This window comes from Lichenostomus cassidix, chromosome 4 (assembly GCF_008360975.1).
Source record: "Lichenostomus cassidix isolate B80296 chromosome 4, HeHo_3.0, whole genome shotgun sequence".
NCBI classification, from domain to species: Eukaryota; Metazoa; Chordata; class Aves; order Passeriformes; family Meliphagidae; genus Lichenostomus; species Lichenostomus cassidix.
The window spans coordinates 6,509,213-6,653,391 of record NC_139484.1 but is presented as its reverse complement, the minus strand read 5'-3'; the positions used below and the strand labels follow the sequence as shown (position 1 = coordinate 6,653,391).

Below are 144,179 nucleotides of genomic sequence, written 5' to 3'. Positions count from 1 at the left end.
CAACCCCTTTTACTCCCCTACCAGGGATCTCATCTATTGCTCCCTTATTGTCTCACCTGCTGCCTTGCCCAAGTGGGGCTTGTTACAGGTTAATGTGTAAAATTCACAATTAGTGCTGATCCAGAATGCTCCTCGTGGTTCTCTGTGGAAAAGGAGCAGGTGATAGACAGCTGAAGCTGAAATACCTTGTTTCAACAATTAATGAGGGTGAAAATGGGTGGATGATAACCCTGGACGTTTTAAAATCAGCATTTCTTTATAGTATGTCCAAATGTTACAGAAATACTGTCCCAGAGGAACATTGCCATTGCTTTTCAATAAAACAAGCATGGGAAAAATCCAGAAGATGAGAGGAAATCTATCGTTGAGCCAATATTTTGAAAGGGTGAAAGAGGTTGCAGTGGTAATTACAGGCCTGTCAGACTGACATGCATCTTAGGCAAAATAATGGCATGGCTGATCTAGGACTCAATTATAAAGAATGAAATAAGGGTAATAATAACTGTGAGACTTGTGGAAGACAGATACTGTAAAGCTGCTATGACACCTTTTTGATGAGATTACTGTTTGGGTTGATAGGTCTAAGAGAGCAGTTGATGTAAGGGAAGCTTTTTTATGGCAAAAGGGGACTTGAGAGGGCAAAGAATTTTGATTAAGCAGCTGGAAGGGTAGGAAGCCTTCTCAGTACATACTGTATGCATGAAGAGTGGCTCAGGGAGTGATGAGCCATCATCAAGCAGGCACAGGTCTTGTGGTCTTAGTCAGGGGTGGCCAGACAATATCCCAGTGGCCTGGAATAAACACCATCAGTGTGCAGATGATGCAAAGAGTGAGAGATCTTCCTTGAATTGCCAATGAGTCTGTCTGGATTTGTGTGGAGCAAGGTGAAAATGCTCTTTTCCACCCGAGATTCTTAAGTTCTTTAGAGATATTTTGCAGCCATCTAATAAATATAGGCATGTCTAAAGTTCCACCAATCCTTGTGACAATTCTGTCAAGTAGCTTCAATTTCTTCTTGGCAATTTAGAAATAATGCTTTGCAAAAAAATGTGAATTTTAAAATACTATTTACTACTGTTGCCTCTGACATAGGAATAGTCTGGTTAATTTTAGGCATTCCATTTTTTCACCATGACTTCTTCCATCTAAAAATGTTTCCTTCTTGGTGAAATGTGTTCTGAGATCTGCTGCTGAGATGCTGTGTGTTCAATAATACTGCAAGCAGAAATATTTTACCTGATGCTGTAGCACCAGTCTTTAGAGATTTTGAATTATAGACAATCTTCAAAAACATTTTTCTTTGTCATCATTGCGCTTTTTCTAAATTGCATGGAATTAAGATTCTGGGAGTACATGGGGTGTAAATGAGATTTCCTGGAGGTTAGAAACTCTGAGTCCCCCAAACAACTTTGGAAGACGGTAATTTCTAAATATTTTGTCTGCACAATTGTTAATTTCTTTTTATCAGTTCAATGCTCTTGTTTTTGGGTCCCACTCTATAGCACACCAGTCTTCCTTCTCACTGAAGCTGAATTATGTTGTTATTTTAACAATATAGATATAAACAAGTAGATATAAAGTTAATAAAATTAACAATATCTTACAGGCCTTCATTGCTCATATATCTTTGTAAATTTTTAGTGAATGTACCAGATGTCTGAATTATATTTGTTCTGTCAAAGGCTGTAGGGGAATTAGTCAACCATTATAAATTCCAGTATGATGATGATGGTGATGATGATGATATTTTCTCTTATCAGTGTTTTTTTTCATTCAGCACTTATTTTCTGTGAACATCAAAAAAAGTCTTTGTAACAAAGAATTGTTTATTGTTTGGCAGTTCAATTTCAACATACTACTGTGGATTGGTGGATTTCTTTCTTTCCTGTTCATTAGCAGGGAGTCTTTAGTCTCTTCTTTCTCTGCTTTTCTTAATAATCACAATATCCCAGTTTTCCAGTGGGACTCAACCTAAGATTGAGTAAAGAATTAGACCCACATCAGGCAGGCTAAACTTACAATAATGATAATAATGCTGAAGAAGTAATATAACATGAAAAAGGGACCCCTTCCTGCTCCACATATGGTTTTAATTATTGTAGCTTTTGGAGTCTTATTAAGAAATACACTAAAATTAAAAAAAAATACAATATTCTAATGAATAGATTTAAATAACTTTGGAGTTCAAACCAGTTTTATTTAAGTCAGTTTAATTTGGTGATGTTGTATGGTTGAAGTATTAGTGAGTGTGATAAAGGCCTCTGCAGGGTTAACCAAAGATTGATCATGTTCAAATTTATTCAAGTACAGTTAAAAATGTCCTTTTTCTTCATCAGGATTTGGATCAGGTCCACTGATGTTAACACAGTTAGAAGATCTTTGTACCCTACAAACAGCCTAAAACATACTCTTGAAGAGTTTGTTACTTTTATCCTTTTTTATTGAGGATTTTGCCAAAATATCGTACTTTGCATACCTAGGATTTTTGAGTCTATTTTTCTTCTCCAAACCTCTGTTTGTCAGGCAAACAATGTGGTAAGATAGGAAAAGGCTGTGGGCAGCCTAATCCTAAATAAGCTACAGCTGTGCCCCTAAATGAGAGAAGTAAACACCTTGGTTAGAGAATGAGGCAGAGAATGCAGAGTGTAGGACTGATTAGCAAAGCACCTGTGGCTAGTTTACTGACCAACGGTCATGGAATGAGGAACACCTGTTCTGGAGGGGAAGAAAGTATAAAAACGGTGCCAGAGGCTGATAAGTTGCTCATGCCTTTGACCATCTTGTGTGTGTGTGTTTGAGGCCACCGCAGTTAGATATTTCAGGGAGGCACAAACTTTTAAAAGCTGGATGAACAGTGACACTTGGAGTGTAGCTTTATTCAAGTATTGTTTATTTCTCAAATGTTTGTGAGTGAATGGAGTTTAGATAAGAAAATGTCTTGGTGTGCCTGTGCCACAGTGATTTACCTTTGGGCTGGAGAGAAATTAGTCAAAAACCCTCAGGTGAACTTGGCTGTTCTGCATCCTAGGTCAGCCTCCTTAACCACCATGTCATTCCTGCTGCTGCTGCTCTGGACCTACACTTGATATCAGGTATGTGATTATTTTCATATTCTAGCAGGCTCAGTTGAGGACATAAACAAGGGTGTTTGTATGATGTATAAATATAGAAATAAATTGTATAAAGTATAATGTATAAGTCCATTTCTGAGACTAGAAATAAAACAAGACTCGGCTTGGATATGCCCTTTCACTTCTTGATCACCTTGTAATCAAGGTGTCCTAACCTTGTGAATTTAAAGCTCACAAGTATAACTGACTCAGAAGGATAATAGTTTAACACTGAGGGGTGTCCTAGTTCTCTGCTATTCCATATCTGCACTATTAAGCATTATGAGAATGACAGGACTGGGTAATCTCTGATCTTTGCAACAGAGATAATTCTGAATTTCGTCACGTTACTCTGACAAAATTCTAACCTCATTATGAATAAGGGCAAGATTCTTCTGGTTTCCTCTCCTGGAAAAGTGCTGCACAATTACTGCCTTTACTTGCTGGTGAACCACTGAATGATCCTGATATTTCTTCTTTTTTTGAGGGCAGAGGTGAAATTCCTCCCCACTAGCTTTTGAACCAGCTGTTCAGCTTCATCTAGTTCGAAACAAAGGTTAGAATCTTGAAATTTCAAGTTTCTTGAAAACCCAAAGCTGAGATGAAAGAGAAAAAAACACACATTTGTCCTCCCCATGCTCTAAGGAAAATCCAGAAACAACTCAGTTGCTATATTCTCTGGTTGGTTGAAGGCAGCAGGTCAGGCAGCATGAAAATAATTTTCTAGTGACTATATGCAGTATTTGTTGGCCAATGGAAAAGTCACAGGGATGCTTGTGAAGGTGGTGTGGAGCACTGTGGGGTAAAAAAGGAAGGCATGAGGCAATAGATGACTTCATGGCAGTATAGATATAAGGGGAAGTGAAGATAAAAATGCATAAGAAAATCTGCTTCATCAGTCTTTCTGAGCTCAGAAGTTCTCTGGAAGTGCTAATCGTGATAGTATTGTAACAATGAAGCTGTTTGAATTATAATCACACATTCCTTGATATGAAAAACAAAAAACACAGTTCTGTGAACAGGCCTTGGTGTGTGAAGGAGATTGCAGCATAAACCTTTGTCATTCTAGATTATAGAAACATAAATTCATGAAGTTAGATTGAAGGGAGACCCTTTTGAAATGACTGCTGGGTCTTGGGGAGGGGGCTGTGAGGGTGTGTGCTCCAGTGCAGAAATGGGTTGTGTGCACCACTGCAGTAATGCAATGCACTCTGAATGCCAGGCTGCTGCATAATTCACATCACTCTTTTAAAAACTCCCTCTTGTTAATGGAGCTCTTCACATCTTCCTGCTGCAGCGTTTGTGATCCTTTCCTATAAAGAACTTTTTCCTCTATTTTTTTTTCCAAAAAAAAAAAAAAGGAAGATATCTGCATAAAAAAATGAAGCAAGAAATAAATTTTGTATTTACCATTTATAAGAATCTAGGCAGGTTAGCTAAGTAGTAGAGTATTTTCCTATGTAATAGCACTATGTATCCCTGGCCTCTGAGTTGTACAGTCCATTTTTGGGAGTCTAGTTCCCAAGCAAATGCTGGAAGCACACTGGAAGGACCCATGGTTTTGACAAGTGCACTTTACAAAGGTGCTCTGACAGCTGCATTGGCCTTTCAGACTGCACTGATCTTCCAAAACTGGATGTGTTTCCATGCTTTCCTTGCGATGTCAGAAAAGTTTTATAGTTCTGATCCAAATTTAAGTTTTGAGCATCTTTAGTAAAATGCTGTTTATGTCATGTCCCCAGCAGAAAAGAGCATTTTGGAGTATCAAAGTTTTCCTGTGCAACCTGACTAAAATATGTATTCTACATCTGAGATTTGAAATCTCTGGGTGGTTACACCTTGGAAATGAAAGGGGAAGTAAAGGATTTTAATAGGGAAGTAGCATCATGAATAGTGAGTGTAATACACAAAATAGTACAATAAAATACAGCCACAGAATTTCTTTGGGTAACTCACAGGTGTTCTGGTGTAACCTTTGTGGGAAGCAATGCAAATAATTTCTCATTTAAAATGTTCCAGTTCCCACCCACAAACTGGAAAGTGGTGAAGTTAATGGTAACCTGCAGTGAGATTCACCTGACTTTTGTTGGTGACCAAACTTGGTGTAGCGTGAAGAAATTTGCAGTTTGCACATATGGAGAAATTTGCAGTTTGCACATATGGAGGCGAACAAAGAACTGCACTGGATTGGGATGGAACTGGGGCAGATTAATTAGGTCCCTGAGCAGCCAGCCAGGGATTCTGGGCTCTGTGCTGTGCTCTCACTCTCTCTGCAGAGCCTAGAGTTTGCAGATGCACAAAGCAGTGCCCTGACTCTGCTCCCCTATAGTGTGTGATGAAACTCCCAGTTGGAGCAAAGTTAGGCCAATACTGTGCATAGCTGAAAATCCAGCTGAAAGGTTCGTCAGTGGTTACTCTGCAACATGGATGATGAAAACTGGTTGCTGCTAAGGGCAGGAAACACATTCCTCAAGACATTTCTAGCTGTTGTTCCCTACCAGTTCAGCATATGAGTATATTTATTTTAATGCAATGGTCTTGTCTAGCACTTTAAATTCAATACAGTAAAATGTGATTGATATTATTCTGTCTGCATTTGCTAGTGAAAGTGCACGCACATCATAGATAAAAAAATGAAATATTAATTATTTTTAAATACATACAATTTTCCACCTGGGGACAGAAAGAGAGAAAAATGCTGGTCATGTAGCTTAATGCACTAATAGAAAGGCACTCTGGTACCACACTGACAGAAGAGGTATAAAGGCCTCATTAGAATATTTATAAGTGGTCGCTTGTAAGCAATCCAGACAAAAGAACATGTCTTTAGGCTTTTGTAATGTATTGCTTACACTTACAGTTGGGTATAAATGATTATTACTTAGAATACATTCCTTAAAATATAATGGTATTTGTTAATGCACAATATATGGCATAGGTGTGGATTAATTATTACCAACTTTTTTTTTCTTCGCCCCCCCTTTTTTTTTTTTTTCCTTTTTTTTCTCCACTGGCTGCATAGCTGGCTCCATGGCTATCTATTATTAAAGATGTAAGGGAGGAACATTTTAGTTTTCTCACAAAACCACAGCTACCAGAGTAGAAATATGTCCTTATATTTATCCTCTGAATTTCACTTAGTGTTGGAAGAATGTTTATTCCTATGCATTATTCCATGCTGTTGCACAGAAAAATGTGATGATAATGGTGACACACCTGGAAATATAACAGCAGCCTTTCAATAAATCTGCTTATATGTCACCAAATAGTAATTTAATTTCAGGCAAATGTGCCTAGAGGCATTCAGTTCATTTTGGTTGAAGTTTGTTCCACAGATTTTAGGTCTCGGGATTTTGAAGGTCATGGTTTCACGATCGCTGTCTTTTCTGAAGGGACAAATCAAAACAGAACTGTTTGCAAGTCATTCTGATATTGTATTACTTTCATTGAAAATCCTAAACTCCTCCACATACTCATGAGAAGTTTGGGGAGGAAACTCCCAAGGAATGCAGTAGTAGCTAGTCTTTGATAGCAGAGGTTGGTATTTTTTAAGCTTATAGAGTCATACATCACATCTTGTAAAATTACAAAAGAGGGATTCCCCTTTTTTGTTGGGCGAATGTCAAGCTAGGGAAAAATCCAGCAGGAAAAATTAGAGCTAACTCTATGTGGGGCCCAGAATCCAGAAGCTTTGGCACCAGAAAAACCCCATTGTTCTGTTAGTAGGTAGGCCGTACACACGCTTCTCTTTTTTGGGGGGGACTGAGTACTAAATGGAAGTGCAGTTAGATGAACACCTAATTGCTCAAAAAATAACATTCATTGAACCACATGCTACTCATTCTCCTAACAGGTAAGGTGGCTAAGCAGTTTGGTTGCCACCTTAATAAGTTTATTATCAGTAAAGCTTATTTTGGGGTTTGACTGGAGGCAGATAAGAGATTACTAATGGGCAATTGTTTTTGAGAGAGAGATAGATCACGGTATGGATAAATAAGGTTGGTGTTTTGCCCTTTTGGAAGAAAGCTGTAAAACTACAAGATGAAAAATCTAATAAACATTAAAAACAGGTATATGCAGTCAGTGCAGGCAAGACACTATGTCACACCTTTAGGCCTTGTCCCCAGACAAAAGCAGCATCTGTTTAGATGAATTCACACTTAAATGAATCAATTTAGTTGCAGTCCTGAAGCCCTCATAGAGCAATTCCTAAATGATTTTACAAAACTTATATTGATTTACCTTAACTAGATTTCTTAGTGACTTAGACTAAATCACAAGAAACTTGTTGCAGACCAGTTTAAAAGTGCTCACACAAGTCTGTATGATTTAATTAAATAGACCTTCAAAATAGTTCTAGTGAGAACAATGTGATTTTTGTATTTAAACTGCCAAGATCTATGTGCATTTACTTTCCTTTGGCTTCTAATAATAACTAATTATCTTACAATTAGATGTAAAGAAAGCTGTTTCTTTCACATGATGAAACACAAAGAACTAAAATAGGAATACTATGACAACAATTTCTAAATGCACTGGAATTTTCAGGCTGTGCATGATTATGTGACTGAAAAAATTTACACAGATTAAGAAATAGAAACCATTTAAGTGTTTTCACTAGTTTTGTTCTACAAGAAAAGATGTGAGATGATCTGTTTCAGAAGCAGACTTTGTTAGTAGACCTTCCTTTTCCCCAGAACAACACAGCCTTGTTGTGCCACTGTACTCAGTAACTCGCTAATTCTCTAAGGCAATTGTTCCACCAGAAATATTGAAAAAAGGATTCAAATAATTTCCTCTTTGCTCTTTTTTCTGAAAGTGATAGCTGAACACAAGTCTCCTAGGCAGATGCTGTAGCCACCTGACCACGTAGCACTTGGGTCTCTCTTGTCCAAATAAAACATTTACTTCTATACAGAGAACAATTTTCCAAAATAGGAGTTTGAAAAAGGAGTGGCAGAGGCTAATATCCAGAAGATATCTTCCATATTTTGGGATTGAAAAGATGTGGAGTCATGTCCCTTCTACAGACTTGTGAAAGTTCAGCAAAAATCAGTAAGGAAGAACTGTCCCAATTACCTTTTAAAACACGCTCTAGGCTGCAAACAAAAAGGATAACTGGAGCCCAGGTTTCATGCCAAGCACTGAACACTGCTGCAGTAAAGCCAGTGCTTTTATCTTGTTCTTCCGCCTATTGTTGAAGTTAGGTATTAAAAATAAATATTCATGAGACTATTGGCAGACAATTCCTCTAATTTAAATTAGGATAATCTCCTGGAAATTAATGGATTTGGACTATAGCTGGGTAGAAGTGTTTTTGTTTCTCTGTGTTCTTTTTTATTTTGCCCTTTGTTTTGAGCAATAATTCCACTCTGAACCTGAGGAATCCTTCTGGAGAAAATATGTATTGAAGACAGCATATTTCTATGAGCAGTTTTGGTTGACTGACAAAAAAAGATAAAAAGTTTGCAAGATTAAGTTTATTTGCTTTTGAATTAAGTGGGCTGCAAAATCATTGGAAGATAATCTGGAAAGTTTTTAAATTAGGAATTTGGTGGTACTTGTTGAAAGCTTCTGTATATGCTTCTGAAGTGTGACATTCAAAGGCAGCATAACTTAGAGGGTGGCAGCGACTGTATTATTTGGAGCCATTTCTAACTTCTCAAAGATCAGAACTCAAAATGGTGGGTAAATCTGCACAAGTTCAGTCGTGTTTTTAAATCTCCCCTTTCTAAAGTGTGTCCTTATAATGAAGAAAAGGATGTTAAAACTGAGATTATAAAATTCAGCTCCTGGGCAAACATAATGGTGAGACGCTTTTTTTATTATACAAGAAACTACATTAAAAAAGGCATGAAATGTGCAGTTCATAGAGAAATTAAATGAGTCCAAATCATTATTCTGGATGTTAAAGTAGCATGTGAAATGGGTGGCAAAAGGAGCAGCAATGATCAATTCATTTTGCTGCCGAAGTGAGCAAAATCACAAAGCGACAGTGGGGCCACTGAAAGGATGAAACTTTGGTACAACAGAGGGCCAAAATGAATTCTTTCCCCTAATAGTTACGAACTGCAGAGGTGGTAATATTCCAGGAACAAAAAGATTTTTGCTCACGTTTTTTCCCCTTTCATTCCTAGCACATGAAATGTTAGAAGTCTTTATCACTGTAGGAGAGCAGATGATAATAAGGCAATTAGAATGATCAAAAGCTGACGAAGAATCACGCTCAGAAAAATCGTATATTAGTCTTCAAAGATTATTAGCAATGGAAAAAAGCAGGTCTTCTGCCAAGAGGACTAATAGATGTGATTAGTAGTATGGAAGAGAAAGATGTATTTGTAGAGTGGTGGGAACTAAGGGAACATACTAAATTTTCTTGGGAAGATATAGAAAATACTGGTCGAACTACAGGATATTCAGACACAAAACATGCCATTTTCTGCAAGGTCTGTTGGCACTGATTTACAAAGAGGACACAGAGACTGATAAATGTGTGGCTTTTGAACACTGCTAAATTAGTAGATAACACTGAGACAGCTATGTGGCAGAACTTACTGAGGTTTTAGGAAAACATTTGATACTTAGATGGATTTACAAAATTGTGAAACATTACATCAGCCAAAACTGCCAAAATAGAATGAAGAGTAGTGGGGGATGAGCAAACATCCATTAAAAAATGACAGCATGAATAGAAAAAATGTTCCTGATTCTCTTATGCTCTTCACTCTAACACTCATGGGATTACCAATAACCAGGTTTACTAATTTGTGAGAGAAACAAGAGAATCAACACTGTATCTCAAATTTTGTAAAAGCACCATTGACTTAATGCAGAATTAAAAATTACACGTTGACTGCTCTCCAGTTTGTCTCTCTGCTAGTGATACACACACTTGCTGCTATTTCCCGCTTAGCTTGCAGCATCTCAAGAACATCTTATAAACTATTGATCATGCTGAATGGGAGGAGCTGCAAAGGAAGGATCTGCTGGAACCTAGAACAGTCAGGAACAGCAATATGAACAAGCCCAGCTAAACAGATATGCACTGAATTGCCACACTTATTTCAGCACTGTCTTTTTATACGCTGCTGCCTCTGAATGAACCATGTGCTCCCCGTGCAGCCTTATTTCATTAAAGTATTTCCAGTTTGTCAAAAACTATACAGGGTGGTATCACATCCAAAAAAGTATTATCTTCTTGTTGGGGAGAAGTGAAGGTAACATTACTGTGATTCATTTTTAACGCTGAGTAATACTTGGAGATGCATCATGGCTACATTTATTATTGTAGTGGAATAAACCATGCTGTGCAAAGACCTTGAGGAATGGTGTTAGATGGAGGGTGTTGAACAGTACATTACAGCTCTGCTGCTGCACTCAGGACTCGCTTGACACTTCTATTATCCTCTCCCAATTTATTGCTGGTGTTCATATTACAGAAGCATCTAGAAGTCCCAGTGAAATCATGCCTGCATTGCTCTGCAGAGCTTTTACTCTGAGTGGGAAAGATATGGAAGTGGGAGGGGAAACAAAAAGATGAAGTGACTTACCCTAGACTGAGAGGCAATTCACTCAGGAGGTGAGAGATGAGCGTGGTCTGCTCTGGAAGCTGAATAGCCACACAGACAGAGACCTGAACGTGCTTCACTCTCAGTGGGCTTGTTAGCTCAGCTCCCTGGTAATACAGTCTCACAGTTCTCAGCTGAGAGCAATTCTGGCAGCAAACAGAACGAGTTTGCACCTACCTATATAAGCACTGAGGGCCATATTCTCACTGAGAGCATTGTGTTTAAAACCTGCATTTCCCAATTTGCATTCCAGCCAACTCATCATTATATTACATGCCCCGTTTGGATGTATTTTTATGTCAGGAATTGTTGCTATCTTATTCTAGCTGGATTATTTGCCTGAAAATCAGGTAGCTTTATTTTTAAAAAAATTATTTTATGTAGCTCAGGTAGTCATTTCCCAATAAGCAAATTTTGCTCACCTAGTGTATTTGTAGTAGTCACTGCTTACAGTGTGGTGGCATTGGCTGTGGGGGAAAATACTGAATAGCTCAGTACCAGAATAGGAATCTGCAAATAAAATGCTGCAATTTGTCTTCGGCTGTTTGCAAAACAAGTTCCAGAATGCTCTTTACTTTAGCTTTTATATTAATCAAAGGTATAAATATAAGTATCTGTTTTAATCTGTATGCCTAGAGAATACCTTTATTCTTGTATGAATTATTAATGGATAAAAATGCTCTATGTTCTTTTCAGAGTTGTAAGGGATAATCAGTCTTGGAGCCTGCAATGAATGTAAGTATTGATTTGCTAATATGAAGTAATTTGTGTGATCTAAATACAGTGCATACAATATGTGCAAATTGATTCCAGTTAATCATTTCTGACTGTTCTCCTAAATTTTGGGGAGTGAGAACCCTGATTTTCTCTACTTGGGTTTCTTGCTGGCTTTCAAAGGATTGATTTTTCCTTTAAGTCTTTGGGCCCTGATCCAGTTTACCTCTTGGTGGCCTATTTAGATTTAATCATGTGAGCATCCATAAAGATTTTAATAGAAAAAAACACTCCATGCTTAAATTCAAATGGGTGATGACATATCTTGCTGCACAAACGTCCAAGCTTGCATCTTACTTGATTTTCATTTGATAGTAATTAGTTGGCAAAAAGTATTATCAACTTCATGTTAGGTGATAGTGGATTAGTTTGAAAAAACAGAGCAAAATGGAGTCAATGCTCACATTATGCAGCACACATTTACTACACTATCAATTAAAGATTTACAGGAATCATTAATCTCAACAACAGGAGTAATTAATCTAAACAACTCATAAAATTTTTGTAAATAGTTTTGATGGGAAATGCATGTCTTGTTATTTTAAATTTATCAGCCTAAAAATAGGAGAAGTATAGACTTTTTAAAGGAATGTTAACTGCTAATGCTTGTCTGTAAATTCTATATTTATTAAGCTATTTTAAATAGAATGGTCATATCTGAAAGGTGAAGATAGAATGATATATAAAGACAAGCTTGTAGATTAAGTAAGTCCAAGCATTATATAAAGAAATGTTTGAAATCATTATTAGCTACCATACCCTAGTATCCTGATCACAGTGCAAATTGACTTAGCAAATTATGGTTTGCCTATCTAAAGTTTCCACTGCAACTGAATTTGAGTCATAAAGCACCTCTCTGCTACCCTTTTCAATCTACTCTTTTGTCTTTTTTTTTTTTTTACTTTAATACAAATCAATTATCTCTGGGCTGTCTGAATTTCAGTAATTTATTGAATAGCGAATTGCATATTATTTTTTTTCTCTGCTGTGTTCTGATGAACTATAATCCCACAAAAAGCTTTCAAACTACACACAAAGACATCTAACATAAGGACTTATGCAGCTGCGTGGCCATATCATTACTGTCATCCCTTTTCGTATTTTCCAATGCATATTTGTGTGAAAATAAATGTGTTCATTTGAATGTTTATGGAAAGTGACTGAAATAAGTCAGAAATGCATCATGAAGCATCTATGAGTGAATGAGTATTTGAAATGCTTAGTGGTGCCACTGATTTAATTTGTGATGTTATATCAAGAGATGTCTTCTATGTACACTTTTAATATTGCCTAATAAGACAGTGGTATTTTAGAGCATTCTGCAAAGTTAACAAGGAAATCATATAAACAAGGGAGCTAATTAATGGGAGCCTATAGGAATCTTAGCTCTTCATAATTATCCTGCCACTACACAATGTTCAGGACACAGAAATGCATGCAAGTGAATAAGGTAAGAGACAGCAGAAAAGCACTGCTGTAGCCTCTGTCACCTCCCACCTTTTAGGAAATGACCACCTGAAAGCCATTACAGATGTCAACCTCTTCTCAAAAGTGGTTCTGGTTTTCAAACTGAGAACCATTAACAGAAACACGGTCTGAAAGGATGTTATTTCGTTAACATGTGGAAAGGGACAGAAATTAATCTGTATGTTTTTAATAATTGATTGTCATTCCGTAGAAACTTCCATATTAAATGTGTATTAATTACGTTCAGTACAGAGCATCATAGTTTTCTTTTCTCATATTGCTATGTGCATAAACATTGTGAGAAAAGATTTTGCTCCTTCCAAAAGGAGACTTGAGATCAGAATATGAAAACAATTTACCCTGTGCGTAATACAGTGGGAAAAGGTATCAATTTCATTTGGTCAGCTACTTCCTACTAACCTTGTTGGTGCAAACAAGACCTCAGATGGACTTCAGAGAAGAAGAATATTAGTATATTCTACATAGAATATAATCTAGAATATTTTAAATTAAGAAATAGAACACAACATTTACCATAGTATTCAGATGTCCGTATTCTTGGTGATCTTTTTTGAAGCTGCAGATTTGGGACAGATTTTCTTTTGAGTATTTCTTGGCACTTCTTAAGCCTTATCCTAAAATGCTTCTGTTTCCATGAATTTGAAAGGTGAACAAATAAATGTGTGCAAGGGAAGGAAGGAGGAAAATAACAGAAATTTAAATGAGGGCTTTGTTACAGTGTGAGAGTTTTTTTCCCGATAGTTGCTTCTAGTTTAGGATTGTATTCAGTTTTGGTTAAAAGTGTGTTGGTAGCAATGGGAGTATCTTTAATATAACAATTCGTGCACTTCAACATCCTTCATTGTATCTCATTTTTGCAAAATGCTGCACTGTAGAGCTTCATAAAACGAACAAATGCAGCTAATTAATGCCTTTTCACTATCTGTGCCTAATCTAATGTTTTTAGAAGTGTAAAACTAATCCTAAAGAGAATTATATGAGGATCTGATGGGATTGAAATTATATTTAATTATGCTTAATAGTTTTTTTATACAGTTACTTAGAAACTGTGCTCATATTATAGAGTGATGGACACCTGGATTATTTAATGCAGAGCCTGGCTGTTTGTCTTACTGGAGCACAAACACACCATTGCTCTTCCAGCACACAATGTGTTTTCTTACTTGTAATAGCTGCTGATCTAGACCCACATGCACAGCTCTAAAGATAAGTACAACCTGTGAACAGCAAGGAGAGGCTAAAAATGTTGTGTGTATGAAGGTTGTGAAAGCCATGGGTAAATGAAGGAAGGCTTAGTTCCTCCATGGGCTGTGGGTGAGCATTCCCCCCATCAGAGGGCTGGGTCATAGCCTGGCTGCCTGTTCCACAAGTTCCTGCCAGAAGAGCAAGAAGCTCCATTTGCACTCAGACTCTAGACAAAGCTCTGTCTGTGTGTTCTCCAGCGTGTATTGTTCCTTTCTGCCCTATTTCCACAGAGTCCTTGGAGAGTACTTTAGGTGCTCTCTGGCACCTGCAGCAGCTTCTCAGAAATGTGATGCTATTGAAATAATGTACTGTTTTCAATTTTTGTTTAGTTCTGTAAAACTTGAAGAGTATTTTAGTACAAAAAGACTAAGCAAAGATATTTTTGTCAATATAATGCTTTTCAATTCCCCTTGAGATCTCATTTTGCCATTGTGAAGCATAAAATGACAGGTTCACGTTTCAAGTGTTTTTGTCTTGACAGCACATTTCTGAATACTGTCTTATTTTTGGTGGGTATTTCTGCTCTAATTTCCTGTTGTGTATTAGAGCCAGAACACATCACTTGGAACTCTTGTGAAGCATGTGCTTTGGGTAATCCACAAAGGTGCTTTGGGTAATCCACAAAGGTGGCTGGCATCTTTAATCTTTATTCACTGGTGTGGCACAGCAGAAAAGAGTGATCTTTTAGGCCTTAAGATTAAAGGAGGCGACTGAACTATCTAGAAGAAATTCTGGCAAGTTTTTCTTGACATTCACCTTATTCCTTCAAGAATAATAGAGCGTTTTTAAGATGGGAGATATGAGACACAAAGATGTTAGCCTACATTCTCAGGTGTTCTGTCAGTCCTGGCCATGGTTAATCTCTTTTCCCAAAGGGACTCATGCCTGTGCTGCACACAAGGTTCCTGGGGTAAAGGGGCTTAGTTTAGATGAGCTAGGTCATGCTAGGCTGGTTCACTAAAGAGAAAAAATCTTAAGATGGGTATTTCTCAAGAATGAGGAGGAAGGCTCCCACCTGATTTGACCTTGTTGTGTTGTGGGTTCTGAATTATTTAGTTTTATTTCAGATTGTGAGAAAGGTCTCTTCAGAGCTTCTGAATCCCTTTCTTTTCTTGTTTAAACCCTGTAGGTTTTTTGTTTCTTTTTCTTTCTTTTAACCTGAGAGTTCTTTCAGTTTGCATTGTTCATAAAATTCCTCTTCACTTGACTGAAAACTTTTAAACCACAAGCTTAATAATTCATCTGGCAAGTAAGCAGAGTCATAGTTTTCCTTCTTGGGGAAACTGCTTGGTAAAGCTTTCTGCCAAATCTAGGGAGTCTTGTGCCATCAATTGCAAAGCCTTAGCAGAATGGCAGCCTAATTGTCACCACCGCTTGATGGAGCTGTGGAAGAAAGCAACTCAGAAGTGAAGAGGCTCACTCATTGTCAAATTATTTAACATGGAAACAAAGGAGTGTTCTGTGTCTAACCAGAGCACCACTCACCAATGCTTATCCATGTAAGAGGCACATTGACTTTGTTGTACGTAGATACAGCTGTAAATCGTAAAGTCAGGCTGTTGATCATGCAAACAATGAGGATTAAAGTCAAAACTAACTTGTAGTTAGTCCACGTAGTTGAGGATTAGATGGGTCTCTGGGGGTCAGTTACATTCAGCAGAAGTGCTCCATGCAGGGCTGTGTAAGAACCAGGCACAGGCACTTTGTGAAAGCCAGGCACAGGCACTTTGGGGACATAATCAGTATATAAACTCACTGCACATGGATAAGTAATACCAGTTGGACTTTGTCTCACCTTCTAAGCATCACTCAGCTCAACAGTATCCTATTTCTCTGAGCTGCAGGGTTACCATTTGAATTTCTGTTTCTTTATCTCAACCTCTGCTTTCTTTGTGATTGGATGAACTGCAGAGAAGACACTTCACCTCAAGTATGCTCCACACTTGCCAGGCATTCCCAGAAAACATGTCAATATATGCTTTGCACTGTTGTTGCCAGCTTCTGGAAGATGTGGAGAGCATTTTACTGATCATCTTCTCTTTAACGTGAAGAAAAATTTGTTGCAACTCCCTGTGCCTAATACAGTTGAAAAAAAAAAAATCAAAGAAAAGTGTTTTTCCTTAAACTGTTGTGCTTTAAGCTTAACCACTTTTACTTAAAGACACTACTTTAGCAACACTGTTTTTATGTCTAGGATTAAGCTGTGTTCTTCCTTTTGAAAACAGATTGTATATCAGGAATATATTCCAGTTCTTGAGTGTGTTTATTTTTTTCCTAAACATCACAGACATTAGAAACCAAAGAAGCCTCTTTGCAAAGCTTAGGATGCAGAATTGCATTTTTAAGCTGATAATGAAAGTTGAATGTATAACTTTTTTCATTCTTCTCTTTCCTTGAGGATCCTTGCCAAAATACGAATATGCAAAATAAAGCATCTAGTAGAAAGTGAGGGACAGTACTCTATACCAAATTTACTAGTTTCTAAGAATTTTGGCTATTTAATTTACTTAGTCTGCTGAAGCCTAAATAACAAGGAACATTAAAATAAGTTTCTCCAGAAATATCAGCTCCAGGTATGAAATCCTGCTGCTATCCTTCTTCTATGCAAGGACCAAGCTGGAGGCGAGCTAATTGCTTTGAGGTGGGCAGAGCTGGAGGATCTGTAAAAGCCTACACCAACCTGAATCTCCAAGTGAACAGAAATGCTGTATAAAAGGCCTCATTTCTTTCTATACTTTTGCTGGATATGCTGCTTTCCCCAGAAAGATATGCCTTAAAATGACCTGGGCTTCCCACAAAGTATTTTTAAAAGAGAACTTTAAGTTCTTAGTTAGCAGAGGTCTGACTATGTATGCAGATCTTGCAGATATTTCATTGACTTTTGTCTGAGAGTATCAGTAATGCAGTTTGTGAGCAGAGAAAGGCATGAACGAGCTGTGCTGGTCAGCCAGCATGTTCTGCCTTAAGAGTTGACAATAGTGAACACCATTGCAGTAGGGATCAGGTTACTAATAGTGAACCAACACTGAGAAAAATTACAGCTAAAGCCTCTGAAACATGACACTCTTGTTAGCCTGGACACGTCTCTGTGTGTGGTTAGCCTTTGTCACTCACAGGGTTGGATCTTTATTTTGCTCGGTGAAGTTGTCCTGTTGTCATTTGGACATGCTGTCATTCATCAGCAGGAAGCTGGGCACTCAGTCTCTGTCAGAAAGGGCTCTGAAAGGTTTTATCTCTGTGTCAGAGCCAGGGGTTTGTTCTGTGAGCCTGTAAAACAACATTTCTGCTGTGTGTTAATGAAACTTGCTCATTAAGTGAATTCTAATGTTCACTGCAAGCAGTAGAAATCCTGGTTTTGCGTTGTAGTACAGCAGTATTTTGCTTTATTGTGCTTCCTATTAGAGCAGGGTTATTATGGGCCATTAAGCCACATAACTTACAGGATCTGTGTGTCTGGCCTTTTGTCTTTGCCTCTCCAGTACTAAAAAAGGTAACTTACAAAAGGGAATGCAGTGCAGGATTGGTTCTTCACAAACAATAATAAAGAATATGTATTGTTTGTTAGAAATTGTTTGCATGCCAAAACAACCTTCATAATTTTCCTATAGATTTTTATTTTCAGTTCTCCGTTGTTTCTCATATTCACTTTAGTTCCTTTTGAAAATGGATAGCCTATTTTTCCTACCAGGGACACAGCTGAACATCATTGACTCGAAGGTTCAGCTCAAATCCTGTTGGAAATTTCTTCGTGTGAAGACAAAGGATATCAGGAGAGTCAATTTGGGGGAGAGGAAATAGAATAGAGCAGAGTTTAAAAAAACCCTAATTCTTTGAAACTAAATAAAGAAAGGAATTCAATATTTTTGACTTTTCATTTGCAAAATGCTTTTGGATTAAGGACTGCCTAAATTCTTGTGGTATAGGATATTAGGACTTCTGCTCAGATTTGTTTCATGGAGACATCTTGCCAACATAGGTAAAAGTGGCAACTGACTTTGGAAGTAGGTGATGGTCTAGCCAGCTAGGGATGAAACCCAAGACAGCAGATACTGAAAGTGTAGAGGGGCAGATTAGTCTTCCCAAAGTTGTTTGTGGACTTCTCTTGCTATATGCTTGTCTTGTCATATGATTTTGTGTGAAAAAAACAAAATGAAAACATATGATTATTTAGACTGACTTTGCTGCCTGAAGGACTTTTTTAAAGACATGGCTTAAAAGTCGGCTATTCCTGATGGAAACAATTCCATCAGGTGTATTTAAACACAGTGGATAGAAGGAATAGATAAAGTACAACTTTCTTTTGTTAACACTACACAGTATTCCATATAAAACTTACCATGTGGGCTTGTTGCTGGAAGGAAGATGTTTTAAGCATTTCCAGTGGGAAGAAAAGGTAGCATTTCTATAAAGACGGAGCAAAAAATTGTTTGCTTTTTGTTACCTCTTGCCACTGTTCTGTAATGGAGACAAAAAATCTGAACGTATTTGCAGGAAAAACCCTAAAGTGCATGAGACGATGAGCAGATGAATACAAGATTTTAATTTCAGGGCAACAGATAAAATATAATTTCTAACAGAATTAATTCTTCAGAACTACTCTCTTGATAAATGGAAAGTGAAAGGACACCTTTCAAGTGCAAATGTGTGAAAATTTATGCTTTCTCAAGGATTATTGTGCTGTATTTGTGTTTTTTAAAAAGAAGCAGCTCTCTTCTGGGCCCTAAACATAGAAATCCTTTAGTGCTGTGAGATATTATGTATCCAGAAAGATATACAGTAGAGACACACAAATTTTGTAGTTGAATTTGTACTTGAAATGTGGAGTATTGCTAAGCCTGAAGGCAGAGGAGGAGATAGTGTCAGGATGTCTGGAGTTTTATTCCCCAGGTATTAAACAATCTCACCACATCTGTACTTGCAGCAGCTCCTGTCTAAAAGAAAAAAAAAAAAAAAGTATTGTGTTAAAAATTCAATTAAGCTATCATGCTTGTTTTGTTCTTATTTTGATGATAATGTAGGTAGGGAACATACTTGTTGAATGTATGCATCCAACTTCAGTCTGAGACACACCTGACATAGGGAATTGAAGATATTTTCCCTCCAGGGTGCTTGCAGATGATATGTAACGCTGTGATTTTCCTAGCAGCAGCTCGAGTCAATCTGTGCTTTAATGTTACCAAACAGCTATAAACACAAGGATGGGGATTCTCTCACCTGTATACCTATAGTGTTATTTGCATGTGCAATTAAGGCAAAGAGCAGAAAAACCACGTAGTTATAGGCTACTGTATTTCAAATCCTAGATCCATGATTGTTCAAGTTGGCTAGAATTTACAGGAGAGCACAGCTGACATTCATTAATCCTGATGTTGTCTCTTCCCTACTTCACTATTTGTTAAGCGTCTTTCATTGCATTCTGAAATATTAATTCCCTTTGTTTTCTGCTGCTTCTAAGAATTTATTTCACGAGCAATTGTTAGTGACTGTATCTACTAGGAAAGACAGTAGCTCTTCTCGAAATGTTAATCACTTTGCGAATTTAGCTGTCAAAAAAGACCCCAGAAGGAAACCACAGCAGAACCTGGTTTTCAATTAAGGCAGTGTCTCCACGCAGTGCTGTGAGATTCTTCCTTCCCATCCAGACTCTTGGAGATGAGGCACATCACAGAGGTGATGTCTTTGGTCCCTGAGGGAAGAATCCACAGCAATGTAGCTCTTCTGGATGAGTCACTCGGGGTATCATTAGCTGAGATGACCGCAGGTCAGCCAGGATTCAAAGGTGTGACAGCAGAGACCTGGCAATAAGAGGGAAAGCCACACTTTTGCAGAGGCTCTCCCACATGGTTCAGCACAGCATTCTTTGGCTTTTACCATATTATGAAGAAAAGGCACAGAAAAATAAACAATCTGCTTTTCCAGCTACTAGAGTTTAAAAAAAGAAGCATGAAGAACTGAGTTGCATAATTTTCTTTGGTTAGCATTTTGTGCAAAGCAGGGAGGATTTCTCACTTTTAGTGGCAGTTTGTGGCAGGAAAAGATCTCTTGGCAGTAGGTGGCAGTGCAGCTCTTTGGTTGCAGAATTTGTGACAAACATAAATCCAACATTTACAAAGCACAGCCTTTCCCAGATGCAGGCCTCAGGGCCTTACTTGGTCCTGCAATTCACTTCTTATTGCTGGGGATGTCTCGTTAGGAGATTAACTGTTTAAAATGCAGTGCTAATGTGCAAGTTTTAATTGGGAAATCCTGTGCATGTTAAATTAATCTTAAGTACTTTTATCTAGAATGCCTGCTTCCTTTCCACAGCACTTCGTATTTGCAACCACCTCACATCCTTTTGCGTCATATTAAAAACTTGGAATCGACCAGCAATGCCTTTTACTTTGCTGGAAATGCTTTAAAAAGGTGGTTTCTGAAGCATCCTAAATCCTGGAGTGCAGGGGTTGGTAAATACAGCGTGAGGGGAATGGTAGCAGTGCTGGAGAATATTGACAGACAGTTTGTATCCATGGAGAAAATGCAGGGCAAAGGTTTCATCCTAACCACAGCTTATGTTTCATGGATAAGCAGGGTAGGCATTAGGAAATTGTGAGAACAACTGGGATTTGCAGCTTGAAAGAAAAGCAGATAATAACTTGGCTAAACATTTAGGTTGAGATTTTCAAAGCGGCCTTGGGGATTTTGGAGAATGGAATCTTGGGCTGCTTATAAAATCCTCACTCCTTAGGCCTGTTTTCTTTTCTTTGGGGCTTGTGCAGTTTTTAATTTGACCACATCATTCAGACAAGTGTCGGGAAGGATATATGGTAGAATAAATATATTGTTATATGTAGAGGAGGTAGGAAAAGGAAGAAACTGAAGTTGCAACTCTGCCAAGCTATAAATTCTGTTCCAGATCTTACTTTATATGACCATTCAGATTTTGTCTGCATACTTTTGTGGTTATTGTTGCTTTTAAAGTCTTTATCTTCCTCAGAGGCATTGTACATTACTATTTGGAGGTCTCTTTTTTTTTCCCAGCATCCCAGGCATTTTTTCAGAGTGAGTGCTTTGGGCAGACCACTGTATGCATACCTTTTCCAGATTGAAAAGTCTGGCTGACCTCAGACACAGGAATCCTTGTATTAGTTCTACATTGCCCAATGTAGACATTGCTGAAAACTTGAAAGTAGTGTGCAAAGCAGAAAAACGCAGACAGTTGGCCACACCTTTTACACAAATATTTTGGATTTTGGGATTGGATGGGATTATTTGTTATGGAACAGCCTGTCATTTTCCATTTGTTTGTTTCCTTCTTTCTTTCCTAAATGTCCAAATAAAGAAGTGACCAAAGAAGTTAAATTACCAGGATCAGTCACATGGCAAGAGGACACTAAAGGATGGAACTAGCCCATCAGGATGAAAAGTTTCTGTGTGTGTTTGTATGTAAAGTCAGTTCTGCAGATGCTGAACTAACATTACTAGGATTCAAGGATGAAAGGCAGATATAATTATTTGAATTTGGGCCTGCTGAATTGTCTCTTTAAATAATATATAAATAATGTAGCATAGGAATTACAGTGTTCTTTATCAGGATTAAATTTCATGATGGTAAAGCTTTTTGCTATATGTGTGTCAGCTATGAAAGCTAGATTTCACATTGATCTCTGGTGTAGAATGCTTTTAAGGTAAAGAATATGAGCCCATGCTTTACCAGAGGAATCAGAGCAAATCTGCCAGTGCTGAGGTTTTCATGGTGCTTTAGCAGTTAATATTTAAAATGCAGATGCTCGTGTTTGTTTGTATGATTTCAAGGATTCTGATGAAATGTTCCGTCTCATCTAGTCTCAGAAAACTCAGAGAAATATGTTAAAGGGCATGATTCATGTCTTGTATTTGTATTTGCAGAGAATATGGAAAACATAAATATCGCTCCAAAATACAAACATTTTACAAATTATTAAATATTATCTTCCTGTGTAACCCATATTCTTATAGGTGTTATATAATGCAGACATTGTGCTTTCTTATTGAATATGGTCTGCTTTTATTTGCCCAGAACACAGGATTATTATTTGTCCTTAAACAGTAAACTGAAATAGTAGTGAGACTGATTTGCCCCCAGTCAGGGAGAAAACAGCTGAAGGCATTACAGGAGATCTGCAGCAGATAAGACCTGGTAAACCTATATATATATAAATACTCATATGTATATATGCATGTGTGTTGGTGTGTAGAGGGAGGGAAATAAAGGCTGAAACCATTTTAAAAGGAGATATTTAGCATGATAAGGTATTTGGAGTGAAGAGTCATGAAAACACTAATCCTTGGTGAAAAAGATTTGTAAAGTTCTGAGCGAGGGACTTGAGAGAAAGCTGCAGAGGATTGGCTGAGGTCACTTGGTCTGTTCAGCCTGGAGAAGAACAGACTGAGGGGAGACCTCATTGCAGTTAAAACTTCTTGTAAGGAAAAGAGGAGGGGCAGGCACCGAGCTCTGCTTTGGGGTGATCAGTGACAGGACCCAAGGGAATGGCCTGAAGTTGTGTCAGGGGAGGTTTAGGTTGGATATCAGGAAAAGGTTTCTCACCCAGAGGGTGGCTGGGCATTGGAAAAGGCTCCCCAGAGCACTGGCCACAGCACCAAGCCTGACAGAGTTCAAGCAGCATTTTGGCAATACTCTTGGGCACATGATGTGACTCTTGGGGATGTCTTGTACAGGGCCATGAGCTGGACTCGGTGATCCTAATGGGTGCTTTCCAACTCAGCATATTCTGTGAAACTGTGATACTTTGAGAGCCAAATCCATCAGCTTTTTCAAAATCAAGTGTCTTAGGAACATTTGTAGCTGAATGCTGCCTTTTGATAAGGGCAGGGGCATGGAAGTTGGAAAGGAAGCTGGTAAGTGGAAAATTGCCTTGCATGAAGGAAAGGGAAAACCTTGAAAGCCTGGGAAAAGGTGGTCCAGTATCCCACTGATGCCCAAAAAAGATTGGCAGCAACTTCATGGATAACCTGCAATACTGGCAAATTTATTTTCACTTTAAGCCTTTTAATTAATAATGAATAATTTGTCAACATCTGTGGTTTAGCATAAGTTAACCAATTAGAGCTTAGAAATGGTATGTGTCCAGATTTTTAAATGATGACTAGAAGAACCTGCATAGAACAGATATAGGAAGCCAAGTTAGAATTAGAACATCTGTTAATTTGCAACTTGTGTTTTAAGCAAGGAAACTGGGTTTTAATTCATGTTCTGGACCAGGCTTTCTCACTTCTCCAAATGTATGTTGCTGTCAAAGAAGATGTACCAACTGGCCTCAATAAACAGAGCATCTTTCTTTGCTTAAGCTTTAACATAATATTCTTGAGAAATGCCAAAGGTGTAAAAATATATGTTTTCCTACTTTTTTAGATTTTATTTTCTACTTGAAAAGTGGAGAAATGAGTCTATTTAGATTACTGGGTTAGAGTTCTGGGGTGAACAGTTACATGTTACAGCGTGAACAGTCACAAAGGTCACAGTGTAGATCAGTCCCCAAATTACTTGATACAAAGACCCTTTCCTGAACTCAGTGGATGTACCCACACTATGTGCTTCCACTGCCCAAACTCTAGGCCTGTGGAATAGGACAGGTTCAGTTCAAAAGCCATGGGGAACACATTTTCACACTCCAGCTAGTGCTGTGGCCTTGTCTGCAGGGTGTGTTTCCTTTGTTTCAGCACTGTACTCACACAGCCATGTGCCTTTCACTTCGTTCCAAAGCTGGGCAGAGTTTGCTCACCTCTGTTCAGGACATGAGATGCCTTTAAACACTGTATTGTTATCAGTAATCTCATGTCACATAACATGTGATACAATGTGAATGAATGGGGGTCCTTAAATTACAGTCATTTTAGCTGCTGGTAATCTGTGTTGAGCAGCTAATCTAGACATTAAAGGCTCTGTATTTTATTATTATTGCTGCTTCCCTGACCCATGCATTCGCTTTGCTTGTTTCATTGATAGAACATTAATAACTAGTCATGGTAAAGCATTATTTAGTTTCATTTGTCAGTCAGCTCAACAGCTGCAGTGTATTGACACTTTTAGTCCACTTAATTAAGCCCCAGGCAACAAACCAAAAGCAATTAATTGCAGCAATCAATAAATATTACATGTAAGGTATTGAACACAAACTCATAATTCCATGGAACATTGTAATAAAAGATTTTTGATAAAATTAATAAAGCTTGGCTATATACTTCCTTGGAGAGCATAATTTGCTGAGAATTTGATAGCACAAATGGGTCAGAATTTCCTCTATGGAACTACTTCTGGAACTTCTTCAACTGAAATGGTTCATAAAACTTGAGGTTTGCAGGGATAAGTGGTCATGTAAATAAATACACTATCCCTACAACAGCCATGGTGAACAGTTAGTTTAGCTTTCCAGATTAAGGCACTACCCAATTTGTAAATCTCACTCTCCTAACTCTTCAATTCCTAGACATCAAGTTGGATTTTCAGTTGTTTCTATGTCTATTTTTTACCTTTAAGTTGGTTTTTTAATAATGGCTCCTACTGAATATTAAAATAAGGCAGACCTTTCATTACTAGTTTGTCACGAGTTGAATTAATCACAGTTGAACAACTTTTTAAAACTATGCCTCAAGAGTTTTCAAGCTATTAAATATTTTTCTATTATAAGGACTCGGAATTGTTCACTGCAGAGAATAAAGTACCACTTTTGCATACATTACACAAACACTTAGTGCTTCATGAATCCACAATAAATTTTCTTGCTGATTACTCATGTAATCTAAGGATCTCCTGCTGTTTTATGGAGAGTCTTATTAATTTCACTCAAGTAGTAAAATTAGCACCTGTAGAGAACCCTTTATGGCTTTTAAACTTTTCTCATATTTATAAGATCCTGCTTCATTTATCACGTAACAGTTGGTTTATTTTATCTCTCAAAGTATTTATTGATTTTTAAGCATGTTTAATGAGGTAAAAAAAAAGTTTAAATAAAAGGAATTATCATATCAGTAACACTGCTTATGGATGATAGATTCAGGTAGGATCACAAGATCCGCAAGCTAGATTTTTTTTTTAGGGTTGAACAATGAGAATTTTGAAGGCAAAAAGATTGCCGAGACATTAGCATGGAACCTCCTTGTCTGCTTCTGTAAGTAGAAGCTGAACGAAATACTCATTTCCTGGTGTATATGTTGAGAATATAATCCAAATCCTCCTCCTCAAGGTCAGGTTTTCTGGCAAGTAAGGTCAAGGGACCTGCCCAGGAAATTCAGGTTTTAGAAGTAAAACGGCAAAATGGACAACGTCCAATTCCAATGGATGCAGTCAACAAAAAGCAGCTATGTTCCTAACAACCTGCAAGAGGGAAACACAGGCTTTGCTAGGCACTGTGGGCTTTTGGAGGATGCATGTTCCAGGCTACAGTCAGATTGTAAACTCTCTCTGTCAAGTGACCTGGAAGAAAAATGATTTTAAGATGGGTCCTGAGCAACAAGCTTTTGAACAAATTAAACGGGAGATTGTTCATAAGGCAGCCCTCGGACCAGTCAAGTCAGGACTAAGTATTTCCCATGTCCTTACTTTCCTCTGTTCAATTTGAGACCAGAACAATGCTGATAACACACCAATATTCAACCTGTTGCTGAGCAGTGCTCATATGGTGTCAAGGCCTTTTCTGTTTCTCACTACCCTTTAATGGGATTTATGCGTTTATCTTTGGGAAAATGATGACCAATATGACTTTCTGTGTAAAAAACTCATGAGACCTGTGTGTTGTCATCTAGGAGTCATCTAGCAGTATTGGTAGCAAAATGAAAGTAGTCTAGGAGTTGTTTTATACAATATATATGTATTATTGTAATGAACAGTTTATTAGAAAACATGATTGAAATCTCTAATTTTTTGGTTTTCTCAAGATCAACCAGAAATAGCAGTGTAGGTCATCAGAAAAATAGGTCTTAAGGCAATTAACGAAATCCACTTTAAATTACATGAAATCACAAATTTTGGTAGAAATTCTCTACAAACAGAATGGAGGATTAAATGTCTCTGTGAAATTTAGGGTTTTTTTTGGTTTTTGATCCTGCAGTGAAGTACAAAAATTGATGAAAGTGAAAAAAGATTTTGGAATGGCACCTGGTGGAAAAGGAACAAACTGATATCACAAAAGTTAACCTCTCTTCCCTTCTCCCTTCTTTTTCCTCATTTGGATTATATATACATATTTTGATACTCAGTTTCAGACATTCGAGTCCATTGATGCAGTAATGAAATGGTCTCCTTCCTATTTTTCTTATTGGTTAAAAATAGGTTAAAAACCTATTTTTTTCTTTGACTTTATTGAAGTAAAGGTTCAGAAATACTAACAATGCTTGATTTAGATTATATGAAAGCATTGCAGTAAGAATTTAAATGGCAGTGCTTTCATAATTCTTGTTAGTAATATTTTTTACCTGAGAATTAACTTACTAATTACAGCAGTTAAGTGTAATTATTCTTCCTCTTAAGCTTCCTTATTACTGCTTTTTAACAATAAGATAAAGTCTGCCAAAGTTAATTATCATAATAATTATTTAGTGCACACTTTAGGTCTTGTTAGGAATACAATATAATCTTGGAGAAATGATCTTTTCCATGTTAATCAGTCATTCACAAAACTGTCTTTCATATTTCTTACTCCTCTGAGAAGTGGATGGAAGCTTGGTAATTGGAGAGGCACCAAATGACAGAAGAGAATGTATTGCTCTATTTCAGGGTCTGGTTTTCACCAAATACTGAAGTGCTTTCAAGACTGATTTAAGTTTCCTCACAGCAATATAAATGTCACAAATTTCAATAATTCCCTGTAAACCCCCTTCATTTTTCTCATCGCAAAACTCTCAGATGTATAAATTTCTTACTGAGTTAGTATGTCACCAGATATTACCAGACAAGCAGGGACTTGAGCTTTTTCTGTTGTGTTTTCCATCTTTTTGAATCAGGATGTGTTGGATTTATGTACTTTATGCATCTGGCCATAATTTCATAAAGTTGGCAAACCCCTATCATTTTGAAAAAATAACATTTTTTTCAATCCATCTAGCAAACCTGGTTTTAATTAGTAGCATAGGCTTTGATCTACTTTAATTCTTTCTGTAATAAAGTCAAGTGACATTGCTGTTCCTTCCCTCATGAATAATTGCCGTTCCCTCTGTATTCAGGTGAGAGAAAAGTCAAGCAAGGCTCTCTTTGAAAGAGGCACTCTAAGTTGAACTCTATCACAGAACACTTTAGAATAAGTTTATTGAAGTAAAGTTTTGTTTATTGATTTGGACTTGGAGAAGTTTCTGTAGAGGTGTAAGGCTGACTATGAAGAGAGATGGAAACTTTGTCATCTAATGGATCATATTAGTAGTGCCAAGGTTTTAATACTTTTTCAGAGACCCTGAATAGTTGTTGAATTGTATAAAATAAATACTATGTACATACTGTGACACTTGATCGCCTCACTAGCCCCCAAATGTATTACTCTTTTCTGTATTGAGATATTTGGTTGCTGTAAATAGATAATAAGGACAAGGCAGGTTTTAAATTTGTGATCCAAATTTGTATAACCAGCATCCCAGGCCTGTCTGCTGCTTTATGAGCTAAATTTGACTAACAGTATTTGACAGCCATAATAAGCACTTAAATTTGTGAAAAAGTACATTGTTTCAAAAAAAGAAAGATTTAATGGAATTTTTAAATAAGGGCCTCATAGGTGTTTAAAAAATGTGGATGGTAAATATGTGTGGCACCTAGGAGGAATACAGTCTCTCTGAGGATGTCTGATTCTCACAGCATATTGAACATTATTACTTTTTACAGATGCAGTGAATATCTGCTGACCATGTGGTACAAAATTCTTCTATTCAGTATATCTTTTCTATTTTTTAGTGTAGACTTTCATGCTTTAACATTGTTTGGAAGGGGCCATCTTCTGGCTGCAGTTTAGTTAATTCTGATCCTTAACAGTCCTGCATTACTTGCTAAGTATTACAGATAATAATTTTGACTCTGGGTGGGTAGTAGTGTGTTAAATATTTAACTCAATTCTGATTGGCATTACTCAGAATAGCATTTGTATAAAGATGACTTTTGATCTTTCCAACATCATAGTTATATCTGAGTTTTGTATTTTGTTACTTAATTCCCAAAATATGAGTTTAAAACTGGAGATTCACTTTTTTTGGTAGTACCATCAATAATGGGAAGAACAGTCTCCATGATTTTGGATTTTGTTTTTCTTAGCTATCTGTGGAACAGCTGGTGACAGCAAGCACCAAAAATAAGGAACAATTACAAGGATTTGACAGTATTAGAACTTCACTCTAGCAAGACTTTTACTACAGTGTAGTTTAAGCAGTATATTTGTCTTTTAAAAGCCCCTACTGCAAATTAATTTCATACGTTACCTGTGTGGTTAGGAAAATTTTTATTATTATAAACATTACAGTAAATATATAGATTGATTTTTGTGATAATTGAGAGAGATAATTATCTGGAATATTTTATTTATTTATTTTTTTAATCATTGGAGTTTTTAAAATGATTGCAAAATTTTCAAAACGTATTTTTCATCCTCAAAGACAATGCCTGTGAAATATGAGTGTCATCCCAATATCTTAGCTTCTTTCCTCTTTATTTTTATTTCACAGTGTTGTTTCACAGTATTACTATGGCCAGCATAGTAGGCCTGCTTGAATGCACAAAGCTACATTGAGACAAAGGCCTGGAAAACCATTTAGACAGTAAATTCTTTGCTGCAGTTTTGCATTTTTCTGTAAATATTCATGTTTGTCATAGCATATTCATACTCACATGTGAATATCAGAACATACTCAAACTCATATCTTAGTAGTGTTCTCATACTCTCCAGAGCTCCTGCAATTTAGTCTACTCATGTGAGTGATATCCCAAAATTAATCAAACGACAGAAACAGTAAAATGAAATGTACAGAAAAAGAGAAGCCACAATGCACGATATAAACAGCACTTAGGCTTAGAGATGAGTTTTCTTTGGTTTTTATTGGATATTGTTTAATTTCAGTGGTAACTAAACTGCCTTTTTGTGTGAAGTAGTGTACCTTACAGCCCACATTAGCTCAGGAATTTCACACCCTTTCCTGAAGTTTTTTCAAAAATCAGATCACACTCCCTTTTTGGAAATATAATAAATTTATATTATCCAGATAATCAGGATATTGTAGGATGCATACATTGATTCTTCAAGCCAGACTCTGTGATGAAGGATTGTTGTCAATACTGTGTAGCACTGACTGTACTTTGAATGAGCTGTTTTGACTAAAAAGTCAGAGTGATTTTCATGAATTTTTTTAAAAAATAGAATAGTTTAACAAATGGTCTAGTTTAACAGCCTATCTGCTTTTGCAGGTGAAGCATATTCTACCAGGGCAGCAAAGTTATTACGTGAAAGGTGCAAATCTCCAATACCTTCATTCCAATTGCCAGTCAGAGTGAGCTGCATTGTTCCAGTGATTCTGTCATGTCTTCCCATTCAAACTGATGGCATGACAAAGCAAAAGATCACAAAACTAATGTAATATGCAAAACTCCCAAAACAAACAAACAACCCCCCCAAAAAATCTGACTGAAAAAACCAAAAGCTTTATTTGTACTTCCTTTAAGTAAGCCTGGTATTTAATCCCCTTGACAGAATGGTATTTGATTAGAGCATGGCATAGACAGCACTGCTGGAATAGGAAGGAAAATCAGAACTGTGATTGGGTTAAAGGCGATGTTAAACTTCTGCATTCTTCCTTGCATTTTTAATAGAAGATATTAAAATACTAAATAGCTGTCTTGACTGAGGAAGAGGTGACTGGCTGCCAATCAGTTCAAGATATTCCATGTACATATTCATATTATTAGGAGGACTCCTTGAGCAAGATAAAATATATACTGAACAGTTGTGGGGATGTAATAATATTCAGTGGCATGTGAGTGTCAGCTTATGTAGGGAGGAAAATTCAAAAGAGATGGATGAAGATTTAGAACAAGATTAGCATGCCACACATGAAGAGTTTAGTGTCTCCTAATAGTAAAATCTGAGCAAATTCTGCATTGTTACCACAGCAAGCATTAGCATAGCTGTGTTGCTCTACATGATAAGTAGTGTAGCAGGAATTGACTTGAAACACAATTACATTTTTAAATTAAAAAGCGATCGGTATTATTCAACACAAATATAATGAAAATGACAGAGCTCTGTGGAAGAAGTAAAAGGAGAATCCTTGTTCTAACTTAAGATGGGCAGACACTTCTGGAAGTAATGGGATGTGATAAAGCCACACTGATTGCCTTTTATTTCTGGGGGTGTTTCTCAGATGAGGAAAAGCCATTGCATTAAAGAAGAAATTATGAAAAATGGCTGTGTATATGTGCAGGATGATAAACAGAATATAAAATGTGTCATCTTTACATCTGATATTCCTAAGAACCAGAGTTTACATAGTGCACACTAAAGCTAGATAAAAACTGGGCTTATTACTCTGTCAAGACTTTTATGAGAAATTGAAAGCTCTGTCTGAGAGCAACACAATGAGGAAAGCTGTTTGAAAACTATCAGGTTGATGGGCCAAAAATATTATTTCCTTCCCATCTTTATTTCTGAGTATCTAACATACTACTTTTTTTCACAGGGTTTATTTGTGCCTACAAACAGAATACAGAACATTCATATTTTAAGGATCAATTTAATAATAATTAACACAGTCATTAATAGGATATACTAGTCATTGAAAATGTAAATAACTACAAGTGCCAAAGAGATAAGGGCTGTGAGAGCCTCCTCTGTTTGATTTGGAGGGAAGAACAATTTAAAAAGTTATTAACAGCTTTAAGGAGGGGTTAATGAAGGTGGGAATATGACAATAAATTTTCTTTCCTGGCTCCAGGTTGAGTATTGCAATTTTGTTTAAATTTCAATAATATATTATGAATTATGTGAGAGAACAGAGTATTTTCCATCACATTACTCACAAACCTACATAAAAGTCATGTTCCTCTGGCTCTTGAGGTTGTTTTATTGTCTGTGTGTCACCACAGCTGAGTCGTCATCTTTGAGGGGAAGTTTCAACCCTTCTGTAACTCTAGCTTGTCACTTAATTAGACTTGGCTGCTCTGATGAGATTGCAGCAGTAATTATGTCTGCATATCCTTCTGCACATGAAATATTTGGTCATTAGCCATTGTCAGCTATTTTGGCCTTTTGAGAAGACTCAGCCAGCAAACAATCCTAACAGCATTTGAAATAAATGTCTAATTGCCTGCTGCATATCTAATTAAAATCTAAATGTGGACACTGATGAACATTCTTGGTTATTTCGAGAAAAGTAATCTGAAATAATTGAGAAATCTGGGCACTTCAGAGATACCTGCCATTGTGCAAGTGTAAGCTTGACTTGTCATTCTAATTACAGCTTGCATTTGTCTGTAACTGGATCTTGCCCAGTGCTAAATGATCGAGGTGACACAGATGGCTTTGCCATAAATACTGAAGAATACACATTCATAATTACTGAAGAATACACATAAATACTGAAGGACACAAACACTGTGCTTCCCATTTCCATAGAGCACAGGGTGGAGCTATTGACCATGATGGCTATCTTTAAACTGTACAATCAGTATTGATTAAATACATCAAAAGGGATACTAGTGACTCCTTGTCAATTAGTTTGGGTGTGGTTTTTTTTTTTTAACATCACAAATTGCCTGTGTATTTATTGCTTGCTGGTTTTAGTTGCTTTTTAATGACTTAATAATTACAGAAATGCTTTTTCTACATCAGTGAACTTTTGGACATATTACTGGAGCCGTGGTTAGTTAAATGTAGGAGATGATATTCCAGATTTGTTGTGATCAGAAGATGGAAGGTGAACATTGAAAGATGTGTATACTTTGTCCATGTTAAGAAGGATTACTTATCACAGTATTATCAAGAGGGGACAACTAAATTCTTAACACATAATTTGTTGTGTACTGTACTTTGTCTTTTTCAGCATTTCTGTCATACTTGTCTCCCCTGTGGGTCTGGGGCTCATGCAGATTATTTAGAATCACCTACTTTTATGATTACACCCTTCCTGGCTGGCATTGCTAAACAATCAGAAGTCAGGTTATTACTTTTTTGAAAGGAAGCTCACCACAGCATTAGCCATTCCTTGCCTGAGTATAAAGACATTGCTTGTAGAGATGACTTAAGTCAGATAATTGAACTGAATGACTCAAACCTATGGAAATTTTAATCAAAGTATTTGAGATGTATCAAGAATTCTTATTTTGAAAGAATGTGACAGCTTTATCAATACCACAGTTTGCTTAGTGTTCTTTATGTTTTCAGGCCAATAAAAGGAGTAGCAAATAGAGCGTAGACCCCAAAGTGTGTTATTGAAACTTGAAATATGCACTTTGACCATATTTCTGGTTGTGTTTTTAGCCATATTTGATAGCAAACAAAAGACACAGGATGGGTATTTCTGGCCTTCATTCTACATGTTAGCAATTTTTGGCAGTGAGAGGAAACAAACCTGTGTTTCCAAAGGGGTGCACAGGAGGCACTGAGTGCAGTGTTTTAGGAGAGTTGGCATCCAGCCACCTTAACTTATGTAGCAGCAGCTCCTTGACAAATTTATGTGACACTGAGCCAAACATTCATCAAGGTTTAATTGATTTAACATTATGAGGTAGAAAAAGTAGGTCTTGTTCAATGGAGAGCAGGTGTTTAGCTATTCCACGTGTGCTTTGAAGAATGCACTTTCTCTTTAAGGAAAATGGCAAAAGATACCTTAGAACATAAAGGTATCATCTATTGTCCAGATTCTGGTGTCCTGAGCTGCAGTAGTTTAAAATAGCTGTTCCCATTGTACTTTATTTCTAGACCCATTTAATTCCTGGCTGGAGTAACACTGACCCAGATTTCTAAATAATGGTGTAAGATAATTTAGTTTTGCTGCTTGCAATTTTAATTAGGAAACTTTTTTTTTATTTGGGTCATATGTTTCACTGAAGTAGCTAATACAAATGTCTCAAAAAGCTTGAGCTAGAGCAAGTTCTCAGTGAAATTATATAATTTAATTATAACAAGAAAGGGATATGCACTTTTCCCTGAGAGTAATCATTCAATTTTAGGAAACTTTTAAAATTCATCTCAATGTTTATTTGTACTCAGGTGAAAGTGCACACAGTCGCGTAAATACACCATCTGGCTGTATGACTATAATGTGGCAAAGGAAGTTCACTCAGGTAGGCAGAGCAGTGTCCTCTTTTGCTTTCTTAGTCATTTAACACAGGCTAAAATTTAAATCAATGGATGTGAGCGACCTAGGCAGCCAGAAGTGGTATCTACTAAGTGGGAATGAAGCTGCTTGATTTGAACTCAGAGGAGTGAAAGGCAGAAGGGAAAATAAAGGGCAAAGTCTGAAGGCACAGTGGAACACTTTCTAGTTACTCCTGTGTGTTCTTGACTCCTCTTCCTTTAGGATAGCTGAAACACTTCAGTTTCATTGTTCCCTGAGTATCTCGTGAATATTTCAGTTCCAAATGGTTGAATGTTGTTTTTTATTGGTCCATTTAGATTGCAGCACAAATGCATTTTCCTGCATGTGGCTGATTTGGAATTAGGGAATATTTGTGGCATGAGGCGATAAACAAAATGAAAAGCATAGTGTAGACTTCAATACAGTAGTAACAATTGAATGCTTTTTATATTTCACACTCACAGTGCTTCACAGACCTGGGGCTTGACCTAAAGTACCTTTTATTTTGTATTTTAATATTAATTCCTTGCCAATAACACTGTCTGCTTCTCTGCCCCTGAAAAGTCATCAGACTGTGAGAAACAGATAATCCTTACAGTTGTTTATTTTTATCTTTCCATTGCAGTTTTCTTGTTTGCTTTTTCAGCTCTCCTCAGTGCACCAGTGGACATCATTGAAAAAAGAAGTTGTGCTGAGCCATTAGCCACAAACATTTGTAAATGTGCATTGTGGGCACATGTATGATGAGATTCCTGTCCCACTGAGATACCAGGTAAAAAAAACAAACAGAGGATCTATTATATATTTGATGTAGACCAGTCAATTCATCTATGCATAGTTTTCTTTTTTCCATTTTTAAAAAAAATACTTATTTATCATCCTTTGTTACTGGTGAAGTTAGTGAGGTTTTTTGGTTCTTTTATAACTAAGGCAGATGAGTCCTCACATATTCCCTCTGGCCAAGTTTCCTGAAATGCATGGCAAATATCAGCATGTGAATTCCAAAGAAGCCTATTTTAAAATATTTTACATTGGTAATGAGGATGTCACAAGAAACAAAATCCCTTTTATGATGTGTTCTGCCAGAATTTAGCAGGGAGCAGTTTGTTGGGTACCAGCATCCAGTCTAAATAATCAGGATAAAGAAATGAGAAGATTCCTAAGGATGGTTTTGGCAGTGAAGATGTCAGGTAATGACAAGACCCAAAGTCCAGAAATTGATAGAAACTGTCCCAGCCTCCAGAGGTATCTGTGCTGCTTCTAGAATTTCTGCTGGGGCAATGGAATGCAGTTAAGTTATTGATGGATCACTGAGTTGGCTGTGTTGACCTAGATCCCCTTTGGGGTTTGTATTTGATTCCAAGAAATTAGGACATCTTGGTTTGGGACTAGGATAAGATATTCTGTGAGTCTCCCATGAGATTTGTGCACAGCATGCTTCTGTAGTAAACAATCTTCACCCATCCTCCTAATCTTTTTTTTCCCAGCAAAATATAGTCAGCCTAGAGGCACATCATACTTCTCCACCAAGTAGCATCTGTTTAAAAACCAGAACTAAAATTTGCAGCATCTCTGTCACCAGGAAAAAAAAAAATTGTGCAGGTTTTAATATGTGCATGCATAAGCTAATTCTTTAGGAAAAAGGCCTGAAGTTATAGATACAAAAAAGAGCATCAGTGGAATATTGTTACTGCCAATCAAATCAGATGTCTCTGAAGGGTGTCCAGCCATGTGGGTTGGAAAGAAAACTGTTCTTTCCTCATTTTTTTTTGCTGGCACAAGCAGCAGTCTGCTGATTTTCACATAATTAAGGATTGCATGATGGAGGCAACAGGCATATTATTTGGTATAAAGGCTTAGATGAAGGTGCCAGCTAAGTCTGGAAGATTCTTTAATTTGATGTGACTGCTGTCAGGAGCACAAACTTGAGGAAATTAGATCTACTGGCTACCACCACAGTAGTTGGTGAAGTGAAAAATGTACATGCAGGGCTTAGATAGGTTTCCTGAACTCACTGGCTGTATATTTTCATCTATCACTCCAGGGCTGAGAAGTACAGTGTTAACCTTCTGTGTACCAAAGCTGACAATTTGCATTTGATGAAATTCTAAAGCTTCAATAGCTTTTGACTGTCAAAACAAAAACAAAGCCTTGCATCATTCAAAATGCTTGGCTCTTTGCATCCCTTATTGCTCTGTCAGCACTGTAGGCAGGGCATCCTTAACTGATAGCTAACCAGAGATCCAAAGAATATGATTTTGCAGGATATTTGAAACCATTTAGAATGTTTTATGCATCTGATCATTGTCAGAGAACATGCAGAAAGTCTTTCTATGCTTTGGAGAGATTTTTATTTAGTTGTCTTCAGAAGAATCTTTGAACTGAGGAGGGAAAATCTGGATTTGGTCACCAGAGTGTGAAGGAGAAACCTGCTGTGTCTCCAAATCAAGTTATATCATATGACCTACTGGAGCAATAGGCAATTTTTTTGGATTCCTGGTTTGAAGGAAAGACCAAAAGTACAATCTACAATTTGCTCTTTAGTCTGTTTCTGGCTTCCCACATCCCTTTCTCAAAACTACTGGTAAACTTAAGAACTTGTGAGCTACCTGTTAGGAATCTAGACTGAATCTTTACTTAATCTACATACCCTTTTATGTTAGTCCTGTTGGGAATAGAAGTGTTCTTGTACTTCATTAATTGTTAATAACCACACACAAAACTCACAAATTTCATGAGTATAGGCAGCAACATTTTGTTGGAAAGAAAGCTTTTCAATGAAATGAACTAATTACTGTGCAATTTGGTGCTGATTTATAAGGCTCTGAGTTTTCTGAAACTCCATGTAGGCGATTCCTTCAGCCAGGGAAGAAGGGATATATCAGTATTCAAAAAATACAACTGCTTCAAGAAGCTATGTGGGGTAGGTAAAAAATAATTCAAAGGCAGACTAGAAAAGTAGAGTAAACTGTCCATTAACCACTTAATTACTAATTTTCTGAGCCACATATGACTACAGGCTTAATGAAGGCAATGAAATGTGTGCAATTTGTATCCAAGGTAATTACAGGGACACTGCAATTTCCAAAAAATATTAATTTTATTAATCTTAGGAATGCAAATGCACAGAGAAAATTTTTAAAACAAAAGCGATGGCAAATGGGATGAATAAAAATACTTTAATGTGATTTAAATTAGTGCAAATGTTTGTTTTATGAAGCTCCATTATCACCCTAAAATTCATTTGCAAATGATCTACCGAAGCTAGAAATGGTATATGGTCGTGTACATGCTAAAACAAAAAGGCTGAAATATTTGTAAGTTATCTGATTTATTGGCAGCTGGAAACTGGAATCTGATTTACTATTTCAGTCTCATTCACAGCATGGATCAGCTACCTACAGTCAAGGTGTAGATATTATAAAACCAATTAGTGTTCAGTCATCACTTGCAAAGGGTGTGCTTTATGAAAATAGGTCATGGCAAGTGTGTCTCCTACTCTTTTTTTGTCTTCTCTGTTCCTGTCCCTTTGGGGTTTTTTCTTTCATTCTTTTTAAAACACTGATTTCTGTCTTGTAAATTAGTGTTTATTTTGGCTAGACCTTTCTGTGTTCTCCTAATCTGTGACTCTCCCCATAGTATTAAACATGCACATATATGAAGTATTCATAAATTACTAGACTTTACACGAATAACACATTTTCAGTTCAACAAGTGCCAGACTTCCTGGTCTGGGTGCCAAAAATATTTCAGTCACAAATTCCTCTCCCCTCAGTTTTCTAAATCTAGAAAAACATAAAAGTCAGATAAAGATGTCTCGTATTCTGTTCTGAGTTAGACCAAGTTCTGGGGGATGGTGAAGTTTCCCAAAAGGGAGGGCAGCACCACTGAACTCCACTTTTGCTGGAACTCTGCAGGGCAGATCTCCATCCTAGGGCTGGATCCTTTGATACATTTTGAGAGCATACTAGTTAGGCCCATGACTTAATTTACTCCTGACACTACTGTAAAACAAGATTCACTCTTGATGATGGAAACTGATAACTAATGAAGGAAGGGGAAAAAAAAAGGGGGAAAACCCCCCTAAAAATCAAACAAAAAGCTAATAACCATAGAAAGTCTGAAAAATGTTTTCTAAGCATTTTAATAGGGTAAATAGCTATTAGAACTTGATGGTTCGTTCAAATATTAAGTTTGAACTTAATTAACGTTCTTGTTAAGTATTGTGCTGAGGGGGAGGAATTCAAACATGGCCAGAGGCCTAAGAAGACTTGGAATTCCCATCCATTAAGATGACAGCCAGCTTGCCAGATGGAGCCAATGGAAGCATCCCTTGTCCTTTCCAACTCTAAATGCTGCGCAGTGATTAAAATAATGAGACTGAACTGCTGCAGTGGCTGGAGCAGAGCTCTGTTTCCATTTGAAGGCACCACATGTCTCTCTCACAGTCTGAAGATTTTTAGGTTGGAAGAAAGCCAAACAAAGCAGAAGTGGACACACCTGGGTTATGGAGTTATAATAGCCACAAATTAAGATATTTTAGTTAATGTCCATATTTTTGTGGGAGCCAGTGATTTTAGGAACATCCATAGATGATTTGTCCAGCAGGCAAAAGTGTCATTGTCTAAACCTCATTTTAAACACAGTAAAGAGAAGAGGTATAGATTCCATTTCAAGCATAGCAGTCTAATGTATTCAAGATTTTCTTGGGATGAATGACTGCTTTGCTAAAAGTGGTGTCTTACAAGGATCTTTGATCTTTTCTTCCCAGTCATAAGTTGCTCAGAATTTTTGTCAGTCTTTGCTGTATAAACACAAGTTTTCTTTTCTATGGGTGTTCACAATAATTTTATTTGTATTTGTGGGTGTTTTGTAATTATTGTTTGGATAATGATATTTTGGGATTTTCTGTTCGTTTCCATAGAATAGTTTCAGAAAGTAGCTTTCATCATACATTTGTGAGATTTCTGTGTGCCAGAAAGATTCTTACAGACAGCACTGACTCACCTGAGCAAGCAAAGGAAGAGTCCTTAATGAGGGGAAAGAAATGAATAATTTTCATTTCAATCATATTTGTGTCCTTTTTTGGCCTAAAATCTCCTTGGATCCAAAATACTAATAGTGTGCTCATTCTGCTTCCCAGTATTTTGTTCAACAGTTACTATGTTGGCAAAATCAAAGAAAAAATATTGCAATATTTGGTGACAACAAACTATTAAATTATGTAAATGAAACCAGTGTTGTCTATTCGGGATGCCTATTTTTAAGCTTGCTTTTGAGATACAGAGTTCTAAGTAAAAATAGGCTGTGTTTTTGGAAGTGCTAAATTCAATCTGAGTTGCAATGAAATTACAGAATTAAAAATCAACCTAGAAATTGATGATTTATGAATGTGCCTTTAGGCATTCAAGTATTGGGGTTAAGATTTATGAAAATGTTGGAAAGCATTACATTAATACTGCTTATGGTGGTAACTTAGTGACCTAATTTTCCAAAAAGCCCATTGAACGTTAATGAGATCTATGTGGCAAAGTACCCAGTTTCTTTTAGATGAAGCTTTCTTTTAGTCAATAAGCTCTTAAATGTCACTGAAAAGCACTATGTCACATTTTGTTTTTAGTCCAACCCCAGTAGTATATATTGGTTTTAGTGAGACAAAACCAATGTTTTGTTTTCACATTCACAAGCTAAGAACATTATGATAGTTTATATTTTTCCAACTGATAAATTCAATAAGTAAGTATCTACTTTTCAAGATGTTTCTGGTAACATGATGATAACATTAAATGGATTTTCTGGGCCGCCCTTAAATACAATGGGCTACCATGTGTTGAGGCAAGATTGTTTCATTATGATTACGTGGCATTCTTGCAAACTTTTCACTCAATATGATGTTATTAGAACTGATAAATCAACAAAAATAACTGAACAACTGCTACTAATCCTAATTTGACCTAATTAAGTCTGCAATGTAAACTGTATGGGTGACAAATCCCATATCAGTACATGCTGAAAAATCAGTAAAAAAGAAGGTAAACTAATGAACAATGTCTTGAAAATTGTGTAGATGCCTCTTTAACTCAGGTGATAGATATTCCTGACAAGTTCAGCGTGACTTGTGGAGGTTAGCATAAAGCTTTATGCCTTATTTGAACAGGGAAGGAAGAATCCCTGCATGCTGTCTTTTAAAATGAATTAACGTCATACGTTACAGAAAAGCAAATGAATGGTTAATAACTGAGCAAATTTGGCTGACAAATACATGGAGCATAAGTAAGAAGCAAATTAATCTCAAAAGCATTATATTAAGCTAGATAAAAGAATAAGGAAGTAGTACCTCTTATATTTCTCTGCAACCAACTTGGTCTCAAGAACCTCTTTTGAAGTCTTACTGGTCTGCTTTTGTTTGAGCTCCCAAGAGAGGTGTTGATCAGTCTTTCCAAACTCATCTGTGACATTCATGGATAAACCTGTCAGAACAGTGAAAAGTTAAGTATGAAATCCCGTGTTCACTGAACAAAACTTCCTCTGCTTTCAGTGCTATCCAGAATTTTCCTCTGTGGCATGTGGCTGTGCAAGCAAATTAGCTTTTTGTTTTCAGAATTGTACATGTGAAAGTCCGAAAATACGAGAGCAAAAATGGTCTCTTATGTGTTGATTTGCAGATTCAGACAGATGGAGCTCTGTTTAAGAAAACATTGTTTAGGAGGCCACTTGAGAACTCAGCATATCCAGTAGAGCATTTCATTGTTTCTCCCTTAAGAATGAAGAATACTTTCAGCATTTTATCCTCTTAAGAGTTATTCATAGATGTGTATGCAGGTTGCCATTCACAAAGGAAATGAAGCAACCTGCGCTCACCTTGGTAGGTTTGCAGTTGGCAGGAAAAGGAAGGCAAAAAAAACTAGAGAAAAGAATGAAAAGCAAACAGACTTCACCGATGAGCCCTAATGGACTCATTGAGCAGCCCCACCTGGGAAGTCCCTCAAAGCCAGCCCAGTCCTTGCCTGAGGTGCAGCCCTTCCTCCAGCCCTGTCTCTGGTCTTGTTTCCAACTGCTCCTGACAGGAATTTATCTGGACTCATTCAGTGCCCTGTCTAGGGCTGATGCCAAGCCCTCTTACCAGCCCTGCCTGCCTTGTTCAGACCCTGGGGAAGATGTCCTGAGCAGGGGTTCCCCTCAGCTCCTGGCTCCCCATCCCTCAGCAAGCTGCTGGCTCTCGCTGTGCCCTGGCAGCAACACTTGTCAGCTCAGTCCTCTGTGACAAGTTCTTCCTGTCACAGCCAAAACTTCAGGCACAGCAGCTTCCCCTTTGATCTCCTCCCTTAACTGAGCACATCTGTCAAGTTTACAGAACTGACACACAGCGATCAGGTTCATAAGCTTGAAAGGAAAAAGAAAGAGCTCTTTTATGAAACAAAGGATGAGAACAAGAACATTCTGTTGTACTACTTGTAAATACAATGCTAAAGCCACTGCTGTACAGAGAAAAAGAAAGTTTATATACAGATATTCTTTAAGTTACAATATTACCAAAATAAGATAGCAAAAAGAAAAAAAAAAAAAGCATGGGCTTCATTGGAGCCATAATTTCACTCCAAATCTTCATATTTCAGATGTCCATGTTAAAGCAATCATGCACTACTCTGGCACCAGCAAGGAAGTTTCTAGATGACCTGTTATTGTGCTCCCAAGGTAGGTCTCATTTCTTCTATTTTACTGGTTACATTGGTGAGACACCCAGAGAGCTTTAAGCTAATCAAGACCCTATGCCACATAGTTATAGTAAATTTTACTTTCCGCTCCAGTGAATTTATAAACAAGTGTTGCAACAGAGCAGATGAGGAGCCAAAGGATGAAGGTATCTATAATAATGGAGTTTTGTTAAGCTGGTTTTTCTAGATGTGTTACTTTGTTTCATATCAACTGGTAGAATTTTCAAGATGGTAAAGCAGTTATAGAATTTAAAGTTTATTTGCAGTGACATGTTGTGGTTCTGAGGACTTTAATCAATGTTCTCCCATATGGAAGGAGCAGACTAGAAGTAGACATAAGGGAGCTTATAAAAAAGCCCTTCCTGAAGGTGGTAAGACTTATAGAAAACATGGAAAATTAATACCAAAATTGATATTGATGCATTGGGATATTTCACTTTGACATGAAACCACTGGTTTAAAAATTGCTGAATCTCATAATTCAGATACCACAACAAATGCATGTTTGCCTCTGCTATTGGCAGGAGTTTGATTACATACAGCTTCTGTTGAAGAAGAGTTTAGAGTGTTCTACCAGGTTTTGATATTTCATGACTCTTAGATATGAGTAAAAGATGGTTACAAAGGGGGAATAATGAATGCAAAGATGAAGCCCATAACTATTAAATAACGTTAGGAATATTTAGCAGGGAAAGAAACAAACCAATCCAAAGTCCAGATCTCAGAAAAGACAGTTCTGTTCCCAGGACTTGACATTGCCAAAATTCAGAGAGAGATGGGCTGTAAATACAAGGCTCATGAGACAGGAATTACCAACTGGTCATTACTTTGGTGTATCATTAAAACAAACAAAATGCACACTATTAAAAACAATGAAGATTTTAAAAGACACAAGGAAAGTAACTCACATTGAATGTTTACTGTGTAACCAGTAAATAGTAGCATTATCTCATCAGAGTACATTTCCAGATACATGTTTCAGAAATGCTTAATTTGGGTTTATGGAAAATTTCATCTTCAATTAATCAGTTCTGTATTAAGCTCTGGTTCAGTCCTTCACTAAATGCCAACAGCCAGACTTAGCAATGTAAATGAAGACTTTCAGCATAGCTTTTATCTGCAAATTGTTTACGTCACAGATCAATTTTTATAGTTGTGTTTGATATCTTGAGAAATGTCTCTATGCTTTATAAGCTACAGATAATATTCTGCCACTCTTAGTATGATACATTTACTACAGAGAGATCTCTTTTGAGATCTTAAGATTTGACTTAGCAAGCATTAGCGCATTATATTGCGTATCCAATTTAATTTAAACCATAGAGTTTTTAGAAAATAACAGTTTCTATGTGAGTTTACCTCTGTAAAAATACTCTCTGTCCGATTTTGTTAATTTTTAATCCTTCATGTATGATTAAAAATTATTTCCTCTCGTATATGGACAGACTAAGAAAAAAAGGGAAAGAGACAGCCCCAAAAATGGTGTAAAAATTATTTTCTGACCTAAAACTTTGCAGTAATTTCTTTCAATTAAAAAAAAGTACCTTACTGCTCTTTCTGTATTGTATGTGCTCCTGCTAAAATATGTATTAATCATTGACTGAACTACACAACACACAATCCTTTCAGATTTCATATTTGTAATGGTATCTTCTTTTCTGTTTTGCCATACTGCAGTCTAGGACAACTCCAAAAACCCATGATTAGTTCTGTACATATGGTTCAGACAGAGTTTTTGTTTGAGTCTTTACTAAAATTGATCTATCACAGAATTAGAAGCCATGCTGTGAATCTGTTTAGCTATAAAACCAGTTCTGTCCATAAAGCTGTTCATGTTTCACAAAATGCTCTGAGTTGGAAGAGCCCACAGGCATCATCAAGTCCAAGTCCCAAGTGAACAATCCCCACCCAGGGATCAAACCTACAGCCTGGGCATTTGTTAGTACCATGCTCCAACCAGCTGAGCTAATCTCATTATTTCCAGGGGAATTAAACAATGTGGAGGTTTATTTTAAATCAACAGTGCCATAGGCCAATACCATTGACTCAGTAATTACAGTCACAGATAATCTGATCTCCGTGCAGCAGTGCTGAGCTCTGCAATGGAATTATTATTCCATTTTACACAGCAGCAGCAGAGAGGAGGGCATTAGGAAGCTGACCATTAAACAGAGTCCATCTGCAGTGGACTGGGAATAGGTTTTTCTTATTGGTCCCAATAAAAATTAGATGTATGAGATTTGATAGCTGCGTGAGGTGAAATGGCCATCAAACTTCCCTGATAATCTATCCTGGGTTCTTCACTAGGAAGAGCTTCCTTTCATCAATGTCATCGTCATGCATGGCATGCTCTGTAAAATTCCTTATTTCTGGAGAGAGACTCTTTCTGTCTGATCCATTTTGTATTCTTCTCCATGTCTCATTGGTAAAGTCTTTAAAATCTTGAACTTCTGAGAATCATTCTTCTGTTGGCAGAAGTCCTTTGCATGTCATAAAATAAATTTTTAATATAATTTTTTTGCTGGTAGTGAAATAATAAATGTATTTTCATATAATTAGTATAAAATGTAAGTTATATGAATATATGTCATATTTATTATAGAAAATATGTAAATGTAAAAAGTTGTGATTAAAAAATGTTCCAACATTCCTTCTTTTTTTCTGCTGCTAATTAGAAGCTTCCCTGCAGTTCTTTTATTGCTCTTCAAGAAGTTACTCTTCTTCTCACTTCTCATGGGTTTTTTTTCCTGATCTTCAGTTCCTGTTTGCTTGTTATCATTGATGAGCTTGTTGCCTGACTAACAGATAACTGTGGCTGCAAATCACATCTCTTCTGCAGTTTGTTCTTGTGGAACAACAGCCCCTTAACATGGAAGGAAATTAAAGAGGGTTTCCTAATCGAAACAAGTTGTTTCATCTACACCATTGACTTGCAGAAGATCCTGCAGAGGAAGCACCACAGATTCCCAAGAAAATGGGCAGATATGTATCACCCATCTTAGTCACAGGAGAGTTTTGGGGACTTAGGCATCTAAAACTAAAGTTTACTTGGATTGTGCAGTCTGGTGTTGAGCTTCTTTAGAGCCTTGGCTGATTTGTGACAAAGAAGATTAACTTTATCACTGCCACTGGAAGCTACAAATAAATGCTTTAGCCAAGCTGGATATCAGTGAGAGAGGTACCCTTCTCTTAAACTTGGGTCATTGCAATCCTATTCTCTGCACTGCTGTCAACATCCAAACCCTGCTCCAGATAAAGCTGGCTGGCCTATATTGCATTTTAAACTTTTTGAGGTAGTATTGTGGATGTAGTGGTTTATGTAGTGGTTTAAGCATAGATAAGGTAGAGTTTGTTGGGAGAACTGACATCTTTTGTTGTGCCAAGTGATGTAGCTGACACAAAAAAGGAGTGCTACAGGGATTTTTAATCCCTTACAGTAACAGCAGAGTACTAAAGAATGTCAAAATCGACCTGAGATTTTCTTCTCCTGGGAGGGAGAAATACAAAAAAAGGGACTTTTATCCTCCATTGTGTTGTAGGATTATGATTATACAGAGGCTAAATTGTTGGCTCTCCTGCCCACTCTGAATTTTGAATGGAAGCAACATGTCTAACAACCATTCCCAGAGAATCCACCTGAAAAGAACTACTTTGTGGAATAACTGGAAAAGACTATATCCTCACCCAGGCAGGTAAAACTCCCCAGTGCTTAGGACTGTTGTGTGCACCCTTTTGGAGAGGGGGAGGCGAGAAGGCAGCAGGAGTGAGAAAGAGAAGGTAAAGAGTACTGGGTCTTTTTGGAAGAAGAGAAATTTCAGCTGAAGTTTTGGACACCTGGCAGTTTATATTTACTTGTCTGATTTATTAATATCCTGAAATGTATAGCAGATGATTTGCAGAACATTACATATCTCCTTTTAACTAGCCAAGACTTCTTTTAGTGATCATTATTAGCTTTTGATCTTTGTTTAAAGTCCTCCCTCCAGTAAATTTCTTTTTTTTTTCTCTGAAAGAGTTTTAGGAGTAACATCCAAAATTTTTTTCTTAAAATACACCTAAAGAAATTGGTGAATAACCTGATTTGAAATAGTACCAGAAATAGGGTAGCAATCCTTCCCATTCTCTCAGTGGACAGAATATATCAGAGAGCCAGCTGTGTACTTGTGAAATACAGAGTTATCTTGAATCTGCTTGACCTTCCAAATCTTTTAGCTGCACTTATCTGCAATGTATAACTAATTCTGAGATGCTGGATACTGTGTAGATTTGGTATTAGAGCATCAAAACCTCCTTTTCAGGTTATTTGTAAAGCCTAGGTGATGAAGCACTTTATCAAAGCATGTGGAGTGACAAAACTAAGAGGAATTTAGGTTTTATTTTCCTGTAGAAAGAAAGGAAACTGCCAAGAGGAATAGAAAACAAACAAGACTACCTGCAGTATATTCTGTACAGGAATATTATAGAAGGTCTGATATTTTGATATGCTTTTAGTGTGATCCATGCCTTGATCTCAAATAACAAATCAATCTACTGAAGCAACAGATGCCCTAAATTTGCATATCTGACTGAATATTCATCTGACATGTATTTATAAAAGGCATTCAGCTGCAAAGGCTTCACTGAGTGTCTCTGTACAGGCTACCTAACACTTTGCATTTCTGTGAATGTTGCTGAGTTAAGCAGATAACACCTAGTTCCAGCTTTCTAGTTTGTCATAGTAGGAACGGAAGAAAAGCTGAAAAAAGAAAAACATTCCCAGCTCCCCACATGGCCTGGAGCTATTATATAAAGATTCCAAATGTAAACACTGTCCTAAGATCAATCCTCTAAGAATAAAATTTATGTAATCTTTAATTATTATCATGATTTTGTAGATAATGAGCTGTTTCCCTGTCAGTCCATCTAGAGTCTTTTACAGATTTTTCTGTGACACTATTTAAAACAAGGCCAGAGTATCAAACGCAAGCTGCCTCAGATCAGACTCAGTAAAGCTGACATTGCAGAACTAAAACAAAATCAGGGAACCATGTCTCAGAACACAGGCTATTGATACACACCATTATTAACTGGAGTTTGTAAAGTTTTTCTGTTTTGATAGAGTTTCAGATCAGAAGGCATTATTTCACCTCTTTTAGTCTCTTTTATATCACAGGCTGTGGTTCATATTGTCAAAGTCAGGAGATCTTCATTAGACTAAAACATTTTGTTCTTTAGAACACTGAGATGGCAGACCTCAGAGATCTTGCTGAACACACTTTTCCAGAGACATTTCTTTCTGACACCAAAGTTGCTTTTGGCAAAATCTGTTGGTTTCATGTGACAGGTTCTCATGTCCATGTTTTCTCTTTTCTGGAAAATGGAGTATAGGGCTCCTGGACCACTACTCTCCATGAGTTTGGAATATGGATAAGTATTTTTCCTTCATCTTAGGAGACTAGAATTCCTTTTTGCACAATGAATTATAGCCAAAGAGACTGTAAATGTGTGGGAAGGCCAGATCAGATACAATAATTTAAAAAAAAAAAAAAACCCTAGCCATTGTAGTTCTTCTCTTTCAATAAACTGCTTCTAGCTTTGGCCAATTTATTGTTCTTCAGCCAGAACAAATCCTCCATTCATTCCATCCAGGCAAACTTCAGCATCCCTATGTAAAAGTTTTACCCAAGCAGATGACAGTGTTAAACTGTGATGCAGAAAACTGACAGTAATTCTTGTCTCCTATATGAGGTGTCATAGGCACATGAGGTAGTCTGTCAGCCTTCATCTTATTAAAGCCCCAGACTGGAAAGGATGAGCAGTAAGACTCATCAATCCACAGATTCCAAGGCCACAGGCAGCCCTCCCTTTTGGGGAGATATAAAGCTGAGGTTTTTTTATACAAGTCCAAATGCTAGCCAGCTCTCAAAAAAGGTCCTAGCCATGTTGGCTGTAAGAATTTATCTTTTCTTTTATGTACACACACCTGCGAACAGAGGCATTTTCCTGTTTTCACTTGTGCTCAACATTCATTTATTATGACTTCTGATTATTTTGCCCTCTGTTCAAGCTGTAATTTTTGAACTATTAGGTGTTGTCTGTAATTTTCTCAGATTACAAGTATTTCACAAGGTGATTGTTAGAGAAGGATGAAAAAGGCCACATAAAAGATGTCTCAAGCTCATTAACGTGTGACTGGGAGAAATCAAATGTCTTATGCTTAGGACAAAGAGCTTTTTTTTTTTTCCTGGAATACTCTGAACACTTTTAGCAATTTGAAACTTAGAGACCTAAAGGTACCATTTTTATACCCCAGTTTCCTGTTTTTTTCCCCCTGAACTTGCCTAGTGCTTTTTTTTTGACCTATATATACATACCACCCACAAAAATCTTGAAGTTAGGAAGTTATCTCACTTAACTACAGTGTTGTTAGGAACGACTTCATTTTTTTTTTTGTGACTTGACTTCTTTTACTTGATGCCTCTAGGTCTTCAGCTGAAAGACACAGTCAGTAGTTGATCTCTCTTGACATTCTCTTTCCCTCTCTGTTTTATACACCTCAGCTACATTCCTTCCAGTCATCTGGATAATTAACTCAAAATTACTTCACCTTCAAGAATTTCATTATATACTAGTAGTTCCACTAATTTATGGGGGATAATTGTCAGGCTTATCTGCCTATAACTCCCCATGGTTTTACAGGTTGAGTACATTAGGATGGTGTTGGCAGGACAAGGCTGTCATCAGAAAGTTTTTAATTTTCTCAGATTTGTTAAAAAGTATCATTAGTTTCATCAGTCTCCTAAGCTGCTTTGTTCAAGGCTCTTGGCTAAAGATTTTCAAGCTGTTGGTTTGAAAATACTTTCTTTCCTGCTCCTCAGCATCACCATTGTGGATATTTGGTCTTTTCCTATTAATCTTTCTAGCAATTGCATCAAAGAGCTGATCTACACAAGCCTGGGAATTTTCTTCGTTTCTATTGCTACAAAACTGCTTTTCAGTGAAAAGATTCAGAGCAGTTTCTGACAGTCAAACCCTTTCTGGTCAAAGATTTAAAATTCAGGCATCTGAACTCCCAAGTCACTTTTACAATTGTGGGTTAGGAAACAGACTGACTAAAATTTTGTACCTCGGGGGCAGGAGGCACATGTTTTTAATTAAAATAGAAATTGCAATGTTTTATACTCACATAAAATCAGAAAGCTTTCGTTCTTACACTCTGCAAAAGTTTTTCTGTAGTATAGGTGACTTGCTGCTAGGGAACTATTCTCTGAAAATATATTCTTAACAACAGGTTAAATTCCAGCTAAAGAAACAAAGAGAAACAAGTATTTTCTCCTAACGTAGTGCCATAGAAATATACTATTTCTCTTTGGTCTTCTAAAACATCCGTGTAGGAGTTTTTGAACACCTGATATAATTACACAACTTTCTACTGTAAGAAAAAAGAAATTCCCATTATCCATCCACAAGATTGTTTAATTGGACTCAAAGTCTTGGATGAAGGAATTATCTTGCACAGCTGTCTGTAGCATTGCATGGCATGTTGGGAGTTGACAGAGATAGATGACACTATAATTGACAGTTTACTTTCCTTCTATATATTTTTTTTTTTAAACTAGATCAGTTGGACCTCTCCAACCTTTGGAAGGGAGAACTAGATCTGTTTCTACTTCCAATTATTTTTATTCTGCATGATGTGCTGAAACCTGTCATAGCTAAGACCAGGTTGTCCAGTTTTAATATGGCTTACTCTCTTTAATCAAAATAACTTCTATTACACTTTGTCAAAATAAATGACACTGCTAAGGTGATTGGGGACATGTATCTCAGCTTATTGCAAACCTGGAAAACTGAAAGTAGAGAAATACCCAAGTAACATATTTACCTCATATTAATCATGCAAACAAATAGAGGACACTTCTATGTAAAATCTTTTCCTGAAGTAGCAGCTTGCCTCTGTTTCCTTCATGATTTCCTACTGTTCTCTAAAATATCTTCACTTTAACTCACTCTCAATAAGTAGGCAATTGTACATAGTCTGACAATATACTTCTTTTCCCTAATTACCCAGTTGTAACTAACACACATGCCCTTGGTCCAACACCGACCAGCAAATGAAGCTGAAAAACAGAGTTAATGATTTTGCCTTTCCAGAAAAAGGATGAAACATTTGATTTTGATCTCTGTGTGCCCATTTTTTGTAGTTTGGAGGATGAAAGATACGCGTGATGGAGGAGCCTGTGTGGGGAAGGTAGAAATTTTATTTTTGTAGAAATAGAGAGAGATTGCTCCCAAAGAATCATTGGGTGTCTGTGTGTGCATGTGGGGAAGGGACATGAGGCAGAGAGGCTGGTGGTAGGTGTGGGGATGTGTTCAGGGCTGTCTACAGGCTCTGGACAGGAACTGACAAAAATATAGACGGGAAAAGGGGATTGATGTGGAAGGCTAACAGGAGCAGAGGGAAGGCCAAAAGGAAGCTGTACAGGGAAAGAGGGAATTTAATTAGGTGGGAAAATATGCCAAGATAAATACCAGAGTAATATAAAGAGGGAACAAATATTTAAAAATACAATGAAACAAAATGAAATAAAGCAAAAAATCAAGAAAAAAATGAAATAACCCCAACACATACAAGGATACCTAAGGGTTGAAAAAATGTTTACTTAATGAAAGCTTGAGGCAAATATGTTTTCTCTGTTTTAAAGTGTTAACCAGGGACAAATTAGTAAAACAGAAATAAGAAGTCTCATTTCCTAGTTTGCCTGAGGCAGCAAAGGGCCCAAAGCTTAATGGATGAAGGAACATTATTTAGCAGAAATTGGTGCTCAGAAAGGGCTGTGATTTGTTGTATTGTGAGTGAATGAGATCGTAATGAAAGAAAGAAATATTTTCTCTGAGCTGGAAGATTGCACATCAGTAAGCAGTTTTGGTCCCACTGCTCTTTGATTTTGTCTGCAGGACCTCCTGTAATATCAAGACACAAGACAAGCCTTTGTGGGATGTGCTGCTGTAAAGCAGAAAGCTGAAAGAAGCTGCTGTAGTTATGAATGATTGATGAAGGCTGGAGTAGAAAGATGATTTTTTTTTAATTTTTTTTTTTCTTTGATTGCTTCTGATGTTCATTATTCTTCTCCAAGGCTATCCTGGCAGCTTTAGATCATGGAGATGATAAGGACACCCTTGAAGACACAGCACTAACTTTTAGGGTCATAAGATCTTAATGCTTCTGAACTAGTCATGGAAGCTCACTGTCCTGTGGATGTGGAGTCCTTCTCAGCATGAAGGAGGTAGGACAGAATTCCATTTTGTTATGGAATCAACTCTCTTTCAAATGAGTATTTTTTTGAGTAGCAGTCACAAACCTGCATTTGTACATATGTGGCACAACACAAGGGTCTGTAAATCCTCAGGAGAACTTCAGTAGCAGGGGAGGCTCAGGGACAGGTAGAGGTTCACTATTCCTTGACCTCCAGGAACTGGAACATGACTTTACCTTGGTAAACACTAATCCAGGCTGTCAGCTTTCTGCAGATTCCAACCAGCAGAACACTCCAATGCAGTTTATTTTTGATTTCAAAGTTGCTCCTTTCAACAGCTGTGCTTTTGCTCTAATAGGAAGGAATGCATCAATTATCTGGAACAGCTTCTGTCCTTTGCTTTAGCCTCACTAGGTTTTTTACTCTGTTATTTCCTTAGACTTTTCACCAAGGCAAGTGTACACTCCTTTTCTCTGCCCATTTCCTATGTGTTTATTTTCAATGAATCAGATGCACGTTAGAAGCACAGTTTTGGGTAATTAAGCATGTGCCAAATTACAGTGATATCTCCAGTGCTTTGTACAACACTACATCCATGCAAAACCAGCTGATTACTTCCTGTTGTCTTCCCAAACACCAGAGTCATTATTACAGTAATGCACATTGTTACCTTGACGTTGTTTACACCCAAGTGGTTTTCATCCAGTAGCAAAGTAAGCTAAATAGCTGTAAACTGCAGCCCTGAGTCAGTACTGTAGCTGGCTATAGAATGCAAAAAAAATATAGAAGGAAATGCAGGCTGTACACAGACAAATAGCAATGAATACATTGAACATGAATTCAAGTAACAAATTAACACTTCTGTTTCTCTGCCTCAGTGTCCCAGAAAGCTGTATATAGATGAAAGCATAACATGCTACTGAATTTTTGCAGCTGCTTCTCTGTTTTCTGTCAGAATGTAGCCCACTCCAATTTTGTGCTCTATTTTCACTTCTCTTTTGTACAGCTCTAAACCTCAACATTAGACTCTTTATTAACATTTCTGTCAAACATCTACCCTTTGCAAAAAAATTACAGTAATTCCAATTTATAATTAATCTTAAAAAAAAAAAGAAAACCTGTGTACTCTGGGTATATAAAATTGCCTTTTCTTATTAAGCTATTTGGGTGTCAGTGGGATTGTTATCACTAGGACTGAAATCATTACAGATTTTGGTGGATATGCAAAAGAGTGTTATAAATGTGAAAGCAGCTATAAGATTATCTTCATTTTCAGAGTGCAGATACATTGAAATATGCATTTAAATAGTCCCTTGGTTCCAGTTTTCTTTTTGAAGCAATGATCTTTAGCTGAAATTCTTTGGCAGCCTGGATGTTTAGGTTTGCCTGAGTCAATGGGCACCCAGATGTTCTGAGGTTTAGCTCTGTGTTTAAAAACTTCTGCATTTAAAACCTCTGGGTTTGGAAAACTTTGCTGAAAATTTGGCAAAATCTGGGAAGTTTTTACCTTTCCTCTCTCAGGTTCCAAAGTAAAATCAGAAATATATGAATTTTCATTCCGAAAAGTTGTATTTCAGATACATGGAAATCACATTAGCTCACAGTCTATCTACTTGCTTTAGTTTTTGTTTGGTATAAAACTGTGATTGGGTTTTGTTGGATGTCACCAGACTAATTGCTGTATTTTTAGAGTTTGTGACATTGGTATGCTTTGGTATTTGCTACCCAAAATAAAAATGGTCATTAACAAAAGGTCAGGTTAAGGAAAACACATAGAAACATTGGCTTATAATGCATGAACATAGACAACTCAATGACTGAGTTTTAGCCAGGTTTGCATATTAGCTGTGTGAGAAGATCCTATTTAATGTCCTATTTAATTTAAGAGAACCTTAGGAATGTAAATTTTTTTTCACAGTACCCTATTTCAAAGGTTATTTGAAAGATTTGATTTTGAAATTTAAATTTTCTTCATGTGTTTTCCCTTTTCTTTCCCCCAGTGCTCATGTGTCTGAATTATGTGGGAAAGAAGACTGAAAGTTATAAGACCAGGAAAAAAAAATTGAAGGTAAAGGAATGATAGGAGTCTTGGTATCCCTTGCTATAGAAGGTTAAGGAAAAAACAAAGGGGGAAAAAGTAGGATTTTTTAAAAGGTGTGTTTTTATTTATATTTTGGTGAGACAGTAGCAGAAATGTAATTCTTGTCATCATTAACCTGATTGAATATAAATTCTACTCCTTTAAGCCTATCCATTTTAGAGCATGAAATGAATTCTGTCACTTAAGATATGTAATGTGATTGGGTTCAGTATTGATTTTTAAGGCTTAAGACCAGTGGTATAAAATTGGGTAGTGTTTAGAATTTAAACTTTAAATCTTGGTTTGATTATACCTTGGTTTGTTAATTGGCTATGAAGTAATTATAGTCTAGGACAGTCACCATCAAATCTATGGTCAGGAGCAGTGGGGTTAGGCTGGAGTTTCTTCTTGTGAAATGGACATATGTATGCACATAATTAATCCTTAAAATATATATCTATTTTAATCCTCCCCACTTTTTTTAATCTTCTTTCAGCATATTTTCTGGATAGTCCTCTATTTATTCTTCTTTTTTCCCTATATTCAGTTTCTTGTTCATCCTGATGTCTCTGGTTTTATTTCTTGACCATGTAGATCATTGAGCTTTATTCCCAGGGTGTCTAATTTTGCATTTATAATAAGGCTCAGCTGACCAAATTCTTCCAAAATGTATGAAAACCTGTGAAAATCACTTCTCAGTTTCACATGGCAGAAGGTTTTGTACCAGTGCAGACCTTGATACATGTTACTGTATTTTTTTAATATGTAAGGCAAGCCATCTATTAGGAAGGCAGGAATAATACACATCTTCTGTATCACAGTGCTGTGTTTCTTTTCCAAACCCATGAAAAACAAGACAGCACCAAAAAACTCTTTATCATTCCATTACAATAAAATGCAATAAATGCTTCTAAAATGCAAACCAGTGCTATTGCACTTGATGGTCTCTTTCCAAGGCTGACCTGGATGAACTTGTGTGCATTATGCAGTAGGGCTAGTCAGCCTTCTCTCTTCCTGACGCCAACATGTAGGGCAAATTAATTATTCAAATCTCATTAATCTATTTAATGTAATTGTTGCAAGTGGAAACCAACACATGGGCAGGAAAATTTTAGTCCTGCTCTCTAGTGGATGGGCTTGACTTTTTTAGTTGCTTCAGATGTAAAGAATGCAGACTTAGAAAATTAGATATTGTTCCTCTCTCATGTGTTGCTGAACCCTCAAGAAAAAAACATTACCTGTTGTGAACCTTGGTTATGTTTATGGGTTTTTTTCCTCTCAATAAGGGTAGTTATCTTGGTGGAATGAGCACATTTATTTTGTGAGGGATTCATCTTAGTCAGTCACCTACAATAAAATAAAAATAAATTTTAAAAATATAATAAATTAAAATAATAAAATAAATATGAATAATAAATAATAAATAAATTTGAAATAATTGCTCAGTAGCCAAGAAAAACTATCAAATGCATGCATGTTTCTCTCTGCATTTGAGAAAATAACATTTTTATGTTGTTCAGGATGTCAAAACAAAGTATCAAATACTACAATGAGAAGGGAGAAAGCAACAATCCAAATTTTGCATATTTGAAAGAATTGTCAAAGAATTTCACTAACTAGCTAGGAGCACACTGTGTACTTTGAGGAGTGGTATCATGTAATTGCATAATTGTCTTTGGTCCGTCCTTTTTACCCAAAATCAGAAGCATATTATCAAAGCTCAAAGTTGCATTCTGAACTGATTAAGGGTTTGTGTGTGATATGTTTACTGTCATTGGTGCTTTTTTCACTGTGAAACAATATAAACACGGAGAAGGAAATTCTAGCTAGAATGCAGAGAGCATCGAGGAGGAGCTGGGCTGCTCTCAGAATGAGCTCTTTGGAATTTAGGCCCTTTGGTCTGGGAAGGCTCGAAAAGCTTGTAAATGCATTTTAGTTGGTTATAAAAGAGTCATTTTCCATAGTGCATTTGGAGCTCTGAAGTTAGATACCTTGCATAAGTACCAGCCAGTCCTTTCACAGCACTGTGAAGCTCTCTCATTCCTTAAAGTGTTTGAGGAACAAAATCTTAAAGACACCACCAAAGTAAGAGAAGCTTAAAAAAAAAAAAATCTCATGCTTAAACAACAGTGGAGTGTCCACCTCACAGCAGAATCCTGGCAATCCTGCTTTATCCCTGTTCTTAAAACATTGAATCAACTCCATTCCTCAAGACCTTATCAGATTGTTTATGTATGTATTACACCAATCTTTTTATTAGGTATGCTCTGCATGCTGGGGTCAGAAAGAAGGGAATTATGTGAGCAGGGCTTAGGATAGTAATGATGAAACAGACTTTTACAGCTGCTGCTGCTGCTAAAACCTCCATGGTTTCCCAGCAAGGGACTGCAATCCTGCTCACAATTGTTTCCTCACGTGCAGCACACAGCAGGATCATAATCCTGGTTACAGCCATGGGAAATGGGACAGAAAGTGACTGACAAAGAGGAAGACCCTTCTGCACTGAAGCAGCCTTTTGTGCCATACTGTCTATTTAGAGTCATCCCTGTGGTCTCTGCTAATGACATTATCTCTCAGGAGACCATTAGCTGATGATTGCTTCCCATCACGGATTGCTCTGAGTGGCCTGAGTGCTTTTGGAAAATATTATTTTTGTAACACCTGCTACATCCCTGTCTCCGGTTGGAAATTTAATTCCTCTTTTGGCCTGATGCTTTGCTACAATTTCCACAGTCTGTTTTCCCCTGTTTTCAAAGCCAGTGTGGTTTGCTGTGTTACAGCTGTACAGGGCTGCTGCTCCTATCAACCTTGTCTTTCTCATCATCTCGGTATCACTCTTATCTGATGTGGTGTCATCTTGCTGCTGGCATATAAATCACATGTATAAATCACATTGTTGATTCTCTGTGGTTTCTGTGAATTGAGTTAAGGCTTTTTAAAGCACGGGATCCTGCTCTGACAACTTGCCTTTCCTGGAATCCATGGCTGTCTTCTCTTGCATTAATTCATCTTATAAAACCCACAATTTCTGCGTTCAGCAAGAGTATGAGCTACTCTGTTAACATTCTCTGCTGGTACTTCTTCGTGACATCTGTCAATATTTTGCTGAAGGGTCTTGCTCTTAGATACTTCCTCTTCCTACACAATTTTTTTTTTCATCTCTGTTTTTCCCTCTCTATCATTGCTAGGGAACTGCCTATTTACATTTTATTGTGTGGAGCAAGTTGTTATATTTCTATCAAAATATAGCTGAGATGAAAACTGCTGTTTTCCAAACAGAATTTTAAACCCAGTGTATTTGTGTTTTTACATAATGCCATATACTTATAACAAAGTCACAGGGCTGGATTTGCATATGGTTTGTATTAAGTCTTCTGGAGGTTTTCCCACTACTTTATTAAAATCATATGCCTTAATTTTTCATAATTAGAAAGGTATTTGGAATGTATTATAATATTAAAATCATGTTAAGATAGGATATGCTTTACCTTACAGCCTCATTCTAGCTATTCTGAATTTTCTTTATCCATATTTTTGAAGGATTAGTCATTCTTACCCACGGAGGTGAGTTACTTTTCTAACACTTCATATTAAAAGCGTGGAAAATGATACAGTTTGATGCTATTCTTTTTGTCCAAAAAAGCTACATAAAGAAAGCCCCATTTTAAAGACTTTAGGGATTCTGAAATGTAAGAAGAAACAGAATTTTAAAGAGAGAAAACATCTAAAGGCTAATTTTTCTCTGTCTGAATCTTAAAGCAAAAAGCAGTCTTAAGAAAAGCATCTCAGATGAACAGGGCACCTTAAATTGCAAACGGAGAACTCGTGTTACAAAGCCCTTTCATTTTCAGAACTGTATGCAGAAATTACTGTGAACTTTTATGCAGGTTTCCCTTTTTCAGGGCTTTTTGAAGTTCTCCTTTAACTGTCTGCTCTGCATCCTGATTGAGGTTCAGCACATTTATATCCAAAGGAAATCACATCATGGCTGAAAGTAAATGGCATTGCTTCAGAAGACTACTGCTTCTTAAAGAAATAATTTTTTTCAACCTCCTTTTGATCTTCCAAAAGAAATATTAATATAATTATTTGAAGCAGAAAAACCTTTAAGCTTCCAGCCGTTACTATAACCTATAAAAATAGCCCTTTGTAATAAATTAATTACCTTTCCAGTTCATGTATTCATTTCAAACTGTCTGTGCAGGATCACAGTGTTACCTGGAAGTCTATCATTGGGTCCTACCTGGGAGTGGTAGCTTGAACAAGGTTAGGTTATTTTTTCTTTCTGAGCATTTTAAACTGAGTTACCATTTTTAAATGACCCCAGAATGGAGAGGTATGAACTACCTCACCCAGCTATCAAGAGCAGTGATTTATAACTTTTTTCTGAATCTGCCTGAAAAGTCTGAGATTCTTTCAAAAAATAATTTGCTGGCAAGCTACAGTTAACAGGTGGGAAAGAGGGATTTGGGTGGGATAATTTATCTTGTTTTGGTTTTTTTTCTTTTTTTCTTTTTTTTTCCACAGAAAGTATCAGGCTGATTTTTATGCCAAATTGGAATTCTGGCCTGTGAAGAGGGGCTAGGCAGTCTATGCAGTGGAGGTCACATTGTTTTTTTTTTTTTTTCCCTCTCCAGGATATATTTGGCAGAATCTATCACACTGTAATCCTCAAAAGTGTTTCTAAAATGTCGACAATGGCTATTAAATACTGTGAAATGAATTATGGGCCAGTTGCTGGAAACAATTTTATCCACAGTATTTTGCACCAAGGCAAGTCAACGTGAGATGACTTTTGCTTTTTCATTTCTACATTGGAAAATGCAAAATCCACCTCTGAGCCCAATTTCCCACAAATGCTGTTAAACAGGAAACTCATTAGACTTTTAAATAAAATCACACTATGTATGAAACTTCCTGCTTACCAACCAGCAAAAAAAGATGAGAAATATATTTCTTATATTGCTACTTGGAAGTAGGAGTTAGGTGCTTTACTGATGAGTATCCACCTGAACACAAAGATCAATTTCTAGGGTCAGCTTGGATTGACAGAAATTATTTTAAGCTGGTTTCTCGTTTGAGAAGCTGCATCTAAGTTGAGTGGCCTGATTGAACTGGAGGAGAGAAAACCCAAAGCAAACATTTTCTTTTAAGAATTGGCCCATGTGTCTATCTACCTCTGCCAGGCAGTGCTGTATGTTCATTTATTTAAACTTTTATTCAGAGGTATTTGCCCTGAAGGTATTTGCCCTGAAATGAATGTCTTCCACTTGTCCACTTGGGAAGTTTTGATGTCATCAAAGTCAGCTATCTTTTGTGGGCAGAAATATGTCTCTTCCTTATTAAATACTATACCTTCCATGAATTGGAAATGTCTCAACTTTTAAAGGAAGCTTTAAAGACTTTTTTTCTTATACATTTGTTTTCTCTTTGTTTTCAAGGAAAAGATTTTATGGCAACAGGCATTACAGGATCTTTGGTGAATATATTCTTTTGTGAACAACAGTCCTAGTTCTCCTAATGCATCAGATCTCCTTGAGCCCATTGTTAATGTTTTTTTTTAATTAAAAGAAAATTTTGAAAAAATCATTTTTTAGCCTTGAAAGCCAGCAGCATGGTGTTTCTCCTGGTATTCCCCATCTGAAATTTATTCGGATTTGTTTGACACGTGTAGCAAAATTTCTTATAGCTTAATCCCACGTGATTTATTGCCTTTTTATTAGATTAGTTTCTGTGGTCCTTCTTGAGTGTTTAGTGGGTATATTGGTTAAAAAAAAAATTGCTACATTTTTAATATGTTTTGTAAAACTTTATTCTAAATGGGTGGGCAAAGAAAGTAATTTTCCTTGTCATTTTACCAGCAGCCTCATCATTGCTAGCAGCCATAGAATGTGTATAGTAGACAGAAGTAATGACATAAATTATCATATTAATGTGCTCTTTGGATCCATTGATCATTGAGAATTTCCTTTTCTTTATATTGGTTCATTTCTGTCATGCTCTGTGGGAAACAGTAAGTTTGAGAAAAGAGTGGTGCTGTGGAATGATGGAATACTGGATTTGCTAATGGGAATTTACTTCCTTTTCAAACAGGAGTTAACAAAAATATGTTAACATGCTAAAGTAACATATGAAAGGAAATAAAACAACTAATAATCTAAGGCTACCTTATTATCAATTTCTTTTCAGCTACCAATGCTGCTTTACTGGAGTTAAATGCTTGATCTGAAACACTAACATTGGTAAAATTAGGGTAAATTCAGATCTGAAATTTGGCTTTCCCCTGCTGTGGTCTAAACCTTACTTGTGAAAGGCCAGATCTTTAGAATCTGATTTTGAAACTACTCTTCAGCATTGCTTCTCTTGGATTTTTAGAAGAATATGTTTACACAGATCTCTCCTTGAAAAGCAAAAATAAATGACTTTCATAGAGAAAGCCATCAGATATTTATTAGGAGAACCTTTGTTTTACGTACTTCGGAGAAAATGCTGCTGGTTCTGAGCAACCAGAGGGAATGAAAGATATATATATGTATATGTGTGTGTTTGTGTGTGTATGTATCTCTTCTCTGCCTTCTTCAACACCCTTTACATATTGGTGTCTATCCAAAATCTGAGTTTTTCTGGTTGTCTTGAAATCATGGAAGAGATCTGTGAGTTTAGTTCCATCATCCTCTTAACTACCCTTCCAGTATTTGTAGAATGCTATCCTGTTGTCCCCCAGCCACCCTTTCCCCTGACTAAACAAAGCCAGCCACCTCAGCATTTATTATTTTGGTAGCCATCAGCTGGACCCCCTCAGCCCCTCCACACACACAGAAGTGTTCCCAAAAGGGAGCCCAGTGTTCCAGACATGGCAGTAGCAGCCCTGAGTAAAAGGCAGTAACAATTTCTCTCAATCTGTTTCCCAGACTCCTCCAAATGCAGCCTAATCTGCAGTTTGTCTCAGTTGCAGTGAGAGTTGGCTTGTAATTCTTTCCTGCTGTACTGGGTTGACCAGTAGAGCTGAGACATCACTGATAACTGCTAGTGCTGAGAACAAACCAGGTGGGTTTTATGTATGTTTTGCCTGAGGTAGAAAGGGAATGAGTGTTTCCTTGCTCCGGTATGATATTTCAGTGGGATTTGCCAGTATTTTTGGACTGAGTTGGATGGATTATTAACTGAGCAGGACTGAGGCTGTGTGTAGCCCTGAATTGCTCATTGTTTCCTATGTGTGACACCTTTCCATGTCATCAGGATATTTAGTGGGTTTAGTGGTCTATATAACCTGTAGGGCAATGCTGGAAGAAACTTGCCAGGGAAGCTGTTAGAGAGCATATATTAACTCCTGAAAAGGCCATACGGAAAACCCCTTTGGGCTGCTCAAAGATATCAATTGCTGGTGCAGCTGTGTCTTTGTAGCAATAAAGAGTTTTATGCACTCCAGTCAAATGGCTTTAGTGTGCTAACCTCTCTGCAATGGGTCCATCAGAGATAATTTAGTGTGTCAAAGGATGTGTCTGCAGTGAGAAACTTTCTTGATTGATAATGCAGCAGGGAAAAGGTACTTTTTTCCTGGTCAGCTGCCAAGAGCTCACCATCTGATTCCAAGGGAAAGGAAGATGTGAAAATTCCCTATGGATTAGAAAATATCACCCAGACTGATTTACAAAGTCTGTCAGCATAAGATAGAAGAGGTCCTGACATTTGGCAAGGCTGTAGGAGAAAGATTATGCTGCTTAATTCTGAATTCTCTTTCAAATCAGACCTGTTTTTCCAGAATGTAGACTAAAACAAAAAATGCCCAAGTCATGCACCCCATGACTGTGTACCTTGATCTTTTTGCAGGCTCCCTGCTTGAGAGGTGAATGCTGCTCTTTGGTGTTGCTGCCACAGCTTCTCCAGCATCCTAAAAGCTGGCTGAGAAATCAGAAGGTGGGGATGAAATCTCCCTTTCCTGCCAGGGGGTTCTTTGTCACCCCTCACAGAGGAATATTGTATAAAACTGAAAACAAGCATGCCATCTCTCACATAGCAGCCTCTCATTTTCACCAGTGATTTTGTGAGTGTTATCTATATCAGTGGTTATGCATGGTCTTTGCCTTTGTTTTATGATTAGAAAAATGGATATGGAGATATATATATATATATATAAATAGGTAGATAGATATAATTTCAATTTATAACAGTACAAAGAATGGATAGGATGTGAGGAAGAACTGAGATTCCTTCTATTTTTCTTTTTTTGGCAGCTGAATATGTAAATTCTTTTACCTTGTAGAAAAACATGTTTTTGAGGTTTCTTCCAATTCAGCAAATTTCTTCAGAATATTGCCACAGTCTTCAGTAATTAATATTGAGACCATGTCATCTGATCTTTTGAATTGCTGCAAAAGGTTAGAAAGGTGAACTAGGAAATGCTTAACCATATTTTTTTGAATGATTTGAAATGGAAAAAAAAACAAACCTCTAAACCAAAGGCATATATTTTAAACAAAATATAGCGTTTATAATAGTTAATATGCATTTAATGATCTAAAATATCATTTTTCCATCTTGTCCAATTTGGTATTAAAATTTCTTCTATTTTAGATGTGCATTCATTCATGGAAATGTTAGAGCAACAGTAATTTCATGAAGCATATTTATTTTTTAATAAATGGTTTGTCCATTGAAATTTAAAAACTTAATCTTTCATAGAGAATTGCACAGTGAGTCAGTGTCTGTATTTATATGCTAATGGCTCTAAGGAAGAAAGCAGAATTAACATATAATGCTTAATTATGAGAAAAAATGCAATAATCCTATAATTTGGAAGTAAAGCACAAACCATTTCTGGTGCATAATAGAGGTTTTTTAAATAATGGTTCTGGCACTGGCTATGAGAGAGAAGAAAAAAGTCCCAGTGAAAACTATTGAAAGAAATTAATTGTGTCCAGTTACAGTTTTGGAAATCCCGTTTCTTATGGTCTTGTTTGTACATTTACATCATTGAGCAGAACTGTTCGTCATCAAATATTTCAGATGAGAGTATTGAACTCTGCAAGAGTCCTGCCATCGTTCAAGGCATCTGCCACCCCATTGCCTTTAAAAAAGAATCAACAAGATTTGGATTTTGGTCAAAATCACTTTGGTCCTACACTCCCCACTTATTAACTGTAGTCTGGGTAGCTGGTCCAAAATAAAATGATGTCTCACCTAATTCAGATGGAAATTAATCTGAGAAAAACTGAAAAAGTCTCCTGTTCTTTGCAGAAAAGTACATGATTTCTCAGCATTGTACTTTCAGATTTGAAAGACCTAGTAAGAACAAAATTGATCAAAATGGGCAGAAAGTTCTTCATAATAATGTTTAAGCCATTAACCATAACATTTCAGTCTCTCACACCACCTCTGTAGGAAAAATCAATATATGACATAAACAAATAAAGAAGTGCCAAATGGTCCACACACATCTATCTCTTTCAGTCTTTGAACTATGGTATTCCTAAACAAAAGCCTGACTACTGAGTTTTTCTGAGGAACAGTCTAAATATTGCACAAACACATTGATATTAGGATTAAATAGAAAAAACTTTGAAAAATTAAACAGCCAAGCTCTGCAGATTCAGGACTGATATCTGATGCTAGAAAAAAAGTCTAAAGAAAAAAGTAACAGCTGACTTACTGTCCTGTATGTCTGTGTGGGTGCAACTTTTTCTTCATAAATAGTATAATTGGGTTTGAAGGTAATTTTGCATCTAGAGAGGTATTCTGGTGAACTTCAGCTTTCTGCTGGCTGGTAGCAGTCAGTGCTGTGAAAGAATTTTTTTCATGTTTCTCTACATCCAGTCCACTACCATGGTGTTTCTATCCAGGTGTTAGAATTATTAGAATAATAAATATTAGAATATTCCATAATGCTTCTCTTTTTTTCTCTTGAGGTTTTACAGAGTAAAATTCAAAATTCTGGATGCCTTCATTTGCAAAAAGGTCAAATTACGTATCTAAATATTGTCTGAACTGTGTAAGGATTATAATGCGCACTTGAAAATTAGTCCACAATTTCTTTCAATATAACATCAAAAGAAAGAATTGCCAAGAAAATAGTTTCCTATATTTCACTAGTTTGTAAATGTAGTCTAAAGAAGTATAAGATTAAATGTTTGAGTAAATACAGGGCTTGTAAGGAGCTGCTCAGAGAGATTGAAGTTGCTTCATTTGAACAAGAAGGTAGTCTCTAAAAAAAAACACCTGAAGGATTCTGATAGTTATTTTCATAGAGACAAAACTTAGGAAATAACCAAAAATTTAAGAGAACACTTTTAGCCTCTTGATTCACACTCAGGCTGTACTCTGGGAAATGTTCAAAGTAATCCTTATTTGAACATAGAAGTCCATTAACATTTTCCCTTGCTGGAAGTGCCATGCAGGTTCATTCCATTGAGATTCCTCACACGGACAGCAAGTTCCCTGGCATTCCCAGTAATGAGGCCAGCTTGGCAGAGAAGTGCTGATTAAGCTTCAAAAGGTAATAATACAGTCAAGGTACTTTAAAGGCTGGTTTTTCTATATGAATAATAGCATTTACAGTTATAACAACTGTGATAAAAATTATGAGGTTAATGAATCCTTGGGGTTCAGGACACATAGTGAGTACTAATTGGGATCAAGAATAAGGTTTATCAAAAGCCTTAACACTGGAAGTGAGCAGCTTTCTGGGATTTATGCCTTTTACTCTTGGAACCAGCAGCAGTTTGTTGGTTTTTGGTAATCTCTATTCGTAGAGACTAGGGGGAATATTATGCAATTTCTTGCTTAGATGGTGTCTTTGCCTTAAAAATAGAAAAGATATTTTGTATTAAACTGAACAACCTCAAACAAAGTTACACAAGAAAAACTGGCAATTTTATTGTTTTAGTCAAGGAATTCAGAACTAGAACCAATGGTATGGCTCATAAAAGCACGTAAAGGTTCAAACCTTTAGGATCTCAGTTACATAATCCGTAATTATAGCCTGTTAAAACGTTAAATGGGCCAATAATAAATTCATCCCTCCACAAACATGCTTTTCTAAATAAGATTATAGCTGTAGCAATAAAATGTAGCAATAATCAACAGGAAAAAAAAAGGGAGAGTTTTCTGGAGATTCATCTCATCAAGTAGATCAGATAATATCACCATGAAGTACCTTTTTAATTGTTGTAATTGACCAGGTAATGATTCAATGCCTTGGTTGACTCCACAGGGACATTTAGTGGATGTGACCATAGTGGGATTTTGCAGATGGACAGGAGCTTTCTCTGCCTGTGCTGAACAAGCCAGACACAAGTTTGGTTCTTGGCCATTCCAGAAAGGGAACAGCACAAACTTGGAGCTGTGAGCAAGAGACCATAAGGATTGGCTCATAATCCTTTAGCTCAACATCAGGCCTGCACAACATGCACATTATTTAAGAAATAAAAGGGAATGTCTAGGTTTGCTTTAAACATTTCAAATATGACAGAATTCAGAACATTCCTGATTAAGTTTTGTCATTGGTTAATAATTCTTACTGTTTAAAACAGACCTTATTTCTAATTTCCATTTAGTGAGCTTTGACTCTCAGTCAAGGCATACAGTTGTATCTCAGCCTGCCATGTGGAAAAACCCTCTGGAGAAAGATACAGTCTCCCCTTGTATGTTATAGATCCCTTAAGCTTGACTTTTATGAGCTAAATAGATTGAACCTATTAAATCTCTTTCTGTAAGGCAGATTTTCCAGTCTTTAAATCATCCTTGAGGTTTGTTACTTTCTCAAATTTTGCCGCAGGGTTTTAATCATGGGAAGAATAGATTTGGATGTATTATTTCAGTAAACATCTCAAATAATACCATCACTTTATTTTTGTCCAGCTATCCACCTGTTAAGCACTGCTAAAGACCTTATTAACTTTTTCAGCTGGACAACCTTCTAAGAAGTCAATCTGAAATGGACATTTAGGAAGACTTTTTTTCTTTTTTTTTCAAGATCCATTGCTAGAATAGGACTATAAGTATGAACTATAGTATTGTTTTAGAAGCATGACATTAAGGTCAGAAAAATTTTAAATATATGGGTTCATTTTAAAAAAATAGTTCTACAGCATAATAGCAGTTCACTGCCTAACTGAAACAATAATATAAATAACTTCTAAAGATTTTAAAAAAAAAAATATTTACCGCAGAGCCTTTAATTAGAAAAGCTTAGCAATTGTCCATGCTTTTCAAAAATAGGGGACACAGGTAATGAATATGACTGGCAGGAGAAATGTTGTGGCTCAGGCTGCTTGGATGCAACCATTATGGGGTACCTGGTTGTTGTCTGCTGTGTAAACTTGCAGAGATGATTTCAAGCATAATCAGGACATCTTACAGACAGAATAAAAGTCCCCCTTGTCTCTATACCCTTTACAGAATTTGTAAATGAGCCTTTCAGCACACTCCTTTTAGTATAACTTTGTCAACATTCAAGCTCAATTGGGAGAATAGCAAGTTCAACTTGTATTAATTACTACAGTGTAACAGAACTTAGTGGGTTACTTTATACTAGCTAGTTCTAAAACAGGTGGAGAAGAAAATATCCTTGATTCCCTAGCAAATCAATACCAGAGTTTCTTTATGAGGAGCTTAAGCAGGTTTTTGTGAGTTCTGTGAACACGACAGAGTGTATCTTGTCATATACATTCTGTTCAGAGTTCTGCCATTAAATAACTCAGAAATACCTACTTGAAAATGTCAAATCTGATTGTATTGAGCCTTCACAGTGAAGTCAAGTATGAAAAAGAAATGACTTAGTGTTTTTAAACCGTGGGTATAAATTTTTGTTATAACACATAAGGATTTTAATGTGTTTGACGTATTCTTCCTGTATTAAGAAAAACTTAGTGAAAGGTCTCTTATTAAATTGATACCTCAATTAGACTGAGTGGATTCCAGCAAACTAGATTAGGTAAAGAATGATTTAACTTTAACTTCCGTCAAACTACTACTAAAGTTGACAGCTGAATTAATGATGTCTAAGTCAATAGTAATTCTTTTAAGGTCAGACACGTCCAGAGGGGCTTGGTCCAGGAGGCACAAAACCAAATAGTTACAGATCAAACAAGTAATAAGCTCCACTGGGTAGGACCCAGACATGAGAGCTCAGGTTCAAGGAAGATATGTGCTTATAGACATCGAGAAGGAACAGCTCAAATATTTTGTTTGAATTTTTTTTTTAACAGAAGATAAATGAAAAGTGAGCATGGAAAAATATAAAATATTTTCTGTCCAAAGTATGCTCAAACACTCAAAAGTCTGGCTTTTTGAAAACTGGAATAATTTCTCTAATTCTAAAAGGTCTTAATCAATTTTAAAATCACATTAATTACTTTGTTATGTCACATGTACTGTACACCCACAAGTATTCTAAACCTAATTGAACCCAAAACTGGAGTATCCTGTTCTAGCTCAGCTTGCTCATATGCTTATGAAATATGTCTTTTCAAAGCATGCTCACACTGAGCTGAGCAGTGAGAAGGGAACTGAGCAACTCAGTCCTTTGGTGATGCATCAACAAGAATAACAGAGAGATTTCCTTCTGTTTGGAAAGTCCTGGTGCTGTCCACGTAATCAAAATGGTGGCTATGGTCCTAGTATGGAATTTGCAATTCAGAAGTCCTGTAGTGCCCTGATGGGTGAGTGGGCAATAATCTGTAAAATTCCACAAAGTCTTGCAGAGCACAGGCAAGGCATGGACATCCCACTGGCTCTTCCAGTGCTTGAATTTGCATTGCTTTTCACAGGTGTAAGAGAAGATACATTTGCATCTTTCTGTAAAGACTAACTTGTCTCTTAATTTCTGCATGGCAGTGCAATGCAAATAAAAGTGGCATCTGAATGCCTGGAGTGAGTGCAGTTTGCAGTAGGAGCTCTGCCTGGAGCTCCACCATGGATACAGGAGAGCCTCATGCTCTGCAGCCTGGCCTGGTTCTCTGGAAATCCTCTCTCATGGCCTTTTTATATAGAAGACTTGATGCAAATAGGTAAGAATTCTTACTAATATTTGTTAAACGTCCCTCACACTTTCTGAAATGGTTTGAAAGCCCAGTATTTGCAAAGAATACTTCATTTCCTCAATAAGCAGCATATATTATGGTTTTTTTTGGTTAAAGGGTGACAGTATTGACATTGGGAACTACAACAATATATATAATTTTTGAGAGATATTTTGACTCATTTTCCCTACTTAGAGTAAAAACCCAGGCAAGTATTTTTTTCCACAGCTAGCTTTTCTCTTTCAGCTTCTTCCAAAAATACTCTTCTTCAGGGTTACCTGTCTGTGTGACAGATGTCCTAGTTTTTCATTCAAATGTGATTTTTTGTCAGCTTTTCTATTAAGCTCTGTGAATATTCATGAAGAGATTCTGATGTACCTAGAGTTGACTTAACTGGGCAATGAATCAATTGCCACTAAAACTTATGTTAAAAGAGAACTAAAAGAGAAGAATAAAGGAAAAAAAAACCTTAATAATCTTTCAATTTTTTACAAATATTACATCAATTGGGAATAATTTGGGGCTGGAAGAATCTCTCATGGGAAAGTACAGCAATTATAGGATGTTATTTATGTAAAAGACCATGTTTTTAAAAATCAGACATACTTTTTGAAAGTGTGTCTGAAGATAACTGTGCTTTCAGCCCAAAAACTATTTTTAATTGGCATTCTTTACTAAATTCTTTCCTTGGTGTATTTACATTGTGTATATTCTTAGTACTTTTAGATATCTTTCCTGTGTAAGCATGAATTTACCAACAAGACCCTGGACAAAGAGTCAGCAAAGTCTCTACAAAGGAAAGAATGCATCTATCGTATTCCCTTTTATTTCTGTGTTCAGGAAGATATCCCAATTGCCTGTATGCTAAGGAGTGTCCTAAGGACTGAGGATTTTATTGGTGTTGTGGTAGTGGTGGGATTTCGGGTTTTCAAGCTTTTGAACAAATGCAAACCAAACTCAGTTCAAATTGCTTTAAACTAGATGTCTGGCAAGGTTCTGATGAAGTAGCTGAGAATGATGATGAAGAAATTTCACTTATTTTGCTTGTGCTAAATGATAAAATGTAGCTATAATAATAATTTAGAGATAATATTAATAATAATAATTTAGAGATAAAAATAAATTCAACTTTAGCTCATCTTCCAGTTTGACCAAGCTATGATTTTAAGGCCTGAAGCTCTAGAACCATGAGGTACATAAAAGCTATTGTTCCAGCTCCTGTTTAAATTCCTTTCTTTTCTGTATATCCCAAGTCCTTCTCCCCTAAACCCACTTGTGTTTTCATACATGATAACAATATTTAAGGTTATTGTCTTTCAGCAGGATTTGAGAGCCAGAATTCCGATTTTTATTTTGTTTATGCACATAGTTCAACATAGGTTGTTATGTGCTACATCATTCTCCCCAGTTGGTGTTCTGCCCCTGCCAGTTTATCACTCATTGCCAAGCTAGATCTAAGCCAGGTTTAGTGGCCATGCACCCCTAACTCAGCATTATGAACTCTAGGCATTTTGACAAAGAGTTTATAAGAGTTATTTTCTCTTTCCTAGAAAAAAAAAAAAACCCTTTGCCTCGGCTCAGCATTCACAGAGACACAGCTCTGTCTGCCTGCTTGATTTGTTTTCTATTTATAAATTGAGTTATTCCTCCAAAGAGGTTCATTTATGAGGGAGATCAGCTCTAACCAATAGTGTGAACTGAACAGATTGGGGAAATGAAGCTTTGGAGGGAGGCTAAAATAAATCAAATTAACTGTGCAGCTTTCATTTGGTTTTCATTATTCCAAAGTAATACAGTATTGTGGATTTTTTTAAAGGAAAAGACAATGGAATCCAAATTATCCAAGCATGCACAGCCAGAGTCACTCTTTCTGATGAATTTTCAGCATCTTTACTCCCTGACTATTGACCTGCTATTACTTATACTTCCATTAGTTATGTTATCACAAAATATTCATGTGGTATCAACAGTTCACATAATCGGTATTGTAAGAATAAAAAAATCCTCAATAAGAACAGTCATGCTTTGGGACTGGTGTTAAGTATTCTCCTTTAATCCACAGATCTTTTAGATCTCGAGGTTGGGAGGATTTTTCATCCCATGGGTGAGATTTCACCTGATGCTCTTTCTAGCAGGAGCTCCTGCATCTAATTTCTGAGTCTCATGTACCATCTCCCTTTAATAATTTTTTTTCCTTCAGAGCAGGAGATAACATATCTCTGTGTCTAGAGATACTGGTACATATCTGACCTTTATGTCTTCTGGTAAATGGTTAGAATTTAAATTGCTTGGCTGGGGGAATGTTTCAGCTTTTCCCTCATGAGAGCTGATCTTCTGTATTTGTGAGGCCCATTAAAAGTGGTAGATGGTCAGATCCTAGGAGAAAAGTTAATCTGTTCTTTTTTATTTGAACTGTCACTTAAGCCAGTGCGATTTCTGAAGTTTTATTTATCACGTAACAGTACTAAATAGCATCCTGCTCAATATCATATAGGATGTATCTCTACCAAAACATTATGCAACTTTGTATTGTGGTGCATTCTAGAAAAAAAGGCAGATCAACCTCCTTTGTTCAAATTTTACATGTTTATGGGAGAGCCACAGCAGCTAAGTATATATCAGGTACAACTTAAAACACAAATGCAGTTTCTTTACAGTAAGGTTATCAAAATCTCTTTTGAGGAAAGGGTGTTCTCATTTTCATCTTAGCCTGATGTCTTTCTCTCCCATAATGCCTCCAGTCATAGTATATACCAAATATTTCAGTAAAACTAGCTTAGTGTTCTTAGTTCCATCTGTGTGTGTGTGTATGCATGGATATGTAAATGGAAAACAAATCAGAATTTTTCAGAACTGATGATTATATCTCATTTTATGCAGTTTATCAGTTTGAGTAGAATGTCAGCTTTCAGTAAAATAACTATGTTAGTGAATGTGTGATAGTAAATTTTCTGATGAGAACAAGAAAATGAAACTAGCTCTACTGGATTGCTAAACTCTGATTTGTTCTGACAGATCCAGTAGCTGACAGGGCTTCCCCAGATATTACAAATCAAAGCAGAAACAATTTAGAAAATTTAAATTGGAGACTGATAAAAAATGCTGCAGAATGAAACACTTTGATGCTTTGTGTTTGTTCAAGGCTGTCTTTCCCTGTGACAGATCTTCTTCACCAGTAAAGCAACAGATATTGAAACATTGGCAAGTTTCATCCCTTAGGTTTTAGAGAAAACCTGCAGATCACTTCCTTTTCTAAGAAACCTAGAAGGATGAGATAGTTAGATAACAAAGCTATGATGAAAGGCTGACTCCAGATTTTTAATGACATCGTGGATTAGCAGAGCATTGCAAAGATTCTTGCAGAAAATAACAGGTTTTCCAAAATCTCATGATTTTGGAATGTTTGCCCCTTCACCTAACAAGTTCACACTCTGCAATGCTCTCAGACTTCACCTGGATGACTCTTCTTTTTTTTCCTTAATTGTGTTTTTGTAAGTCTAATTTTGTAAGTCTAATTTCAGTACTAATTACTGGAGAATCTCTACAACAAGATAAAAATGAGTAAGTTGGTCGCATACTTGAGGGAAAGCAATTCTGCTATTTTTTTTTTTTTCCAAAACAACGGCCTCAGTCCAAGAAGAATTATTCAATTCAATGGCTTTAATTCTATGGGATTACTTGGGGTTTTTTAGCTCCAAGGGTTGCCAGATCTGTGACTGGAGATCAGTGAGCACACAGGCACGTATTTGGCCAATCTTACACATTGATCACATGTGGGATTATTAAATAATTGTTGCTCCCTTCCAAAAGTGCTGGAAACTCCAAAATTGCCTTGCAAAGGCTGAACTTGGTTGCAAAACAGATTTAATATTTTCTCCCTGGAAAGTAAAGAGAGGGTGGAAGGTTGACGAGAGCAGAAAAGATTATCACATTTCTGTTGCAGCCATTTTCAGCTATACAGAGGAAATTTGGAAATCTTGGGCTAGCCAAAGGAAGTCTTGAGGCAGAGGTGTTGCTAAGATCAGCATGCTCATTTTTCTTCCTCTTTTTTTTCTTCTCAGAAACAATTTGATTGTAATTTTTTTGTTGTTTGGCTCATGACACAATTAATTTCAGCCAACCATCCTCACTGTTTCGTTTCTCTGGAAAAATGCCCAGTTATATGCAAAATACTTTAAAATTATGGCAGCTTTTTGAATTTCAAATTCAGATACCCCCAAATCATCAATGACTTAAGAAAAAGTTTAAAATTTAGAGGGATATGTAGAAAGCTGGAGGACATGTAACTGAATGAGCATGCTTCTTGTCCAGCAAGCTTTTTATTTAGGCTCCTTCTAAGTGGCACCATTAGTAGTATCTCAAAGTCAAAATTTAGAAGAGAAGAGAATGGATTGGTGATATAAGAACAGCCATGCACAAGAGAACATTATTGAAAAATTAACCTTATTTGGGAATTTTTGTTTTTTATTGTCTTATTTTAAGAAAAATAGTTTGTTCCAGGTTTCTGAACAGCAAATTTTCCTAGTCTTGCTCTGCACTATCTGAACCTGTTCTGAGATGTAAAGTGTAATTTTCAAAGAAAATAAATTGATTTTCTGAGTACAGAGGACCTCGATTTTCATGTTTGCTGCTTAAGTTGCATCTCCAGAAGCATTTATTTGCTTGAAACACTAGACTCTCTGTGGGAATTGAAACCCGTGAAGTCCATGACTGTCACTGTGGGGTACAGCACTCTGACAGCCTCACGGTGGGTTACCCAGCACAGCTCTGGCATTATAACCATACACAGCCTTTTCCCTAGCACCATGTGGCATGAGAGCTGCAGGCTCTCCAGCCAGCCTTTTTCCACTGACAGGAGTTTTCTTATGCATCCTGGTAGGGCATGTATGATCAGGCAGTCTAAAAAAGGTTGTCAGGCAAGATGAACCACACATCTGATTCAGTGTAGTAATCTCTGTGTTACTACAGTTAGTTGCTAGGGGAAATAATAATTACAATGTAATCCAATACACTTACTAGCAGGAGACAATCCAAGAATTGGAATTTCACAGTTTTCCTTAAAATGAAAAACATCTGTTAAAAGTCATATTGATTATTTTAATTCAGTATCCCCTAGCAATATTATTAAGCAGTATGACTCCTCCTTGCCTGTAGTATGCCTGGCAGGAGAGGAACAAAGACATTGATCTGCTATTGACTAAATATACTGGAGAATACTTTGTACTAATCGTTTGAATGGGAAATGGAAAAATGCTGTAAAATAACATTTGCTACCATGCTTCATTATATTTCCATAGAAACTAAGAGTTTGGTCTGAATGCTTTGCTTTCTTGTTTGTATTTTCACAGAGAAAAGTTCAGACCAGTTAGCTACTGGTCTGAAATAAGAAAACTGGTCAGTAATTTTGCATTTTGTCAAGTCCCACTAACCAGAGCACATTTGGAAAAAGACAGGCATTAAACAGACAACATAGCAATTTAAAATTACATAAAATGGATTCAATACACTGTAAAAATGGTTTATTGAAATCCATGTTTTCAAATATGATAATATTACAGAGCCTTTAAAAGTCTAACTAAAGAAAAAGGTGTATAGATGGCTGAGTGGCTTTGAGTAGGATGCTGAAGCACGTGTCTATGTCTTTTCAAACTGCCTTGGGTTGCTAGCATAAAGGATCACTTTCAAGACTGTGATTTGATTGCACAAGTAAAATGCACTTGTGATGTTCAGAGAGCTGTTTAAGCATTATGAAATGTATTTCTAATGGCAATGAATTGGCTGCTTTGTTAATGGTGTTGCCATGAAGATAAAATATACAATTGAAAGGCCTTGAACTAGGAGACCTCTCTCTGGTGGACCAGCCTGAGGATGTATTTTTGCTGTGGTTTCCATGTTCTATTTCCAGCATCACAGTAAAGCCAGCTGTCAGCTAATCCCAATATGTTTCATATTCCAAGCCCTAATAAACACACGCCTACAATTACAATGCACTGGCTTTAGTAATTGATACTGGTAATAAAACTGACAGGAGACTTAAATGGTAACAATTCCTGTAATTTAAATTAAGATAGTGCTTTCCCCCACAGAGAACAACAGTGGGAGAGGAAAAAAGGTCTTTAGTCCCATTTCACTCCTTAGGAAAACTAGTACAAAGTGCTTATGGGAGGCTTGTCCCAGCTGAAATACTCAAGCTCTTGATTTGTACAAATGGAATTAATTTTAAAATTTTACTCAACATTCTTGTGCATTTCTTTTTTTGGTATGTGCTACATTAAATCCACAAGGTAGGGTTACTATGCAGTTAAAATGATGCTTTTTGTAATGAAATGCATGAAATTTTACTTTTAATAACCATATTGCTTGATTTAAAAACTGACATTAAGAACATTTAAAAATACTTCTATAGAATGCAGCTAGTATATACAGCAAAAATGTTGCCATTAGTGTAACACACTGTAATAAGTTTAATAGATTAGCAGAAAAGGATATTATAGCAAGAGAGTAATAACAGTTAACTACTTTGAACAACTAAGTGCTTTAGGTTAAAATCTTAGGAAATATTATCATTTGTAGCACTGTTGAGTATTAATGCAGCTCCATATATGTGTCCCTTTAGGACTCTTTAATAGTACAACAGTGCACCATGGAATAGTAATGAAAAAATTATGCAATTTCAAAAAAAGATATGGATAATATTCATTCATTATTGGTCAAACTTTTCTGGATGTTAGAGAAGTGACTTAACTGTAAGTGCTTGTTTCAAACTAGATTTCACACTGGAAATAAGAAAAGACATTTGCCTTCCAGGTACTTAATGATTCCATTAGACAATGATGGATTTTTTATATTATAGAGATTCTTAGAAGATGAAAAATACTGATTGCTTCCCTTCTCTAATATAGCAATAGTTCATGTCTCAGAACTAGTTTTATTGTCAAAGTGAATAATATTTTAATATGTTTAGAGATGGCCTCATTCTTCTTGGTGGAAAAATGAAATTACTTTTGACATTAGGGTGTTTTGTTATCTGTTCCTTGAGTAGCATCAATATCACATAATTTTGATGGTGTGCTTCAGGTGTGATTTCTGGAAACAAAATGCAAGAGAAAAAATGTCCTTAATGCATCACAGTTTGAGTTCTTTCTTTGTAAATAGTAGCTGTGTGTGAGGGCACAAGTATTTGGATTTTCTCTAGAATGAATACTCAGCTAAACCGAAGGTCTCTGTCAGAATATTCCCTAAACTAAAATTAAAAAATAATTAATCTCTAAATTGAAATACAAGTTTTAAAATTTATTCTTTAGCATTTAAATGTTTACTGCTTTATCACACAACACTGATTTCTAAGCCTGATCTTGCTGAACAATGATAGTATCTAAGGAAAGTTCTGAATGACAGTAAGGCTCTACCCACTTCAGAGATCAGTAACTTACAGTTTGATTTATCTTTACTGCCAGTGGCTGGTAACTTTGTTGAATATTGTAGTTTAAGTAAATAGGCTTAATACTTAATGTTTTTTTTAATTAATGTTCATAAATATAATTTTTCTCTCATTTTCTTAATATTAATTATGACTCGTGCTAATCAGTTTCAGTGCTCTCTGTAAAATTATTACAGTCTTCTCATTCTCTGTTTTTCATCATGACATTTAAGTTTTAAAGAAATGTTAGGAAGATATTCTCAGTCTGGGAACACTTCATTGATTACAGGATTAAATGCCAGTGATCCAATTTTACATATCTGCCATTCTCAAAGTGAAAATTACCTTGGACTCCATCTGCTTCTGTTCCCTTTGAATTATGAACGAAAAATTAATCTGAGTTCTGCAGAAGTAAAAATGCTTGTGTACAAACCTCTGCATATTACATGCAAATGGAAATTATCAGTTGGAGTGCAAAGGAGGATATTTAAGGAGCTCAATTCTGTGAACAAAGAGATTTTAAGAGGGATATGGTGGTGTTGCTGGCCGAGGGGGTTTTGTTTATGATAAAGTGTCTGTATTTCCAGGCTCTCAGGCTGAATACAACTGTTAGTGTGAAAGAGTGACTATTTGAAGAAAGGAAATAAGATGAGCTGTAGGATAATGTGCTTGAGTATCTCCTGTAGGGATCTAGCTGGCATCACATCTGTCCAATAACTTAGCCGTTCATCTCTCTGGGTTTGCTGGCTGAGTAAGCAGTGGATTCTGAACGGCAGATTTAGCTCCTCTCTTCACATTCCATACCCCCACTAACTGGAAAAAATTACTAGAAGCATGAGGAATCTTTTGTCTTTCTGGCTTACTTTTACTATAGCAGTTCATGCTGATATTTGCATCGTTTAGAGTGCTGGCAGCTGAAATGATACAAAAGCAGAGCACTGACTTCAGAGCCAGAGATTAGAAAATTATCTTGCTGCCAAAAGGAAATGCAGAACTCAGTGGCATAGAATAATACCAAATGAACACTGAACACCTGGAACCCCAAAGGGACTTGAGTGTAAGAGTGTCATCTCCCCTGTTTAGCCATTTGCTCTGCAAGCAGATTCTGCCATGTTGCCTTCTTGTGTTCTGGATTATTCAAGAAAACCAGAATGGGGAAGATGCTTGTCTACAGGATTGTATTCAGTCAATCTAAAAATTCATATTTTTATATATAAATCTGAGGTTGTTATACTGAAGTAGTGCTTTACAGGAGAAACTAATCTGGAAAGAAAGAACCCAAGACTGAATTCCTCCACAGCCATTATTTAATTGTGAATGTGCTTTATCCATGTGACTAGGAAATGATGCAATCAGAATGAAAGCGCAGAAAATGTTAAACTATATAAAACAAAAAAGGAGCTAAGCACTCATACTAAAAAGGCTTTGAAAAGGTTAACATGATATTAGGCATAAGATTATTGAAAATAGTCCCTTCACCTGTAATTAGTTGGGGTGACATCATGCTTCACTGAGATGATGGTGGGAATTGGGGTAAGGAAGATTTGTGTTTATTTCTATTTAGCCAGATGGGTTTATCCATGAATACCCAATCAGTTCTTACGATAATTGCAAGATGGTTTGAGACATTGCAGCTTTTAGTGTTTTGCCTGTTGCAACAGGCAAGACTGTTGTGCTTTTGTAAGATTTTGCCATGCTTACAAGTAACTCCCTTCCCTCCATTTTCAGCAAAAACCTAACTAAATTCCAGTTGACAAACCTGAATAATTTATGTGTGCAATTGTTATTTATACCTTTAGAAACTTACAGATAATTGACATTGCAGTCTATGACATAGCAGTTTTCTTACTTATCCTCATATTTATCTCACCTGCCTAGAAGAGAAGTAAGATCCCTTACACAGTAGTTCCCTAGGTTTGGATTTTCAAATCTTTCAAAGCACTGGAATACTGTAAGTAATTGTTTAAATACTAAAATTTTCATATTATATTTCACTAAGTTCTTGTACACATTTCTGTTATGTATATTTCTTTTCAGATCTGGAGTTGCAGTGCATTTTGAATCAATATTGCCGGCATATTCAAGTAACCTTTATTTATTTAATGAGAAGACTGCAATGAAATTTACAGTTGTCTTTGGAGTGCTGAATTCTCTTCAAATGAAGCCTAAATATTTGTTGTGGTTTTTTTAACTTTAAATATTTCTTTATGCAAATAGATACAGTGAATGACAACGTAAAAGTCTGGACTCTGGTGGTGTACCATTTACATCGCCCTCTTCTTTTATCTTTAAGCTATCATTATTATCAAGTGGTATTATTTTTTCCAATCACTGACTGCCTCTTCCCATGTCCATGACTCCTCAGAAATTGTTCATATTATTGCCTTCATTCATTAGAATATATAACTGGGATAGCCAATTTGTAGAGATTCAAAAGGCATTATCTACTATTCACCAATGACACTATTCACGTGTGTAAAGTATATTTTAAAAAGACTGAATTATCTTACACTTCTCAAGTCTTCAGCATTGCTTCTGCGCAGCCAGACACCCTCTGAAACACAAAACAACAGGCAAAACATGGATTGAGAAATCTGTTCTGCAGAGTTTGATACCTATCCTTTTCTGAGCACTTTCTCTTACTCTATTCCTTGTTATGTCGAGGGCACGTCTGCTCTCAGAGTCTGTAGCCAAATAGCACAGTTGTCACCATAATACACAGCAAGCAGAAAAAATTAAAAATCACTAGGTTGGTCTAAAAAAAAAAGAAAAAAGGTTGAAAAAGGGTGGGTAACACGCACATTTCAGAAATCATTTCAAATCTGCCAGAAAGGCAGTCAGGTCTGGTGGGATGCTGATGCAGTTCAGCTCCGCTGAGGATCGGAGTTGTTCTAAGCTGTGCATGTTGAAGCTTGTGAGTGACAAAGCACTGTATCAAAGAGCTGTACAAACAGGGCATTACAATAATCCAGACTTGATGGTATAAAAAACATGAATCAAGAGCTCAGCACCCTGTGGAGACAGTAAGCTTTAATCTTTACCCACTACTAAATTCCTGAGATGGTATTAGGTACTTACAGCTCTCAAAGTCTTATCATGTGTACTGAGCTGAAAATGGTAACTTTCCCGTTGACATTATTTAAGTTTCTACTTTACTTCAATTAAATGATCTTTAAAGTTCTCTTATTTTTTATTGATTGGGATTTCTCAGGCTGTCATTCATAACTCGTGCAAATTTCCAACACTCAGGTCAATGTAATTACTTTTTTTCTTTTACCTTTCCAGCAGTAAGATATTTTTAAAATAGAATTGATGATAGTGTTGCAAGAATGATTTTTTGCAGGGTAAAGGGCCTTTAAAAAAAATTAATCCTGCTTTTTGTATTAAGAAGAAGAGTTGCAAGAAGAACAGTTCTTCACTTTTTTTTAACCCTTTCCATGATGCCACCTGAAGATCACTGACTCAGAGGGGTAAGTGAAACAGCTTTTTTGGGTCAATAAGGAGGAAACAGTTACAGGCTTTAAAAGTATCTGTATTCCTTCCTGAAATTGTATCATCCTCTGCTGTGGAAATCTTAAATGACGTGATTTTTTCATGTTGGATTACCAATAGTGTTCAACAGTCAGAACAGAATAAATACTGGAATATTTTCTATTCTCTTAGATATGTCATATTTATGTGAGTGATGCACAGTTTTTTATTGCCTAGTGCCAGACATCAAAATTTATGATTCCCTGAGCTTGAGGGAAAACTTAATTCCAATTTTATTTAAAGGGAGAATTTAACACAAAATGTAGCATAGAAAAGATGGAATAAAACTTGAAAAAATTTAAGTTAATAGATGACAGAGGAAAATGATCACAGATAGAAAATGTAAAAGAGGTGGCAATAACAATGAAAAGCAAATGAAAATTCTTATGTTTCTAGCATTTTTATAGGAACATCAATCACATGTTGTGACTTAGAATTAAGGAGTTCCCTATATTTCTAAACATTTTTAGTGTAGATGTAGCTTCAGCAAGGTTAAACTTAAATTTCCATGTGATGTAAAATTGATAAACAATGGACTTTTAAGACAGGAAAGGGAACACATATTGGTTTTATGCTGTCTTATTATGCAAACCCTTTTTAAGTTGGAAAAGAGTGGCTGGTTTGGTTTTTTGTTTGTTTCAATTAATCTTAGGAGAAGGAGGCCATTTCCAAAATATTTATGGATATTTTTTTCAGTTTCACTTCTGTTTTACATACTAGAAAGAATACACTTTCTAACTTTTTGCAATGCACACCAAACGACACAACTTTGGAAATTTATTTTAGGTGCTGACCAGACAATGGAGAGATACAAGGCAATGAAATCACTCAGAGCTGAATTATATTTTCCTTTTTACATTACTTGTTCCTCAGAAATGCACTTTCAGAAGTGCTGAAATGAGAATGTGATGCCAAAACAGTATTTCCGAAAAACAGAAGTGTTTCAAAACCAATCTTTGCAATAAAAGCCAGAGAAATGAAGCACTACATGTAAAAAACTGCCACAGAATGAAAATGGTAATTTTCCCCCATTTCCTTCAATATCCCATAGGTTAAGATATTCTCCTATGAGTTCTCTTTACAGGAGCTTTTACCCATCATATTCCACCTCCCAGGCAAATGTCCTGGGCTCCATATTGTAGTTATTTTTATTTTGGTGTGCAACAATTTCAAAAAAACCAGTTCATGAGAAGTTCCCTCCATCAGTGCATTTGTGATCCAGTGTAAAGCACAATGGTGGGGATGCCAGGGATGTGAGTTAATCTGTGCTGAACATCTGGAATCAGTAATATCTGTTTACTGCAAGAAACAATTGGATTAATGCTGTAACATCTCCCATCTGTTTTCCTTCCTTCCAAAGGCATGTAACATGCTGGGTGCATCAGAAAGCCTGGAGCACACAGGTGAGCTGAAGGCTGGGGACCTTCTGGGAGCCTCACTGAGTGCTGAGCACACCTGAGGAAGTAGAGGTAAATTGTCCTTTTGGGGAGAGCAGGAATTTAGGTTCATTTCTTCTCCTTGACTCAGATTGTTGAGCAGAAATTAAATTCTGATGGAGATATTTACAATGAACATCTATACTTTTTGTGTGTACTGAGTGTATCCAAACAATATATTTAATATTCAGTAATAATATGCTTTTAGTTTTTGTCATCTTCTCATTGGGAGCACTGAGGTCAGAATTCAAACAGTATACATTTAAATGCTGGTCAACCCTGTGAGAGGTATTTTTGCAGTAATACTTGAGTTTCATGGATTTAATTATTCTCCTAGAGAATTTTCTTTAAAATCAAATGCTGCGCATGCCTTGCAAAAAAAAAAAGTTAAGTCAGTGCACATTTATTCCATGTGGTTACTTCCTTTGCTGCATATCTGTCAAATAAATAAACACATAAACAATTTACTGAGTTAAGAGGGGTTATCCCTAAACAAAGAAATTGATTGGTAGGGTGTTATTTCCAACCAGGTTATTATTGTGCATTTATTCTCAACTGCCCTCTGCTGTAGGTTTCGTGATGCTGCCAGCTAGAAAGGACAGCCTGACAGCTCTGTTTCCCTGGGTCAGTTTTGTCTCAGTTGTTGAATACTCAGACCTCATTAACTTGTTGCCAGGCTTCCAGAACTGCACGGATTGATGGCTGCAAATGTAACCCATTTAGTAACAAGCAGTTTTGCATTAATTTTATTTTTCCTGATGGGTTTAGGGGGAAAAAGGCACAGCTGAACTTTGGGGAAAGACCCTGGTCTAGGTGCTTTAGTGAGTACTTACATGGGTAATATTTGAGAGTCATTTTTCACATATAAAAGATTTTTTGTCCGTTAAAGGAAACAAATACATTTTCAATTCACTCAAAAATGTTGGCCTGTATCTAGTCTATTCCACTTTTTGTGGTTGTTTTACTTTAGAGCAGCTGGATTATTAGAACCTCTTCTGTTACTAAACCAACCTCACATATGTATCAGTAGAAATAATCCAACCTGGCAACAAGTGCTCTGCAGTGCAGTGAGTACCTGTGCCCAAATAAGTCTGTGTTTATACTCAGGGGGATCCTGATTATTATTCTACACTCTTTAGCAATTGCTCCTAAAAGTCAAGTCGGAGTTAAGTTTTTAGATATCAATTAAAAGTAATTGAAATTGAAAATGTATCCACAACAGGCTGAGGAGGAATGTGTCTGTGCTTTGTGTGCCTCACTACAGCAACAGAAGGAAGAAGTGGAAAACCTCCAGTAGAAGCTCTAAGGTGAGGCATCCCAAGGGATCTAGCAGGACTTAGCACACAGCACAAAATAATCCTTGACATGACTCCTTCCCTTTCTCCATGCATGTATTTATCTCTCTAGTGTTTATTGCACAGCATACTAAGTAGCAAACACTGAAGACATCCCCCTTTGAATATTATTTGCAATAGCAGCAATTACTGAAAAAGAAAGTAAGTTTCAACTTTGAGGCCTGGGTATAGGCTAAGTATTTCTTAAATTTTAGTTGTCAGTTTCCATACAATATAATTTGAGGATGTGCAATATTAGCATGTGTTTTTCTCCATTAGCATCATATTTGCTAGTGAAAGCAGGACCATGAGTGACATCATCATTAGCCAGCATCAGAAGATTTCTTTTAGTTCATTTATTATATAGAAAATTTTCAAAAAGAGAAAGTCCTTATACTGAAACTCTTACATTTGTGTTTCAACCACTTTCATAAGTATGGCCCAGGGGTGTTGTCCCTAAGTCACAAAAACTGCTAGAAGAATCACAGATAATACCATTTAGGAAGAAATTGTGGGGAGGTGGGAGGGAAATGTGTGCCCTTACCTGCAATTTCTTTCCCAGTGAGGATTGAGGCATCTTGGCAGGACGGTAAAAGAAAGCTCCAACCTTTTACTGCTGAACTGTACATGTCAGTGGCTATGAACAGGGCATCAGCTGTCAAGGCACTTCTCATGCTGTAAAGAGAACAAGAGCCACAAATTCACATTTTGTTTCCAAGGTGATGGATGTAAAAAGTATCAAAGCTTTCCACTAAACAAATCAAGGTGTTCTGGTGCTGTGCTGTGTAAGTGGTTCAGGTGAGTAACACTGAACTTTCTCATGACATTCAAAAGAATTCTGTAAGAGGTACATCTATAGTCTCAGAAATTCAGGTTTCTGCTCTGGTTCATTCTTGGTTGCAATAGTTCTTGATTTGCAGAGGTGTTTGCCTCAATAAATAGCACTGCTTTCTTGTAGAAGGTGCCTTGAATGTTCTGTAACAATTATAACTTTACAGGTGATTCACAAGCATTCTTAATCCCATCAAGCACACAGGGAAACTGTAGCACAGAGTTGTTGAAACAAACATTTTTGGATATGACTGCCTAATATGAAGCAATTTAGGGTCAGATTTTTCAGGTGAGATTAATATCTGCAGCTTTTGCTGAATAGCAGAATGTCTGTATTTGGCTGGAGCTATCAATCAAAGCAACACTTATTGAAATACCTCATTTCCTCAGGACTGTGTGTATTTTCAGAGCACTTCTTAAGCCATGCAGGCAGAGCTGCCAGCTTCCTTGTAAAAACAGATCTGTAAGTAGGATTTTAATTAGGTATGCAAATATGCCTTTTTTTTAACATTCATTTTGTAAAGTTGTCCTAAGAAACAGAATAAAGTTTGATAAATATATAAAGTAAAAGGCATAGACACAGCAGGACAGAAAGACATATGGCAATAAGGTTGAAGAACCTTTCATGGCAAAAGAAATAAATGGCATATGTAGTTTGAACACCTGAGTGGGGACAGTTTAGATGAAGAAGAAAGACAGGCAAATTAAAACCAAAAAATCACTGAAAATTGATATAGACCTCCCAGGCAAGATTTAAAAAGAAAAGAAAGATAAGGAAAGTCTATAAAAAGGATAGATCATTAATCATTGGAAATTCAATTAGTTAATATTGACTGGGCTGGAAATTATGGACTTGATAAGAGGTACCTCTTCCTGGAGGACAGGACTTCTTTCTGATACATTTTGCAGGCTACTCAGAAAAAGTACAGGCTATTTTGTACTTGCTCCTCATATTGCTAGGAAACAAGACAATGATGATAAATAAGATAAAAGTTGAGAGTCATCTAGAGTCTAGTGATCTCAATGTCATCAGAACTTCAAATGCCCTTGAGGTTGTAAATGTGAAAGACAATATCTCAAAATCAGTGGACTTTAAAATATAAATAAATAAAAATAGAGAGTGCATGAATGTGGAATGAGTTGGGGAAAAAAAAGTTGATTAAAATCAATTTGGCATTTGGGAATATAGTATGAAAAAGTAGCTAGATAGCACAGAAGTAGCCCTGGGAGCTGCCCCCCAAGAGACCTTGTTTAATGAGAAATGGCTGGATTTTTATTCTCCTGGATGGTGTAGTTTGGAAATAATTTTTGTGGTCTCTTGGGAAATACACCAGCCAAACAATTATTTCTCATGAAAGCCTTGTCTGTTGCTTCAGAAGACACTGTTTGCTTACACTGATTCTTGAAATGAGACATTTCGGTGTGAAGGGGAGAGAATACAATAAAGAATGATACTTCTATAAAAACAGGAAGAGAAAGCTGCATTCACTGAAAATGTTAATGACTTTACAGATGTTCCTGTTAGAATAGGATTAATTTTATGCTCACAGGAACATCACTGCACTCATCCTGAGTTAAAATCAGCAGGTTGACTGGAGTGAAGGAGTAAGGCATGCATATCCTATGGAAGTCAAGAGGGGGTTCTCTTAAAATAAAATGGTACCATAATTTCACAGGATAAGGAAGGCTGATGTTTGTCAGGGCTTGTCTAGGTTAAAAGTAGCATTTGCTGTGGCTTTTATTCTCTAGCTTTTTTGCTTTGGTCTTCACTAATCTTGGTAAGAGCTACTGCTTAGGAATGTGAATCTGCCAGACTACAGGTAGTGGAGCCAAAATTTGCTTTTTTCCTCTCAGACCTACAAAGCAGTTTTGCTATGCAGAGACATCCTGTGTTCCACCTTTTCAGACAATACTTCCCAGTGTTCTGATTTGTGTGTCACCAATAGCTCAGTGGTTAATGCACTTTCATGAACCATTGGAAAATTTTTCTTTATTTCAGTAGTGATGAAGGAAATTAACCCTAAGGCCTCTTGTTCTGAGTGAATGAATACTTGTATCACTGGGCTATTGATTCGAAATGCCAAAGATCCATTTCCAGAAATCCAAGAAATTCTACAGGAGCAGCTTTTTCCTTCTTGCAAAGTGTTTGAAGTGAAAATAAATTTTAAAGTAATATTAATATTTTATATAACATGTATTTTTCCTGTTAATGTTTAGGAAAAAATATATAGCATTTTATGAAAATCAGTTTAGGAAAATAGTTTTAGGAGGAGTGGGCTGGGGGGGTGGGTGTAGTTTGGTTTGGGGTTTGACTCAAGTGCTGAAAGGAAGAATCAATTAATCCTCTAAATCTAATGGGCTGCCAAGACACTGATTTGGAGAGAATAAGGAATGGAGAAGTTTCATCTGTGACTTTATATTCCAAATATTTAAAGTATGTTCTTTGCATTTAAAACAAATTAAAGTTTTATTTAGCTAGTGGTTTCCCAGCAACAGTGGAGTGTAATTATTTCTTTTGCAGACCAAAACCTTCCCTACTTTAAGTCCTTTTCTTTTTTCAGAATGGCTACCTGGTCAATGAACAATACTCTTAAAATCTTTTTTCTGGAGCTTGTAACATAAAACCTGAAAAGCATCTTGCATTTGTTGAGTGGTTGGGTGAATAGTCACAGAAACAGAAGAATTGAGTGAAACTCCCACACGTGCTTTGGTGTGTCATTACCATATTAATGTTTTGCTATTTTAATAATTAAGTTCAACAATAGATGAGCACATCTTTATATGATGCTGTTAGGGAGCTGCAATACTCTTTCTACCAGGTTTTGCTACATACTGCAAATTTCTGATGCATTTCACCCCTGCTGTTTGTGTTTGACTTAATTCTGAGACTTTCTTTCTTGTGATGGGATAGAGGCAATTCTGATTGTACCAGGCTGGAATTTTTTTGCCAGTAGAAGTAGAATTACATGGAAATAAAACTGTAAAACTAAATTCTTAGATAGGGCATAAGACTTTCACAGGGCTTTCATCAGTGCTTGGGCCACTGACCCTTGAGCTGATGCTGGTCAGAGTTCACAAGGCAAAGTTCTCATATAAAATGCTGTGCCAAACACAGTGCAGTGCAAGCAGCTGTGCTGGAGGTAATACAGCTACATCAGCCAAGATAATGACATCTTTTTTTCAATCTTACTGATGAAGAATTTTGTAGAACAGGAATTTATGTAGTTTTCAGTCACTAAGCTGGCAAAAACCTCTGGATGGGAGGGAGGGAGGGAAGGAAATTGAATGGTTCTATCACAGAAATGTTTCACTGGTTTTGGCTTTGGTTAGCAGGGCAAAATTTTCACTGACATTATCACACCCAAAATTGCTCATTCTGCTGCACATTATTCCATAGAAGCTGTTAGGTGCACCTGCTTAGAAGGTATAATGCAAAGTTAAATAATATCTCAAAGAGAGATTAAAAATTAGGAATGTGGAGAAATGATTAATTGATAATGTCTACATGCAATGGTGGTAGGCTTCTCAAAAAGGCTGCTATAATTGTCATGGTGAACTTCGGTGTAAGATATGACAGTATCAATGTTTCCCACTGTTTGCCATGGAAAATTAATTATTTGCTTTGGATAAACAAATTCAGTTCATTTTCAAATATTAACTCCTCAGTAAAACCTTCCTTGGTGCCTTCAGTTCTCTCTTTCATAGCTTGAACACAAGGCTGTGCAGTTTTCCCCAGCCTGGGCACTCCCACACAGGTGAATTGAATTCTTTGCACTTGGACTGGAGAGTGATTACTGGAAAGAGTTGAAAATAACAACTACTCAGTAGCATTGTGCTGCGACAGCACTGTGGTGTGTGCACAAATTATGATGGTATCTGGCAGGGGAAGGAAGTGTTTGGTATCTTTTGGTTTGGCCTAAGTGGCTGTGATCATGACATAAAGATGTCACACAGCTTTAGCTGCTGCAGTATCAGCCAGTGCTGTGCAGATTTGTTAAATTCTGATTTTCCTAGAAGATGATTTGAACAAATTCCAATTCACTTCAATACTGCTCCTTCTTTCACTCTCTTCAGTAGTCACTGAAGCTGCCTGGCCCTGAATTATTTTGCTGTGACATGTCCCAGGTCCATCAAAGCTCAAAAAGCCAAAATTGTAGTCACATGAAGATCCACCACGAGTGCTTGTTGTAAAGGGATTGTATGGCTTCTCAAAAACCTCACACAGAGGCAGCAAGGACTACATATTTAACTGTGGACAAGGCATGATAATAACTTTGAGAACCTAAATTTGAGCAAGCAGTCCCTGGCACCAGAGGAATGCCAGTCATTCTTGCAGCAGGCAATTAATATGCATGAGTCTAGAATCCTCTCTGGGTTTATGTGATAAAACTCCACGAAGTTGATTGGATGCTTTTCCCTGGCAAAGTGTAGCTTCTCTTTGATTCTGAGGAAAGTCCTAATTCTGATTGTGAGGTGCTGCACAAATCCTCCAGGGAGGTAGGCAGAGGTCCCTGTGCGTTGTGTCTGTCATAATTTTCTTATAACAGCTCTATTATGGATAATTCCCTGGAAGTCAGCTGTAAAGCTCAGCAGGTCCCCTTCTGATATCCTTCACATTTGGATAATTAACTGAGCTGTTTGAACAACAGAAACTTTATAATGTTCATCAGTGGGAGTCTTGCGGCTGATCAGCTTTACCTTCATCAGCACTTGTCATTTGAACACATGAGGGGTAATGTTTCAGGATGAATATAATCTTCAGTAGGAAAAGAAAAGATTTTAAATGCACAGGAAAATAAGGGCTTCAATAAATTTGTTATGCAGACTGTAATACTCCTTGTGTTGTGTTGCTCAGGTACTCTGTGCTGCTGCCTTAAGAAGGATTTAGTCAACCTTGTATCTCCACAATATAGGCTTTGCTTCATTGCAATGGAAAAACAAGTAAGGAATCCTCACAAAAACCCATCCCCAGCATCCTGAGAAATGGCATGCAGGAAACCTTCATGCTGATCACAGCAGTCTTTCCCAGACAAAACTTAATTTGTTTAGAAACAGTAAAATGAAATGGCTTCATATTTTTTCTTCAATTCTTCTAATAGTTAAAAATTACCTCAGTACCAAGCCTCTCTGCAGAGCTCAAATGAGCAAAGTTGTTGGTTTCTACTGAAATTCAGATCCATGGGACGCTGAAATATAAGCCTAATTGACATTTATTTATTATCCAACTGCCACAAAAACTGTTTGTAATTAAGAGTGGTTCGTAAATCATGGTGCATTACTTACTGGCCTGAAAGGTTGTTGCCATAGAAAATTACTAATTTCAGTGAGATGTTATCTTGAGATGGCTGAACGTAACTGAAATAAGAAATATGTTTTAAAATATAGCAAAAGCAATATGTGTGTAATGGTTAGATCCACATTTATTGAAGCAATTTAATCTAACTTTAATGACCTACAGTTCAACTGCCAAAATAATCTTCAAAGGTTTATTCATTGTTCCTAAGTTTCTGGATGCACAGAGGCCTTAGGAACATAAATATAACCTGACAGAGTACTGTAAGTTAAAAAGAAACAAATTCTCTGTAGTGAGATAATTCATTATATCCTGGTTAAGTACATTTCCATGGATGAGTTTTTCAGAACTGGCATTGATTCCCATGAGATCCCCACTGACGAGGCTACAGTGCAGCACCTCAGGTCAGGTTAGCGTTTGCCTTCTGAAGAGAATTGCTCAGCATTTGTTTCTCTCCCCCCCTAACCCCCAGAGCTCGGGTAAGAGCAAACACAATAAATATTGTGTTACATGAGACTGACTGATAGCAGAGAGGCTGTTGTAAGCCATTCTTCTGAGCACAAAACAGGCTGCTTTCTGTAAGATAAGTGGAATGCCTTTTCAGTTTAAGAGGTGCCAGTTTCTCTAGGTCTTTACGCTCCTCTGAGAGGTGAACTTATTCTTTAACAATAAAAGCAAAGTCGAGGCTTGTTAGCATAGCCTCCCATGATAATATTTCTTTATCCTAATAAAGGAAAGGAATATGTAGTATAATAAGTCACTCTGCAGCCAGGTTAACTTAAATATTTTATTAAGACAGAGGCCATTAAACTGTAGCTGCAGTTAGATAAAACAAAACTCAATGTTAAGCATATCAAGATTTTCTCTGACATCTTTCTCATATTGCTTTACATATTTTTTGGTAATATTTAAGGAATATTTCTCTAAGTTTCACTGATCTCTTTCTTATAAATGCCTTGTGCTAGAATTGTCTCTGCAATGTATAAATCTAAACCCCAAAAAAATTGATATTCTGACAGGCTTTAATCACCTACTGGAGCTCAGATAAGCCAATATTAAAACACATTTATGCATGAACAACTAATAACTAATAACTGAAAGAAATTACATGCAACTCAAGAAACTGTTTCTTAATTGTTACTCATTAAAATAAATTATGGTATATTATCCCACTTACAATGCTGAAAATAGAATTTAGCAGCAGTTGTTCTGTCAATTTGTCTTTCATTCTAGCTTTTTATGGCAGTTATGTTTTGAAAATAATTTGTCCTAATCAGATGGTGTTATATTTTACCAGCTAATAGCTACACCTCCTTTGCAAGCATATCCTTAGAGAGGCATTGGGTTAAACATCAAAACTTACACTTATTAGAGTTAATTGAATGTTATTGTACTGAACACGAAGAGTTGTTGCTGTGGTTCAAACAATCTGCAGATCTATAGATCCTTACAGCTGCTCTGCTATGTACAGCTTAATTTATTGTAGGGCCTACAGGGTTATTATAGAGAACTGATGCTGAAAAATTGATTGAACACAGAAATAATATAAATAGCAAATACTTTGTTATTATTACAGTGCAGGTTCAGCTCATCCAGCGAACGTGGCTTTTGGATCAGCTGCAGGGAGCCTCAGTAGGGTGCTGTGCAGCTTTAGCTGGACACCTCAGCTGGAATCAGGGACACCTGGACCCAGGGGAGGAGAGGAAACCACCAAATCAGGAGCAGTCTGATCATCTGCAGTTCCCAAATATTGTGAGTCCAGGATTTGGCCTGATTGATGTGAAGTTTGCTGAATTCACTGACTCACAATGACTCAAATATAAAACAAGTTTTGGTTTTCTTTCAATCCAGTCACAATTTATCACTTTCCTTCTTTGTTGTTAAAACCAGTGTCTCAGGTGCCAACACCATAAACACACAGGTAAAATAATTTCTCATTTTAATCTGAAATTAGGTAAATAATTTCAATTAAATTATCTATGCTTCAAGAACATTATTCTAATATTATTTTCTCTTTCTCATGGTTTAAATCTTGTTTTAGTTAATTCTATTGTCTTGAGGTGGTTCTGTAAAGGATAACTACAGCTTAAATGACTGAGATGTCTACAGTATGCAGTGAAATTACAGAATTTTCTTAAGTGACATCAGACTCAGCTGACAGAAAATATGACTGAAAGCCTTCCAAATTTTATAGCTAAGCTTCTCCTTTAGTAGACTTATTAATGTTTATTAGGTATCATTTGGCAGCTACAGGAATGGCTATAACGCTGTTCTAATGGGTTTCCAAAACAGCTGCTCGATGAGTGGAGTTTGGGATGCTGGAAGAAGCTTGCTGTCCTCTGCTCCCCTTTGCCATGATCTCTGCTTATTACAGGCATGATTGCACTACTATCTCTGCCCTGCAAAGCATTGACTTTGGGGGCTAATAAATGTTTTCCTGTTTTCACCCCAGCTTTAAATATTTGTCTCTGTTCCTGTGTGAAAAAGTGTGTGCCCTTCAGGAATGTGTGGTGTACAAATAATTAATGCTTGTCAAGGGAGGGGAAAGGAGAAAGGTGAGAAATCCAGTGCACATCAAAAATGAAATTGGAGTCAGAGGCATTTGGATAAAACCCAGGAAATATAAAAGTTACAAAATAATTTGTATTTTCACTGACATTGTAAACTAGAATTTGTCTTGTTTCTGCTTTTTTTGGAGGAGGCTGCACTACATAACTAACTGTACAAGTAAATTTTTTAGGTTGAACTTTAGAGAATTAATACAGCAGAATATCCATCTGTTTGCTTCAATTATTGATTCTCTGAGGGGCTGCTACAAAAGGAAGCAAAACCCCTTTATACAAGGAGCTCTCTGTCTTTTGACTTATCTCCTTCCATCCATAGTATTACTTTACAGGCTGAAATAAAAAGTAGATAAAAAGAGCTAGTACCATTAGATGAACTCTCTCAATCTCTTTTTTCCTGAGGAAAGGGGACTGGGGGAGGAAGGTCATAGTTTTTTATTTTAGAGGTTATTATATTCTTGTTTTATTTGTGTTCAGTGCAGATTACTGAGACTTAAAACTTTGGAAGCCTGGAAAGAAAAGGAGGAGCCTGGAAAAATACAGGCAAGAAAGAGAGAAGAAATGAGGTGAAGCAGAAAAGAATACACTGAGAAGATGAGGTAAACAAAAATGTCATGAGTACATCGAAGTGACTGTGAATTATTAGAACACTTCTCTCTCTTCTCAGAATTATTCCCTAAATTTCTGTTTCATGAGTACATTCAGCCACTGAAATTTAGGAATTATCATAATGAAGAATTAAGGTTGATCTCCAGCTGCACCTTTCCTGGTGTCAAAGCTCTGGGGTATGCTCTTTAATTACACTATATCTTTGTCATTTTATCTACAAATTTGTTATGTTGTTTAGTGCGTTGCATGGAATAAAGATCCCAGAATGGTTGAGGTTCATCATCCTGAACGATGAAGATAGTCAGTGATGACTTCCATCAGTATACATGCACAATTCCTTTTTATTCATTATGATACTGCTATTTCTTTTCTTAAAGGAGGCTCCAAGTGATTGAAGCTGGAACTATGATGTTTCCAGTAATTTTAAATATCTGACCTGAGACACACAGGATCTGAATTTTCAGGCATGCCATGTCCTGCTAGTGAGCTTTCAGCTACATCTGGTTTTCTGGAGAGTTAGGATTCTTGTCTTTTCTGTTGGAGATACAGACTGCAATTGTTTGAGTACAAAATGGAATATAGACATTCTTTATCTGTTACATTCTACTCCTTCTACATCTGACTGTAGTCCATCTGCTGAGCACATGCAGAGTTCCCAGTTATAAACACTACCCTTCACCCTGTGATCCATGGAAAGAACATGACTTTGGATCCATATTGCCTCCTTGTTTCTTGTCCAAGCAGTCAGATAATAATTCACTGTACACAGGGCTTTTGCTGTGGTGGAGTCTTCTCTCTTTTTAATCTCTTTTCCTGACAAGTTCCCTACTTCTCCAAGAGGGGAAGTGGCTGATGTTAGGTCCTCAGATTTCAAACAACTACCTGCCGAGCTTGGCATGCTCTGTTTTAGCAAAGTCAGGATTTTGACTTTCATGTATTCAGGATACAAGTGTTTTTGACTTAGCTCTAGCTATTGGCCTTCAGATCTTTAGGAAACTAGACTTCAAACCTCTGAAGCAGAGTAACGTAAAAGGAGGCATTTGAAGTGGCCACTGGAGCAGAAGTGTGATTTAAATTAATTCCCTGAACCAAAGAAAAACCACACAACAGAGAGAATGCGTTTTACACACACCTCACATATTTTTCATTATTGCTGTCTAACCAGAAGTTAATTCTTTCCCTTTCTTGATAACTAAGTCAAAAATACTAGCCCAATACCATATTCCTCTAGCTCATGACACTGCTGTGTGCTGTTTCTTCCTGTGCTCCATTCAGGTCAGAGATGGAATAAGAACTGTTTTTCATTGCATTGACAAGTTACCATTCATTTCCTGGGGTGAATGGTAGTGTGATGCCAGTTTAACAGGTCAAGAATTATTTACATTTCTAGTAGATTTAACTGAATGTGTTAATCCAATGGACACATTCCAGGACAAGTAAAACCAAGATTCCATTCCAGGAGACTAAGAAAAAAATGCATTTCAAAATCGTTTGGTACCCAATCCAGATTTAATTGCTGCAGAAATGAGATTGAACAGGTATCTGTAACCTTATCTTCAACCCTGTGTCTATGTAGCCTCTACAGCATTAAAACATCCAAAATGCCAGTTTTAAAGCTAGAATTTGCTTTATTAGACATTAGGTTGCAAGTAGGATGTTATAGAGCAGCTAAAAGGCAATCTCAGCATAAAGCATTCCTTGCTTTTGCAGCCCTTAGGTTTAAAGGGAAGAAAATGTTTGACCTCTTTGTGATGTTTATTGCTGCTAGAGAAACATTCCAAATGTGCTAGATATTTGGCATTGGTTTAGATAGAAAACCATACTGGAGAAGGTAAGATGGTGGCTTTTCCTTTCTTTTTAACATATTCTTGTGGCATATTTACTGTATAACCAGTAGATACTTGGCCAAATTAGGATTGAGGGAGAAAACAAGATTCTATGAAACCAAAGACCAAGAGCTTATTAAAGTGAGACCTTGGTTAGTAGCCCTCCAGGGAACTGCAGAGTATCACCAAGATATAGATACTGCAGAAAGGATAAGAATCCTTATGGAAAACCTCTCCCTACTTAAATAGAAAGGTCAGTTGATTGGGGCAGTAGAAGTACTGGAAGCATAGCACAGTATAACTCAAATTGTACTGCTGCTATAAATTATTATTAAAGCAAATCTAAACTGTATTTTCTTTAAATTCACTTTCTGTACATCCAAAAAAAAAGCCAAAAAAGCCAAAACATCACAAGATGATTTTGATGTTATACTGGTGCCACTTTTCCATATCCCCTTTGCCACTGGAGCTGGCAGAGGTTATAATTTCACACTGTTGCCATCTGCAGACATTTCCCCTTTAATAATGGCGAAAGTCTGGCTGTTAGAATACCCTGAGCTGACATTATCAGCCCTTCTGCTGGCAGGTCCTGCAATCTTCCACAGAACAGGAGTGGAGCTTTCTTCCCCTCCTGCTGCAGGTTCTTTGTCTGTAGGTGCTCTTCCACACACAAATCTTCCTGCTGCTGTTTAACAGAGATTGTTTCCAAAAGAATACCCTTTTTACCTTAAATGATGTGTTATGGGAAAGGCAGGCACACAAAAAAGAAAGACTCCCCTCTAATCTTGCTGCAATAGACCTTTAAGTGCTTTTCTCGTTTCAATACTGAAAAACAAATGTTAATATTACAGTAACCTAAGTTTAACCTCAGAACACTGCTGTAAGGGGCAAATATATCATTATCTCCATTTACCAGTGGTAGCCTGAAGCATAGATAGATTTTTGTGTGTCTGGCCCAAGGTCATGTAGAAATGCTTCAGCAGAAGTATAATTAGATGCAAGATCTCTTGAGTTCTAGTCTAATATTTAATAGCTGTCCTTTCTGTGCTCTTAATGGTAATGGGAGGCATTTATACTTACCTAGGAGAACACTAGCCTGAAGAAATGGTTCTTTTCCAAGCATGGCAGAAAAGAATTTTGTACTGTCTGTGATGGCTTTTCTTGACCTCAGCACACAGTTAGCTAAACTTGTCTGGGTTTAACCTCAGCAATAAAAGAATCAAAGAGGTTGCAAAGGGCAATTCAGCAGTGCTGGTACAGTTAGCGTGGTCAGGTACAGCTTGCTGTTGCTTCGGTGTTCTGAGTCATATATATTCTGTTTAAAAGTAGAAAGGAGTTTTCTTCCCACTTTTTTTGTCTGCTGGCCTTTTACCAGTCCATTTTAGCAACCAATAATGTGTGTGATACTTACTGCAGCCAGCTAATTTCCTCCTGGGCCACAAAGGTAACATGCCTTCTTGCTCTTCTGGTAGCTAAGAGAAGAGAAACAAAGTTAGCCAGTGTCAGAAAGAAATGGCAATTGATGAAATCAGAGAAAGAGATTTGTTCATTATTTTGCCATTGTTTTCTGCTGTCCATGTTATTTGTTTGTTTTCTGCAGCAGAGCAATGCTTCCAAGGCCTCTGTTCTGCCAGAATTGGCAGAGCACAGAGGGGAACTTCACCCAGTTGCTTCATTTATTTTACCATATGTTCTTACTTCCACGTGGCTCCACTAAGGACTGAACACAATGTTCAAAGCTCAAATATGTGTTTTTAGTACTCATCCTTCTGATGCTTGTATTCTTCATAAAAAGACACATTTCGTGTGCCCAAGATGTAGATGAAGGGATGTCGCAAAGGAATTCAGAACTTCAATTAAAATTTTATAGGAAAATAAAATCAAGTCTTAGAGGGGCAAAATATTTCTTTGAAGCCTCGCTAAGTTGCTTAAAAAAAACCAACTGTGAAGTCTCTGTATCACAGAAATCTCTTTGTATTGCAAAAGATTGCCAGTTACATGGAAATTAGGTCTTTTATTCAAACACAGCAAGTGATGCAGTTCCACTAGTGACACTGCATGAAAACATCTGTACAAGATCTTTCTGAGATGTGAGGCAGTATTAAGGGGTATGTTTGTTGTTGTTTTTTTAATTTTTTCCTTTTTTCCAGAGCCACATCATTAAATTTAAGTTCACTGCTGTTCCAAAATGTCTCCTTGAAATTTGGTAAGAATGACAGGACCAAGTCTTTACATAGGGCATACTTTATAGACCAAATACAGGTTGCTATAACCTAGTTGCTAATAAAACTCCACAGGAAAAAGGGTGATGACACAATTTACTTGTCCTTGCTGAATCCAGAAAAGACATAATTCTTTTGTAGAGTAATGTCACCCAATAGATGGCAGCAGCATCTTTATAATGAAATGCTTTTTTAGCGAGTACAGAGACATTTGGGGTGAATTTCAGCATCTGCCTGCCAGTTGACAAAAAAAAAAAATATGGTACTTTTAAGAAGTTTATAGAACATTATAGGAAAACATAGGAAAGTGCATTTTTTCTAATGGACTTTCGTCAGTTCTACTTAATACAATCAAAACTTCATTCACTGGGAGTGTTGTTATGCACAATAATCAAGAGGAAAAAGTACAGCTTGAGTGGTTCCAAATGGTCATTGATTCCTGACTGTAAAAGATCTTGTTTCTGTTTATTGAACAAAAGCTGCAAGAGGAAATCTCAACCCCATGATGAGAGTCAGAAATATGTCTGCACACAATGCACACGCTCAAGAGTGCAGCCTTCAACCTGGCAATTGACAAAAAAAGTAAGTTTCTGTAGGAAAAACCATTTTAAAATATACTGATGTTGCATGGCTATTATTTTAGAAGCAAAGCTGGACAATTCTGTATGCGAGCACATGTTCTCATACTAGGAAAGGTGAATCTACAGAGAGAAAGATGAACACTAAAAAGCACAAAACACATCAAGATCAGTTATAACTACAGTCACGAATAATTTACATATTTGACAACAATTGTTTCCTAATTTAGAGGAAAAGTGAATGTTAGGTGACTGATTTTTAAATTTTATTTCAAGAAAATGCTTCAAACACATTGACCATTCTAAACACCAGCACTGTTATATTTACAGCAAGAAAGATATCCTGTTTGAAAGTCAAAAAAAGGTTGCTGATCACTTTCAGAATAATCTCCTCTTTCTCAGTTTGAAAATGTCATTAATTCATTAGATGCCTGTTTACTAGATGTAAATATTATGGGTGCTTTTAATTTCTGATTCTGAAAATTACAGAATGGAGTTACCAGAATCACTTCACTATACACATAGTGTTGTTATTTTCTCAGAAAGCACGTCTGCATAAGACAGACTGTCATTAAAATAATCATGCTTACATTTCTAGAAAATACAGCTATATATCTATCTACATCTATATCTATATCATCTATATCTATTTATATATGTATATCTATATCATCTATATCTATATCATCTATATCTATCTATATCATCTGTATCTATCTTTGTATGTTTCTTTATGATTTCTAAAATACGTCAGCATTTTTTTAAAGATGATAAAATAAATTAAGCTTTAATTTGAAAATTACATTGCTCTCTATCAGAAGAGCAAAGCTTTCCATTCAGAATATCCTGTGACATTTATATCCTTCCCCTACTAAAATACCTTGACTTTCAACAGGGCACTTTGCATTAAGCAGAGAAACCCCTACGCACCCATAATTACAGACAGTTGTTAATTATTGTAAGTAGTGCATGATTTTGGAATAATTAAAGCCACGAAATCTATTCTGCAATACTGTTCTGATTTGAAAGAGGAATTTTAAAATTAGGATAATTAAGGTGAAACTGTCATAACCTCTCTTATTGATAAGTTAAATCACATAAGGGAAGCGTTGGCTGAATTCTCTGTTTTCTTTTGGAATGTTCTCTAAAAAAAATTTGTGAGCTATAGCTCAGATTGATGCTTGATGCTTAATTAGTTGTGTATGGAATTGCTGTGCAATGATTGTAGTAACACAGAAACTAATATGGTATATTATTAAATCTCAAGTATAAGAATAAGAATTGAAAGGGCAATCAGAAGCAAAATGAAACTAAGACTTGTGAACTTTTACAATAAATGGTAGGGAGCCTAATGACTGTTCAGTTTCCATGTCCATCTTCTAGGAAAGGTACAGTAAAATTACTAACAGGCAATTGAAATGACAGAGCAAAAGAGAAACTTTCATATAGGAGGAGACTACAGTTCTTTACTGAAGGACAGGGTGGGACGTGAGCAGAGGCATTGGGGACTATTTGCAAATGTGCTTGCCTGGTTGTAATAATTTTGGGGTTTTTTGATGTAATTTGTTTTAGAGGTGTGAGCCTATCTTCTTGCACTCTGGCACCATGACCATGGTTTTATGTGGGAGCAGTGGAAGACACAGAATGAGAGGGAAATCCTCATTGGAAGAAAAGGGAAAAAAAGAATAGTATTGCAAGGACCAGTTTAGGTCCCTGAATGAAGACAACTCAGAAAGTGGTAAAACCCCATTTGTTCTCAGTTCAGGATTTTGACTTTCAGTGGTGAATCTTCTAGACATGATGTGTCATTCTATTTGTACAAAAAAAGTGAGAGTATTTGCTTTGGTTGGCACTGATCCCACCAAATTTTAAGTACTTCATTGAAGATCCTAATTAAGAGTGTGGTTGCCCTAGGTTCTTGTATAATCAATAGAGAGAAGCTTCTGGAAGGCAATTCAAGTCTTGTTTAACTCAGTCGCTGCAGGAGAAGCAGCCTTTCTGCACTGAGTCTTAATCAGCTTTTCACTAACAAATTCTGGTTAGGTTGTTTCACTTTATGGGGCTGAGGGTAGACAGTTTTGAAAACCAGACTCTTAAAGTGATTATTTTTTTTATTTTTGCGCCATAGCAGATTTTGTTATTTCCTCTGTCCGCCTTTATTATCATTCTTTGTATTGACCTGCTCATAATGCTTTGGTGAATTTACAGGAATCAGAACTCTGATTCAGAACATGATTTCCAAGAAGGAAAGATTAGAGTGTAAAAAAATATTACATCAATCCTTTAAAACATCTGAAGAAGTCCAGTCTCGAAGATCTTTAAACAGTGGCATGAAAGGTAATGGACACCTACTCTCTTTCTTACATAACCTCGCTGCAGATAATAACAACCTGTGATGGATTTATTTGCTATTTTTGAGCAATTACTTTACTTGTTTCTTGTGTTCCCTGCTTCAAATATCCCTGCTGGTACCAAAGACTAGAGAGTCTCAGACCTCAAGACCGGAACTGCAGGCAGACTTGACAAGATACTGACATCCATCTCAGCTGAATATTCTGCTGGTGAGATCACAGATTTTCTGTTCACTGCAAAAGTAGTACTTTAGTTTTGATGTGAGGGTTTTGAATTGGTTGGATGAGGCTGGGCTTTCAGTCTCAGGTCTAGCTCAGGTTGCTTAAACGGGAACAGTCATAATTCTTCCCTTAACAAAAGAAACAGAACATTATTTTTAGGTGCCTTGAAGGGTTGGCTGTCTGAGTCACAAACCAACCCATGCAATCAACTTCAGAGTTTAATAGCATCCAAGTGAACAAGGATGCAGACTGAAGGATTAAAGAAAGTCAAATGCACATAACAGCTCACTTCAGCTCTGCAATCAGACTTGCATTTATTATTTCTCAGGATGTCGTAGTCCAACATTTAAAAAATTTAAATATTAATTTTAGAAGTCTTAATTATAGCAACCAGAATAAGTCTGCTCAAAATAGTCCCAAAAATAACCTAGAAAGAAGCTATTAGCAAATTACCTGATTGAGGAACAGGTAGAGGTTTAATTAGAAATGGAAAATACAGCTTGGTCCTATTTGCATAGTAAGTAGGAAAGGAATTTGCTTATTTGGACAAAGTTTTTGCCTGTTTTTCATTATTGAAATAATAGGTTATCAACAAATTCACAAAAAATAATGTTCAAAGGATGAAGACAAAATAGGATTTGCATTGATATATTCCAGATCTGTGCGTATTTTGTTTATCTGTAAATATCAGGTAAACAGATTGCAGTATGTAAACAAAGTTTTTTCACAGTGATCCATTTTTTTAATACATGAAAATAACATAATGTGCTAATTTGCTTCTCAATGGAAACCTAATTTTAATCATGTCCTTCCCTGACAAGTAAATATTTTGTAGTTTCCCATTTATATCTCGAAGAATGGTTCTATGGCTGGCATGTCCAGTGGGATTTCCTGTACTCCCAAGGCTGCTGTGGAGCTCCCCACACTGACTCCCAGCAGCAACCCAACTGAAATGGATTGCTGTTAAATTCAGTGTTGTTACTATCATAAATACTTAAATGAATGTTGCAGAATTGAAAGGCTGCCGTTGTGGTGTGGTCAGACTGTCCCAGGTCCCACAGGCCTTGCTGTGGAGATGTCACATTATAAACAGATCAAACAAAACAAGGATGTCTGCTCCCCATTCTGTGAGAATGCTATAAAATTTAAATAATTTGTTTTGCATCCCAGACAAGAACACTTCTGATTATTCACTGTTTCACTTAATTCAGGTATTTTCCTTCCTTCATGTGCTTTACTGAACTCAGTCATTTTCCTCCTGTCTTCAAGGAGCACAGGACATAGGTTATTCCTTTCTTTCTCTTCTTTTCCCCTTTTTCCCCCCGGTTATCAGGATTTACCGTTCAGGATATCATTCACAACCCAATGACCCTTTCTCTGAGTTACCAAAGGTATTATATGTCTGAGCTGGTGTGAGAATTGTTACAAAACTTCCCATTAATCTTAATTTACCTTTGATGGACACAGGGAAATTGTTTTATGATAAATACCTTGTATCCATTTATCCAGTGTAGATGTTTGCTGTGCAGTCGAGAGAATACTCAGAATCCTGTGCTGTAAAAATTGATGTTTGTTGCTCCCTCAAAAAGATGCATATTTATTCACCTGTACTGTCCAAAGAGAAACTCTGCTTGAAGGAAAATGGTTTTATTATGCTGAGAGAATTGTCTGTTTAAAAGATTCAATACAGTGGGCTTGAGGGTAGGTAAAAGAAGACCAAGCAGATGAAATACGTTCTAGCTTGGCAATTCTATTATTTTCCTGAGACTGGGATTCAAGTATTTGCTCTGGGAAGAAATGACTAAATTAGGGTAGAATAAGACTTGCAGAGTGTGCGAGAAAAGAGTGAGTGGGTGATACTGGAAAATGGAAAACTGAGATTCTCTCTTCAAAATTAAATTGGCTTTTTTGTGTGCCAACAATAGACAGCTGGGATTTCACATTGTTTTTGTTCATCATGGCCATAAATTTTATTCTGGGCATGAGATATTTGGTGGATTTTAGTGGTGGAGTCTCATCATGAATGAAAAATTTCTGATGAAAACATGTGACTGGAGAATTTCTGACTGGCTGTAGACACTAGAGGAGGTTACTTCAGAGCTGTGCAGTATCAGTGTACAACCCAGCAACTTTGACCATGCTCCTCCCTTAAAAATACAATGGCCACTTATTCTTTTTTTTCTGCAGCTGAATTAATCAGTGAAGATTCAGTGGAAGTGGTGACAGTAAATTGCATAAGCTATGTGTTGCCCCAAGCCTGGTCTAAATTAATCTTCTCTGAGCTGTGTGTCCTGAATTTAGATCACCATGCTGGACTTTCCAGTAAATATTGTAGAAAATATAGAATACAAATACTCCATGAAATACAACATCAAAATAAATTATCTTGGCTCATCTTTATCAAAAAACTTGCCTCATAAAAACTGAAGGAGGCTTTCATGCTTTTGGAAATGGCTTCTCTTGATCCCTTATAACTTAGTCCCTCTTTCCAGATGTAGAAACCAAGTGAACATTGTTGGTTGCCATCAAAAAGCAGTGTGCTGTACAATTTACACCACTGGTTGGAAAATCACATCAGGACTGACAAAGCTGCATCTGTTACCAAGACTAGTTTACACAGCTCTCACTTGGGGTAGGTTTCTGTTTTGTACAGGTGTTGAAACAACTCACCAATGAAAACAGACAGAGTAAATATACCATCAAAAATAAAAAAGAAATAGTCACCAAAACCCAAATGGCTTTCTCTGACAGTGCTGAATGCACCATCTGTTGCCATTGCATTATAAATTGATATACACAATTGCTATGCAGTGCTATTTCTGGGTAGCTTCTCATTTGCATTTGCTTTTGTTAAAAATGGGCCCAACTGAAAACCATAACGCTGAAACCCACTGGACTTTGGAAGGAAGCATTCAAGCCAGCCTGGGGTGTTTCAGCCTCAACCTGGATCCACAGCTAAATGGTGCAGCTGCCCTCACATGTATCTGGTGTTAGAACACAGCTTTGGATCCAGCACCACATGGCCTGTCAGCTGTTCTGGCTCCTGGCCCGAATTGTCCCCTTTTATTTAGCACCTCAACAATGACTTGTTATGATGACAAAGGCTCACCACCTCTATGTTTATATGTTAAATAACCATATAATCCCTTAGCTAGGGCAGCCAATGGGTAATAGCAGCAGTAAGGATACTTTCAAAAAGTATCAAGAATACAAACTCCATTGTCTTTGATTTATTCTGTGCAGTACAATTAAATCACAGCAGGGTAATCATTGGCCACGGCCATGATTGTGATTAATCTCAAAGTAAAACACCGTCCAAAGCAACCTTTCATGCTGTGGCTGGAGGAAACTGAGTTACAGCTTTCTAACCCTGCATAATAGTCCAAATCACTTGCAGCCAGACATGGACAAGCCAGAGAGCTTGTCAAACCTAGGTTGGTGACATATTGTCTCTGCTGGACTCTATGCTGGGGAAGAACATATGTAAATTCAACCCGTCCCTGGCATCCACTTCTTTCCCTGCACTGCCTGTTTTGGAGAGGTTTAAAAGACAAAAGATACCGAGGCAGCTCCAAAAGCTAGATGCCTATGGCGTATATGGCTGCCCCCATGAGCAGATGTATTTGTGGGACAAGCATTTTCATTGTTTTACTTTACAGCACAAGGAGCTTTGGATGTCTACTTTATTCCAAAAAGCAACAGCTATCTTTCCTGTCCTCTAATAAATCTCTAATAAGATTTTTATTTGGTTTAGTTCTCTCCATTCATTATTAACTTTATGAGCTTCTGGAAGGAAGAGAAGGGAGAATTCAGCAAAGATTGAGTTTGCTCAAAGAAGTTCTTGCTCTACTATTTGAGCATCCTGTGGTGCAGGAGTGCTAGAACCAGCATGAATGCAAATCTTCCTGTGCTGTCTATTTGTATTTCTGGTACATGGAAAATTTCTTTCAAAAATACCATCAAAGCAAGGTTGAACCCCTCTCACATCTGTGGGGTGCAATGGATTGTTTGCACAATTGCTGAGAGACATGGTAATGATGTTTACACATCTGCAGACCAGTAGGAAAGCTAATTTTGACAGCAGGCTGGTGATATCCTGGGGATGTGGGCTCATACTGGTTTACCACAGGAAAATTTGGATCCATCATTGCACATTCTGGGCTTAAACAGCAGCCTGGGAGTCACTGGGCATCAGACCCTGCTTGTGTCTCCAGGCTGGCAGGACAAGCAAGGAAAATGTTCATTTGTCATTCCTATATACTCCATCTTCTGTCTGTGTAGAGCTTAAATACCTGGGTTCTAGGTTGCTATGGTTTAATATTGCATTGTAGGTGCTAATGGAAAAATCCAGATAAATGCTTAAATAACAAGTATTTGAAACTCACTTTTTTACATCCAGTAGAAGGTGCTGGTTACTTCTCTATATTATTTGTTAATGAACTGTAATTTTTCCTTGTAAAATTCTCAATTGATATTTGCTAGTTGATCACGCCACTGCTTTTTAAAATTTTGAGGTCATAGTCATAAAAAATTTTCTATTTATGGCATCATATTATTTTCTTTATGTTGCCATGCCTCCCTGACAGAATGCCAGAGAAGGAAGAGATCAAAATTAATATATTCATTGAGAAACTGCAGAGTTGAAGCTGCTGTGCTTTTACTCCAAATGAATATGAACACAAATTATTGTAGATAAATTGGTAGTATAATTTAGCCACAGGTTTGTGACAATATGAGGGACCTCAGCTGTTTGATTGAAGGCTGTAACCCCGAATGGTGTTGAAACTGCTGTTGGTTTTAATGTTGTTTATGTGGAGCTGGGTCACTGTCAGCTTCTACACCACACTGCACTTTCTGCAGGTGTCCATTCTGAAACTGGGCTAGCTACTGCCTGAAAATGAACAGATAATTTGTGATTTCTAAGCATCTCAGTCACAGAGCTAGAAACCCTTTAAGGGGACAACAGGATACAAATCTTGTGAACATTTGATTGTTACATTTATTGTATTACAAATTCTGGTTCTGTTTTCCATTATGCATATCCATCTGTGAGGTTTGAGAACAACCTAATTCCAAGCAATAAATGCAGGCCCAGTCCGTATCCATGCCTAGACAAGTTTTAGACACTTTTTCCTGTTTTAATCTGTCTATTCCTTTAGAGATAAATGAGGAGTGTTTGAATGATTGTGGAGCAGGACTTCAGATCTCCCCCACAGTCTAAACTTGGGATCAGATCAGTATAACCAAAAATTGCAGGTTACAAGTTTCAAATTACAAGTAAATGCTCTTTTGTTTCCCTCCCTTCTTTTTCTTCTTCCCCAAAATGTTAGTTAGCAAGGCCAGTGAAATTTAGTTTTGTAGGACTTGAAATTAAAGCAAAGAAACCTGGTATCTCATCACACCTTGCATGGTCAATGAAAATGTTGCTAAGTCTGAAAACATAAAGGAATGGATAAACAGTGGAGTTATGATTATAGAGGGTGAATAAATTCAGAGGTTTACCTGAAAAATGGCAAAACACATAATGAAATATTTCTACTGGAATTATGTGTTTTTATAAATATTTTTGATTGGTGATTTATTCAATTTAATATATTGTGGAACCTGCTGAGTATAATTTTGAAAGGACTGAACATCAGAAGACTTTTCTTTGTCTTGGTTCTTTGTAATGAGCACTGAGAATTGTTAGGCATTTAAATGTATAAAAATATCAGCCTGTATAATTTATTTGATGGAAACAAACCAGTTTCTGTCCCCATTTTCACAGTCCTGCAATAACCAATAACTGAATGTTGCAAAGGACTCATTTCACAGTAGAGACACAGAGTAAAACAGAGAGTAAATTAATTGTTCAGGGTCACACAAAGAATCAGTGACTGAGATGTCAATGAAATCAATGCACAGCATCTTCTTTTAATTATAAATGTTATTCTGTCATTTAACCTGGTGTTGTCCTGAGATCGTGCAATACTTATGAAGAAAATGTTCTGCCATATGTCCTATTCTAGATTTGCTGTTATAAAAATGGTAGCTGTGTTATGTTAAAGGCTCCAGATCTATAGATAGTTAAAGATTTTTCTCCTCCCTAGAAACTAAAAATAAAACAACTTTCCATCAGTGCTAAAGCAACTTCAAAGTCATATTGATCCTATTGAACAATGAAAGTGTTTATGTTTATGGCTATCTCACCCATCAACAAAATATTTAGAGAAAATACATTTGCAATCCTCATAGCTGTTGACAGCAGCAGCAAGAAGGCATTGCTAAAACAGACTTACATTGATAATTTGTAAGTTAGTATCTCCTGGGGCACTGTGTCACTCTCTCTTTTCTCTCCAAGATACAGAGGTGAAAGGACAGAAGTTTTGCTGTCACCTGATAAGGAGCTGCCAACGTTTACCTCCCTCGTGCATGCAAACTCCATCAGTTTCTGGAGTTCTCAGCACCTGGGAATAGCTGCTCAGTGCTGAAATTTCAACTTAATCAATTCTCCTTTTCAGCAGGTGCCTTTTTCCCCCCCATTGAACCTGCAAAGGGTTGGAGAAATAAGATCTAAGGTAGATGTATTTCAAGGTGAAATAATCTCTGCAATGTCCCTTAACCATTTTTCTCGCTCCTGGAGGTATTGAGGCACACATTCTGTCTCTCAAGACCAAAGTGATGATTCTCCAGCTAGCCAAGAGACTGGCACTTAGCACTGCAGCTTGGCAGGGTCATCCTGGGTGATAATGCCACAATTTCCTACTGCTTCACTCCTCTAGAACTGATTCTTTGAAAAAGGGAAAGGTGTTTGTCTGTAAAGTTGGAAGATCTTGTGCTGCAGCTACATTTGTTGTGCACAAGTAATGAGAAAAGCTTAGAGCTTTGCAGGCTCTCAAAGCTGTATCTTTTACAGGCATTAAGGGAAAACTATGAGCATGAAATCTAGTCATTCTCAGAAATAGTAGAAGCATCTTTCCTCCTCGAGGGTCTTGTCAGCTGGTTTTTGTGGAACTACAGTTACACTTTCCTAATTTTTTTCTTTCTGCTGTTGGAGAATAGAACACACAAACGACAAGACTAGTCTGTTACACTTGGGAGAGGAAGGGAAATAACTACACAGAGTTTTTCAACAGGAAAAAATAAATAGTCTTTTAACCAAACAAAAAATGGGGAAATTATTTCTTCTCTGCATCTCTAAAGGCAGCACCTAAAACACTGGGAAGATAATAGGTTGGCTGCATCACTTCAAATTTTTCCAGGTTAATCTACTGAAAAAAGGATTGCCTTCCAAAAAACCCTATGTAGACAGTAGTAGATTTTTAAAACATATAGCTAAATCTGAATTTGTCAATGGCCATAGAAATGAAAGGGTTACCAGTCACTGTGTTTGTGATGTCTTTTCTAATGTTCACACTTTCAGGAATAACTGGCTAAATCGTAAACTATATCACTTTGTAAAGACACTTTAACAAATCCGTTTATCTTTCAAAGACAGCAATGTGTATTATCCTAGGAAAAATTCCTAATCTGACCCATGGAAAGTCTAGGCAATTAGACACTCTTGGCTTCACTCTTTCCCTAAAAATAATACGTGGAGTCAATATTGGGGAAAAAACTCTAAATAAATTCTTTATGGGTGCTGAATGAAATAGCATTTAGTGGGGAAGATGCTGGACATGTTGAACTGCCCAAATAACAAAACCTTTATCAAAAGAATGTTAATTTCCTTTAGTGTAAATTCTTCTGGGTTTGAATCCTGAATGTCTGCCTTGATTGGTATTTTTATACTCAGTCACTTGTACTGTGCTGAATAGCTCAAGCTAATATTTTATTTTTGTATCTTGAATATAATTTATCTTGAACAATATCATCTACTTCTTCATTACTTGGAATTATTTATTACAATATGTTTTCAGTGTTTGATTATGTGATGTTTAACACTGAATTCAAAAACTGTGACACTATCTCTTTTAGGGATAACTTTGTAAATACAAGCAGGCATCATTTATTCTGTGTAGCTCGGTTAACTGTGCTGTAAGGTGCCTGGTAACAAGCTCTGTGAAACGTTTGTAAAACTAGGAATTGAAATTTTAAACATTTAAGCAAAAAAGTTGCATAGTGCCATGTAATTGCAGAATTCTATTATTTTCACATTATTTAATGCTAAGTAAGTACACTTTCTACTATATAATACATTATAGATTTTTCTGGGAGAGAATACACAGGTGAAAAGTGACATTTCTAGAAGCTAGGAAGGGGATCAGTAGTTTAGGCTCATAGCTTTTGCACAGCTTGTATTTTCATAATCTCTGCAGTCTTTAGAGATGACGATTTGCCATCTCTTCTCTGTTTATTGATGGCCTCAATGTACTCTTCTCTCAGTAAATAATTTGATTTGCATGTTTTGTTTTGCTTACAGAGTATCCTTGTGTACTTAACTCTGACCCAGCCACTAAACCAAGTGATCCAGTGTATTCTCCTTCTTATGTCTGTGCATGGGTGTCATTCTTCCCTTTTTCTGCTTACTGATAATTTGAGAAAATTGTAACCTTGTTTTTGTATGCCTTTATATATGGCGTTAATATTAAAAAAGTGGTGGATGCCCTGCCTGATTTTAAACTTCAGATCTATTAACTGTCTGATCAATAACTTTGACCAAATCTCTGCAGTTGTCAAAGTGAGTCCAGCTTTGTGTAAAATCTGTTGATTTTTCCTAGCCAACATCATGCCCATGGCATCTGCATCATCAGCCCTGTCTATTTTTTGTGCTTTGATGCAGTCGTGAAAATAGTTTCCAAACTAGTCAAAAATAAGCAAAGGTTTTAAATCAAATTCATCAATACCAGTATGTTTCTTAGGACAGGGGTCAAATTTGGAATAGTTGTGCTCCCAAGTGGGCTAGTAATCATAAGTCATGAATCTCCTAACATCTTCTGGTTAACTGCAAATGTTCATGAATCTCAGATGTTTTAATTGTTTGAAATGGATCAGTTGTGCATCTAGGAATTACTCCTGGACATGCCAGTGAGGGGGTATGGTGGGGAGGAGGAATTGGTCTTATTTGCAAAAAGGTTGTCAGCCACCATAATAAAAACAACAGTGTAGCAAGCACCCACTATCAAATCTGAGAACACATAAACCAAACAGTTCACCAAAAATAGCCTGAAAATGGGTTTTCTAAACAGTTTCAGGAGACCTTAGATGTAGCAAATATATTAAAGACAGTGAGAATTTTCTTATGAACAATTCCTATATCTAATAGTTCTATTAGTTCCAAGATGTTAACAAATTTTTTTCATGCAAAAGAAAGTGATAGGTTAAATTAACTTCCAGTAATCAAGGTACATGGGAAATTCTGCATATGGCACCTCTTCAAGTCTGTCCTTATTTGGCTTCTGCCCCATTAAATTTCAACTGAAATGAAAGAATTTGGTTTATAGTTTGTGTGGGTAGCCCTAGGCTCTTCTTCATGTAAGGAGTATATTTTAGCTTCAAAAGCAGATCAGAACATTTCCATTTTCCTATGTTTTTGATGATGCCAACTCTGATTCTTCTGCTGTGATTTTTGATTGTAAATTTAGTTACCAGCTTTTCTTCCTGCAATTGTTTCCATACAGGGCTGGGTTTTCTTTTTTCAGTAAAGAGAAAATCATCCTCCACTATTTAAATGTTGTGAACGTTTACTGAACACCATTTTACTCTGTTTAAATGTTCTGTGCTATTTGATACTTATTTTTAGTTTCATCCATTATTTTTCACTTGTTTTAGCAATCACAGTGATTTATGGTTTCTCTCTGCTTTCAAAATGTGTGGTTTTGAGACAGATTTTGTTTTGAATATGCTTGAATGTTTAAATCTATGGGAACATAGCAGGGGTGTCTTGTATACTCCATTTCTCCAGGAAAAATGTGGAATATTTAACCTATTTCTACTCTTCAGTTACTACAGTGTTAATGTAATTCCTCTGTTTTGGTGATAACCTGTCATGGGCCAGAGCCTGAGCTGTTTTAACTTTCATTTTTATAAAGCAAGGTTGCTGGCCATCCAGTCTTGTAAGACAATTCTTTTGCATTTTTGAGCTACTTTGGAAATTGTGCAGATTCTAAAATCAGATCTGGGGCAGAGCTGAGCAGCTCCAGAGGGAATACAAGGAGGTGCACTGAGGTGCACTACTTGAGAGAAAGGACTCCTGAAAGTTGGCATGTTTTTTCCAAAGGACAGTAAAAGAGAGGCTCAGTGACAGTTTTCAAAATCTGCAGATTGTTTAAAGATCTAAAGGAATGAATTATTTTTCATGCCAGTGGGGATACAAAGATATCATGGCCTGAAATTGTACCAAGAGAGATTGGATTAGGTAGTCAGAAAGCATTTCTAGTGAAAGGAGAGTTAAGCACTCACTGGAAGGGTTACTTGTGGAGGTTATGGAACCTTCCTCGCTGGAGGCTTTTTAGCACATGTTACATTAAACACCTTCAGCCATGGCTTCCCTATAATTGTTAATGCAACAGAAATGGGAGATGATCCTAGATAAAAACGAGCCTGAAGCAGATCGATTGACTGAGGGCAAATGGTTGGAAAAGACCTCTAAGATCATCAAGTCCAACCTTTGAACACCAAGGAGCCAACTAAACCACAGCACTGAGTGCCACATCCAGCACTGTCCTCCTCCTACTGCTTGCTACAGTTTTCAGTTTGAGCTCACCTGGCAGGTAAAGGCAATCAAAACCACAGATAAGTACAAAGCTGAGAGAGCTTGCCTTTTTTCTTTTTTTTTCTTTTTTTTTTTTTTTTCAATTCATCTGATTACAATTTCAGAAGTACATAAATGTGTGTACACAGTGCTAATTTAGCTGAGCCCTGAGCTCTGTGTAATCTGGATATAGACAGCAGGGCAGCACAGTTTATGTTCTCTGGTGACCTCAGCAGATGAGGGGAAAGCCAGTAAAGCAAAGCTTTATTGAAGCTTTATGAAGGTGAGCTGTGTCTATACATGTATGGATACACACCAGCCAGTTTGCTTACAATTAGCTTCTAGTGGTCCAAAAGTGTGCACTTAAAGGTTTCCACACATTGAGGGACTTGTTTGAAATGTATCACTTAGCAGGTCTCTCTTCTCAAACTTTTTTTGCACGGTGCAAATCAAATTTAAATTTCACAAAATTATTAATGACTAATTGAGGGCTGCTGAGAGGTGACAATGTCCTAGATGGTTGCAAATTTTTTCCAGTGTCACTGCCTACATCTCTGCTCCAATGCTTTGAAATGAGTCAGTAGTCAGCTTTAATTTGTTCAGTTTAATTAAATTCCACCTGAATAAATGCGTTGCGCAAATGCTGAAATTTCCTGGATGATGTATGCAGCTGAGATCTAATTTGATAGTTACGCAGCCCCAGATTGTAAGCTACTCTCTTCCAGAGAGGTGTGCTCCATGTAATTACTTAAATAATAATTTAGATGAACTTGTAAGGATAATTATATAAAGAAGGCAGAGCAAAGCTGCACACAGAGAACTATTTTTGAATATGCCATCATTATTCTTAGAGTAACAAAAATCATCAGTACATTAGAAGTATATTTCACTTTCAAAACACAGTCCTGTTAAGTGTAGCAGCTTGTTTACTTGTCCTGATACTGTCCTGTCTACCTATTGCATTAATTAAACAACCAGCACTGTAATCAGATAGAACAGTGTTTTCTTCTAAGATGTCCTGCCTTTGGTAGAATGACATTGATGAATTATATTTTTGTGTCTGATCTGTGATGTGAGGAATTGAACTAAATGTCAAATCATTGTCCTTCTCTTTCACACATAGTACGAAATGAACCAAAATGCTCTCCGTCTCCCAAATCTCCTGACTCACTGATGGAAGCCAGTTGCCCAAGATGTCACACTTATTGAGGCAATGAGGAAGCATGGATACACATCAGTCAGGTAACCAATGCTCACAGAGGCTCTGGGGGCCAAACTCGTCCTTTCCAGAAGTGAAATAGATTTTTCAGAAATTCCTCCTCTCTTGTATTGTATTTTACAATATCGACTCTCCTTCAGGAGCTGCATGAAGTTTATTCCTGTGTATGATTTTACAGTACATTACTGTAACTTCTTAATCAGTGTAATTATCTGAATCTTTCCATGCATGGAAATTCACATGAGCTCCATTTTCTTTCTACATGCTCCTAAGGTAATTTTCCTGTTGCTTTTATTATTGATTTTCTTTTCAATCCTTGTTTTGCAAGTTCTTTTTAATCTAGAACAGTCTTCTGAAGGATTAACTTTATTGCCTGAAAGTTGCAAAGCAGAGTTGACCAAAACTGGTGCCAGATAACTGACTAATGATTTAAGAGGTTAACTCTACTCTGACTGTATATATTTATCTAAATTCCTGTGGGTCACAAATTTCTGTACTGCTGTAGAAATACATTTTAATATATATTCTCCTCATGGTGATATTTTCATTGCAAATTTAATTAAAATTTGCTTATACTTTAACTGAAATTTAGAGGCAGTAGTCACAACTGTTTTCATATTTATAAAATTTAGTAAAAATTAACACCTATTGCTTTTCTTGCTAAGACAGAAGTCTTAGGTAATATTTTCACATTCTGACACAGAAGGAGTCATAGAGATGGAAAATGCTTGTGTTTCTGTAAAATTCTGTATTTATTTACATAAAGATAACACCTGTGAACCTAATTTTCCTCTAAGGATAGTCGACAAGATACTGGATAGCCTCTCTACCTGGTTGGATAGGCAATAAAGCCCCATGGTTTTATTACCAAAATTTGCAGGTTGATATTCCAAGAGGAGTTTGGAAGTCTCTGTGCTCTTAAGTTGCTTCACCAAGGAAACAGTGAAAGGCTAACATATTACTATACTTAGTGTTGGGAATAATGAATTGATTTGGTTACTGGTAACAGGACCAAATTCAATTCCTAGACTAAAGTAATAAATATTGGGTTTAGACACCACTCAGAGATCAGTGAAAATTAAATTGTACAGGTGTTAAGAGAGCTCCATTTTTCAGTATTTCCTCCCCAAAGGGCTGGGAGCTTTTGCATTGGATTAGGGTAGCCACTCAACCTGAGGCACATTTAGTTGATTGGCTCAGGTGACTGTAGTTCTGAGACACATACTGTTCCCCACTTCATGACATGACTATTAGTTTTGTTCTTTATAGAACTATTAACGAAAATGAGAAAGAATCTATTACCCTGTTTAACTTTTTATTTCTGTTTTGTTCTCCCACTTCAATACAGTTTTCTCTAGTAATTTCACTCATTCTGTGAGGAATAGGGAGAAGTCGAATTCTCTCAAATGCATCTGTATGCTTTACTAAGAGGTGTGGGGTTAAATTTTATTTTAATTGTTGTTTCCATGCTGCGCTTTCTCAGCATGAATTTCACACTGGTTCCCTTCCTGAGATTTACTGGGCATGCTTGGAGAGCTGGGTGCTCCATTTTTCTTGTTTCCACCAGGAGGGAAAGGGCTTGGAGTGACAGTGCTCTGCCTAGGGAATATCAGGGGATGGCAAGTATGAACCCAAGAGAGCCTCTCTCTCTCAAGGAACCCCATGACAAACTAAATTAGTGATGGAGCTGCACCCACTGAGCTCACAAGCAGCTTAATTTGAATTTGCTGGGTTTTTGGTTTGTGGCTTACTATTGTGGTTATTAGAGGCCTCTGGAAAGCAAAGATTACCCTCATTACTGCCAGTCAAAGCCTGACAAGTGTTTCATGTGTTTGTAATTAGGTGGTTGAGCCCAACTGGGTATTTCTGGCAAAGGTGGCAAACAGCCTGGGACAGAAGAAGTGAAAAGGATAAAGTGGCAGTGCCCTGCTGGATGTCACTGGATGGGGATGCACACACAGCTTCAGGAAGGGGACTGTGACATGTCCCCAGGTGTCACAGGTGTGATGTGGCGCCAGCCTTGCACAACAGCAGAGAAAAGTCTTGGGAGTTCAGGGATGTTGTAAGAGAATCATCACCCACCGACTTTAATAAAGGTCAGTGTCTTGTCATTTTACCCCACTATAAATACAGATGTCACTAGCACTTGGTAGTGAAGAGAGAAGTATAACAACCTTCTAATGCTCTAATTAAGGGAGTCCTTTTCCAGCAGTACTAAAAACAACTTCCCTACTTTTCTTTGTTATCAGTTAATAATTGTGACATTTTTCTAGGCTTTAACTGTGTGTCCCTGAAGGCATGTTAAAGACCCCCTGTGATTACAACAATGGGAATCATGTTGCTGAAGTGAGGGTAACAGAGACACTTATTAAAATCTGACTCCTGCTGTTTTTAGTTTCTCAAGACTACACTTTGGCAACATTTAAAATAGAATTACATGATGCCTGACAGCTAGAAACTATGCTATAGCCCAAGTGTTGGGTGAGAATTAGAAAAGCATCTATGGACTGTCATGACATCTGAAAACAGGAGTGATGGTGGATTGCTTAATGCTGCACTTAACAGGTCATTGGTTTTCTGGCTGGTGTGGAGCAGATCTCTTGGCATACTGTGCACAGGAAGAAGATCACATGGTGCACTGGGCTGTTTGAATCTTTGCAAGGCATTTGCAGTGTTTATCTGCTGTTCTCAAGTCTCTGGTAGAAATATGATGCCACTTTCTTTCTGTCCACCTGAACAGCATTTTAAATAAATTCTCAATATGACTTGTATCAGAAGAGAACAAAATTGCTATTTGACTGCAACTGGTTTACACCGTCCCTTGAATCAGCAGCTTGTGTTTGCCTTGTAACTTACCCAGCAATTCTGTTTTCACCTCTAGTTGTTACATCCCTTTCCCTTTCAGGCAACTGCAAAAGCCAGAAAATACCTCTGTGAAAATGCCTCTGAGATTTAGAACATCAAAGCAATCTCATTATCAGTTTACATCCCCAGCTGGAAATCGGAGGTTGTTCAGCACATCATGCAGTGGAGTGGGGGCATGAAATGTGCAGCCCAAGGGCCAGATGAGACCTGCTGAGTGAAATGATGTGGTCTCCAGCTGCCCTCTCCCTGTATCTGAGGGACAGAGACAGAGCAGCAGAGCTGCTGGCTGGTGCTACTAATGAACTCGAACCACCACGCGTTATTTTCCATCTGCATGCCAGATATGGTTATGTGCACTTCCTATAAATGTCTGTGGTTTATATGCAAACGGGCTGTGGCCCTTGGGATCCTGACAAGGAACCTGTCTAAGCTCCAGGACTGCAGCAGGTAAACCTCTTGCTGATGCTGAGGTGAGTGCATGGAGCTAGGAGCTGCTGTGCAGGGTGAGCCTGGCCTTCTCTTTGCCTAATAGCCATGGAGGAGGACTAATGGAAAACCCCACCAGTTCATCCTTCACATTCAGCTCTTGGGAACATGGGCAAGAAGGGAGGGAAGGAATATTCTCACTGTATAAATTCTCACTGCCACAGACATGAATGTGTAAAACCCCCACTGCATCACCCAGGTCTTCATGATGGATCTGCAAATGGTATTACACTTGTCGAATTTTTATGCTGTAGAAAGAATTTTAATTATTTTAATTACTGTTTCTGAGTTACTGGAAAATACACTCAGAATATTTTATTAGAGCATCCAGCTGCACGAATGAAATATATAATCAATATTAAATGGTTTTGTCATACCCTGTTTGAACAACGATCTATGGTAGTTTAAAATTCAGAGGGTTCTTCTGTGATAAAGTTCTATTAATGCTTTCATTAACAAGAAATTACATTACAATGTCTGTGGGGCTTACTTCAGTGAAAGAACAATTTCTTTGTTGGTAATTTCATCTCGATGTTACTCCCCTCTATTCAGCTTCCCCCAAATGACATTTTTCTAAAAATCAGCACTAATGCTGTAGTTAACCTTTCTCAGTATTATTTAAGAAGATAATGCAGAGATACAGTCACACAAATAATTAAACCTTGAAAGCCTCCATTTTACCCACGGCTGCAAAAGTGCAGCACAACTTCAACCATACTCTTTATTTCACAGGTAGTACTTTTAAAATGGCAATAATGACCTTGAAATTATACAAGATGGTTGGCTGGCTGACATACAAATGTGAAGATTATTTTTTGTATGGAAAGAAAGTACATAAAGATATTGTCAAAGCATTTGTACCGATTTTGCTTACTATGGAACAGAATTCTCCTGTCCTCTATATTATTTCTTTTATGATAAAGCTAATATTAAAGAAGATATGAGGGAGGGTTACATGACTCTGCAAGACTGAAAGGTGTACAAATAGAGTTTACTCAAGATGGCCCTCAATTTTCATTTATTTAATTTATTTATAGTCACAAAAAATGCCACAAAAGAAATGTGTTCTCTCCTTTTGGGGGATAAAATCGGAGTGTGACCCCCTCTTATGCAAATTATGTCTTTGCCTGGGGAAAGGAAAATGTCTGTGTTGTGCTCTGATCCGCTGTGGAATTATGAAGGACGGGTGCTGGAAACTGAAGTTCTACAGTGTAAAACATGGGAAATATACATAGACCTGACTTGCAGCATAACTTAAAAAATGAGGTGAAAGTGCAGAGGTTTTGGTGTCCTGGCAGGTTTTATTGCCATAATCACTTCTTAAGTGTCTCCCAAAAGTGCAATGTTCTGGAAAATGTACATCTAAAATTACTAATTCATGTTATGTCTTATTCTAGCTTCCATTTATGATTAGGTTAGGGTGTTTTATTTGCTAGCTGTTGTTGACAGTCATGGGGGATAAAAACCTTCAATTTCATTCAAATGAAAGCTGAAATTCTTATCCAGTCACTTGATTCTAGGAGTTCTGATCAACTGTTGGGAGATACTTACTAACCAAATCCCTAGAACTGATATGGCTGCTTCTGTTACAGAATTTTCAGTGAGAATGCAGATAGTTCTGGTGTAGTATGACCAGTGAATGAGAATAGCTTCTCTGTTGTCCAAATCCATTTTGATCTGCTCATAACAACAGATCTTAATGTTATATGAGCGATCTAGCTGGGGATTTCTTTGCTCTACAGAAATCCTAGTGTCCCAGAAGGATGTTGATATAGAGATTGGTTGAATAGAAACTTCCTAGCACAGTTTTGAGTATATGAAGCAGGCTTTCTTTATTGCAGCATGCTGGGCACTCGGAGGATACTTCCTCTAATTGAGCTCACCGAGCATCCAGTAAACAGAGTTTACTGAAAGTCAGATTTCTGCCATTGGTACTCTGCACTATTTCCACTCACATTTTTAAAAAGCAGAAGTGCACTGAATAATTCTGAGTTAATTTTTAAGAGGCAGAAAAAAATTGGCAAACCATGAAAGGCTCAAGTATCTGCCTATCAACCAGACAACAGCACTGTATAAAAAAGCAGCAAAATATTTTATTAATATTTCAAGAAGTTCATGCTCTACTGTTCTAAGAGACTATAATTTATTTAACCTTTATGGATGTCAGGGTGATCTTGAGACATGCCAAATAAAAGAGGACGTGGTTTCATTGTGTTTAGCAGTCATGGATGTCATAGAATGAAGGTAATTATTATAAATTGGCATAATCTAAAAGCCACTCAAATTAAAAATAAAGGATGCATATTTTTTGTAGATGATTGTGCCAGGAAAATAGCATTGGGAAACTAATGTCTGTCTCTGAACACAGAGGTCTCTTTGAAAGCAAAAATAAAGAGACATAACAAAACAGTGAATGCAATGAAGACATCAAAAGAACCCAACAGGAATGATTACATGAAATAAAAAAAAAAGTTTAAATATTTTAAGGTGCAAGAGAGATTAAAGACTTCTTAAATATATCAAAATTGTGAAATCTATGAAGAAATTAGGATGAAAATGTACATATCACCATTTAAAGTGGATCATTAAACACAGTGTTCTAGCGTAAACCAGAATATATGGCACTAATAATCCTTTCATCCTCATCAGATGAAATTTAAATTTAGAATACATAACACCTGAAAATTTATGATGATATTGAATTTGCCATCAGGGTTATGCAGAATAAAAAAGGCTAACTTATATTTACTTAAACTTCCTTGAACATGGAAATAACAGTAATGGAAAAAAAGAAATCAAGGACAGGATAAATAGTGAGAAAGCCTCAGACTTGGATTCAGGAGAGTTGAAGTAAGCATTTTACTAGAATATTTATATTGATGCCAGTGCTAGAGCTAGCTCAAACAGAACTAGGCTAGAGGAATATTTTATGATGTAATCATAGTGCTGAAAAAACCTACATTATGAACCATCTGTTCTGTGAAAATATTTTGGTTCTCTGAGATGATTTTACAAAGTTTTGTTTTACAAAATTGTCATTCTCTCTTGATTATTACCTCAGTATAGGCCTAAGATCAGTTCATCCACGAAATAAGATATACAATTACTAACTTGAGAAGGTGCTTCTGAACACAATTTGTCCTATATTTTGGGGCGAAAACCAAGAATTAGAAAACAAAGGGATAGACTTTTAAGCTTATACAGTAGCCTTAATGTGACTGTTTTTTCTGTTAGGTTACCTAGACTAAGCTTCCAAATCATTCCCTTGTCCAATCCCAGGAACACATCTTTTGAGGGAACAAGAAACTGCTATGGAGGGACCCGAGGGCCACTTGTAGTGTTTGGTGCAGTCTGTAATGCTATGTTGGGTAACAAGCAGGTTATAACTCCACAATTCCAACAAAGAAACACGAGCAGTATGAAAGTATAGTGTGTATCCGTTTGTCCATTATCTCTAATGAAGTTAAATAACGTGTATGGGACCACATGTTTGAAGAATAAACACATGTTAAAATTCTTAAGAGTATGAAGATTAAGACAATATGGCTTTTTTCTAAAGCTTTCACACAGGGAAAAAGAGCTTCCTGCTTGCTTTAAGTAAGATTAGCTGGAAAAATCATATCATGCACCTGGAATAAAGTCTGAATGGCAACAGGCAAATATTTTAATGTCCAAAGATTTTATTGGTTTTAATTAAGCCATGGCATTTTTGTTGAATGTCTTTAATCTTTAATTACCACCCCAAAGCACTGAACGTGACATGAGTTATTTACTGAGTCACTAAGAAATACAGTTCAAGATATTCTTATGAATACTTCATATAGAAAAAACAGGTCCTCACTGGAAAAAACAGTGATTTTTTTTAAATATAAGTGTTTTGGGTCCTGATTTGAACCACAAGGAAGGCAACTGAAAGAATCCCATTGGCGTCCGTGGGAGTTGGCTCATGTCTTTAATGAGTATTAGAGCTTGTAGGAGCGAAAAAAATGTTTTATGACTGCCAATGTGCCAAAATAATCAAAATCTGTCAGCAAAGAGCAGCCCTGAGTCTGTGTCTGGGGGCTTTCATGATTTATATAAGGACTAGTCACTGCTCAGGCAGCTGAGAGCAGCCTCAGGGCAATGTTGGTGCTGGGAGCTCTGAGCATGACCCAGAGTTTGGAATGTGGGCTCCTCTAAAACACCCATCAGTGTACCCAGGTGTGAGAACCTGTCTGTCATCCCCTTTCCCTGACACATCCCTTCTGATAAAATACAGACTTTCTGTCTGTAGGATGCGGAATTTATTCCATAATCAGCTGCTTCTGCTTCTGTTGGCGTAAGCCCAGGCGGTAGGCCCTCTAAGCCGAAAATCTGCCAACTGGGAAGTTAGAATAGGAAAAAACAGCTGCTGTTTTGCGTGCTAAAATCCTGGGCACGCTGAGGAGCCCAAACTGTGATCTTAAGTTTTCCTTTTCGGCAGGAAGCTTCAAGATGCATGAAACTGTCAGTACTGCCTGATCATCACAGAGGTGATACCTCCAAAACCATGCAGGGCATATTTAAGACTCAAAGATACCTCTCAGATGTGGTCCAGGTATGCAATTTTAGCCCCAAGCCAGTTTATCAACTCTTGCATGAGAGCAATCAGCAGTCAGAAAGGAGGAACTTTACCAACATTCCAATGAAGCGTGGTTTTCTTTATTTAGATCTTGTCTATCAAGTTTTCAGGAAAGAATGAAAAAACATTAAAACTTGATGAACACAGGATATGAAACATTTCACAGGAGAGAAACTTGTCTCTGCATCTACAGGGCTTGGTCATAAGGGTTTGCATCTGACCCTCTCTGCTGGAGTCTATAACATATCTCACAAACCTGACATATTCAGCCAAATCCTAGCTAGTAACTTCTGTGAAGAAAACAACCTTATCAAAAGCCTTAAGACAATACCTAGTTCTATTTAACCTCCTTCATAATTTTCAAGCAGTGACTTCTGCCAAACAGAAACAAGAAAAGCAATTATTTCAGTTATTAAAAGCCTTCTATGTAAAAGCTTTCAATGTGTTTTGAACTGTTTGGCTCTACTTGTAAAAAGCAGGATTTTCAGCTTTTTATAAGACCAAGTCCTAGGTATAAGACTGAGCACTGCATCTGTGCTTACTGATTTAAAGTTGAAATAAAAAGAACCATCTAGAAATCCTGATAATGTTAGCACAGGGGAGACTAAGCTGGAAGTGTTACCTTGGATTGCTTGTGCCTTGTGCTGCTGGAAATACCAGGTTCCTATTTTAGGTGATAATATGCCATTTTTTTCCTTCCACAGGGAAAATGTTACCTCATTGCTGTGTGAGTAGCTTGTCCCCAACCAATTTCAGCAACAATGTCTAACATCGGCCTGGGGAAGTTTGCTCCCATTGAAATTCAGAATGAAGTTTACTGCAGGAACGATATCTATGATCTGATTGCTTGTCCATTGAAATTAAATGATGGCCTTCTATTCAGTTCACTATGCAGGAAATTAAGATAGAACCCAGGAAAGACAGTGGAGTTTCAGATGTGTGGGAGAGCTGGGGAGTGGGAGCCCAAGGTAAAGAATATAGTGGCAAGAATGTGGGAGATGAAGGGTGTGCCTGTGCAACTCTTTGGAGTGAAACACAAGTTTTTGTGCCTCATTTCTAACTTGGCCAGGCATTGCATTCAGTGTCTCATTATGCTTCAGCTAACAAATCCTACTGCAAAAGAGATGAGAGCTAATTGGGCAGGGTATCTTAGATCAGATAAGCCAGGTCTGGGACCTAGGGAACTTGGTTTATCAGGACAATGGGCTAAGTTAAAAGGGAGTAGGGTTTTAAGAGGTTCTAGAAAATAAAGTGAAAATGGAATTAAGCACAGTTATATAGTCATGAATTCTAAATGGAAGAATTTCTGACATTAATCTGTATCTCAGTGTTTAAGTTTGCAATATAACCTTTGTCTGTTAGTACTGGATGTTCAAGTACTTATACATATGTCCCTATTGTCCCTATATGTTTGAGACAGATTTAGAACACTCAGTAACTTTCAAAGTAAAAAGCAGATTTATAGATTATCATATAATTCAGGATGACAAGTATATGACAGATGGAAGCACTGTAAAATCTACATTTATCATTGTTACACTATGTCGTGCTATGGAACAGCTTGGTTTTATTTCCTCTGCATGGCACAATTTATTTAATTTCCAGGAGTCTTCTGCCTACACATAGTGGTTCCTTTTTGATGAAGCAGAGATAAAGAATTTCACTGGATAGAGACATACATGGCTCTTTATTGAGCAATTTATTTTTGCCCTTAAGTTTTTGTGTGGTTATGGTTAAAAGAATACACTTCTCTCTTATGTACAAAAATTGTCTTTATAGAAGCATACACATATATGCATTTTTGCAAGGGGATAATCAAGAAGCAGTGCATGAATTAATTACTCAAAATATTTTAATTGGTTATCCCAAGAAAGATGGGTAATCTTTGATTAGACTTCCTAATAATGATATAGAATAGGGACTACATATTTAATGATATGTAGGATAAATCTATATTTAGGTTTGCAAACATTAAAAACATTTAAAAAATTTTAAATGTGATCTTAGATCCTTTTAGGAGGAGTTTAATATAGATAACCTCCACATGTGTCTTTCAAATCTAAATATTGATGAGTAGTGCTCTCAGCCATTTCAACATGAATATTCCTAGCCTTCGAGAGGTAATGGTTGAAATGCCAGTCTACATCTAAAGAAAGATAGCAGCTTTGCCAAAGTCCATAAGAAGCTTTAAAAACTAGGGTTTTTCAAAAATATCAGTACTATACTGATATATATGCTTTTGTTTTATTTGAACCTTATTAAACAATGTTACATTTTTTTTTATTGTCACAGACTTCCACTGTACCTAAGTTATGAATATATCCTGGGAGTTCAGCCTGTAATAGAGCTTATGCAGTGCAACACACTCAGGAGTAGTATTCACATTAAATATTGATAATTCAGATATTCACCAGTCAAATATTCATAGGGTGATGTTTCTGTCTGTACAGCAGGTGCTTACTTATGGCAGAAGAGTGGTGGTCAGTACCAAGTTAAAAGTAATGTCGATTTTTCATTTTCAACCACTTGTCCAATTAGCACCCAGCTATTTTGGAGCTGGATTTGTGCCACAATCTCTTACCTTCTTATCAGAAGGATGCCTTGGGGCTGATATGGTACAAAATGCCTTGGAGCTGATATCGCCTAAAAAAAAAGAAAAGTTTCATGTAACTTACTTCTATTAGAAATGTATCTCTGGCTCTAATTTTTTATCTCTTCTTGGGGTCATGTTTGCCACGAGCTCTGGATTCTGTTGTTTCCACTTCAAGGTATTCATTATGTCTTCTTGTTTGAGTGCCTTCTGTGCTGTGTCTGGGAGCATGACTGCTTGGGAGATTTATGTATTCCAGAGTCCCCTTTCAGCTGCCAGCATGTTAGTGGCAATGAGGAAAAGCCTGCTGGGCTGCTGGGTGTAGTGACATTTTCAGTTATCTGGCAATAGTCACCACACTATTCATGTTTCTTATTCAGGAACTGCAAAAAATTCATTAACATGAAGGGTGGTCTTATAGTCATGGCATCCCAGAAAGAAGCCTGGGTTATTTTTCCCCAAATTTCCACATAGTGTTCTCCCTGACTCCCCAGCTGAGCATGGTGGCACCTCTGTGAGACAAAGAAACAGCACAGTTTTCTTTCCCAGGGCCATTCAGAGAGTGAGTGCTAAAAATGGAACATAACTCTTCTGAGGCTGGAAGTCAGTGCACTAACTATTGCTCAAATGGTGCTGGGAGGATATTGCCTGGTCCTGGGGCACCCAGTGGTAATCAGGGAGACAGAAAGCTTAGGCTCTTGTTTTTACAACAGGGATAAAATGGCCTCCAAGGTGTTTTTAAAAAGATCCTCCCGAAAAGTTCAAAATTTCATAAGATTTTTATGTGTATTGGCTCACTCAGAACTTTAATTAAAAATTGTAGAAGGTCCTTTAGTTCATTAATTGAAGATGTTTGCCTGTAAATGAGAGATTAATTTATGCCTGTTTTTAATTGTTGGATGCCACCACAATTGGTGCTGCATAAAAATACACACAATACATAAAATATGAATTGAAACAAGTGAATAATTATAACCACATCAGCCTAAAGGCAAGGAGGCATTTTAATATCAGAGTCTGGTAATGGTGCATGAATTTAGAAGGATTAATTTTTCTGAGACAGTTCAGAAGTATTTAGCCTTTATTCTGCCCTTATTTAAAATGCCTCATATAATACATCTCAGTATTTTACATAATTTAAACTTTCATAAGACATTTTGTTCTCACTCTATAAGGTTCTTCAACACACTGAAACACTGCTAAGATCTTAAGACTACAAATCATAATCTTTCCAAACAGATCCTTTGTTCTGAGGCTTTGCATTGGTAATCAGTAGTATCAGTGCCTGTTTTAGATCAGCTTCCTCATTTAGGGTGCTGATTCTCTTATGGAAATAGAAATACACTTAGATATCTAGGTAGGTGTGTATATATAGATAAAGGCATTCTGCACTGGTCAGAACATCACAGTAAGCAGACTGTTTAGCACTGAGGTGTTATGGAAAAATGCCTATATTCCCTACACCAGAGTATTATTTGACTTATTTGGGTTGCAAATATGCGGCAGAAAGCAGAGTTTGCTCCACTGGCAGACAGATCAAAGACAAAATCCTGTAGTTGCTTGTTCTCAGGAAATAGATGACACACATGTTCTCTATGCATGTTTTAGGACACATATTACAGAGGGACACTGGCTCAGTAGTGAGGCTGGTGACCATCAGCAAAGTATTTCACAATATGTGTAATTTTGAATCTTGTTCCAGTGACTGTTGAACTGGAATTAAATACATAGCTAAAAATAAGAACATCTAAGGGCTTTTATTGGCTTGGCTCAGATATTTGCAGGAGGCTTTGTAGCAGTGAGGGCCTTACTGGTTGTGAGTGCATCAGAGCAGATTTTATAGATGTTGCAGTATGTGATTGAGTAGTTATCTGGAGGTTTAAAGAAATGCAGCAATAGGAGGAGATCTGGTGAAATTAAGAAGATCCCTAACGGGAAGGAAAAAAAAAAAAGGAATCCTTACCAATTGTAAAAGTTTCACAAGCGAGCAGAGGTTGTATTACTGTAATAATTCCAATATTAAGTTTTTGATAGAGGCTTTACATATGACTATTAAGAGGAGATAAACTGGATTCAAGCAACTCACAGAGCATGGAAACATGATCTCAGGTTCCTGAATGCCTGTGTCAGCATATCCTTTGATCCTGATGTGTAACATGTCTTCTGCTTCAGTTCTGGGTTTCTGGGTATTTCCTCTACAGAGTCTTTCGACTTTAACAGATTATTTCAAAATACATGGTAGCTTTGTGATGTGAACAAATATCTACTGAGATCAGATTCTTTAAATGATATAGGAATAGTAAATTAGTTAGAAGGAACTCTTGTATGCCTGCACATCCCTCAGCATGTGAGTTTTCTCTACATTAGAAAGCAAATCACAATCAAAGAGCCTTACATGGATTTTAGATTTTGACCTTGGGCAAGTTACTGAGGCCCTCTGTGGTTTGGTTTGAAGCTCATATTCTTACATGTGCGAAATGCTAATGTTCTGGGAATCAAGGTGTACCTTTTTTTTTTTTTTTTTTTGTGTAGAAACATATGAATCCTAGAGATGACTATTTCTTTTTCAAAACCTTTTTCGTTTTTTCCTCAGTGTAGGCCGGTGCTACAAGCACATACTGCATGGATATTTCCAATCCCTGGCTGGATGTTTAATCCCCATCTGCTGCTTTAGGAGCCCAAATCACTCAGTTTGCAGGACAGAGGTCCTGAGATTTGCCTCTCTGTTTAAGCAGAATTGTTGCTGGGTTTAAATCTGGCTTTTGTAACCCCAGAGTTCCCAGTCTGCCTCTCTGTCTATGAATGCTTCTTTTTCTCCTACGGGATGAACAGTACACTTTTTTCCCCTGGAAAATAAGAGCATGTCCTGAGAGGCTCTTTTTTATAACAAATTTCTCACTCTTGGAACTATAGCTGAGGATTTTGTGCTCAGTTTTGCACCATTTGTGGTTTTATGAGGCGATTCAGCCACTGACCTCCTGCCCATCCGATGTTCTCTCAGAGTCCCCGCTGTCAGCCCTGTGGGGTTTGCTGACTTCACAAAGTGCTCTTGTTTATGCTTCTTTCTGTCTTCCCTTCTCACTGCTCGCCCTGCAAAGTGTTTCTAACACCAATGTTTATTCCTTTTTTTCCCAAAATGTGGTTTTAGGAACAGAAAAACCCTTTCTCTGATGATAAAGGCAGGGCTGTCTGCAGGCGCGGCTTTGCTAGCACCGCTAGGCCCAGAGCCAGGCCGGCCTTCTGACAGACAGTGATGTGAGGGAGCCAGGCTCAGAGAGAAGCACCCAAAAAGAAAATAGCAATCTACTTGTTCTTGACATCTCTGTCAGTGAGCAGCAGAAGCACTCGACTGCCTTTATTCCCAGGATGTGGAGGAAAAGGTGAGCAGTTTGGGCATGACAGAAACATGAGATCACAAAGCTGCCCAGCAGCTCTGAGGACATCATGTGCCTCATGCAGACCTTATCCCTTTCAGATTTTCCCACAGAGCATTCACAGGAATAAAAATGTTTCATCCTTTCCCCAAGAAATTGTGCTGCTTGCCTAAAGAGCCTACTGGTTGTGAACTCCAAGTCCTGCTGAGGTGAGTAGCTGTCTCTATATGTCTTGTTTCCTGCACTAAAAGAGGAAAGGCAGCTGCTGTTTATTGGGTTTATTTTTGCTGAAGTTCTGATCTTTTCCTAAAAATTAAACCAAACTGGGAAGAGAGGGTTATTTATAAAGTTATGTGTAGGGTTAATCAAGAACCCTTGTTGAAAACAATTTGTCCTTTTCATTCCTTGCCTAGAGAGGCTTCCTGGAGTTTCTGGGTTAGCATCCTGACCTTCTGCCCTGTCTTTTAAGCTTTTCAAATATTATTCCATGGTTTGGGTACAGTTTTTAACATCTGTAATAAGCTCGTCTGAGCTGTGTCCATGCACAAAGGAAATAATCCTCGATTTTTCTGGAGAGCCTGTCCCAGCTAAGAAGATAAGTTGTGTCTGGGATCGAGTTCACACTTCAACTGGTCAGAACAGCTGATGGGTGACATCATGCCTTCTCTTAGAAGCTAGTTATACATAGTCATTGCTTGCCTTATTAGCTCCTTTTAATTCCTCTGCCTCTCAACACTGCTTAACTTGAGGTTGACTTTTCAGTTAGTTGTTTTAGCTTGTTCCTGAATCCAGGGAGAGATTCTAATTTGAGCAAAAGTGGTGTTTTGTTTTGTTGTTGTTTTGTTTTTTGTTTCAGTTTTTTTTTGCATTGGCTCGATACCTCTGATACAACTTTTATTGATGAGAAAAAGTAAGATGGAGAATAAATTATAAGACATTGTTCTCTCTTTTAGTGTCCTAAAAAGAGTGGCTAATGAAAAGATATATTTGCTTGTATTCAGAGATACATTTTATTTCTTTATATTCTTTCAGTAGGCAGTGCATACTGATATGATTTAAAAAGCAGCAAAAATACATATAATTCTGTGCAATAATACTGTTTTGCATCTAGGAAAAGTTGGCTTATTTATCTGTGGTTTCCTGAGGTAAAAACAGTACTTACTTATGCTTTTTGTATTGAATGAAAAATTTATTTTAATTATTCCACCTTAACTTGGATTGTCAGTTTAAATTCACCTGCTGAGTACTATCAACTGGTGTTGGCATCTGTATTCATGCTTGAAGATGTCCCTATTCATTACTGGATTTCTTTAGCTTAACAAAGCTTGGAATTAAATGCAGCCCACAGAGTGAGCATTTATCATTCTGTGATGCACTGGTGCTGCTAAAGAAAAGGATTGTTTCAGGCATTAAGAGTCCAGTCTGATTATGAAACTCTGACCATTTCTGGTGGAACCACTGCAAAAACAACATCATTACCATCTGTGTCCTCGTCAGAGGCTTCATAGCTGAATGTTTAGCATTTCAAAAATCCTACAGATGTTGATATTGCATTATTCATTTAGTTAGAAACTGCCACAGCTGTGTGCTTTCCTGCATTTTCTTTCAAACAATCTGGCAGCAGACTCTAGTTTGAGCAGGACAGAGAACAGACTACAGTTTTGATGGGCATGACTCTGCAACACACGATTTGTGCCTCGCTGGCAAACTTACAATCTCTGAAGAAGCAAAATGGAGTATTGTACCCCAGCAATTTCAGTATTCCAGTGGCAATGTAATGGATTGAAAATGAGCAGGCCTTGTGTACATCTGAATGTTCCCGTGGTGCTGAAATTGTTTTAGAGAACCCTTTCAAATCAGTACATCAGCTTGCAAATTGATAGACTGGTGGAGTGAAAGCAGCACAGTATCAACTCCAAGAGAAAAAGTGGAAGGAAAAGGAAGGAGGAAAATAATAGGACAAAAAAGGAGTGAAGGTGATAGGAAAAATTGTAGAGGATGTGAAATGCACTGTATAGTGAAAAAACTGAAAAGAAAGAAGCAAAATGGAACACATTAAAGAAAAAAAGAAGAAATATTAAATTAAATTATGAAGAGGAAAACAAAAACTCAAGAGCGTTCATGAAAAATATTTTGTGAGATATGGGACATCTGAGTTAGTTATTTGAAAAGGTATCAGATTCAAAAGCACAGTTTCTAACATATTTCTAGTGAGTAACTGGTTAAAAATTCTCTGCTTTTCCTGTGACAGCAAAGCAGGAAGAAAAGGGGATTGGAATCCAAATTGCCAAATATCCATTGGATGAGATTCTTCCCCGGGAACCAGTACAAAGCTCTGTTTGTTTATTTTTACTCATAGAATCTGATATTGGAAGTTATTCAATTGCTTGAAAGCAATTTGTTTTCATAACTTGTGACTGGAAAGCCAAATCCCAAGAAGCTCTGCAAACTTTACTGAAAATATTTTAAATCCATTAAAATGATAACAAAAGTGAAAGGTGACCTTAAGTGAATGATGTCTCCCAGAAGGAGGGTTGGTGCTTTGTGAATTTTTAGGGAGTCTGCTTATGGTGTTTTGTTTTTTTCACTAGTTAAATCTCAATTATTGAAAATAACAAATTCACACATGAACTGCAGGTGATTCCCTTGCATAATCTATTCAAAGAAAGAGGTCAGAAGACCAACTTCCTCCTATCTTTTTGAGTTTGAGTGACAGCAATTGAAATCCATGTTCAAAATTCAATGAAAGAATAAAATAATCACCTCTGCCACCAGCCATCTAAACCATCTCAATTTAGAAAACATTTACCTTTTATAACATGGCAAAATAGTAGCTAGAGGCATTACCTTATGCCTCCTTTGTTCTTATAGCTCTCCTTCTCTTAGGGAAAGACTGGTTTTCTGGCACATTCTAGATTCTGAAAGGTTGCTTTTTGCAGGGTCAGAAAAGATGGATTTGTCACTGGACAAGACATATTTTGCTGTTCAGCTCCTGCACAGCAGCTGGAGAGCACAGGCAGTTTGAGAGGCAAGGTTCAGACTGTGTGTGGGTTTCAATTTCACTCACTCTGAGTGAATGACACTGACTTCCTCATTTCTCATCCGAAGAGATGAACTCCCCTGAGCGGCTAGTGCCACTGAATCCTTGCTCCAGCACTCTGCAGGGAAAGCTCAGTGTCATCCCACTGCACTTGTGTGCAAATTCTGTAGGCTGACTGCACTGGACAATTTAAATAACACTTTGCTGTCTCACTCTTCCACATCTCTTCACTTTCCCTATGGGGCTAGATTGACAAAGCTCCCACCTGTCGGGTGAAATCTCTTCCACTTATCAGTGACTTGCTCATCTAGAGAAAAAAATCAAAATTTTTGATCAAAAAAATCCCAAAATCTTTTGGGACAAGTGTAATGAAACAACTGTTCTGTGCCCAGGAACAGCCAAGACAGGTAGAGCTCAGTTCACGGGAAGAACTGGAGGAAGAAATGTTGGTCAACAGAACAACTTTAAAAAATCCTCAGTGTTTTCACCTTGAGCACCTTGTCCTATTTGGATTACTTAGATGGAAGGGTGACAGAAATTATTGGTAGCATTCTGTATTACTGCAGAGAGGCAGACAAAAATATTTAATTATAATTAAAGGACTGGATTTGTTGGAGTGATGAACTCCTTACAGAAGAAAAAATGGGCTAAAGTAGTTCCTTTTTTGAAGTGAAAAGTATTTACTTAAAATAAATTGTTAAAATAAGTATTTAAACCTAAAGGTTGTCTATTTAAAAGTTCTTGTTGCCTTTGTTCTCGAAAAGAAGACTGTAGTTTTTCCATGCCTTATAACTAATCTAAGAAATATTTTGACATCAAATGTAAATATTGTGCCTTTGTTCAGAAGATACGCTCACTGATCACTGCCAATATTGTAATTCTATGGAATTTGTAATCTGCTTTCTAATACTTTGTCTGTAAACCAATGTGAAAATGAAAATATGCAATTAGATAAAGATGTGTACCATCTTTCCCTGCTGTCCTTCTAAACCCAAATTTTTTCCTTCCAATTTTTTTTTAAATATTTCCACCCAGATTTTTAATGTTTCCCCTCAATCTTTAGCCATCCCTGATTCTTTGATGAAGTCTAATTTTGCCAGCATTTTGTGCACTAATTTTTACTGGGTTTTATTAACCAGGAGTTTACTTTGATCTTTTCTTGACATGTCCATACTTCTCAACATCAAACAGCAAAAATCCTGGAAGCTCTAGCAGTTAAATGAAAAAAAAAAAAAAAAAAGAAGTTTTAAACAACCATTAAAATTCATGGGGCAAGTTCAGTTTTTACTCATGACATTATGAGAAATCAAGAGTTTCAGAGCCTAGAGACAGCTGAGGGAGGGTAGAAGGGAGTATCAATAATACCTATTGTGGTTATTAGGAGCCAGGGAAAAAAGTCAGATGCTACATAAACAAGAATCCTCCTGAGAAAATGGTGAAGCAAAACTGAAGAGGAGGCTCTAGGAAATAATTGAGTTTATGCACTTATTCTGATACTTACCCTACCAAAATCTGTTTAACAATGAGGATGTTAAAAAGTAAACAGCTCTATAAATGGATCTGTGTAGGGATCTAGCCACACAAACATGACCTCAAGTTGTGTTCAAGTTGTCCCATTTCAGTCCACTTTATCTATTACTTTTTCAACCCCCTCCCAATGCTTCTCTGAATTATACTAACTAGAAAGCTGAGGATGGCAACTGTGTGAAACAAGAAGCATTTTTAGCTTTCTGAAAGCATTATTAACTTAACATATAATACAAGAAAATAGCCATTTTCTAGTTTTTTTTCTTAAAAACTGAAATCCTTTCTAATATTTGAGAGAGATCATATTAAAAACTGACATATTTTGAGGCCACAAAATGTCCTGATTTGATTATTTCAAGAGGTTATTTTACAATGGCAGGACTCAGGAGGCTGGTTCAGGTTCACAGCTGGTTTGAAAGGAGCAAAACGATGCCAGTGGAATAGAAGTTCTTACAGGCACCATAAGGTACATGCTTTTGTTGTTATTTGTTTTTGTTGTACAAAGAACAGAAAACTCTTTCAAGGTAATGAGATGTGGCACCATATCTTGTAGATGGCATGAACACTGTGCTAGATATTCTGCAAAAGGCTGGTTCCTTCTGCTGAAAATGGGGGGAATATTCCCTTTCAGTTTTCATTTTCCAGGGAATATTAGGCTTTACAGATGACCAAAACATTCTGGACTTTGGGGGTTTTTTTCCAGTATGTTAAAAAGTAAGTCTACAAGTACTAAGTGAAATTTCTTGAGCTCTGTAATGTTTAGTTTATAAAAATCAAATTATGCATTAGATTTTCAGGAATAGAAGGTAAAGCAAAAACTATAAAGAAATATATTATGATATAAAGAAAAATTGCCTTAGGTGAGAAAAACTATCTAGCTGATAGCACTGGTCCTCATGTCAGACAACACTTGATTGTTCCTACAGTCATGTAGTATGCAATGCTTCAAAATGTTTGTGGCTCTACATCCCTGGCATCCCTTCAGGTTTTTTCATGCATTATGGATTCTTCTCTTGTAGAAAACATCCCTGCTTTGATGTGTCAGAGGTTATTTTTTCCACAATTGTTTTTAAAATTGTTGTACCTTGTTAGCTGAAATATTGGCATGGAACCTTTTTTCCTTAACTACATGCAAATTGCAGTGGAGATGAGTACCTTGTGTTAATGGAGCAGACCTATCACCTCCTAAGTCATGAGAAGTAAATGAAAATGTAACTAATGACTTCATTATCGTGTGTGTGAGCAGGTCAGTGTGAAAAATAGCAAGGATGGTAAAATAGGTGACAAGGTGTGGAGAGGAATATTTATACAGCTTTTTCTCCAACTATGGAAGATGTTTTCTTTATTTCTCTTTATTTTCTGTGTGGAAGTTTACCTCAGATGTCATTCAGTGGCTCACAGAAATCATAATTTTGTATTTGGAGTATTCAGGTACTCTCTTGAAGCAGGGAATAAAGATCTCGGCTTCACATAATTTCCCTGAGATTCCTGTTTTAAAATAAAAAATAAAAATTACATTAGTGAAATATTCAACCCAGAATCTCCTTGCCCCAGTTTCAGTATGTAATAAATGTATGTGGCTTTAATAAAGATAGTAAAGCTTTTGTAGTTCCATAAAAGTTCAACTATAAATTAACATTAAATGGAAAGCTAAAGTTTGAGCAGGTTATATCCTTTGAACTTAATGGCCCAGATCCTTGGCTGCTGGTAAGACACACACAAGGTAACTCAGGTGAAGGGCAGTCAAGGGTGTATCTCAGCATTTCTTACCAAACTGCTTCTCATGTAGGACAGGGAACCTAGAAAACTACTCTAAATTCTGGCCAATGCTAATTGCAGTTACAGTCATTGCGGTGGAAGGTGGATGGTAGGCTTCATGACTTTTTGCTGCCAGTATTTGCAGTTGCTCATACTTCCTTAAGCTTACATTGTGGGGGTAATTTCACAAATTACTGGTAAGTGATACCCATGATCTCAAGAAATCATGTTTGCAAGTGAAACTATTTAACACTCATGCTATTCTGGCTATTTCATGCTATTGAGTGATTTTTTTTCCACATCTCTTTTTATGCTGCTTCTAAAATTTCCTTGTATGAGTTTTCACAGGTAGTCAGCTTCAGATCATCTTTGTGGCAGCACAGGGCTGTGAATGACTGGGTCACACATGTTTTTAGAGGAGAAGCACATAATGAGATACTGATCATTACCAGAATTACATAAAAGGACATCAATGTTTAGCTTCTCCCATTTATTTTCATTTATGTCCTCACATATCTTATGCTTAATGTGCCAGTGGTAGGCTTTGTTATTAGCTTCAAAAGAAAAGTTAATTAGAAAACTACTGCTGTTATATTCCCTAACCCTCACTTTTCCCCACTTTTCCATCTCCTGAGTGATTGTGTGGTTGATTTGTTCAAAAGGAAGCTCACAGGAACCAGTAAAATGCAAGCACATGGTATTTTTCAGGTTAATGCCCCACAGTCAGAACTATTTCCTTTCCTCACATGTTGTAGTCTTAGTGCAATTTGCTGTAAGCATGCAGTTGTTAGCATTTGTAAAATGCACCTTATCTAGACAAAAAAATCCCATCAATGTTGGTAAATAGATTTATTTGCTAATGACAACTTAATTCTCATCTTTTTTTTTTTCGAATTCCAGGAGAGTAATTGGCTCTGTTAAACTCTGAAACTGCACTATTTCTTTTAACATTTTACTTGGGTAGCTCTGTTGAGGGCAGAAGTGGATGGGGTCAGAAGGCTGGAAATCTGTGTAGTCTTTTTCTCATAAAAAACCACGTTTTATGATGGGACATTTCCACCTGGAAATATGCATGTGCCTTTGTCTTCCACCTGAAGGAAAGGTTCACTGCAATGTAGTAGGCAGTATTACCAAACACTCAGTGCTTACAGAGCTGAGAAGAGGTACTCTTCCTGAAAATTTTACCAGTGCTACTCTGAGGGCTTGATCCTCTCATTCTGCAGAAGCCATTTTATTTTCCTAGCCTTGATGCCATGTTATTCTGCCCAAGAGCTGCAGCACTTGGGAGAGTCCAGTAAAGCTTCCAGTGAAGCTGCAACTGTCTTTCCTATAAGTATGACTAACATAGGGTGCTTGCTCCACCTGCTTTGAGGTCTGTGCTCAGACCCTTCCTAGCCCTATCTCTGTGTGTGGCTGCTGCCTGGGCTGCCAGGAGAGAGCAGCAACTGCTTGTTAGGTTTTTAGCACATCAGTCTTTACCTGAGGTCCATGTTTCCGCACATAAATCTTTGTGCAGTCAAGCCTTAGTGCCCTAAGGTAGGTGTTAAGGCTTCAGGAAGTATCTGTTTGTGCACTCAGGCAGTGAAGCATGACCAGTGCCTCAAAACTTATGGGCTAAAGTGAAATCTCTGGGGAATGTTAGACATCCAACAACTAATTATTTCCATTAATCAAATTATGGCTAATCAAGATATGATGTCTTGCAACATGCCAATTTTACAGCAGTACATGAAAATTTGATGTGGAGTCCCCAAAAGAGGGATGTTGCCATCTGTGTATGTTCAAACACCTAGCTGAATCTCAGAGTCAGAAGCAAATTTTAAGGAAAAGGACTTCACACTCTTCTCAGTCATAATAAAACATCCCATTCAGCATCATATCCTCTGACTAGTGATTTTCTTTTTTCATCTGCTCAGCTGATGGAATTAGGGTTGTGTCACGTAAATAGGGCAAACAACAAACTTTAGCCTGCTGGAACTTGGCTGCACCTTTTTCATAAACAAATGAAAAGAGAGGTTTTGATAAGGCTGAAATAACACCAGAATAAAAGCAATGGTTTATTTACTAGCAGAGTGTGTAGTGCTACAGGCATCGCTGAATGTTTCACATGGAAAGTGAATATGGTGGTTATAGAAATTTTAATATCCTGCATAGACTGTTGAAAACTGCTAAATGTTTTTCAAGTTGGGTATCAAATTGTTTTATGCAGATTATAACAATCATTTGAATATTCTTGCAGGCAAAAGTTATATGTACTGTCAGCTCCCAAATATTTGCATTTCAATTTTTATTTTGATTGATGGAAGGATGAGGGATTAGAGAATTGTTTCTGTTCAATGACATTGTCGTCCAAAGCTAATATCTGGATATTAAATGGTTTATCACTCATTTTAGTATTCTTGGTATCCTGAACAGCTACTGAAGCTTTCTAGAACCCCTACATGAATCATAGAGGTATTTAGCATCATAAAGTTAACAGCTGTGTAAATGAATGATGGTATCATTTGCAACTTTCCTAATTCAGTTTTAAAGCAGTTTCAGAATTTCTTTAAAGGCTAGTTCCCCCAGCTCAATAAAACTTTTCCACTGAGACCAGTGGGTGTAGCATCCAGCCATCAAATACGTATAGTATCTCATTATTATTAGTTTTTGATGAGCCTAAAAGATATTTTTCTCTTGATTTCTCTCCCATCCCTCTCAATCCATGTGTGTTTTTAAACCAAGGAATCAAGGAAAAACCAAATATTTATATATGGGGGGGTGGGAGGGGTGCTTCTATATATTGTTGCATTGTGTATCCTGCCTTTTACCTTAAAAAACAAGAATTTTTCCCTTGCCCTAATTCAAATTTTCTATCGCTCATGGAAGTAGAATTATAAATACTGTGTCCTTTGAATCATTAGTAAGTTTGGGTTTAGTGCTTGTCAATCTTGTTAAAAGACTAATGTCAAATTGTCTTTTTTTTTGTGCCATGCTTGTTTTCCATAAATTGACAGAAAACAATTTATTCAGACTGTCTTTCTTCCAGTAATTGATTATGCAGATATTATTTATCGTGCTCTGCAAGCACATCTTTGCATAAATTGGCTGTGCTTTATGATTCTGTGTTACATTGTATTTACAAATGCCCTATTTTCTGCTCATCATTGATGACTTTATTCCATGGTAAACTCATCTTCATTAAAAGGGCTTAAGCATTACTGTTCATTTTTCAGTGAGGGAATTTGCTGGAAATCCTCACCATGTTTTCTATCTTTAGCAAATTCTTTTCCAAACAAATATGCTTTCAAATCCTACAGCTGTTTTTCTCCATATGAAAATACAATAAATAGGAAGAATGATTTTCTTCTTAGCACTCCACCCTCTAGGTATTTTTTTTTAGCTGCTATTAAAGTTTACAAGTGATTTCAGTTTTACTGTTTAACTAAAGGAGCCAGTCACAGTAAGGAGGTGCAGCATCTCTGCTATTTTCTAGTGTTAATGACTGTGTTGAGGCCATCCCAGTTAGGAATAATAAGTTTCCAGACCAGCAATTTCCTTGGTTAAAGGAAAGGTTGACTGGGTATTTACTCTGTTTTTTGTCTTTTTCCTAGTCGTGAATATTGCCTACGCATGATGTTTCAGAATTCGACTGTGTCCAGGGAATTTATTCACAAGTATGATTCATTTCCAGGTACAGAAAAATCTTTTCTCTTTATAGCCTTTTTTCTTCATAGCTAAGAAAGTATTTTGTCATTGCTCTAGTGAGATGTAATTACAGTAATTCATCTGCAGTAAAAGAAATTCAGGCTTGAAAATTTCTGTGATTGCACAGACATAAATGTTATGTTAAAACATAAAAGCTAACGTTAGTGTAAATAAAGGCTCAGCGTCCTGCATGGGAGAAGGAAATGGATCTCCCTCAGCTCAAGCTTGATGTGTTCACATGCTTGGAGGAGAAAAGGAGGTCTTGGTTTTCAAGGTGCATCATCAGATGATAGAGTATCTATCCAGTGCACTGTCCCTGAGCTGCTCCAGCGGAGATATTTTGTGATAAAAATGGTAGGAAGCCCAAGATTATTCCTCATGCTTGTGTGTTTGAGTGCACTCTTGTCAATCCTGCCCCCTCAGAAATGCCTGTGGCACTAGGTAGGAGGAAGAGAGAGTGAGACACTGTGCAGCCCAGCTGGAAAGAACTCACACAGCACACAGGATATCTGGATCATGTGCTCTGCCACAATAGCAAGAAGAGCAGTAAAAGGAAGCTTTACTGCTTTATTATTTTTTGCTCTATGATTTTTCTTGGAGAATAAGAAGCAGTGTCTGATGAATATCTAAGGAAAATAGGCATCACTCTGTAGCAAGCAGTTATGTGGCTTATCTACCTCAGAATAATGAGGCTGGAGCTGTGGTGTTTCCTCTGACATTTTCTGCATTCAATTGAGTCACCACTTTGCTGCTTTGTGAAGTTACCTTTGGGGGTGCTAATTCCACATGTGCATTGCAAAGGCAACTATTTTAAAAGTCTTTACAGGCCTCTATACTCCCCTGGAAAATCTTGCCCTTTTATGTGTACAAGTGCTTGTTAATACTGGCTTTTAATTGAAGCAGGTTTTGAAAATCCAGAGTCATTGTGAAATCATCTTTTTAAGGAGAAAAAAACTCCAGCAACTAAACAACCAAACAGTTATAGGTCACCTTTAAAATAGCAGGGAGAATTGCAGAATGTATGTTATTTATACAGTTTTATATATAGTTATGGACAGTTATAATATGTATAGGACATGTTTCCATATAGAAAGTATATGTATTTTGGTTTCCTCAATGTCACATAGGGATGGTTACACACATGCTTCTGTTACATATGAATAATAGAATTGTGGGTGCTCAGTTGCTCCTCTTTCAGGGCTTTAAAAAGGTTTTACTGGAGCATTTCCCCTTCTACTCCTTGCCATTTAAATTAGTTTCCCATTCCATGGAAAAAATATACCGTATGTGATATGAATATGGAACCTGTGCAGTTAAATTTTGGTTTCAACAAGAAGTGACTGCTTGCTTTAATGTTCACAGAAAGAGACTTTCTAAAAGAGGCCCAAGCATAGCTGGAATGAATTAAGATTTTAATTTCAACAGACATTCACTGAAAAGTTTTTTCTTTAAAGGCATTGAGTTCTCCTGATGGTAAAGGATTTGCCTAGCTCATGATTTGTAAAGGACTATCTGGACTTTATTGCTCATTGTAAGTCACCGTGCAGCCTCACCAGCCGTACGAGGAAAAATCAAGTCCCGAACCACAGATCTTTTCTTTGTATCCCCTTCCTCAGGGCTTGTTTCATTTCCAAAACCACAAACTCTACACCAGAACAAATCAACTCAAACTGCTCAGTAATAATTACCTGAGGCCCTGCCAGCCTCAGCCAGCTGGGAGGTGACAGCAAGCAACTTCATCTGGCGAGATTTTGTTTTGTCCCAACCTTGTCAGTCCTTTCATGACTCCTTCAGGGACACCATTACCAGTCCAGTAACCTCTAACATGCCAAACTGGCTTTAGCCAAACATACACTGCTCTTCTGCAAGTTTTTGATTTTGTTTTTAAAGTTAAATAGAAATATCATTTAATATCATATGTGTTCATCCTACCACTCCAAAGGAGGAAAATGAATTTAAGACAGGATGCAGGAGAAGATAATGTAAACATATGTATTTACATATATAAAGACATTTATTTATAGATGTGAAACTTTAGGGATATGTAGAATATTCAAGTACAAGGACTTCTATTTGTGTGGACATGAGCCATTAATGGGGTATCTTTCCAAAATACACAGGGAAGCCTTTTTTTCCTGAAGATTTTCTTTCTTCCTAGAAAGGAAAACCTGCTGCAGTGTTTTAAAAACACTTGAAGGATCATGTGAGTTGTTCTAGAGAAGAGCTATCCTGTCTGTCAGATGGCAATATACAGCCTGCACAAAACAAATTTATTTGGCTTTTATTTGCCTTTGTAGCAGCTGAACAAATATCACAGAGATTGAATTCGTACTTCCATAACTGGTAGTCTAATTTCTTCCAACAAACCAAAGTCATTGAGCCAGCAGGTCAGTGCAAAGCATGTTTATGACAGTGTGCTATGAGTATGTTGTAAGTAAAAGCCAACAAGGTAGGTAAATTGCAGTGAAGGATTTGGGGATGCTCTATTGCCAGTACAGCGTGTAAAACCTGACACCATTCTGCTTAGCAGCAGTTTAATTGTTACTTGTATGGTAATTTTAGGAGGTAAAAAAATACAGACTTTAAAGCTCCTCTTAAATAAAAACCCTCTGAAAAATGAAACTCTAAGGAAAGATTAATGTCAGATAGAAAATTTAAAGCTGAATAAAAACCATTAAGGCAATGAATAAAATTAAGCTGTACTTGAAAATTGATTAAGTCATGCTAACTAGCCAAAAGGGAACTACCAAATGATCCTTACTGCCGTAAACCATTAACTCTTACACTCAGGGCCCAGCTCTCATTGTCTAAATCAGAGCTTTCTTTTCAGTCTGAAATCTGGAAGGTGTTAAGTCCTCTTGCCTTCTCACCTAGTCTTCATCTGTATGGCTGATCCTTAAGTCCTGTTGAAAAATACTTCCTGCAGAGTTTATCAGCAGAGAAACTGAGTATGGTGAATGTCACCTGTGCCTCCCAAAATGAAGGCGGAAGCAGAGAGCAGAATTGCAGTTGACATCACCCAGTGCAGCCTTTGATCTTCATTGCTCTGTACTGTCACTAAGATAGGAACTGAAGAGTGGGGGAAAAAATAAAAAAGGTTTTGTGACCCTGCCCCCCCTCTTTCCACCTTTCTGCTTGGGGGAAGTAAAAGCATTGTCTGCCATGGGATGGGAGACAATGTTTGGAGGAGGAGAAATATAAATTGGTATTGATTATGGTGCTAATCCTAGTAGCAACATTCTTTATAATCAGGTTTCCTAGGCAGCAGGCTAGTTTTATAGGCATAACATCTTTTAATGATATTACATGTAATGTAGAATATGAAATACAGCTTATGGGAGATACAGTGACCTAGCAGGGTCTGAGATGCCAGTGTGCTCACTGTCACTAGATTTAACCTCTGCTGGAGATCTTGTCAAAGCAAAGCAATTGGAATTAAGTGTTTTGAACACAAGCATGATCACTGAATTGCAGGTGGCCGTCGATTTAAACAGGAATATATTTAGGTGCTGATGGCAGATTGAGGAAGTATTTCAACAAGCAAGAAGAAAGGTAGATAAGAAAGGTTTGCATGACAGAGAGTGTCTCACTGCTGAGCAACTTGCTGCAGTTAAAATTTTAATGAAAATTGAAAGTTTAAGTGCCGCCATTTTCCAGATCACTTTTCTCCTAAAATGATTTATTGACCACTTATACATGATACATTCTCCTGTCATGAGTAACACTCTATATATTTATTTTCATGAATAATGGCTACCATTTTAATTGATAGTTTCAAACAGAGGAGTAGATTTATTTCTACAATGGATGAAACTGCCCTCAATATAGAGCCTGTATAAATTATTTTAGTATGTATTTCAGTTTTCCTCTTGCAACCCAGTATGCTCCTAATCTTAGCAGAAATCAATCAAATAAGATCTAATATATCACTAACCACCAGCTTCTCTAACGTATGCTAAGACATTTTTCTGTAATGTTTGTAAAATTTGTCTTAAGCAGTATTGCAAGGAGCTTTTGACTTGGCTGTTATATGTGTCTGTAAGATGTCTGTTTCATTCCCTGGTAGCTTATTTGTCAGCTTTTTTGGCACCCTACCTGTATACATGTAACATATAAATTACTTTACTCCAACACATCTCAATTATGCTATTCTTTTTAAGCGAAGAATTTTAAATTCAACTATGTTAATAATTAAATATTGATTCCAGCAGTGCATGAGCTCGTGTGGGCAGATGATGTATTATGCATTCATTCCTGAGTGTGACTCCTAGAAGTCAAGTCTACAAAGAATTTTCTTAGCTAAAGTGATCACAGTTCAGGACTGAAATCCCTGTTACTTGCAAATGTCATTCTGATATGAATGTCCAAGTCAGTAAGTACTGTGTGCTGACAAATATGCCTCAATCATGTGCTGCAGAACTATTGAAGGAACAAGCCTGCATACAGTCCTGTCTAGTATAAAACCCTAAAGCTTGCTGTGAATAATTTCAAAATAGAATTAATATGTTACAGAACATCCACCAGCTGCCTTCTTTAAAAACAAGCAACTGAACCCCCAAACAAACAGAATTCCTGAACAAACAGCATTGTAAGGCATTGGCCCAAATATCTTCATGATATCTTCCAACTACCAGTAATTTTAGAGAGCTATTATTTATTCTTGAAAGTCAGGAATTATACGGTTCTCTCTTCCTCTTTAATGAAGATTTCCTTGTTGTAGCCTGACTAGAGTTTTCTAAGGCATTACTCCAATCCCTATGTAAACATTTACGTGAGGGATTTTACATCCATTCAGAAATCCCAGACTCCTGCACCAGTACTGGAAAGTTTTTATGGTGACATTTTAATATTTTTCAGTCTTCCAGGAGACTGGGGATAGGAATGCTGTCAGATATGATGAGTGAAGCACAGAGGACAGAGTTTGTGAATGCACTATAAATTAAATAACCCAAATGTGAGCACCCAAAAGTGAATTTCAAGAGGTGACAATAGGTTTTGGCCAAGACAGAGAGGAAGAATCCAAGCAAGAGAGAAATACACTTGGACATGTGCCTTGTCTTCAGTAAGACACTTTACCATCTACTGCTGTAGTTAATTAAATTCTAAATGGCAATAATATTTGGAACCAGGTTCTAATTCCTATTTCTATTCATAAAGCACTCTGCATTTTTTTTTAGTTGAAAGACGTTGTGTGGTAAAATATTAGTAATGTAGTGTATCAAGATGTTTTAATCATAAGAAGTATTGCTGACAGATCTGGCATTCATGCCAGATGTGCTGTAGAATGGATGCACAGCAATTTAGCATTTAGTGTACCTTATGTATAACATCATCTTTGCTTTCATATATGTTGCCTTAGCTACATCTATGGTATTTGAAAGAAAATCTAAGTACAGGACTATATAGGAATTTGAATAGCTTTTATCTACATCTGCATTAACATGCAATCCCTTTTCGCACTCTAAAACAAATAAGCCTTTTTCTTGAGAAAACAGAGACATGATTGGTGGGAAACTAGTTTTCCATTCTGTTAGTTGAGCTATGAAATCAAAATATGTTTTAATAAATTACTGCCGTCAATACATTCAGCTGTTAAGCTAAAGCGAAGACATAAAAGTCGATCAAAAGACACCACTCACTGCAGGGAGGAAAGAGAAGCAATAAAGAACTAAACCTAAAGCTACATAGTTCTTTTTGTTAGGTAGCAGCAAAGTAATTTGCATTATTCATTTCACCCTGGGAAGACAAAAAGCCCCCCACCAAACCCCCCAAATCCAACACACGAATAGATTGAAAGGACTGGATGGAATCTAGCTGGCAAACAAAGCAGAGGTAATGTAAGGGAAGCAAAGAAAGCTAAATCAAATGTAACAAGGCTGCAAAGGGGTTTTAGAATTATCTAGAGAGAATAGAAGGAGACAAAGTGACCATAAAAGTGAAGTCTTCAAGATGGATGAAAAGTATTCAGAACTACTTTTGCTTGGATTTCAGTTTAGAGGAAAATGATGGAAGTGGAGAGTATTATGTAGGAAGACAGAAAACTGTTACAAGCAATGGGCCAGAATTGTGCTTTACTCGCACACAAGGGCCTCATTTTCTGCCTTCTTTCTCCTTGTTGGTCCCTTCCAACCCAACACAGTCTGTGATTCTGTGAGATGTTGAATAATTGTTATATCACAAGTAGCCCAGAAGCTGAAAAAAAAAAAAAAGAGTTGGACGCAATGATCCCTGTTAGGTCCCTTCCATCTCAGGATATTTAATGGTTTCAACACTGTAGCACCATGAAGAAACATAGAGGGCATGCTTTAGGATATTAATGAGGGCCAAATGAGGCACAGTCCATGCATTCATTTAGATCCTAATCTGAAAACACTTAAAACATATTTTTCTTAAAGAGACTAAGCATTTTGTTAAAGAGTATCCTAGAACAATTATGTGGATGCAAATATCTTCACTCCCGTACTCTTAGCTCTGTAGAATTCCCCCCTCCACACCCCTGCTGCCTTTGTTCTTTAGCTTTTAAGTACTTGGTGTGGTCTTATATGTACAGATACATGTGGTGTTATGAGATCTGTATCTCTTCCTGGATCTTGTGAGATCCAGGTAGAACCTTTTACTAAAAAAGTTTCAATGGAAAATGCCATTACTGTCTAATCGACAATAAGAGTGAAGAATATAAAATCTGCCTAAAATATGAAGTATTTTGACAGCGTGATAACACTCTATTTTGGTGTTTTTTGGTTCAATGGGATCTATAATTTTTAAATGCTAAACTCACAGTCATTAAATTTTGTTATACTACGGAGCCTGCCACTATGAAAAAAATTATCCTCATTTACATTACTGCAGATTGGAGCAATTCATGTGGTATCCTTCTCTGTGTTAACCAAAATAATCACTCTGTCTAAAATGGATGTTCCAGGTCTTGGATAATACTTGTGACTTTTTTTTCTGAACTCTTTCCAGTATGTCAACAGTCTTTCTAAGTCGAGGATAAAGACTTTAATTGTGAGCAATGTAATTGGTTTCCAAAGGTAACAAACTAAGGAATTAGTACTAGTCAATAAATGATGAAATGTTTATTTTAGGAATGTCAGACACATGGCTTTCAGAGAGGAGGTTGCAATTAGATACTGTCAGAGGAAAAAGAAAATGCAGTATAATCTGCATTCTGATGTCTCCACAGAGTCTGATATGTAACCCATGGTACCGAGTGGGATTCTTCCAACTGATTGGAACAGCTTTGGAGCAGAAGGTTTTATGTAAAGCTAGGGAATCAACTAAGGACTTTGCCAAGCTGTGGTGAAAACAGAATTATCTGTTCTGTTTTTCACTGCTTGTGAAAGCTGTGAAAACAGGTAACAAGAATGCTGAAAGGATTAAAAGGCATTAAGGTCCCTAAAACCCGCTTGATGAGCCCCTTGAAAGGGCTTATGGGTCCTAATCTAGGAGACAGAGGAGAAAAGAAAGAAGAGGAAAGAATACACAAAATCCAATATCAGACAATTGCTATTTCAATAATCAGAAGTATAAGTCTAGTTAAAAAAAAAGTTTCACTCTGTGCAAGTCATTGCTCTCCACCCTGTGAGGCTCTAAAATTGCTGGCAAGCCGTGATGCAAACCTGGATTTGGGGAAAGAGTTCAAGAAACCAGTTTTTCAGCTGTGGTGACCAGAGTCCAGCAGATTGGTTGGTGATTTCCTTCTTTCTTCATACAGTATTCTTTTTCAGTGAGGTCTTGAATTTTACATATTCCTTGTTCATTTATTAATAACATATCAAACATTAAACAATTTAATAAAATAATTTTTGATCCTTGCTGGACTTGTAAGATGAGGTCCAAAATAGCCTGGTGAGTTCAATTTGGGTTCTTTATTGCTTACTGATATTGCAAAGCATTGCATTCCTTGTCAAAAAATACAAACTCTAAGGATAAGCTAATTTTCAATAGTTAGGCTTCCCTGCCTTTTGGAGTGCATAGTCTTACAGGTCCAGGTATCATTACAATCCAAACAAATACAAACGTCCCTGATTACCACCTTTATCCCTCCCACCAACCAGGTTTTAGGGGAATCCCCAGGATCTATACCCAGGGAAAGAGGAAAAGGTCAGCCCCCATCTCCATGTTTGGGGCTGGATAAACTTTATCTTTTTAAAACTTTTAGCAACTTCATCAGTGGAGAGCAGTTCAGGTCAATTTTTACCTGGGTTTCCAGGGCCTTCTTGCTGAAGAAAGGTTTAGACTGAAAATTAATTTTTCCTTTATTCTGCAACTAGCAGTTAGCTCTGTATAAAATACCTCTTTGTCACCTCAAAAGCACCCTTCTCACTGTGACAATTAATATGTAAGTCCCCAAAAACTCAATCATCAAAGGCCTTACAGATTTTTTATATACTCTGAGTTAGATGCTTGGGAGAAATACTGACATGATATCTCAAGAGATCAAAACAACAAAAAACTTTATTGGTAACTTGAGAAAATCAGAGAACTTTGGCAAAAGTTTAGAGCAGCATTCAATCAACATAAAACACTTCAGAAACCATTACCTTCAGCCCATTTAACTTAGAAAACTCGAAACCCATCCGGTTTTAAGTTATTCAAAACTTGGAGAAGAGGGAATTAGAAGAAGGAGATGAAAGGGAAGGAGAGAAAGAATAAAGTAAATAACAAATATAGTTCTCACTCCTGAGTTCCAGCAGTGTTCAGCTGGGATAAAATCCAAGGGAATATAGGCTCAAGGCATGTTCTCACCTTGTATTCTGGATTAAGTACCCTTTGGCTTTACTGGGCTCTTCCCCCAGGTGAGACTTCTGGTCATTTGTCCACTCCGGGGCTGGACTGGGGCTCCAGGGTGGGCTGTGGAGCATTGCCATGGTGTGCCAGGGATGTGGCAGTGGGATACATGCTCCAGGGGTGTGGAGCATTGCCAGGGCGGGGGTGGTGTGGGTTGTGTGTGGGGTGTGGGTGGGTGGTGTGGGTTGTGCTGTGCCAGGGATGTGGCAGTGGGATTCAGGGTGTGGAGCATTGCCATGCTGTGCCAGGGATGTGGCAGTGGGATACATGCTCTGGGGGGTGTGGAGCAGAGCATCAACTCACCAAAGGTGAGGCCTGACCTTCTCTTTTTCCCCACACATGCACCCAAAATGTTCAGCAATCTCCTCCAGTCTCTCACAGTGGGGTACCTGAATGAGCCAAATGCATGCAGTTTAAAAAGAGGAAAGCTTAAGAGACACACAGCTGCTCTGTAAATTCCTTCCAGAAAATAATGTATCATCCTACAGTTTCTCTGTGAATTACCTCTCCGCAACTTGTTAAAATACAAGGTGTACACAAAGGAAACAACGTGATGTGAGCTCTAATGCACAACTGCTGTCCTTTTTTATGAGAAAATTCCTCCCATTCCTTCTTGTAATCTATTTCTCAGCTGGGTCACTTTCAACTCAGCTCAGAGCTTTGCAATCGAGTTCAGTAGGAGAGAAGTATTTGCAAGTTATAAGGATTAGTTCCTTTGAGCTCTGGGTACCAGTATTCCTACAGTATAGGAGAAAAAGAATTTCTGTGAATTGGAGAATAATAAAACATCTTTACTCTTCTTTGTACCTTCCCATGATAAAAAACAGCTGAAATGAAGAGTATGTATGACAGAATTCCTCTTGAATTCAGTAGTGTCTATTACTGAATTTTTCATTAACATTTATCATTTTTTTCCCCTCAGCAATTCAACAATGGCAAAACAGTCAGTGTAATTAATTGCACATACAAAATATGTATATAGAGCACTTGGTAGAACAAGCTCTTGAATAACATAAAAGCCACATAATTCATTTATATAATGCAGTCAGGGATGGGCAGCATATGTGCCTATATGCATATATACATACAGACAGACACTGCTCGTGGGTATCCAAAGCTACAGGGTGTCCTGGGGAGGGGAAAGAGCCTAAAGCCAGAAATTTAACAAGTCATGTCTTGAAGCATTATTAATTTCCATGACATGTGTATATATTCCAAAAAGTTCACTATTTTTATTCATCATAAAATATGCAACCTTATATCCTCTATTTATTTTTCTTGATCTTCCCATTAAGAGAGGAGGTTGTTTAAGTGACCAGAAATTAAAAAAAATATGTCTCCAGCTGTTCAGCTCAGGTACCAGGCATACGTATGCCTACCTGTGCATATATAAGTACCATAGTCATCTTGAAATATTAGTAATATTTGACAATCTTGGTATTCTGTGACTGCTTTGAATTTCAATGTAATGTCACAAGGAAAGAGCTCCTGGTTTGACATGTCTTAGATCTGATACTGGCGGCTTCAATCTGTTTGCAAAAATATTGTACATGCTCTTTTTTTTCTTCTCCAGAGAGGATAACCAGGTAAAGCTCTTTGGGAACCCAGTGAATATCACTTTCAAAATAATGTTCCACTGCATTATTCTCTATTTTCTCCCAAGCAGGTATGCAAACTCCTGCTAAGCTTCTCTAGCCTTTTGCCTCCACAACTATAAAAAGAGAAAATACATCTCCATAAGTATAAAAACATCTACTTAATTTCTAAGTCTAATATAGTTATCTTGGCTTTATTTCTCATGACAGAAGTGATTGAATTCTTGATGAAGACAGACAGATCTCTGTTGATAACACTGTTATGCTTTGTAACTAAAACAATTCCAAAAGCAACTCTAGGTACAATTTTTAAAAAATTGCTTCTTATCTTCTTACATCAATGATTTCTAGCTTAAGTGGTGTTTGAACATTCATTAATTGAACCAATGAACTGTAGAAGAGATGTTTTAGAAGAAGCTATAGAACAATACCTAAAAACAGGTAAGTCAGATGTTTGTTCTTAAACTTATCCACGATATGAGTTCCAGAGTGGTCATTAGGATATTTTATAACTATTGTGAGTCATTCTGAGTATTTCTTAAGCTTTCCAAGATGCAATTCGTTAGTTAATTTGTGTTTGCAATAATTTTCCTTAGCAGTAGCATTTGGTCCAGTAGGAGGAGCTATTCCATGTGTTTGCCCAAATTCTTCAAGGACTTAGGAACAAGGTGCTGAATTCTTCATAAGTCTTCTCACTTGCAAAAAACTCAGTAGCCCACACATGGCTTTTTTAGAAAGCAGCAGTGATAAGCAGCCCTAATATCTGCTGTGGAAGTGTTTCAAAGCTTCCATTATCCCAGGAAAGCCAGACTTCATCAAGGAGAGCACCACTAAGGAGTGCATGGGAGATGCAGGCTGTGACAATGATGAGACACTGATGTTCAAATTTGAAATGCACTGTGTAAAAATCTGAGCTGGTATCCATGTAGCAAATGTATTAGTCACCTACCTAGAGGCATGCATGCCAAGAGTAGCTGAGACTACCAGATACATTGATGTAGCTGCCATGTTAGTCTGAAAGCACTAAATAGGTTTCCCCAGTGGCATACACTGATAAATATTGCGTAATAATTACATCCCAAATAAATGGCTGATGAAGGCTGACTCATGGTGAATATTCTGAGCTCTTCAAATGGCATCACTGAAGCCAAATGCAGTCACTCTGCAGAGTGATCAAATTGTGAAGAATAGAGCTGTATGCAGATTTACTTAAATAACGGATCTAC

General features: G+C 37.0%; 5 long non-coding RNA genes across 5 annotated transcripts; 4 read left to right on the top strand and 1 right to left on the bottom strand.

The window, feature by feature from the left end:
- Positions 1 to 2,834: 2,834 nt before the first annotated feature.
- Positions 2,835 to 39,970, top strand: LOC146437745 (uncharacterized). The gene is made up of 3 exons (XR_014851972.1): positions 2,835 to 3,092; positions 11,375 to 11,413; positions 39,893 to 39,970. It is a non-coding gene; the product is annotated as an uncharacterized LOC146437745 (long non-coding RNA).
- A 20,782-nt stretch (positions 39,971 to 60,752) lies between these two features.
- On the top strand, positions 60,753 to 64,612 carry LOC146437744 (uncharacterized). The gene is made up of 3 exons (XR_014851971.1): positions 60,753 to 60,890; positions 62,897 to 63,004; positions 63,722 to 64,612. It is a non-coding gene; the product is annotated as an uncharacterized LOC146437744 (long non-coding RNA).
- A 1,763-nt stretch (positions 64,613 to 66,375) lies between these two features.
- Positions 66,376 to 77,397, top strand: LOC146437743 (uncharacterized). The gene is made up of 3 exons (XR_014851514.1): positions 66,376 to 66,518; positions 75,988 to 76,034; positions 77,339 to 77,397. It is a non-coding gene; the product is annotated as an uncharacterized LOC146437743 (long non-coding RNA).
- On the bottom strand, positions 76,460 to 122,716 carry LOC146437742 (uncharacterized). Its single transcript, XR_014851512.1, has 6 exons — positions 122,155 to 122,716; positions 119,171 to 119,232; positions 92,786 to 92,846; positions 86,366 to 86,437; positions 80,796 to 80,926; positions 76,460 to 76,504 (listed from the first exon to the last, which is right to left on the bottom strand). It is a non-coding gene; the product is annotated as an uncharacterized LOC146437742 (long non-coding RNA).
- On the top strand, positions 122,171 to 143,055 carry LOC146437741 (uncharacterized). Its single transcript, XR_014851513.1, has 5 exons — positions 122,171 to 122,559; positions 122,655 to 122,762; positions 127,500 to 127,586; positions 132,472 to 132,551; positions 142,932 to 143,055. It is a non-coding gene; the product is annotated as an uncharacterized LOC146437741 (long non-coding RNA).
- The last annotated feature ends 1,124 nt before the right edge of the window (positions 143,056 to 144,179 follow it).